Raw genomic sequence first — 136353 nt, 5'->3', positions numbered from 1 at the left:
TACAGTAAGAAACTCAGAGCCTGTGGGAAAGCCGCTAGTCTGGCCTCTGCGCACAATAATAATACCAACAGCAGTTGCAGCTAATCTTCACCTAATGTGTTTCCTCAGTGTCAGGTGTGTGCTAAGCGCGTCAGGATGTTACAGTATTACATTCTCACAGCTAGGAGGCGGGTGCTACTGTTAAGTCCCATTTTACTGGCAAGGAAACAGGCTAGGAAAAGTTAAGAACATGTTCGAGGCCACAACATTCGGAAGTGGCAGAGTCAGGGTTGTACATGAGGTCTTCCCAGCTGAGCCCAGTGCTCATAGTAAGCCTGCCCGCTGACCTCCTGTCAGAGCCCATACAGGGTGCAGGAATAATGGCGGGGGGAGGGCTGATTCTGCCACAGAGTATCAGGGAAGGCTTCAGGGAAGAGGTGACCCTTGAGTTGTGAAGGGCAAGTGGGATTTCTCAGGGGGTGAGGTGGGAAGGGCATGACAGCTACAGGGAATGGTGTGTGCAGAGGCTCTGAGGCCTGGGCAGCCCCCACAGATCAGGACTTGCAGGAGCTCCGTGTGGCTGGGCCCAGGGCCTGTGTGAAGGTGAGGGTTGAGGCAAGAAGCCGAGATGAGGTTCCCTGAAGGCCCTGAGAAGGATTGTGGGCTCAATTCTTGAACTTTGAGAATTCTCACAGCACTGAACACAGTATGAAATTATCCCATTACTTACACGCTTGTCCTCTGCCTCCCCACTAGGGTGTAAACTCCACGAAGCCAGGCATGTGTGTGCCCCTCTATCCCTAATCCTCAGCATGCTGGGGGCACTCAATGGAGGAGCGAATGAATGAACTCCACCTGACTGGGAGCCTGCCACTACCCCAGCTAGGCTCAGCGGGTGGTCTCGCCTTTGCCCCGAGAGGGGTGGGGTCCTGGGAGGGTGTGTGTGTGTGTGTATCCCTGTCCTCTGCGACCCGGAGAACATGACTTGAAATTCCCACCTGTAAACCACCAGGTGTCGCTCATGCCACACAAGGAAAGCCTGAGAGGTGCTCTGCATTTGCGGGTGTGTATGTGTGTCTGAGGGCGCATCTGTCTGTGAGCCACAGATGAATTCTCCAGACTGCCATTTGTTCTCAGTAGTGTTTGCATCCCTCCTCCAGAACCAGACGGGTGTGACCAGCACTGTGGACCCAGAGCCCGTGTCCCCTCCTCAGCTATGGGCAGCTGCAGGTGAGAGAGCAGGATGGCATGCGGAGGGCGCGTCGGGGCCAGACCCAAATTGCCTGTGATGGTCACTCCTGTCCAGCCTGCTGCCTGATGCTGCCCACCTGCCCTTGTCATGGCCGCTCATTAGTGCCCAGCAGCACCCCTCCCCGGCTGCCCGGCCCTTGGGGTCCTAACGGAGGCTCAGAAGGCCAGAGAGGCAGGCCAGCCTCTGGCACAGCTCCAGGGGAATTTGCCATTCCCTTTGCCAGGGTCTAGCTTGGTGGGACTGCTCTAAGCCCCAGGGGTCTGGCCACTCCTGCCTTGCTGAACAGCTGGGTTCTGGAAAATTCCTGGTTGCCCTGGGACCGAGTGGTCAAGTGACTCAGTGTCTTGCCAATGGGTTTCAGCCCCAGACAAGTTCATTATGGATTCAATGTGACCAAAGAAATGACAGTAGCACGTTCTTGGGGTGAAAGGGTAATACCCAACTTTATTTCCACGGTGGCAGGTCAATCACTAAAATCCCATCCACTCAGAGCGAGTCTGCATGCAGCAAGCCTGTCTCTGTGTCTGGGCCTCTCTGTGCACACAGCTGTCCCCTGGGCCTCTATCCTCGGTACTACCACCACTCCAGCCTCTGCTCTGTCTCCCTCAGTCTTGCAGCCATGCCACCGTGTCACCCAGAGCACTGGGTAGAGCTCTTTATATAGAGTCAGTAGCAATGTAGTGCCCACACGTGAGTACTGAGCTAGCCAACCAGGGCCAGGTGAGAATCCTGGCCACAGGAACCTTCACTTTATCCATAATCAGCCAGTGGAGAGACATCTGTCACTCCACAGCCTCAGGTGAAGCAGAACCAGGGAACTCAACCTAATTGCTATTTCGGGCCCCTATTCTGACCATGGCAGAAGCTGTCATCTTGGCCAATCCTGGTCAATTCCAGGTAAACTTGGTCATTTAAACTCAGTTCAGAGTGTCCCATCGCCCTATTGTCCTGGAGTGGCAGTTACATCCTCATGGTTATACTGCCTCGTGGCCTCGGGAAGGCAGCTGGTTGTTGGCTGCCCCTGGAGGGATGCTGTCTCATCCCCCTGCTCTAGTTGCCCAAGGTGACCAGCCCTCAGAGAGTGCATCCTCTCTGACAGGCTGCTTTCCTGCCTGTCTGCCGGCTCCCTCCGTGTTAGCACGCTGTGTCCTCCACTGACTGTTCTCCGGTCGGTCTGTCCCCAGGTGTCCAAGCTCTGGGGGCCTCTTGTTCCCCAGTGCCCCTGCAGGAGCTCCTTTGCTTTCCCTTTGGCCACTCCTCTTTCCTCCTCCAGCTGGAAGGAGCTCCGTCTAGTTTGGGAGCAGGGAGAATCTGTTCTCTGGATCTTATTTCTTCCCAAATCTCTGGAACCATATTTTTTTGGAATACAATGGTCAGCATCTTGCATGCTGAGTTCTCTACCCTGAGGGGGTGGCACCCCACCCAACAGGAAGGATGGTGCGGTTGAAAGGAAGTGTGCACACTCCTGCGTGTTTCAAGTGGGTTAACACTCCACTGCCTGGTCTCTCTGAAGTGCTCCTGTTATGCACAACAGGGCTGTGGCCTTGCTTCTAAGATCTGGACATGGTAAACGCCCAGGCCCCACAGAGGCTGCTTGCTGCAGGCTGGGGCAGGTGTGTGCCAGGCTGTGACATATGCTAACAGTGAGCTGGGCTTCTGTTCCCACTGTTAGAGCAGGGCATGCTGACCTTCGAGATTCCACTCAGGCTACAAATGCAAGCTGTGTAGGTAACCTAAAATATTCTAGCAAAAATAAATATCTGAGATAAATCTTAAGAATGTATTTTATTTAGCCCCACATGTGCAAAATGTCATCATTTCAGCATACAATCAATATAAAAATCAATTGTTAAACCATTATTAATAAAAGTCATTATTAATAAAAATCAATAATGACAAGCTTAAGTTTTCCCTTTTGCTTTAAGTTGCCGAAACCTGGCATGTATTTTATACATACAACACATCTCAACCCAGATGTTATATTTTAATGAGAAATACTTGGCCTTTATTTAGATTTTATAAAACTTACAGTCGGAAACATAGATGAGCAGCTCACGTAGTACCGAATATCCTCAAAAGTTTCCCAATAATTAAATTTATTGACAGTTTTTGAAATAAAAAATTCTGTTTCTCTGTCTCACAAGCCATGTGTCAAGTGCTCAATAGCTGCATGTGAGCTACCGTATGGGGCAGAGCGGCTCTACAATATTCTCTCCTCCCAACACATCTTCTCTTCTTGGCCCACAGCTTTGCAGGATGGGCCCAGGCTGGCTCTCCAGACACCCCAGCTCCTGGCCCCAGGGCTCTGACCACATCACTGTGTGGTCACTGGGACAGATTTGTTTTACAAATAAAGGACTGACTTGGAGGTGCACAGAGAGTCACCTTTTGGGTTTGGGCCTTGGTCTTAAAATGAGACTGCAGTGAAACACATAACTGGCAAAGGATTTGTATCCAGAATATATAAAGAGCTCTTAAAACTCACTAATAAGAAAACAAACAACCTAATATTAAAAATACACAAAAGATTTTAATAGACACTTCACAAGAAACAATTGTAGCCTTCAGACCATGACAAGACCACGGTGAAGGTCTGGCACCTGGGAGCGGGGAGGGAGGGAAGGGGTGAGCAGGGACAGCTCCAGACTGGGGCCGGTGGGTGCTCTCCAGAAGTCCTGGGTGGGGCAGGAAGGCCCCCACATGGCCCAGGGCTGCTTCTGGCTGGCAGCTCACTGTATGCCCGTCCAGAGGGAATGCAGAGCACTGCCCACCCATGGCTGCCTCATCAGTGCCAGAGGGGCAGACAGGCAAGCACATGCCCCAGGGTCCTGGCCAAGGGCCTGGGGTCAGGGAGGCTTCTCTGGAGAGGTAGCCAATAGCTGAGACTTTAAGCAGGAAAAAGGAGTGTCAGAGGGCAGGGGGCCAGTCCTCTCCAAGGGCCTGGATCAGGCACAGCATTGTGGGAGCAAATTGAGGGCAGGAATCATGGTTTGAGTTGAAGCTGTGAAGGTGGCAGGAATTGATGTTGAGGGGCCTGAGGGCCACATTAGGATTTTGATCTAGATGACCAACTCACTTTGGTTTTGATGGCCAGCCCAGCTCAGACCAAACCTGCCCAGCTGGCTCGTCACAGGCTCTGGCCGCACGTCCACCAACTGGTTTGGGAATGCTGCCAAGCCCTCTGGCATTCCAAGCACTCCTGCACGAGACAGCGGGCCTGCTGCCCTAGGACAGGGCTGAAGAACCTCTCTTCAGTGTGTAGTTTGGAGGACAACCAGGAGGGAATGGGGGTAGGGTTGGAGTCCAGAGCCACTCAAAATGTATCTATGATTCAGCAGTATCGGCATGGCCTGAGCTTCTGAGAAATGCACAGTCTCAGGCCGGATGCCAGACCTGGGGCTGGAGTCCAGGAATCTGCACTCTGTCGATGACTATTATGCCCTTTCAAGTTTGAGAAACACCACTGGCGTAGGGCCATCTGTGCATTTTGCAGGTTGGGGACATAAGCCCAGAGACTTGCCCTGGATCCTACACTTAGACACCAGCTGGAATGGGGCCAGAAAGTACAGCGTGCCCTTTGGCGTGAAGCATGTTCAAGCCCTCAGTAAAAAATGCATCTGGGGAGTCCAACTATGACTTGTCAAAAAACACCTGGTTGGGTGTCATCATGAAATAGAGTTCATAGGCTCATTCTTCTGGAATAGAACCATCCATCTGTTTGCAGTCAGAAGGTATGTTCACAATGCCAGAGCAGTTTTGGGTGCTATGGTGAAGGTATGCTTTGATTAAGCCCTGCATACAATTTCTGAAAGAGACACAAAGTTGCCGTGCAAGTTGCCTGTGCTTCGGGCCTTGCTCCCACCTTGCTGCTGCTCCCACCTTTTCTGCCTGTCAGGCTCCTACTCACCTTGCAATACCCAGCCCAAATGTCCCCCTTCCTACTTGCACCTGTGTGGAACATGCCTCAGAACTGTATCCTGAGAGGTGAGGGGGGATATTAGCCCATTCCCTCCCACCCGGTGATGTGCTGAGCCTGCTTGTATTTGCCAGACGCAGTGTGCATTCAGCAGGAGCACATGGCTGGCTTCACATCAGCCATGGGGGAGTATTACACTGCAGACACTGGTGAACATTACGCATCAGGGCTTTGTCCCCCCTTCTACTTACCACCTCACCTCAGGGGCTGAGGGTTGCTCCTGCATGCTGGTGTGCCTTGTGGTGGGCCCGAGGATGCCCATGGAAGACATGTGGAAGCTGCCTTCAGGTGACCTCTGGGCTTGGCTGAGCACCAAAAGCATCGGCTACCAGGTGGGGGGACAGCTGGGTGCAACTTCTGGCTTCCCGGAGGGTTAGCCAGCCTGGATACCCATGGAGTGAGCAGCCAAGAGTCGCTTGGTAGAGTCCAAGCCATGCTGGCAGGTGTGGCCAAAGGGCAGAGGTGTTATTACAAAAGACAGACTGTGTGATTTACACAGTGGCGGCCCGATGGGGGCTTGCGAACAGCAGGAAGATGGAAGAGGGCTGGCAGGACGCTAGCAGGATGAGGGATCAGCATTTCATTGAGACGGTGTGCTGGAGTCCACGCCGGCAGAGATTAAAGAGTCCATCCCCTGAATGCGGAAAGGAGAAATAAATCAGCCTTTACTGCAAGCAGGGTGGCAGGGAGTTAATTAGGAATGGAAAAAAAATACATTTCAACTCACAAAGAAGCCAAGTGAGGAGCCAAGGACATCTCGGTCCCACCAGGGTTCACCCCTCTTGGGGAGAGGCTGTGGTCCACCCCTCTTGCCAAAGGACATGTAGGACTTGGAGGATGTCCCCTCAGAAATGCCAGCACCCAGGCGGGGGAGGGCAGGAGCTGAGCCTGGCGCCCTGCTGACATGGTTCATCGGGGCCTGAACTCCCAGGCTGGGGACCAGGCCACTGGGACCATTCTGGTGAAGGGGCAGGTGCCCTGTGTATGGTCAATGGTGGGGGGGATGCTTGTTGGGGGTGTTTGCCCTGCACCTCCCCATCTGTGCTCCCCTACCAGTCAGCGGGCCTCTCACGGTCTCTTAGCACACCCCACTTCAGGCGTTGCTGCTTGTGTGGTGACCCCACCTGGAATGTCTGCCTCACTTCTTCTTCATCTAATGCCTATGCATCTGTCAAAACCTGGCTCATCTCCAGCTCCTCACTGGTGCAGCAACCATTTACCCAGCCCTACTCTGTGCCGAGGCCCCACAATGGGACCTAGAATCCCACAGCGCTGCCTTTGATGGGCTCACAGCTAAGTCTTGGGGTACAGACCCTGACCCAGTGGTGCCAATATGGGGTGCTGAGAGAGTCCTGGGGGAAGTTTGGAGGCTGTGGATGCCAGAGGAAGGGCAGCAGTCTGGCTTTGGGGTGGGAGCGGGGAGCTTGGTAGTCAGGGCATTCTGGGGGAATGTTGGGACTGTGTGTGCCAGTCAGCTTAGGTGCAGCTACACCGCAGAACAGACACCTCCAGTTTTGTTGCCTTAGAATGACAAGGCTTCATTTCTTGGGCACACATGGTTGGCTGTGGGGCCATGTGTCTCTCAGGAAGTTGTCCTGGTAGTGACCAGGTGGGGTTCTGCCCCTGCCCACACCCCAGCATGTGCTGGTCTGTGGAGTGGAGGGAGCAGAGGGTTTATCTCTACCCTCACTGAGTGTTTGAGTAGGAACCTTCCAGGCAGGGGAGGGCTGCACGGGGAAAGCAGAGTGTTCACCATGTGGAAGGGTGTGTGTGTGCATGTGTGTGCAGGTATGACTCTGTGCATGTGTGTGCCTGAATGTGCACATGTGCACCCGCAAGTGCGTGCATGTGTTTGTGAATTTACATGTGTCTGTGCGCATGTCTATGAATGTGTGCACATGCGTGCACTTGTGAGTATACTGTGCATATATGTGTGACTGTGTGCATATGTGACTGTGCATGTGCATGTGTGCATGGGTGTGACTGCTGGGCATGCACAAATATGTTTGCGCATGGATGAATGAGTGCATGTGGGTGCAGATGTGTCTGAGTTGCACGTGTGCACATTGTTGCTTGTGGGTGTGTGTATGCATGAACATGTATGTGCACATGTGTGCGTGTATTGTGTGTACAAGTGCTTTGTGTGCACAAGTGTGTATGCAGTGTGCATGAGTGTGCATGTGTGCACATGTGTGTATGCAGTGTGCATGAGTGCTTGTGTGCAGGGGTGAGGTGGTTAAGTCAGCACAGGAGGCAGAGACCTGGCTGTAGTGCAGGGCTTTGGAAAGCAGTCTGCAGGGCAGATTCTGTCTTGAGGGCGGTGGGGCATCCTGGGGGCTGCGTGCACAGGGCACAGCCCTTGTGTGCCTGGAGAAAGGCCCCTCCAGCTGCAGAGAACAAAGATTTCAGGGAGCTAAGTAGCTAGAAGGAGGCCCTTGCTGTGTCCAGTGGGAGCTGACAGGGCCTTCACTTGGCATGGGGGCAATGGTGGCACCCCTTTTCCCTGCAGCCTCTCAAAGATGAACTGCTATCCAGGCTGGCACTGGTTCACCCGGTTGTCTGGCTGACTGCATGCCTGGAGGTTCAGCTTCTCTCCTGTGCCTGTGAGTCCCTGGAGGGCAAGGATCATGTCTGTGGACTGTAGCCCTCAGGGATGCAAAAGGTGCTTTAATGAATATGGGTTCTTGGGAAAGAAAAATGTGAAGCAGGGAGGGGCCCGCCTATTGGCCCTGTGGTGGGCATACATGGCTCCCTGATCCTGGGAGCTCCCTTAGGCAGTAGGAGTTATCAGCTTGTTTCAGGGAGGCTGTAGGCAGAAACGGAGGCCCAGATGGGTGGCCAGAGCAGAGTGACACCTGGCAGTGTCTGTGGAAGATGCTGGAGAGATTGCTGTCTCAGGGCTGCACTTTGGGACAGTCCCAGCATCCTTTGACTCTGCAGTCCCCGGGTCTGCGTGCCCTTCCCCCGGGGTGAACCAGGGAGGTTAGAGATCAGGGAGCTTGGCTAGATGCTCCATTCTGGGTGCCCAGGGTCCAGCAGGGTGAGTGTGGGGCCACTGACTGCTGAGCCCTCTTCCTAGGGACCAGCATGAACATCTGATGCCCAGATGGGGGTGTGGCAACTTCCAGATGCTGCCAAATGCTCTGTGGGGGTGGGGGGAATATGGGTCTTGTAAAAAGCTTTATGGTTTTTATCATTACAGACGTATTATGTGCTCATTGCAACATTCAGAGCTATGCAGGACAGAAGAGAACATCCCACTCCTGCTTCAATTCTGCCACCCAGGGGTAAGCCCTGTTCACAGCGTCCATTGTCCTGTACCTCCCAGGCTGTTCTGTGCACCCACAAGCCTACGTACTGACACATACATGTGCTCCATGCATGTGTTCCACATAGACTTACAGCTGGCTTCTGCCATGTTCTGGTATGTCTCAGACATCTTTGCATCGGGACACACGGGGCTCGCTTGATCTTTTTCACAAGTCCCGAATTCTGTGGGTTGCATTACTGATTTGCTCTGTGACCTATTGAGTTTGTCATTTTGCTCAGCTTTGGGGCTACTACAAGCAAGGCTTCAGCGGGGCCCGTGGACACAGTCAGCGTGCACATGGGAGAGCATTGCAAGGGTGCAGAAGCTGCCAGAGGAAGCTGATCTGCAACACAGGATTCCAGAGCTCCCTTCTTTGCAGGATGAAATGGGTGGGTGCTCAGCAGGGTGTTAGCACCAACGTGGGCTGAGCTTTCTGACTGTGGGTGTCTGCCTGGGGGCAAGGGGCTTTCGGCCTGGGCCCAGGATCTCAAGCCTCCCCTGGAGCCTGGCTGGTGGGGGAACAATGCACGGCTCTGGGAGAACAACAGACCCTCCCCTGGCTGTCAGGGCATGAGGATTAGATGCAGAATAATGCAGTCCCCGATCAAACCTGCAGCTGTAACTCAGGCTCCAGACGCTGCCAGCGCCATAAATTTGGGCGGAAAGTGCAGTTCTAGCAGTTCGTGAACAAGAGCAGGGGAGGCCGAGTGAATTACAGCCATGGAGGAAGCAAGGCCCCCTGCCCGGCATTGTTAGCCAGAGCCAGGGCTTAATGAAATTGAACTTTAATTTATATCCCATCTCACAGCTGAGGGGTGGGTGGGGCTGGCCTGGGCAGAGGTGGGCTCAGCCCTGGGATAGGGGCTCCTTCTTGTGGGTGGGGGCTGATGCCAGTTCCTACAGGAGGGAATGGTGGGCACCCCAGGGTGGTATCTGCTCTCTAAACTTGTAAGGTCCTGCCATCAGGGTGGCTTTGGGCAAGTTGCAGTGCCTCTCTGAGCCCAGTTGTCCCATCTGGTCATACCTGCCTGCTCAGCTGTAAACCTCTGGCAGGCTCCGTGAAGGGAGGGTCCCTATCCCGCCCCTTCTGGACCGGGAAGCCTCACCAGGTGCTGGGACCAGGTGTGCAGGAGATGTAAGGGAGGGGAGGGCTAACAATTCTCAGGCTCTTCAGGAATCCCTAATTTACATCTTCTGGGTGTCTGAAAAATGACACATTAATAGCTTGCAGCTGCTATTGTCATATTAAAATAGTATTTTCAAGGGCCTGCTAATCATGGGGTGCCCTCCCTGAGGACATCTGTGTGGCGTCTACCTCTCTGCTGGATGCACATGTCACACACATGCTCTGGGGGCCACGTCGCAGGCTCAGTGCTGCAGGGTGAGGCAGCCTCGGTTTCCCCTTCTGAGCTGGACAGGAAAGAGCGCCCCCTCCCTGGGCCTTATGCCACTCAGCAGGTCCTGCTTCTGAGCGCCTGGCCCTCAGTGGAGCTGTGGTTCCCAGGAGCTGCGAGTCCTCACCGGCAGCGTGTGGGAGCCAGCAGGGGGCGCACCACCAGGACCCACCCCAAGGCCAAGGTAGAACAAGGGTCTCCTTTGGGCCCGGGGAGTAGGGGGCTTCACAGAGGACGGGGGGCTGTGTGGGAGTCCTGGGAGCAGGGGTCCTGGCGGGAGGCCTGCACCTTGCTGGGTGGGGCTGGAAGGAAGGTGCCTTCCCTGCAGTGGGATGGAGAGGCAAGGAGATGCCCCAGCCTCTGCCACCTGCCTGGGAGGCCAGGAGCAGCACTGGGGCCTCCCTGTCTCTCCCCCTCTATGGCCCCCGTCAGGGCACCTGGACGTTCACCGGCCCTGCCTGGGGCTTCCTTTGTTTGTGGTCCCGGCAGGGTGGGTGCCTCAGCTCCAGGTCCTGGTAGCAAAGCGGGCGGACGGCCTGGCTCCTGAGGGTCTGTAGACCCCTCCCACCCCGTGCCCTGCCCATCACCCACGGAGCCACAGCAAACCCAGTCACCAGGCTGGCTCTCCCAGGGTTGGGGAGGGATAGAGGATAGTGGAGTTTTGGTGGGGAACAGTGTTGCCCCAGGTCAGGACTTGTGGGTACTGGGCAGCAGGTGGCCGGGACAGGGCAGGATGGGCCCTGGATGGGCTCCAGCACTGGCTCTGCATCCTTCTCCCAGAAGCCTTAGAGGGTTTTTAATATCCCTGATTCTTTCTACTACCTTCTCAGGGCATAATTCAAACAGAAGACTCCTGAGAGCAGCAGAATGAACCTGTGCGTACCTGCCTTCCAGCTCCACTGGGCTCCATTTCCCACGCAGGTGTTTCCCTGGGATTTTGTGAGAGAAGCAGACCATGGCGGCCGTTGCTGGACCCCCTTCCCACGTACCCCAGTCCTTTGCCCACCCCTCCCTCCTGAGCAAGAGCCACATCTTGGTTGATTATTCACCTGCATTGTAAGAATTTACACCGTGGCTGGGTGTGTACATAACCATGAATGATATGTGGGTATTGTTTTCCAGGTTTATACAACCCATGCCCATTTTACAGTTGGAAACACTGAAACACTTGTTCAAGTTTACACAGTCTTGAGTGGCACAGCCAAGTTCAAACCCTGTTTTGGGGGCTTCAGTGACCACAGGGGGTCTGGGAGTGAAGTTTCTCCTCCATACAGGACACCCTGGGTCAGTGTGAACGATGCTTGATTTATTGGTGTGGCTTTTAGGATCTGGGGACCTTCTGGGCAGGGTCAGGCCCCAGAGGGCCCAGGTCACCTGTGGAAGGAGGAAGCCAAGAAGGGCCCGCCCTTTTGGCTTCTTGTTATTTTGCAGAAGGGAGATCAATAGCTCCTAGCTCTGGCAAGCTGGTTTAGGAAGCCTGTGGCCTGGAGGTGACAGGAGGAGGTCATGTCTCTGCAGAGCCAGGGAATGCTTAATCCTGGGAGATTTATGTCACCGAGGACAGCAGAACACTGGGTCAGGGGAGCAGGGTCCCAGGCACCCTTCTCTGTTGCTCTGAGAAGCAAGTCAGTGACCCTGAAGGAGAGAGTCTGTGGAGGCCTGGGTTTGGGGGAATTTGAAGAGGTGGGGTGTGTTGGGGGGCAGGTGGCAGTCACAGTCTGGAGGGAGCAAGGCCACCAGTGAGGATGAGGGTCAAGGAGGAGAATTGGGGTGGGCTATCTGGTTTCAAATGTGTGACTTGTGATTGAGAGCCCACCTCCCTCCATGTGCCCCACCATGGACCTGACTCCCCACACCCCAGTGTGAGCTGACACATGTGCACATACCCAGATGCATGTGTGCACACCCACACCAAACACCTGTGCATGCATGGACCTGAGCACATACCCTAACACACACAAACACATGCACATGTGCACACCTGAACGCCCAAGCACCCAGGCACACACATATGCACACATGCATACAGGCACATACTAAAACGCACATATACATGTCCCCCCACACGTGCACAAACCCAAACACACATATGCCTGTGCACACTCAGGCACAGCTTACTGAAGTACTTCCACCACCAGAGGGTACTAGAGGTCTTCCCAGTCTGGAGACTAATGCGCGTGCACGCCCATGCGCGCGCGCATATGCACAGAGTGTGTCAGAAAAGGAAAAAAGAAAGAAGGAAAGACAGAGGAGAGAGGATCCCTTGAAAAATATAGCAGCTGATGGTAATTCAAGCCACCAATGGCCGTGAGTCTTGGACTCTAGCGGTGACACCGTAGGAACGGAATGGTGCCAGGTTAAGAGAGATATTTAATGCTTTCCTTCCCAGATCAGTAGGCTGCTCTGAGATTCTCCCTGATGTGCATGCCCCATTGCGTTGGCTCCTTCTCCAGGTTTTGGACATCTGGTACACCCCTCCCAACTCTTCTCTGCACAACTAAGAGCTGAAAGGGGGCGGTGGGGACAGCATATTTCTGATGGCAACATGTCGGAGTCTTAGCTGGCCATCCTGCTCCCCAGCTGTGACCTGCAATGCAGCAAGAAATTGGTCCTGCAAATGATGTTGTGTGCCCAGGCCAATTACCCTGTGTGCTGGACCCCGAGCCCTACTGGGATTCCAGCTGTGCCCTGGCTGATGCTCCCGGCCGCTGTTTCCCACCCAGCCCTGAGGGTGCAGTGCCACAGAGAGCACCCAGCCCCTTGCTCCTCACCCTTGCTGCTGGACAACCGGGACCAGTGTGAGCTGTTCCTGCTTGACTCCTTTCCTCCCTCATCTGGTGCAAAGGGCAGCCACATCTGGGGGGTTGTTTATTTTAAGCTGTCAGGGTCTCAAAGGACAAGGAAAGATGGGCTTTCCTGAGGTGAGTTCTGGGCCAGGCCTCCCAGGCTTAAGCTTTGTTTGAAGCTCTGCATTCCTTGCTGCTTAGGGGACCCTGACTGCAAGCCCCCAGCCATGCTCAGGTCAGACACATACCCTCAGGGCCACTTGTAAGGATGGAGGGAACTCTGCTGTGGGATGCCCCCCCCCCCCGCTTGCCAGGCCCTGGAATCTAGAGCATGGCCACAGTGGGCCCTGGTTCCATCCTAAACACTTCTCTGCACCCCAGACCTTGTCTCTCTCTCCTGTGCATGGAGGCAGGGCCAGCCTCCCTGGCCCCTGTGTGGCAGTACTTTGTGCACACCCCAGACTTCCTAGGTTTGGGGACAGAAGGATGAGCATGACCCAGTTTGTGTCCCAGGCAGATCCCTCCACCTGCGGTGCTTGGCCTGGGTCCTTGGACAGAATCCAGGGGATCCCGTTTTGATTGGAAAAAATTACATCTTCATTTTTCTAGCTCCTAGTCAAAGTTAGTTTCCTTCCGTTATGAACAGAGGCCATGAGCCATAGGGGTGTGGACGCCGAAGTCAACGTCCTGGGACTTTCTCAGCAATGGAAATGGGTGTCTTCATATCTCACTGTTCATGCTCATCACAACTTTGAAACGTTGTCAGAGGTTATCCCCGTCACTGGACCTTGCTGTTCAGTCTTGTTATAATGCATTTGCAAAAAACACATCAATGCCCAGACTTTACTTTTTAAATACTTTGATAACTGTATTTCAAACTGTAAACAAAAATGGTTTCCTTTGCATCCTATGTGTTATTTTATGCATTTAAAAATGTTCTTTGGAGAGGAGGTATCTCTGGGCTTTCAGATGCCCAAGGGGGATCATAATGCAAAACTGTGGAGAGCCGCTGCTGGCTGGTTTGACACCAGTGGGTGTGGGCCCAGACGACCAGTTAGGGGTGGCCCAGCAAGCAGGCTGGGGGGAGCTGGAGAAAAGTGGGTGTTTGAAGGCCCGTCAGGCTAAGCTGGGCATTGTGACTTCTAGCTTACGACTGGTGGGGATGTTGTGTTCAGAGCAGGAAGAGGGATCAGTTTCAGGGGAAAAGTGGCACATTTGCTTGGTTTTGAACATTTAATTTGGGCACCTCCAACCTGAGAAGCCAAGGGGCCCTGGCTGCACCAGACTGCCATTGACCAACAGTTGAGCTGGGATGCCAGTCGGGGGTTCCTTGTGTGGGCCCTGGGTGGCACCGTTAGCTGGGTTTTATGGTCTCACTTTATAGATGAACTTCAGGATTACAGAGAGTTTTCTTAGAGCTCAGATGTCCCTATTCTATCCCCAGGACCCCTCATCTCCCAGCCCACAGAGGCCCAAAGACCTTCTCTGTGCAGCTGTATGCACCTGAGCTCAGCTGTCACCAAGCTGAACTGGCCTTGGGCTGGGCGCCTGGGAGGTGAGAGCCAGTCTGGAGCTAATGGGCTTTTACTTGAGGTCTCTGCTTCTCTCTGTGCCTCCCTCCCTCCCTCCCTCTCTCTCCCTCTCTCTCTCTCTCTCACACACACACACATGCAAAGAAGCAAACAACTTCACAGCCTCATTCCTACATTCATGTCCATCAGACAAGCTGGGGGAGACATGTGGTGTTGGTCAAAACAAGATTGGAGCCGAAGTGACATGTGATGGGAAAGAAAGAAACTCCAGCCTTCGAGATTCATTTCCAGTCAGCCCCACCAGCTTGGAAACTTTCAATGCAATTTTTAGACAGGCACCTGGGGTTTCGCAGCAGCCTATGCCGAGAGGGGCGTGAACTCTCTGCCCCCTCATTCACAAGCAGCTAATTTTAGTATCTAAACAAACCAAAGTCAAAGCCCTTCTCAGCCATCTCCCTGCTCCCAGGGCTGCGGCGTTGCCTGCACTGAGCCTGACTTCCGGCTTGCCTGGCAGGGGAGGGCAAGGCCAGGCAGGGACCCCAGCCAGCACTTCTGGGAGCAGAGGTCTTTGCTGGCTCCAGGGGCAGCATGGGGCCAGCACAGTGAGTGGCTGGGGGAGGGGACAGGGAGGGACGGAGGCAGCCCCACCTGCCCCTCAGTAACTGCGGCCTCTCCCACAGGCCCCCTCAACACTACTCCCCCCTCCCTGGGGACCTGGGCACTCCAGTCTTTCTGAATTTTGTCTAACCTTGACCCCTACCCCTAGAGGGAGCCTGCCCCAGGGAAGCCCTGAGTCTCTGTGAGGCCTGTCCTGAGGTTTCCCTCTTCCTGTCTCTGCTCTGCCCCTTCCCAGCCTTGAGAACCCTCTGGGCCTTAGTTTCCCCATCTATTAAGTGGGGGGTGGTATCTGCTACAGAACATGTCCGCACTGGGTTTCGAAACCCTGTGTGTGAAGCAGGCACACTCACATTCTGCAGGGTGGGCACCCTCTGGCTGGTTTGAGGTCCTCTCTGAGGTCGGCGGTCCAGGGGCCTCAAAGTGAAGAGAAAGGGCAATTCCTGCCCAGCTCACCTTCTGAAGCTCACACGTGACAATACTAATGGAATGTGATGGAGAATCCACGTGAGAGCAGGAAGGGTGGCCTGCGTGGAGCAGCTCCCAGTTCCACGGCAGCTGCTCCTGTTCATTGGCAGAGATCTGATAACGAGAGGCCATGTGCTGTGGGGAGAAGGGGACGGGGGGAGCTGCTAGGGTGGGGACAGCGCTGCCAGGGTGGGCCACCCGCATCCCTGACCCAGGCTGGGCCAACCGCATCCCTGACCCAAGCTGCAGCGGGGGAGGGCTTTGCCCCCTTAGGAGGAGCCCAGCTCCGCCCAGCTCCCCAGACACCCCCATGAGCCCTGTAGGTGAAGGTGACCTCTGCATTGGGTTTATGACTTTTTTTTAATGCATAAAAATTCAATGAAACAATTGGATCGGGAGAAAAGTTGCGTGAGCCAAAGAAAGGTCATGAGAGGTGCCGTCGCATTCTGCCCTTTCCCCAGCTGCCTCCTCAAGCCGCCAAGTGGAAAATTACCCCTGTGATGGCTCTCTTGGATTTTTTTCTTCTCCAAAGGTTAAGGCCATGAACAAAGTGGGAATTATAGGGCAGGGAGGGCCTTTGGGGCCTGTGGAAGGGGGTGTGCCTTCCCATCTCCACCCATGGCCTCTCTCTGTGGATAGCCAGCCCCCAGCCCCACCTGCCTGTGCCTGCAGATGCTCAAAGTGGGGGAGGGTGCCTGACACAGGCTGGTCCAAACAGATCTCTCCCTCCGCAGGGACCTGGGAGGACACCTGGGAGCTGGTCGGTTGGTCCTGAAACATGGAGGCCAAGTGTATGATGAGTGACTCCCAGACAGTGAGAACCTGGCATGCTGGGAGGCAGAGGAGACGGAAGCAGAGGCCCACAGTCTGGGGACAGGCAGACAGGCATGCTGGTGAATGTCCCACAGCCCGCTCTCCGGGGGCAGAGAGCCCCCATTCCTGACTTACGCTAATTCCCATGCTGTGAACGTACCACTGCTGGCTCTGGCTGGGCACCCTCAGCATGCCCATCCCCCAGTGCCACCCGCCTGCCTTCGATTCTGGTGGTTCTCCATCCTACACGGCCTGGCTGCTCTCTGGCTACAGATATTCTCAGTGCCTCTGAAGATGTGACCCAAGGGCAGTCTCTCAAAAATACCTGAAGCCAAGAAACACAGTCTGGAAACCAAAAAAGGAATTCCGAGATGCGTGTTTCTTAAATGTTATGAAGCAAACACATTGTTCCCACTAACACTGTAAAATATGTCCTTTTACCCTCCCACCGAAGTCTCACCACAGCTGCTTCCTCCTCTCTTGAAAAACTTCGCCCAAGCTCTACCTCAGTGCTGGCCCAAGGGCCTCTCTTGCTCTCACCTACATAAAAGCCCCAAGAATGGGAGTGGCAGAGCCCTCCTCAGGGGGAGAGGCCGGCGGAAAGCAGTTGAGCAGGCCCACAGAATTCAGGGGGAGGGCAAGGCACCTCATCACACACCCCTCCCTCCTGTTCTCTTGAGTCAACTGGAATAGGCTTCTGTACCTGCCTCAGGATCTTCATACCTGCTGTTTTTCCTGCTTGAATGCTGCTGCCCCACATCTTTGCATATGTTGTCATTTACTTGAGGCCCTTGCTCGAATGTTACCTTCTCGAACAGGCCACACCACCTAGATAAGCTCCCGTGTCAAATGCTGTAGTTTGCTCCCATAAACACCAGTCCTTTTCTCTATGTTTGAATGACAGCGTGCATAGGCCTGAGATGGTTTTGTGACTTGGTATCAGTTAATGAGACACTGGGGAAGGACTACTGGAAGCTGCTGGGAAAGGCATTCTGCCATGATAAAGGACAGACCCTTTCTTCTTGCTTTGGGTACCAGAATGTGAGGATGTGATGCGTGGAGGTACGGCAGCCATCTTGTAACAATGAGGTGACTTGCCCAAAGAGGAAAGCCAACAGTTCTCTTGAATAATTAAAAGATCTGGTAAGACAGGGCTTGTTTCCTACATGGCACAAAGCCATTGGGGCTGACTTCCAACTGTCCTTTTTAGATGAATTATGTGCTTGCCAATTTGCCATGGTCCCCACCTGTCCCTATCGTATTATTCTGGTTCACTTCACTCGTTTACATTTTTGCTGGACCCAGGGCAACTCCAGGGGCCTTGCGATGACATACATACCTGTACGTCCATCCCAGCAGCCGGACAGTAGCCAGGCACTGGGGGTGAGGGATGGATGAGACAGTCTTGCTCTCTACCACTGTAAAGCTCATAGTCAAGAGGTAAAGAAAATCAAAAGGGTCATTCCAATGTGGGCTGATGAGGGTTGTTGAGACAGGGGTGTGTACCTCAGCTCAGGACAGAGAAGGCTCTCCTCCCCTGGAGGTGACAGTTCCGCTGACACCTGATGGATGAGCAGTTAATCAGGCAGAGTGAAGGGAACAGCATTTCAGAGGAGAGGAACAGCTTGTGTGAAGCCACATAAGCCAGGAGAAAAGCAAGAAGACTGATGTGCTTAGGTGTGGTATGTGTGGTATGTGTGGCATGGGGGTGTCCTGGTCACCCACTGAGTGACGAGGTCTGCCTGGACCCGTGAGGCAGCTGTGGGACCAGGGAGCAGTGAACAGACTCGGGAGGGACTTGAGAGTTTAGTCAACAGGACGAAGTGACTGAGGACATGGTGACACACGTGTGTGAGAAAGACAGAGACAGAGAGAGACAGAGACAGATAGAGACAGTGAGAGATGGAGACAGAGACAGAGAGATTGAGAGACAGAGACAGAGGGAGACAGAGAGAGAGATAGAAAGACAGAGACAGAGGGAGACAAAGACAGAGACAGAGGGAGATAGAGACAGACAGAAAGCTCTGTGCAGGGGGCCCAGGAGGCACACGCAGGCCAATCAAAGTGGTTTCCTGTGAGAAAGACAGAGACAGAGAGAGACAGAGACAGATGGAGACAGAGACAGAGAGATTGAGAGACAGAGACAGAGGGAGACAGAGAGAGATAGAGAGACAGAGACAGAGGGAGATAGAGACAGAGAGGTAGAGATAGAGACAGAGAGATAGAGGGAGATAGAGACAGAGACAAAGAGTGACAGACACCTGGCACCCAAGTCTCTGGCTCAGTGACCAAGTCAGGGGGTATGGAGGGGCAAGTTCAGTGGGTGAAGGGGCAATATGGTTTTGGGCCTCTGTGGACTGGTGTCCCTGAGGATAGGAGGAGAGCTCAGTCTGTAGCTCGTGGGGATGGAGGGGTCCCAGCACTACATGGCCCCCACCCCAGGGAGGAACTCCATGCTCATGGACCATGCACACCACTTTGCAACAACAGGCAGCCTCCCGATATCAGGGTCTCAGGGCCTGGAAGTGTAATGGGCCATCTGTTGTCCCCATGCATCAGCCCCTATGGGCCAGAGAGGCCCGAATGGAAAGGCCCTCACCAGAGCACCAGGCACGGTGCCCCAGGCCATTTGGACAGGTCCAAGGTGGCAGTGTGGCCCGTGCCACCTAACCTGTGAGGGGAAGGGACACTGGGCAAGGGTGCCAAGGCACAGCCATCGCCTGGAGGCAACTCAGACACCTGTCACCACAGGGCTGGCTGGAGGGAGGATGGCACGGCCAGACGGAACACAGGCTGCCGTGGAAAGGAACACGGGAAGAGCCCCAAGCTACATGCTTCAGGCACAGAAAAGCCGGTTACAGGGCAGTGTGAAGACTGTGCAGCCCGCCATGCAGCATGGGGCAGGGGCTGTCCACCCTGTCTGTGCAGGGGGCCCAGGAGGCACATGCAGGCCAATCAAAGTGGTTTCTTGTGTGGCGGGGGAGAGAGGGGGGTTTTACATGGATGACCTTTGAACTCTGTATTTTACCTGTTAGAAATTCCAGATTCCAGATTCCAGACATTCCAGATTACAGATGGCAGTGTCCTGTGAAGCCTCTCCCCAAGGTCCCAGCTCTGTGCGGCTGGCCTGGGGGACGGCCAGGCAGGTGTTCCACACTTGTGGCTTCGTTCAATCTGGTGACAGCCCCACACAGTCAGAATTGTTCTCAGGGTCTCTCTTCCTGCATGCCCCAGCTACACCCGGCAGCCTGGTGGCCAGAGGGAACATGTGGGCCCAGGACACCAAGCTGGCCAGGCCAGGGGTGGGGGGTGGGGTGGGCACTTCTGGTTGATTTTGGTTTGGGTTCCTGGGGTTTGAAATTGAAACTAAAAGCCGACGATTAGCCTCAGCTGGTGCGGGTCCTTTTCCTGAGATTTCTCTGGTTCCAGCCCCAGAACACGGGGTCCGGGCTTTCTGGAAGTTGTCGGAAGCCCTGAGGAACTCAGGGTAATAAGAGGGGCTGGAGCAGGTGCTGGGAGCCCGGTCTCCTGCGGGGCAGCCCTTGCATCCTGGTTGACCTTGACAGGACTGCCAAAGACAAATGTAGAGGAGGGAGCGAAGCAGGCCTGGGGGAAGGATGCCAACCTTACGGGAAGGGAGGCCCTCAGGCAGTGGCTCTGAGGGCAGCATGGTGGCCTGGTGCCAGGGCTCAAAGATGGTTCCCTCTCGGGGCCTCCCCGCCATGGATGCCTGGCTGGGTGGAAACCAGGGCCTGCTCCGCTGCTGCTGGGGCTCGAGCGTGCTGCCTCAGCCAGAGAAGAAAGCCACGTCCTCTCGGTCTGATCGTCCTGCAACTAAGCCAGCCACTGCCCTGGACACCAGCCACTCGCCAGCCCCTGGGAGAGCAGGGGAGGGGTGTGACACCGCTGCCAAGTCCCCAGCGGCACCTCTGAACTGGAAGATTCGTGGACTGTCTGAGTTAGCAAGTCGCCAGCTCCCAGGACCTTTGCCAAGTTACTTGACCTGTTTTCTCTTGCATAAAATGGAGAAGTTGTGGGATCAGTATGCAAAAGAAAACTGACCAAGTGTTGGCTCTAGGCAGGAACTCAACAAGTTGGGCTGGTATTTGTCTCATCCTGGGGATCACAGGACCCCTTGGGCATCTGGGGAAGTTGGGATTTTCTCCCCAGTGAAGTACTGGTCCACACATAGAACACAGTTTCTGGGGCTCTGAGCCGTGTCTGCGGTCCTTGGAGGGAGGCCAAGCCATCCTCCTTGGTGTTATCAGCCTGGCACAGGATCCTCTGCAGAGCCTGGGGCCCCACTGGCTGTCTCAGGCAGCCTTGCTCAGCTCTGGGTTGGCTCCACAGGAAAACCCTGATGTGCTTGCAGCCTCTGGCGTGGTAACTCGAGCCACAGCGGGCACGGTAACTCGAGCCACAGCAGGCTCGGCAGAGAGTGCTGTGCTGTACCTCACCACCCAGTCCCACTCAGGCCCCTTTCCTCCCTATCTTGGGGCTCTTGGCAGCTGATGGAGCCAGGAGCTCCAGCGCGTGATGTCAGGGGGCTCCTTTGAAGTCTTCCTATGGACTGACTCCCTGGGTGCCCTCAACTTCATGGTTGATCCACCCAGAACACAAACCTCATTCCTAACCTTCTCTTCCCACCCTGTCTTACAGCCATATATACAACCGTGCAACTCTGCATTCTGCAGCCTGGTTAAAATGACTCGGGAGGAAAAGACCCCCACAAATTCAGATACCTTTCACCATGCCTAGCCTCTCTTTGCCTCTCCCTGACCCCACCAGCCCCCAAATTAGATGCAAGCTGCGAGTTTGGTTATTCTGCATAAGCCTGTGATTCCCTAAGTTAAATAAATAAATATAAATAGATCAGCAGACCTTTGGCTCTGGGGCTCTTCTCCAGTGTCGTCTGTCCCCTTGGCTCTCAGTACTTTACAAGGAAGTGCTGTTTCTAAGTGGAAACACGATCGCCTATACTTGGGGAAAATTTACTGCTTAACTTAGAGCTCTAACAAGATGGAAGCAGACAATCTTCCAGCTCTCACGCCTCCTGTGGCAGCTCATCTGGCCCCGAGTAACCACAGCTGGGCCTCAGAATCCTGGCCTCTCCAGACCCAGAACATACAACTTGTTTCTGGGGGCAGTTTTAGAGAAAGAAGCATCGCCTACTGGCTCTTAGAGGGATCTTTTTTATTAGTAAAGGTGTCATTGTTCCTGACAAACACCGATCCCAGTGGCACAGAGGTGGGTCATCACAGAGGCGGGCAGACCAGGCCCCTTCCTAGGACTACTCTCTTCCAGCTCACACTTCCTGGAGCTTTGTGGTGCCAGTTTGACTTCTAAGGGCCAAAATGCTAGAAAATGCTGCAGGACATGCAGTTATTGTTTTTTTAGATGAGATTATTTAAGAGGTTTTTATTCACATAATTCGTATCTTGAACATGTGGCAAAAACCTAGCAGAGGATCAACTCATGCCCATGGGATTTGAAACTAAGGGTTGCTCCTACCTCTGTTAGGGATTGCTTCAGGCCCCAAGTAACTGAAAACTGATATAGCCATTTAACACAAGATAAAAGTTTATCTCAGCCTCATGTAAAGGAAACCCAAGCAGTAGTCCTGGGCTCTGAAGTGTCATCAGTGCCTCTGGCTCCTTCTGTTTTTCTGCTCCACCACGTACGCTCTGTGTAGGGTTCCTTTAAGGTCACCTCAAGATCCAAGATGACTGCTGGAGCTCCAGCCATTACATCTGTATCCCAGGCAGGAAACTGGAAGGAGGGCTGTTTATCTGCTTTGTCTCTCCTCCAAACTTGCCTTACATTTCTGTGATTACTGCAGCTGTAAGGGAGGCTGGGAAATATGTCTTTTAGATGTGCACACAGCAACACCCACAGTTTCCACAAACACAGACCTCAACTGGACCTACCAACTACTGAATATTCAGGATGGTGCCAGGTGACCTGGTCTGCTTTGGAACCCCACTGGGCCCAAACTTGGAAAGTCTACATTAAGGGGGCATTAAGAGTGGTTCTAGAATCCACAGGGTCTCTACTGTCTGCTGTGGAGGGCAGCTTCTGGGCAGGGCAAGCAAACCCCCAGAGGGCTTCCTGCACATGCTACCTCCTGAGCTGAAGGATGCAGTGAGGCTGCATGTAGGAACACTCCGTGCACAGAGTGGAGAACATGCAGGTGAAGAGCTCAGTAAGGCGGCCTGCTCAGGGTGGGAGTCAGAGGTGCAGGGGAATAAACAGCAAGACCTTCCAAGCACCTATGAAAAGCTGGGCCTTTCCCAGAGCGATGGTATATTTTACCATTCAAATCATCATGCATCTTAACCAATGGGGCTGCTATTAAGTAAAGGCCAAATTCAGGTCTAATGAAGACCATCCTCAGAAAACTGGATGTACTGTCACCCTACCTTCACCCTACATGTGACACAGGGTCTGAACTAAGCTTTCTGGGGTGGTTTGCAGGTCAGGAAAGTTGCAAGAAATGAAAACACCTGCAAACTAGTAAATTTAATAAAAAAGGTTGAAAACAAGGAAATGGAGAAATTTTAATGCAAGAAAAATAATAGCATGGCATGCTTCCCTTTCCACCCCCATCTGTCCTGCCTGGGAATGTGCATATCGTGTGTCCCGAGGGCCGGTGGTGCCCTGGTGTTCAGGGTCCTTGCCCTCCATAGCACACTTGTTCCATGCGTTACATTCAGCTGCTGCTCTGGCTCCTGAGGGGCTGCTGACCTCGGGCCTGGCTTTGTGTCCTTTGTGGGGCCCTGCCTCCTGCTAATGCCAGCAGGGCAGGACGACTCAGCTGGGCCAGCCCTGAGGGGACAATGGCCCCCTGCTCCCTCCTGAGTGTGTCCCCACAGCTGCATCCTCCCCCTGGGGTTCCCTGGAGGGGCCCCATAACTGGGTAGGGGAGCCCCTGGGCTAGGGCAGCTCTGTGGGCCACAGGATGCCGTCGCTACACTGCTGGGGGTCCAGATACCGCCCCCGAGTCCCGCTGGGATGCAGGTGCACGCTCACAGCTGGTCCTCGTCCACCCACACCGTCTTGCGCTGCTCCTCGCCGATCTTGTCTTTGATGACGCGAAGCAGCTCCTCCATGCTGCCCCACATGTCGGCCTCCACCGTGGCATACAGGCAGGGCAGGGCCTCCAGCTCCCTCTCCTTCAGCCGGCACAGGCGCAGAAACTCCTCCTCGGTCTCGGGCCTCGGCAGCACCTTCCTGTGGACAGAGGGCGAGGGAGAGAAGGGGCTCCTGGGAGCCTCGGGAGGCAGTCCGGGGCCTGCCAGGCACTCCTCCCCACCCCACGGACCACCCCCCTGCCTGCCGTTTCTCCATAGCGTCTGCCGCCTCATGCACTGCTCATTATGGAAATTCCGAGGTGGGGATTGTAAAAAATTTAATCGTGGTGAAATATACGTAAGACACAATTTCCATCTTGACAATTTTTATGTGTACTGTTCAGTTGTGTTAAGTTTACTCACATCATTGTACAACCTCGAGAACTTTCCATCTTGCAAAACTGAAACTCGTATATATACACGAACACTAACTCCCTACCCCCTCTGTCCCCCATCACCCACCCTGTCTCTGGGTGACTCCTCCAGGGACCTCATGGAAGTGGAGGCACGCGGTTTGTCCTGCATCTGGCTTATCTTCCTCAGCCTATAGGGTCCTCAAGGCTTATCTGTGTTGCAGCAGAGCTGCGATTCCCTCCTTTTTTAAGGCTGATTGTGTTCATTCATCTGTCCATGGACACTCGGGTTGCTTCCACCTATTGGCTACTGCGAATTACGCTGCTGTGAATATGGGTGAGCAAATATCTCTTTGAGACCCTGCTGCCAATTCTTTTGGGTTTACACCCAGATCTGGAATTGCTGGTTCAAATGGTGGCTCTATTTTTAATACTTTGAGGCTGCTCCACACTGCCTTCCACAGGAGTGGCTCCATTTTACATTCCCACCAGCAGTGACCCAGGAGTCCAATTTCTCCACCTCGCCGCCAACACTTGTTCGTTGCTGCTGTTTGGACAGTGGCTGTCAGGATACCTGTGCAGAGGTGGGGTGCAGACCTCTGTCTTGTTGGGTATCCATGGGTTCCCTGGTGTGCCTGATGCTCAGTTAGCACTCAGTGTTTGCTGAAACGGGGGGTGTCCTAACTTCTCTTGGTCTCAGGTACAGCCGTGTGTGAGGAAGGTGGGTTTGGAGATGATGCTGCTTGAGAGCCAGGCCCCCATCTCTGTGTCATCCTCAGTTCCTCATTCTGCCGAACCCCACGACTAACTTGCCAACAGATCACACAGGCTTGACCTTGAACAGAACTGGATGCTTCCTCACCACCTGCCTGACAGGTTCCAGGTCCCAGCAACTGCCTGGGTTGACACATGGCTTGTCTCCACATGGTGGCCAGAGGGAGCCTTCTATACCCTGCTTTAGATTATGTCACTCCTCTGCTCAAATCCTTCAGTGGTCCCATCTCATTCAGAATGGAATGTCCCATCCTTCCTGCGGCCAACACAGCCCCCCTCGGCTGCAAAGTCACCCCTCACCTCTCTGCCCCTACACTGGCCCCCTCTGCGCTGTCCTTGCCTTGGGGTCTGGGCGCCCACCATGCCCTCTGCCGGTCCACCCTCACTACAGTGGGTGTGTTCCGGTGCTGGCTTCCCCGACCACTGGGTCCTGCAGTGCCCACCTGTCCCTCCCACTGCCTGTCCACGGACATGCTTGGTGTTGCATGTCACTGTCTCCACCCTGGGTCACAGCCCAGCACTCAGGAGGGAACTGCTAAAGGGATGAGTGGGGGATCAAGGCAGCCAGATGCTCTCAGTGGGAACCCCAGAGGCTTGGCGGGGTGAGAGTGAGAGGTGGGGGCACTGAACGGCCCCTGGGGGGTCTTGGAGCCCTACCTGAATCTCTTGATGTTCTTCTCTGACACCCGGACGAAGAGTACAATGGGATAAATCCTGGACTTAATCAAGTCTTTGGTGCAGCTGATTCCAGCCTCCAGCAGACAATGCTTGTTCTGGAAGGACAGAGGCCAGCCGTCAGCAGCAGGCCCACCCCACACCTCCAGCCTGTGTGGGCGACTGGGAGGGGCCCGTGATGCAGGTCAGGCTCCTTGGAACAGGGGCAGGGGGCAGCCTGAGTGCTACCAGCCGAACCAGGGGGCTGACCAAAGGCAACACCTCAGCTCCAACAGGTCCCACCTGTGTGGACACGTGGTTCTCTCTGCTCTGCAGAGACAGCACCAGCAGAGCCGGGTACCCAGCCTGAGGTGAACTGCGTGCAATGAAGGAATTTTAATGGAAATCAAAGTCAGCGAGTCAGCGCCAGGAACACAGCTACCAGGCATGGCCTACAGAGCATTCTTGGTGCCAGGCAAGGGGTAGACTGTGCTGGAAAGCTGAGGTGGATGGGTGCCCTGGGAATGTCTGCAAGGGTTCTCAGTGCCATGAGCTCATCATTTCTGAAGGACAAGCCCTGTTTTTTTAAAGGTGTCACTTAAAAAAACTCCAAAACCTTTCTATTTCAATAGAACACTGCAAATACAGAAAACTGCGCACCCCTAGCACACTCTGATTTTTCACAAATGGAACGTAGCAGCAGGCCTGGAGCATGTGTGCCCCACCCTAGAGACCCCTGCTTCTGCCAGTTACTGCCCCCTCCAACCCTGCCACCAGCATGTTTGCTACCTGGACTTCTAACAACCCGGGTCCTTTGAGCAGCATCAGCTTCTCAGGTACAACTACCTGTGCCCCAGCCCTACCCACTCATTTTCTGTCTACTCCACCTGTCAGAATTCCAAAACTGGCTACAGCCCAGGCTTTAAAACAACAAGCATTCAAGGCTGGCTGACAGCTCTGCCTGGGCTTGTATCTGTGTGAGTGACAATGTGGGAGGGTGTAGGAGAGACTCTTGGTGGGACTGCACATGTGGGGTCCCAGCTGGGCACCCTCCCACCACCCCCAAGGTCGCTGCTGCCACACAGCCGACCCCCCAGATGCTGGGCAGTGCTCGACTGCTGGACAGCTTGGCCCACAGCTCGGCACTCACAAAGCCCTGGGATGAGGCACGCCTCCATGCTCAGGGCTGGTAACGGTCCCGTTGCCTGGCTCCAGGAGACTATATCGCATGCAGACACCTTTTCTGCATTACTGCCGATCACCTTTCCATGCTCCACTTTCCCTCCCTTGGCAAGCACGACACCTGACAGCCCCTCGCCTTCCCCGTCTCTCACCCTGACACACACTCTATGTCTGGCCCTTGTGATCACAGCCAGGTATGCACACATCCCTAAACCATGAGAACCGGAACACCAGCACAAGGAAGCCACCCGAAATAGAAGGCGGTTTCAACATATCAATGAGGGTCAGAGCCCGAGCAAAGGCGTGGAGAGTGTGGCTATGGGGCAGGCCAGAGGGCAAGGAGTGGGAGGGTCTGTCCTCGCCTGGGGCCTCGGGAAGATCACCGGGTGGCAGGCTCCATCAGCCTCCCAGCCTCCCTCACCTTGGCCGCCACAGCCTCGATGTTGGCAGGAACGATGCATTCGAAAGTGTTGGGGTTCTTCTCTCGGGAGTAGATGACGGTCTCTGTCTTCTGCTTTCTGAGGAACTCGTCTCTTGTGACAACATCTGTAGAGAGAGGGGCAGGTCCTGAGGGCGGCAGGAGGTGGTCTGGGGTTGACTGTCCCATCCAGGCTTCGTCTCACTCCTCTGGGCTCAGCACAACACCATGTCTCACGCCTTCTGACCACATTTAACGAGCCCATCTCCTTCACTAGACTGTGAGGCTTCCCAGGGGCAGTGCGGAGCTCACTCCCAGCAGCAGCCCACGGAAGAGGTGCTTACACTCCCCGTGGCACACGGAGGAGCTGGTCGGCAGTCACTTGTGGTCTGGCCCCTCAGCAGTCTCACTGGCAAAGCAGCTGAGGCCCTGGGTGCAAGACTGGTGAGTTGCCTACACGGGGGATTTTCTCCTCCACTCATCTCTCCATCTACCCACCCGCCTGACCTTCCTTCCATCCATCCACCCACCCACTCACCAGTTACCCACGCATCTACCCATCCACTATGCACCTGTGCACTTATTTAATAACAAAACCTTTACTGAAAACCTACTAAGGGGCAGGAATCAAGAATAAAAATTGGATAAAAACACAACTGTTGTACTTGAGGACCTACAGCCTAGCTGGGGAGGAGAACACGGGCCATAGAAAATTATAAAATGGTAATAGGTATAGTGATGGGCTACTGACCACGGGAGTGCTGAGGAGGTGCTGGGGATGGGGACAGGCAGGCTTCCTGGAGGAGGAGGTACATACTAGAGGGCCCACTCACTTGCTGGAGGACCCTGAACATTTCTGTAACCTCTTGGCCTTGGGTTCTCCGCCTGTGAGAGGAGGCGGCTGGAGTCAGTCCAGGCCTGGAGTTCCCCACTGAGGCCCAGGCTGGCCGGGGGGCCACATCAGCCCCCAGCTTCAGTGGAAGTGTGCAATGGATATGAGCTGGGAGGGATCTGGGGGAGTAAGCACAGGAGGAGCCCCAGGTGTCTCTGGTGGGGAGGACACCTCCATCTCCTGCCCTGGCAGTGCTATGCCACCTGGCTGAGAACACACCAAGGGGAAGGTGGGCACATCTGCAGACGTCAGTGAGGCTGAGTGGGATTTCCAAATCAGGCTTTTTACCAAGGGCTTAGGGCATCAGCTGGAAAATGCTCAGGGCCTCAGGTGGAAGTGAGGTTCTTCTCTCTAAGCCTGTCCCTGGAGGGTGTGTGTGGCTCCCTGGGGCTCAGGCAGAAGGGCACGGGGGTGCACACCCTTGGAAGGTTCTGGGAGAGCTGTGGAGGCATGCAGGCCTGTTGAGAAAGGTGGGTGCTGTGCCTGTGCCCTGCCTGCTCCACCTGGGGCACCAGAACTGGAACCCTTGCTGTGCAGCCCCAGGGTGGCCTTTGCTCGCTCACAAGCCCCCGACCTGTGCATGAAGTGGCTGCCATTACTCTGGTTTTGCAGGTGAGCAAACAGAGTAGTTGACAACTTGCCCCAAATTGAACTGCCAAGGGTGGGGGTAGGCAGGGGTAGACCCTGAACTGAGGACCACTTGCCTCCAAGAACATGATCTTTCCAATCACACCCTCTTCTGAGGCCTCCTCCTGGACGGGGGCTGTAGATGCCTAACCTCTGGGAGGAGGGTCTCTGGGTGCGGCCTCCCACTCTCCACAGGAGCCTCGGAGCCAGCCCTCAGAGGAAGGCCCTGCTCCTGCTCGGGAACGTCTGCACCCAAAGTTAGGGCTTGCCGGTAAAGGCAAGCACCCTGCAGAAGCCATCATTTATGGGGTCCTCATCTGGGCCAGGGACCATTTTGAATGCTTCACACCGCTGGTTCTTAGTCCCAACCACACATGACAGTCGCTGGGGGGTCGGGGGCTCTGCACAAACCACTCCTGATGGATACGTCTGCACAGGGACTTGTTCAGTAGTGGAAGGAGGGAGCAACAGTGTGATGGATTCCAAAAGGGGCCCCGTACAAACGATTCCACACTGCATAATTCCATTTCCAGAAAATTCTAGAAATGCAAACTAATGGGTGACAGGAAGCAGATCAACAGTGCTGGAGCAGGGGTTGGAGGGAGGGACGTGTCCGTTAGGGGCGCGAGGAGCCTTGGCTAGACGCAGGATTCTGCTGCCCACCTGTGGCTGTGGCTGCAGGGGGTGAACATTTGTCCAAACCCATTCAACTGCACACCTGAAACGGGGCCTTGGTGTATGTACACTGTACCTCAAAAGGCTGATTTAAAACCTTCACACCTCTACTTCACATCCATTAGGAATGCTATTGTAGAAAAAAAACAGAAAGTCACAAGTGTTGCCAAGGACAGGGGGAAACTGGAACCCTGTGTGTGCTGGTGGGGCTGTAAAGTGGTGCAGCCACTGGGTAAGAGTGTGGCAGTTTAGAATTCAGAAAAATAAAACATATAATTACCACGCCATCTAGCAATCTGCTTCTGGGTCTAACCCCAAAGAATTCAAATGAGGGACTCAAAGAGGTATTTGCCCCACCATGTTCATAGCAGCCTTATTCACAACAGCCCAAAGTGGAAGGAACCCACATGTCCATCCACGAATGAATGGATAAACAAAATGAGGTCCATCCACACGCTGGAATATTATTGAGCCATGAAAAGGAAGGCGAGCCTGACCCCTGCTCCAACATGGGTGAACCTTGAGGACCTGATGCTGAACCAATAAGCCAGCCACAGAAGGATAAACTCTGTGTGTGATTCCACTCCCAGGAGGTCCTTGGAAGAGTCACATTCAGAGACAGAAAGGGGACCGTGGGGGCCAGGGGCTGGGGCAGGGGGAGGGAGGGAGTGTTTAATGAGGACGGAGTGTCAGTTTGGGAAGATGGAAAGTTCTGGAGATGATGGTGGGGATGCTGAACAACAGTCTGAATGTACTTAATGCCCCTGTACTGGACACTTAAAAATGGTTAAAATGGCAAATTTTATGTTATATATTTATTTTTACCATAACTAAAAAAAGTCCCTGAACACCTGACATTTAGTTGATCTGGGGTGGTCTTGGACAACCAGTTTTAGATACAGACAATGCTGGGGATGCCTCTAGGGCACAGCCAGGACTGGGGCTCCATGCTCTGTGTGTGGGGGGCACTGTCACATCCCCTAGCCTCACGTGAGGATGCGGAGGCCCCAAGAGAAGGGGCGGCTTGCCTCCGACCTGCAGGGTGACAACTACAACCTTCGTGCTGTCACCCTCAGTGTAAAGTGGGGACGGGAAGCTTGCAGTCCCTGCTCCAGGGCCACAGTGAATTTGGAGAGGCCCAGCATGGGAATGCAGACCACAGACCCTCCGCCCTGCCCACATGGGCCAGAAGGAAGTGTTACACACTATCTGCTCTGTGGCCCCCTGACGTGACGTGATGGAGGTGGACGGTATGGGGCATGCCTACCTGGCTTGCACATGGTGAACTCCATTGCGCCGCCCGAGTTGAGCAGCTTCTGGACCAGTGCCTTGGCCAGCATGGTGGGCGTGAAGAGCACGGGCCGGCGGCGCTCACAGCGGACGGCATGCACCAGGCTGTAGGGGATCAGGCTGAGGTTCTTGCCCAGCTCACTCTCAGGGTCCAGCTCTGGGAGGGGACAGAAAGGGCTGGCTGTGACTCCTGTGTGCCTGGCCTGGGTGTGGGCACGGAGGGCCCTGCTCTTAGAGTCTCGCTGTGATGCTGGGCATGGCAGACAGACCGGCCTCCTGGTGGCCGCATGCCAGGAGGGGCCGGGGTGGCGGAAGGCAGACCAGAAGAGCGTAACCAACACACCAATCATTCTGGAGGGCGCGGAGCTCTCAAGGAGGGGCCCCCACATGGTGGTCTGTTAAATTGAACCCCAGGCAACTTGAGGAACTGCTTCCCCCAAATCCAGCAGCTTGTTCCTCACCTTGTCCCCTGAGCTGGCGATCTGAAGGGGCAGCCCGGAGAGGAGCCCAGCCCCCTGACTAGAGGGCCAGTCAGTGCTAGAGGGGCCTGTCTGGCCCAAGGAGTGGGGCCGACCTGCCGTCAGCGGGGCCTTCCACAGGGGACTGTGCACCCGGCAGCCCCCTGCCGGCTTGGTAAATGGCAAGAGGCACTCGGTGGGGAAATAAGTAAGTAAACACCTTGCAGAAAACAGCTTCAATTAACATGGGTGTCTGGGCTCAAACCAACCACAGCAAGTGTTAGTGGGGGTGACCTTGGGGGTCGCCACCCCGGAGGCCGTGTGATCCTCCCAGCCAAGGTCAGGCAGGCCCCCCTGGGAGTTCTGCCCAAGATCGAACCCCCTTTGAGGGAGCAGATGTTTCAGCCTAACTTGGGGCACCCATGTGGCCCACTCAGACCCGAGGCCCCCAGGCCCGCAGGACACAGGAAAGGGCCAGGCTGTCAGTGCCATACCTTCCTGCTTCTCAGTCAAGAACTTGGTGGCATCCAGCGAGGACCGGGCCAGGCTCCCAAGAGGGCTGCCCGAGACGATGCGGACTCGCTCGTTGCTGTTCATCCGCTTGTACTTGTTCTCAGACCTGCTGACGAACTGGAGGACAGAGGGTGGGCCTTTGCTTTTAACTGGGCAAAGCCCCCTCAACCTGGCTCAGGGGACCTCTGCTCAGATCCCAGCTCTGCCCCTGGGTCAGTCACTTCCCCATAAACACAGGAGACACTGGGCAGGTTGTGGGGTCCTTTAGCCATTTGGGGTGTCATTGGTAGGCAGGTGAACAAATGCCTACTCGCTCTTCTCCCACCAGGCACAAAGCCTGCCAGGTCTGGTTCCGAGGCCCTCCAGCAATCCCACGTGCTTTCTGGGGAAGCAGCGGGTGCAGCTTCCATGGGCACTGTGGGACCAGGAGTGCCCAGCTGTGTTAGGGCCCTAGCCAGGAGCCCCCACAGGCAGGACAGGTCACAGACTGCCTGGTGTCTGTGTGCAGGATAACTTCATCTCCTGCAACACTGCCCTCTGTACCCTGCCTCGGTTTCCCCAAGTCTGTGGGAGGGCCTGTTCCTGCCTACATCTCAGAGTTGAGTTCTGGAGGGTGGAAAGGGACATCGCGGTGGTGGGCACAGACCCTAGGTCCCCACCATGTTCCATGAGTTTCTCCATGCTCTCCTTCTGAAGGGAGGGACTACAGGAGCTGGGATCTGTCTGGCTCTGCTGTTAACTGTTACTGGGGTGAGTCACCCAGATGTCCAAGGGTTTGGCCTCTTTGCATGATATGTGGGCAATGTATGGTCTCACATGGTCCTGTCTCCAGGACAGCCTAGACCTCCCCTATTTCCCTTCCACCCCCCAACTACCATTCTGCTACCTGTCTGTGTCTACCTGGGTTTTGGGGTCAAACCATTAGCCATTTCCTGGGCTTCTTGTGTTTTCCAACATAGGATGGAGCAGTGGAGTGACACACTAGCTCCCCTGGGGCCTGACCAGCACAATACTGACATAGGAATATCCTTGGGAGGCCACATCTGTACATTATTCCCTCACTCTTGTCAACTGGTAAGGGGAAATGGCCACACAGAATGCTTCTGCACTTATGTGAAATCATTTCTTAAGATAAGATTTCATGTCTGAATATATGATTATGAAATCATTTCTGAAGGTATCACCCACCATGCTATTCGATTTCCATATGTAATGATCCATGCCCCCCCCAAAAAAATCCTTTTAGAATGAAGTACAAGGGAAAAATTCTTTTGGCCAAAAGAGCTAAATTGTTTCTATAGTCACATATGATTTAGGGAATCTGTAGAGTTTCCCTTTTTTCCGTGGCTGCTGGGATGCTCAGAGATAAATTTAACACTCAATCTGAGGAATTACACTGACCTAGATACCAGGAAATTTTTTCCCTCTCCTGAATCACTGTTTCTGATTTTTCTATTAATACTTGAACAGCTAAGTTGTTTAGGTTTCTGTTAGCCATAAATTTCCTAGAATCTTTTATGAAAGTGATGTTTATTTCAAACAGGAACGAAGACTATCTACTGACTCACCACTGGGAGGATAAAATGGGAAGGGAGATGCAAGGCACTGTGAAAGGCCGCGAGTGCTGTACAAACAGAAGGCATGGCTATTTTGATACAGTCTTCCCTCCTTCTTTGCAGGGAGATGGCAGAGCCGCAGGAACGCCAGTGACAAGTCAGGAGGTATCCCGCACAGCTTACCTGAAGGAGCTGGCCGAAGAGGAAACTTGCTCGCGAGAGGCGGGGACTGCCCCGGGGGTCACTGGTGGAAAGCGGTTCTTCGGGCTGCAGCGTGTTCTGAAGTCAGTTATCAGTCAGTCAGACCCGCTGGGTTTGGCAGGACGGTGAGCACACTGACGCTGAGAACTGGAGGCGTGCCCCCAGGCTCCCTCTATGCCCATTCTGGCATCAGGACTTCCAGATGGGGACCAAGCTCGGAAGGGTAAAAGGAGCCCTGAGACTTGGCCCAACAGAACAGAACTGGCAGTGGAGAGGCCTGTGCCCCAGCAGCGGGGATCATGGGGCAGGGCTGCACCTGAAGGGGGTGCCTCATGCCTGAGGAACCAAGTCCCCTCTGATCCACAGTCCCAGTGAGATTAGTGGCTCCCATTTGTTACCCCTCCAGAAAGGCCCCGGCGGCGGTCCGAGGCTGGCAGGGCTGTGGATGACCTACCCGGAGTGCCCTCAGGGTGTGGTGGGCGGTGTCCGCTTCCTCCCGGCTGCCCCTGTGCATCAGACGCTGCAGCTTGACCAGGAGGAGCTGCTGGGCTCTGCGGAGGTGAGAAGGGAGGGCAGGGCCTCAGGCGCTGGGCAGACCCCAGGGGTGCTCAAATCGTGCCATCCTGCCTCCAGCGCTGACTCACTGTGCTGCCTTGGCAAAGTCGCTTATTCTGAGACTCGTTTCCTCATCTGTAAATTGGGTCTACTGACGCTGCCCTCACAGGGCTGGCCTGAGCAGCAGAGCCCGAGGATGCCTCAGGGACACCTGGTCCATAAACTGGGGTTGGGTGGCGCTGATGCTCAGCCCTGGGGGGCCACCGCTGGGTTACCGCCCTGGGGTTATGGGTACAAGGGAGGTGGCCTATGGAAGGAATGACGAGCGAATGCAAGGCAGCATAAAATCGAGTGCCAAGCTGCCTGGTAGTGACAAAGAGAGCACTCTGAGATATAAGAGAGCAATGGCATCCCTGGCAGGCTGGGCAAGGGGTGGGGGGATGGGGCCTCACTGCTCAACAGGTGGGAGCTCCCTGGTGAGCCCCTTGGCTGAGCTGCACAGCCCCCCAGCCGTGCCCAGGTCCTGGCCTCACCGGCTATAGCTGGGTATGGTGCCCATGTCCAGGTCATGGTCTGTGAATGGGTCGACCCGCGCACACAGCCACTCATGCCTGTCCTGGTACATGGTGTCACGGACGTGCACGACGTCGTCGCACCTCAGGGACATGGAGCAGGCGTCCAGCTGGCTAGAGATGTTCAGGTTCAGCCGGATGTAGAACGAGTCCCCTGATGTGATCAGGCCCTCCTCCATGTCCTTCAGCAGCTTCTGGTACCCTGTGGCAGGGCGGGAGGCAGAACAGGCACCATCGTCTGCCGGCAAAGGGCCTCTGTGGCCGAGACGCCTCCTGGAGCAGATTCACCCACCACTAACCCCAGATAATGCTCCCACGTGACAGTTCCTTTTGGAGTTTGTGGCTGGGAAACGTCTGCCCTCCCTGATGAATGAGTAGCTACGCCATTTATAGGTTTCCCTCTGTTTTGGCTGCCAAGACTCAGGGCTAAACTCTACGCCAACAAGCAACAAATCTAGGATCTCTGCTATAAGCTCTGTGCCTTGTCTACCATTACATGCTTATCTGTCTTCCTTGAATTGATACATAACATGTACAATAAACTGCATAACTCTTAACCTGCAGCTTGATGTCTCTTCACAAACATATACACCCGGGCAACTACCACCCAGACCCTGTCACTGCCCTTCACGGGTCAGCTAGCCTGACTCTATCAGCACAGACAGGCTGTGCCTCACTTCACGTAAGTGGAGGCAAACAGCAGTGCTCTCCCATGTCTGGCTTCTGTGGCTTAGCAGTATGTTTGTGAGATCTGTGTGCAGCGCTGCAGTCTAGGCCCGGGATTCCTTTCCATTGCTGTATTGTATTCCGCACGACATTGATTCACCCTTTCTCCTGCATGCACACCTGTGCTGTTTCCAGTTCAGGCATCTTAGGGACACCTCTGTTAAGAACATTCTCATGCATATCTTTGGTGGCCACCTGTACTCATTTCTCTCATATTCACAGAAGTGGAACTGTGAGGTCATATATATTTGGCTTTCGTAGATACTGCCAAGTGGTTTTCCAAAATGGTAAGGGCTATGGTCTGTGTTGTTTTCACAGCATTTAACATCTCCCTCAAGTGTGGAGTTTTACAAATCCCTTTGGAAGGAAGCAGTACATAAACCATGGAAACAATAAATGTAGCAAAGAGAATGTCTGTGATGCAAATCCATGATATAAATCCTAAGTGGCCCCACATGCAGAGCAGTGTAACACCAGTCCTAACAGCCAGGCCCAGAAATAGCCCACTGAGCGTGCACACCACACACGCCGGGTGGCGGGGGCAGGAGCTGGTGGGCTGTCTGATCAATGTTCACAGAGAATCAATTGGGGGATTTCTGATGGTGCTTTCCACCCACCTGGCTGGGGTGAACAGCAGTCACTACCTGAGCTCTCTGCCCCCTAGGAGGGAAGGCCCTATGGGGGGACCCTCCTAGAGGGAACCTTTCTTTGTGACCCCCCCAGACTGCAGGGCTCGGCTGCACACCTCTGGGGGGCGCTGTTCACATGATGTGCTATGACACTTTGGCCAGTGGGCAGGGGTCAACCCAGAGACTTTCTGCTGGGCTGAAAAGCCAGGCCTGGGAGGGAGGAGAAGCCTGCCCCCTGCCAGGAGGAGGCTGGGCCCTGTGTTTGGGGACAGAGCATCACTATCACCTGCACCGACCAGGCACTGCTGGGATAGAGGACAGGGGAGCAGGCAGTACTGGGGAACGGGTAGAGAGAAAGTGGCTATTTATGCTCTGTTGAAACATTCATGAGCCCTGATGGTTAAAAATAAGATCCAGCTGCAGAGATAACCATGCAGGAAAAACCCAAAGGTGGGAATGAGAACTCAGACCTTGGGAAATGGGGGACAAGTGCAGAGCTCATGCCCATGAGTCTTGGCTGAGAAAGAGACACACGATGGGCAAGCTGCTGGGGTCGGATGGCAAGAGGGGTGGCCTGGCTGTCCTGGAGCTGGGAATAACACAGCAAGGGCCTGGTCTGCTCAAGATGTGGCTCAAAAGACCTGCTGGTACAGGAGCAGCTACCCCGAAGTCCCTGCCCGCATCAGGGCCAGGAAGCCTGTGGGAGGAAGTGCGCTTCAGTCTGGCAGGGAGCAGGGCGAGCCAGGCCTGCAGGGACGTAGCCGACGGTTGGGCGTCCCTGCCAGGTCTGGCAGTCTGCTTGTGGCCGAGCAAGCCATCTCCACCGTGAGCTGGTGGGCGGCCCGAGGGGTACCAGGGCGGCATGTGCACATGTGGTCACGATCTTCTGCCCTCCCCGTATGTGCCCCATCAGACTCTCCCAGCTGGGTGGACCCGCGTATTCCTCCTGCTGAACAGGAGGGCAAGTGGAGGACGCCTGTCCAGGGTGCACCCGGTGTGCGGTCCTGCTGGCCGCACCGAGTGCAGGCGAGTCTGGTGGCCTCACCTTCCTGGTTGGCTTTGTAGTGCAATGTGATGGGGCCGCTGCACCTGTGGATGGTCCAGTGCGCCTCCTCCTTCGTGCATGTGTCCAAGGGGACACTCTGCCTCTCGCCTTTGATGCAGCCTTCTAGCTAGATATCAAAGACATATTGTTCTCAGGGTCCACGGGCAGGCTGGGCCGCAGGGAGTAAAAGCATCTCTCCCTGAATAGTGGCTGGCTTGGCATTGTGGAGGGAAGGCAGCACCCCACCTAAGCAGGCTCATCTGCCTCTGGTCTACCACTGGAGCATGTGTGTGCTGGTGTGTGTGTGCACATGTGCCGTGCACGGGCTTCAGAAATACAAGGTTTTCTAGTTGGAGCTGGGGGAGAAGGGCTTCTGATGAAGAGCCGACAGCCCTGCCTCCTTCCAACCCCCTCGTCCTGCTCGGGATTTGTAGCCTAATGCAAGGCTTGGGGGTGGGGTTTTGTCCTCTCCCGGCAGGGGTGCAGAGGAAACACAGGGAGAGCCCCTGGTGTCATGCAGGCTGGGCAGCCGCCTCCCTCAGCCCCCAGCCCCTCACCAGCAGCAGCTGGTGGCCCTCGTGGAGGCCTGCCTTCTCAGCCAGGGAGCCTGGCTGAACCGCGTGGATGAAGCTCCCACGTGCGTTGCCCCCGAGCAGGGTTAGCTGGGAGATGAGGCTGTCGCCGCTCAGCGTCGCATGCTGTACTGAGACACTGGGACCCCGCACGTGCCCCACGGACGTGACAGACGGCCGGAAGGGTCTGCGCAGGAAAGCAAACAGTGGTTAGGCAGCCGTAATCCAGGCACTTCTACCAGGACAGGCCAGAGGGTGGGACCCAGGGTGTAGACACCCAGGGAGTTGCAATAGCAGCCACCTTAGGTGAAGAGTGCGCAGCGGCCCCTGCCCTAAAGCCAGAGGAGAAGCTGAGTCACTCTCCTGGCCGGCAGCAGTGGCCACTGCGGGACCTGAGGTCACTCGGGGGGTGGCCAGGCTGGGTGCACTGTGGGCATGGCCACTGGGCTCCGGCCTGTCACAGGTGGGGCCTGGGGGCTGGATGGACCCTGCAGTCCCGCTTCCTTGCCTCCACCATGCTGCAAGGCCCTGGGAAAGCTCCTTCCTCTCTGGGCCTGATCAAGGGTCAGGGGAAGTGATTTCTGACTTTGGGACACTGTGACTCCCAGACTCTGATTTTAGGTGAATACAAATGACATGGATAGTCCCCTTTGGTCCCCTTTCTGGGGGCTCTGGGGGTGAGTGGCCTTTACCCCATCCCTGCCCCACTCCCATGACCACGGTACCTTTCTAGAGAGAACTTCCTAAACATGAGGTTGACCTGCTCCAGGTCGTAGGCGTCCAGGCCCTCGGACTGGTGGGAGGAGGAGGAGGAGTGGATGGAGGGGGGTCCGAAGGAGTAGCGCTCGTGACTGTCCTCTGCAAGGGAGTGAGCAGCCCGTGAGGACCCAGGAGCGGCTGGAGAGCAGGGACAGTGGTCCCCGGGCTGGCTGCAGTGGTGGAGGGGGTTGGCCCGGGCCGGTGGCCCGTTCCTTCCTGCCTGCCTCCTGGGAAAGTCTCCTCCTGGGCAAGGAAGCCTGGAGAAGGGGAGGCAAACAGGGTGGCTGCCTCGGGACCCGCGGGTCCTGGGGGCCCTGGGGCAGAAGGCTGTGTCCTCACAGCCTCAACAGCAGGGCCACTGCTCCGCTTCCAGGAGGCCGCCTAGTGGAACACCTTGCCCCTACTTGGGCTTTAAGATTCCTTTTTTTGTATGTGGAAAAGGGGCTCTTAGCAGGCACTGGTTCTGCTTTTGCATTGGGGTCCATATTTTCATTCTGGGGCCACCTCAGGTCTCTCCATCATCTACCAGCACTCGGCCTATGGGACTGTCACAGGGCTGGGTGAGCAGGGTCTGCAGCGAGTACAGAAGCTCCTTGGGAGGGCTTAGCATGACCCTGAGGGCCTAGGGGGTGGGGAGGGAAGGCACCAACTCCACACAGCTTGGGCTGCTGGGACTGAGGATCGGCAAGCCATGCTCTGGGCTGATAACAAAGGGAATGTGTCTGATGCTGCAAAATGCTTTGGACTGCTGCCCAGAATTCTCTTTCCAGTTCTCCTTTCCAAGCTCCTTCAATTCCTCTCATTACCCAGCCTCTATTAAGTGCTAACCTCTCTTTAACACATGATGGCTTCTGATGGTCCCCAATTAAGGAGAGCCACTAATCTTTCATTTTATCTGCTGGTGGCCTGAGCCGGTGAGGGGTGGAGGCAGGGTTGGGGGAGCCCTGGAACAAGGGGGCTGGCAGGCCACACCCTGAGGACTGTGAGCCAGCTTCTGTGCTCTTCACTCAGCCAGTCCCGAGGCACCAAGCCATCGCCGAGAGGCCTTCTGGTCCCTTTCTGCTCCTGTCCCCTGCCCCTGCAGTCAGATGATCCAATCTGAACACCTGCACTGCCTTCCCACTGGGGCATGCATGGCCCCACCACCACGGCATCTGCCAAGGCAAGAGCTTGGGGAAGGGTCTGTGTCCCAAGCATCTAGCACAAGGCCTGACACAGTGTGGGGGCTCCATGTCTGCTGGGCTGAACTGAACCCATGGCTGGTGCGATGCATCCCTCCTCCTCCCTGGAGACGGAGCCCTCCTTTCCGGTTCTCTGCACAGCCTGTTCTTGGCTGGGGGAACGTCCCCTCCATGAGAACAGTACTAACATGGGGCCATTTCAGGACTGCCACAAACCGTCAGTCTCCTTGCCTGCCCCACACCTCCAGTTCCAGGGGAGAAGACATGACCGTAATTGCCTCCCCCCTTCATTCCAATCTCCCCTCCCCATTCCTCCTGCTCATCTAATTCAGGCTGATAACGGCTCAATATGTGGATGCCCGAGGAGGTCTCCCTGTGAACAAAGCTCTGTTTCTTTATCTGCAAACAGTTGCTGAGTGTCGGGTCCCTGGCCAGGCCCTCCCACAGTGCTGGCTACAATCAGAGGGCAAGGACAGGCAGCTCCAGGGACAGGGGCCTATCTTCTTGTTCAGCCAGCCAGCACTGCTCTCTCTGAATCCAAGCCACACACGTCTCAAGGGCCTACTATTGGCAGGGCTCCATCACAGGTGGGCCCTGCTAGATGGTCAGGGCATGGGTGATGTGGCCCTGCTCTCCCTGGATAGCAGGCAGCCGCTGGACTCTAATGCCTTTCACATCAGCCCGGCACCTACCGTCAAGGTCTAAGGCGTCGAATCCACTGCTGTCATTGTCCTCTTCAATTGTGCTGCAAGACACGGGGTGGGGGTAGGGGTGGGGGTGGAGAGGAGCACGTGTGTGGGGGTGCTCTCGAGGCTGTGGTGGTAAGGGATGGGGAGGCTTCTGGGGTTTTCCTAGTGGGGACACTAATGGTTCCCAAGACGCGAGGAAGGGGGAGAGAAAGCAGGAGTGGGGAGGCCACTCACAGGGTCTGCCACTCTTCTGATGACCCCAGAAGGGAACCTGGTTTCTAGGCAGCCTGGAGCAGTGACGCAGGGTTTGTCACTTGATAGCTAGATGGGAGACCCTGGGAAAGCCATTTGCCTTCTCTGAGCCTCTGCCTCATCTGTAGAATGGGCACATCCTGCCTACCTTTCAAGGTTGCCTCAAGGACGGAGTTAGTAAGTGGACAGTGGCACACACAGGCGCCAGGCGAATGTCTCGCCTCCTCCTGCCACCTGTCACCCACCTCCGATGAGGTGCATCTTCCTTATAGCGTCTGACGATGGAGTCATTTCCTGGGGGCTCGGCAGTGATGGACATGATGCTGGAACGGCTCCGATGGGGTTGCTTCAAAAACACACACGCATGCGCATTACAGGGAGCCAGGTGCTCATGTGCTCGTGCCCACACTGGCATAGATATTGTATTATGGGGACTAAATTTAACTCAGAAGCAGCCAGCACTGTGGATCAGCAAGCTGGTCCTTAGCAGCAACCTTGCCCAGAGAAGGTGTGTGCACAGCCTGGGGTGGCCACAGTGCTGAGCTTGGCTCACATCTGCTGGCACATCTGCCTGCCTCAGGCGGGGGGCAGAGAGGATGTGGGCGGCAATCAGCTGGGGCTCACCAGCCAAGGTGTGCCCTATAGCCCACATATACTGAGTTTGATGCCCTGGGCTGTGCCTGCCTGGAACACCTGCTCTGGACAAGAGGAAGGCCTGTGGGCCTGGGGATGGTGGCAGCAACGGGAGCCGATGAGGCCTGCTGGGTCCTGGCAAGGGCTGTCTTAGATGAGAGCCTTGGATTTTTGCCTCCCAGAGGAGCAATCAGACTGGAGTCATTCGTTATTAAATCTCTGCCTCCCCCATGGCCTGATTTTGGAAGCTGAGCTGACAAGCTTCCCAGGGCTTCCCCTCGGGATCAGAATCTAATCCCACACCATCAGCTGCCTGCCTGCCTGCAGGGAGTGACACTGGGTGGTGGCTGGGACCCTGCCTGGTCTGCAGCTCCAGCTGCCTGTGGGCCCCACCCGCCTCCCCTCCGGAGCTGCCCAGGGCTATGAGGCTGCAGCATTTTCCAGCCACTGCCTGTGCAGTTCTCTGTGGCTCCTGGGAGGACAGTCCTTTCCTCCCACCAAGTGTTAAATTGGGAAAGGAGGCAGGAAGAAGGTGTAAATACATCGTGAAGCCATGGAGACATCTTTAAATAAACATTGGGAGGGCCTAGCTACAGCCCCACAGGGGTTGTGCTGCTCACAGACCCGGCCTGGAGAGGACACAGGGCGGTAGCCTGCCGAGGCACACGAAGCTGGGGGCCTGGGGACCAGGTTTTGGGCTGGAAGGGGGAGTGGCAGTGGGGACCGCAGCTCACCATCTTGGAGAAGGAGCTGGTGATGGGCAGGGATCGGGCGGAGCTGGGGCTGGCGTCCAGGCCGTCTTCTTCATGGCTCCGTCCTGTCCTCACCCAGAAGGGGCAGGAGAGGCAGAGGGAAGAGGAGGGAGAAGGGAACTGAGGGCGTGTGCCAGCACTGAGCACAGGGAGCTGCCCCACCTGGGGGGCTCCTCCTGCCGGGGTTTGCTCCCTCATTTCCCCATCCAACGGGAGGGCCCATCAGGGAACCTGGTCTTGTGCACCAGCTGGGCCCAGGGAGGATGGGCAGGCAGACCCCCCCACCCCACAAGTCAGGAGTGGAAACGTCAAGTTCAGCTGAAACATCAGGGACTCTGGATGGACCCATGGGGATGGCTGGGGTGGAGGGAACCACAGACACGGAGGCTTCTGCGGTCACAGCTCTGCCCTCTCCCATGACAAGGAATGCTAATCACAATCTGGACACCCGCCACCCTGAGCCTGAGGCCTAGCCCAGGCTTACCGCACAGGACTGATCGCCACATGGGAGAGACAGACGGATGGAAAGACAGACTGACACACAGGAGGGGGTCTGGCGTCTCACTCACCTTGGAAGTCTGAGGCCCGCTTCAGGCTGATTGGGGACTTGGCCCTCTGCAGCTGAAGGCGGGATAGGAAAGACAGAGCACACACTGGAGCAGCCCAAGCCACATGTCCCCAGGTGAGGGGGAAAAACGAGCAGAGGCAAGCCCGTGCCACCCCTCACCACTGCTCCATAGGCCCCAGGCAGCGGCTGGTGCGGGCGGCTCCCTGGGGTGGGTGCTGAAGCAAAGGGCAGCGGAGCATGGGGGGTGAGGGAGTGTGGGACCAGGACATGACGCAGGGGGACTTCCAGGGAAGGACGAGGTGTTTGGGCGGCTGGCCCAGCCTCCCTGGGCATGAGTGCTGGCAGTTCCTGGTCACCCTCCAGCATGCTCCCTGGTTCCTAGCTCCGTGTGTGCGTGCGTCTGTGTGCATGTGTGTGTACGTGTGTGTGTGTGCATGTGTGCGTGTGGTCAGGGGGCAACAGCAGAGGCAGCAGGCCCTGGCGGTCACAGCCCCTGGTGTGAGGTTGTGTCACTCATTCATTTCTCGCCAGATTCAGCTGTGCACACTGACTGCACCAGACACAGAGCAGAGCCCGGGTCACGCCCAGACGGTGACTGTGCAGGCCACTGACATCAACGGACACGCGACACACACACTACCAATCTGTTGAATAAAACACTGAATTGGGAAATAACAGTCCTATCATTTTCTATCTTCTGTTACATTTGCAAGATCAGAAAATGGGGGAAAACAAATGAGGAGAAGTGTGAGCTGGTGTCACTTGCACTCTCTGGGCTGAAACAGGTGGAGCCACATCTGGGGTCCAAGACCTGCACTGGCACCGTGCATGGCCATGTCCTCAGCCGCCTGCTGGGGGCTCCTGGACCCCCAGTCCCCCAATGGCCCGCTGACGGCCCCTCTGCACGCAGGTACCTGGATGCCCTTCAGGTTCATCCTGCGCTTGGGCGGGTGGTAGGGCAGGAAGTATCTGCTGTCTTCTGGCGACTCCTCCGAGGTTGAAGAGTCATCAGCTTCCTGGCCGTTGGTCCTGGGGCTGCCATCCCCGAAGTTCTGAGAGATGATGGTCACGGGCAGGTTCCTGGGCAGACTCTGGAGGCAAATGGAAGCCGGTGCCGGTGATGGAGTGTGGGGAGCAGCCAGCAGCCAGTGAGGCAGCTCTGAATAAGGCCGTCACTCCCCGGGCACCTGAGTCTGCAGCTGGGACACCGCTCTGCCTTCTGCGCCCACCCAGGTGCCACCTGCCACTCCAGCTCAGCTCTACCCAAAGGCCTCCCGGTCCCCGACCACAGTGGTAGCACTGCCTCCTGGCTGGTCTGGCCCCATCCCCGTGCCTGAGCTACAAACAGAAGAACTACCGCTAAACCACAGGCTAACAATAACTGCCGGGTATAAAACTGAGTGCTTATCCCCGCTGTCTGACACTGAGGGGCAGGGGCGCTAAGTCACTTCCGATTGACCCTGCAAATCATACAACACTCTCATGCTATGCTGCCCCCAAACCTAAAGCTCTCTTCCTTCCCTGCCCCAAATCCAGCAAGGTCCCAGGGTCACTAACAACAGAGGCCCGCAGCCCACAGGCCACTTGCCCCCTGTGTTGCCCCCACAGCAATGTATCCTGTCCCCCACCACCCGCTCCACGGATGACAGAGCTGTCAGGTGTATCAGCCCCCAGGCCTTGCTCATGCTGGGGTACCACCCACCTTCCCGAATCCCAGCAGGTGCCATTTGAGTTCACACACTCAGAGGGTATTCCCGACGGTCTACCCCATGCCTGGCACTGTGCTAGGTGTGGGACAGTCAGGGGGGCCTTCATGGAGCTTCTGCATAATTACAAACTGTGGCTCATGCTTGAAAGGTGGAGGGCATAGCACAGAGGCTCCTGGCTTCCATTATGGGGAACAGCAAAGGCCTAGCCGAGGAAGTGACGTTTCAGCCAAGAACAGAGGGGCCAGAACTTGGCCAGGTGACGTGGGGGGCAGCTTGCCAAGCGGTGGTCCTGAGCAATCACGAGTTCTGTAGGACGTCGTCCCTGAAACCCCAGGAGAGAGGAGGCCACCTCCCCGGGCCCCACAGCACACCTTCAACTCATAACTGACAGCACCGCTGAAATGTTAAGTGCCTGGATTTGCCTTCAGTGCTAGATGTGGGTCCTCTGAGGGGAGGGGTGGAACTGACCAGCGGTGCCCTATGGCAAATTCCTCAGCTGCTGTCTGGCTGACTTCCTTGGCCAATCGGACAGTACACATGCCTTCCTGGCAGGACAGTTCTTGGGTTAAATGAGACCATGCAGAGAAGGCACTTAGCCCAGAACTTGTGTGTGACAGTGCTGTACCTATGGACACAATGAGTGTCATCTGCTGCGAGGGCAGCATTCACTCATGCTTGAGTCCTGGGGCCCTGCCTGCTGTGACATGTACTCTGAGCTTCATGCTGCCCATAAATGATCTCAGAGGCATAGGGACTTTAATGGGAGCAGGGTATCTTAAACCCAGTGACCACTGGATGGTGGTGGGAACCCCAGTGGGAGGCTAATGGCCGGGTGGTCAACTGAGAGGCAGCTGAAGCTTCGTGGTGAAGTGGCTGGTCTGAGATCACCCAACTAGCAGTGGCCAAGCCAGGATTTTATCCTGCATTTCTACCTTCAACCCACAGAAGGTTCAAGGGCATGGGTTATTCTGGGTGTGGTAGAGAAAGGTGTCCTTCTGGCTTCAAATGTAGGAAGAGCTGCTACATGGGAGGTGGTGACCCTGCTCAGACACTGGCCGGCGCCGGGAGAGCACCCGGCTTCAGGGTGGGGGACACGCCTGCCGAGCCCCACCTGGTCCAGGCTGCCGCTGTCCTTGGACAGGCGCCGGAGCTTGCTCTCCAGGTTGACGATGCAGGCTTCCCGCCTGACCATCTCGATCCTCATCTCGTCGTTCTTCTCCTCCAGCTCACGGATCTGTTTCCTGTACTTGTCCTTTTCGATCAAGCACTGTGAGTACTGAGTCTGCGCTTCATCCCGGGAGTGGAAGGCCTGCCGGGAAGGAGGACGAGGCCGCTCTGGTTCTTTGCCCCAACCAAACCAAATCAGAGCCAGGACGTGGTCTCTGTCCACACCCACATCCCAACCCAGGTGTCAGCCACATGGGCTCCTGCTCTTGGGTGTTTCAGTCATGGCTGCCATTGGCCCAGCCCTACTATGAGCCAGGCGCGGTGCCAACAACTGATCTATACCTCTTAGAGCCCCCTTCCCAGCCCCGTGAGCTACTAGTGAGCTAATAGTGAGCAGGGCTGCTATTCCCATGTCACAAATGAGGATGGTGGGGCTCCCGGAGGGTGGCAGCTGGCCTGCAGTCACCCACCTGATGCATGACAAGACCTGACATGTGTGTCCTACGCTAGAGCCCACCCACTCAAGGACCGTGCTGTGCTGTATGATCCATGGGGCAGTCCAGCTCGGGCCTCCCTGATACTCAAATGCCTGCCTGTGAATTCTGAAAGCTTTTTGGGACAGAATTCATCTTTGGGATGGAAATGGGAAAGACGGCTTCATGAGTAACTCCCGTGCAGTTCATGACGTTACACTGGGCAAAGCATCCCACTGGGCCCCGGCGGCTGAGGGCAGGCCTGCCGTGCAATCCGGCACTCTGACGGCATCGGCTGCCCCCAAGGCTGTACCTGGTCCCGCTCCCGCTCCACCTCCTCCAGCTGCAGCATGACGGTGTTCATGCGGTGCTTGTACATTTCACAGTCCTTCCCCAGCGTCGAGCACTTCAGCTCCAGGTCTTCCTTCTCTTCCAGGTACTGCCGGTGACAGGGAGGAATCAATGCACTCTGGGCAATCCGCAGGTCAGGGCCGGCAGCTGGTTGGCAGCTGTGCCTTCCTGTCAGCTGGCTAGCCAGAGTGGGCCTGTCCTCCCTACTGGCCCGTCCTCCTGGGTCAGCTATCTCACTAACAAGGACGATGGTAACAGGACAGTCACTTAACTGAGACTGGCTCCAGACTCCTATGTCCCAGGGAAGGCAGTGGGGGCCAGTAAGGACATCGTGTGTGCCCTCCTGCGGCCCTCAGTCAGAAGGCGAAGACGGACTCTGCTGACACTTTCCATAGCTAGCTACTAACTGCAGGGGAGAAGCTGGCCCACATAGGGCATGTATACCAGGGGTCAGACCTAGTCCCCGAAGAGTGTAGGGTCAAGGAGGTCCTGCTAAGCGCACAGGAGGAGACCAGCCTCAGGGCACAGCTGGGTGGGGCTGCACCACAGCGCGCAGGGCTCTCACCTTGTCCCGCAGCTCCTCTGCCTGGCGGACCTCCTCCTGCAGGTTGTAGATCTTGTTGACAAGCTCCTGTCGGTCCTCCAGGGCCTCCTTGCGGTCATGCTCCAGGATGTCCAGGATGGCCTTGTCTGAGTCAGGTAGGCTGCGCTTCCCGGCCTGGCGGGTGGGCAAGGTTTAAGGGTGTTGGGGGAGTGGGGCAGGAAGCAAGTGCACCCAGCAAGCGAGGGACAAAAGAACCAGGGACAGACACTGAGAAAGCAGGAGGTTTGTGCTGGGGATGCAGAGGCAAGAGCCGCTGTCTGTTGGGGTCCTTAAGCGGCTTACTCTTTAAGAATTGTATCACCTGGAAGGAAGCATAAAACGCACTTCTGCACAGGGACATCCAACACCTATTGATCTGCCTTAGCTCTTATCAGAGCCAAGAGGAGTGCTTTCTGTTCCTCCAAATGTTTCACAGGTGACAACAAAGAGAGGGCTGATCTGCCTTCTAGATGCTTCCCTGAAATACCAATTAATCTGCTCCGATTAAGCCAGGTGCATCCTCTGCCCGAATCAGAGCCTCAAATACCAGGCAGCCAATCCTGGGGGGAGTGATTCTGGAGGAAGGGGAGGGACGCCTTGTCTTCTTCCCCTCTAAGCGTATTTTAGGACGTGCCCCAATTCCACATGATTCTGTGCTGACAAATACAGGGAGGGACTTGAAATTTTAACAAATCACACAGAGCTGAGAGTTGAGTTTTTTGTAATTGTTAAGGGCACTTGGGTTGCCTGGATGTACGGTTCTTGCAGTGCCAGGGCATCGATTTCTATGTGTCCGGTGATTTCCAAGGAGTGCTTCAATTAAGGAAACCCTGTCACAAGTACTATCTCAATGTCATGTCTCTGCAACGTGGATGGTGTGGTGGCCCCGGCTCTCCCGAGGCCTGGGGAAGGCATAACTGCCTGTGGTGCTGCAGTCACAGGTGGTGGCTCCAGGACCTGCACCCAGCATCCGGGCTGTTCCCCAGCCCCTCTCCCCGCTGCTGCCCCACCACACCTGAATGATGGACTGCAGCTCCTGGATTTTGGTCTTGAGCATCTCATTCTCTCGCTCCAGCTCCAGAACCTGCTCCTTCTTGGGCCGATTCTCGATGTCGTTCTTCAGTTTCAGCGACTGATTCCTCTCCAGCTTGCATTCCTCCTCCATCTTGTTCAACCGATGTTTCAGCTGATCGATCTGAAACACGCCAAGGGCCCCGAGGGCAGAATCAGTGGGCAGGAAGCGCCCGGAGAAGGCAGTGCTTCTCCAGCTCCCACCGACCTTCTGGCACCACTGTGTTCGTGCCCCTTCCCCTCCCAGTGGGTGCCAGGAGGGCTCAATGAAACCTCTTCCAGGAAAACAAGCCGCCATGTCCTTGTGGATGAAGATTCCTGACTTGTTAATTTAGAACAGGCCTAAACGTGCCGCCTGTCCCTTAGAAATTCCCTCAGGGAATTCTGTGTGGTGGAACAGGTTACAGATTATGACAGGATACCCAACTGAGGTGTGTTATCCATTTGAATGTCCTTTATAATGAGGTTCAAACTGCGATCCTCAGAACTCAAGGATTCCCCTGAAGAGCCGCAGTGCTATAGGAGGAAGCACAGAGAACCAGGAAGACGGGGCCTGGGCTCGTCCCTCACCTCTTCTTCCCCACAGCAGCTCAGGGGGTCTGCATAGGGCTTATCCTTGTGGGTCTCACACAAGGTATTATTTGAGCAAATGGTACCACCACTAAAAGGCCAATGTGAGACCCCCCCACCCCCCCCAGACTCAAGTTCACAGGATTTCTGGCCTAAAGGACCTGCCTAGACTCAGGGCTAGAAAGAGTGGCTTCTTGGAGGAGGCGGTTACTTTACTATATCTGGAAATGGGACAACAGGAGATGTGCTGAGCTTTGCCCTCAAGAGGTGAGCATCCGGAACCGGACCCGGAGAAGACTTCTTAACACCTTTGTGACTAAGCATGTCTGCTTCCCCAAACCAACTGGCCTTGGCAAAACACCCTAAACAAGAAGATTGTTTCCAAGGGTTTCAAGGAAGGAAGGTACCAAGGGGTGTCCCTGTTCAATTCTAGGCTTATGTGGAGAACAGTCTCAGGGGATCTGGCAGGTAGCTGGGGGGCTTAAGCAAGGAAGCAAGGAGAACACTGCAGCCACGCCCCATGGCCTGGGAAGGAAGGAAGAGACACACAGGGCAGCAGCCTGGCACTGAGAAATGACCTAGGGATTCAGCTGGCCAGATGTTCCTTCAAGTTTCAGACACACATTCTCACTACTACTCATCTCCAGGGGAATATAATACAGGAGAGATTCCTAGCAGAGAAATGGATTAAGCCCCACCACAGGTTGGCTTCTCCAAATCCCAGGTAAAACACACAAAAACCTCTCCTCCTGGTCATGAGAAACAAAAACAAAAACAAAAACCCTCCTTAGCATCTTGGAAGAGCAACCCAAGTGCCTGCTGGGCTGGGCTTGGCCCAGCCCCAGCCCCATCCAGGGGGGCACGAATGCCAGCACTAGGGGTGCTCACTGGGCCAGCTGCTATGCCAGACTGAGGGTGCAGAGCCTCAGCAATCCTAGGGCAGAGGAGTTTTCACTGTTGCCATTGAGAAATGAGGAAACTGAGGCCAAGAACCAACTAAATGGTAAAGACAGAAGCCAGATATGAACTCAAGCGAACAGGATTTAAAAGCTGATGTTCCTAACAGATGCTCTATTGCCTCCTAGATTGTTTACTGATCTGTCTGCTTCAACTAAATTTTAAGTGACCTGAGCAGAAATCAGGTTATTTATCCCTGCATCCCCCACAGTGCTTAGCACTGTGCCTTACCCATAGCAGCTGCTTAATAAATATTCTGACAGTCTATTTTCCACCCAGCAGCCAGAGTTATCCTTCTAGATATAAATCAGTTCTCAATCCTTCAGCAGCTTCCCCTCACAACTGGAATAAATTCCAAAGTTCTTACCATCCCCCACGATCTGGAACTTGGCCATCTCTCTGTGCCACTTGCTCATTTGGCTGTAGGCCCACTGGTTCTCTTGCTGTTTCTCAAAAAGACCAAGCGTGTCTCCTGCTGGGGGCCTTTGCATTTGCTCTCTGCTCTTCCCAAGTGTGCATGGCTGGTTCCCTTCCTTTCCTCAGATCTCTGTTCTCAGAGACCTGTCCTGACCATCCTATTTAACAGCACTCCTCATTTACGGTCCTCAACCCTTCCTCCACCCTCTTAATAGCACTTATTTACTACGAGGCATTTATGTATTTGTTTTCTGATTAGAATGTGACCTCCATGATGGCAGGGCCTTGGTCTTGAATTATGTGTCCCTGGAAAAGAGCCTGGTGCATGGCAGCACTTGATAAATAAAAGGAATGAATGAGTTAGGCAAATTCCCTTCCCTTTCTCCACTTTGGAGGTAAACTCATTAATGAATCAATCATTAGGCTAGTGGATTATTCTTTGGTAAGTATACTGACTATCCTACTGCCACGCTGAGCTTTGTGGATGTAATTGTGCTGGGCAGAGTCCTGGCCTCAAGGATCTCATGCCCATCTCCTTGCTGGCTTTCCTGAGGGCCATCATCTGAGCCCCTGGGTACTCCCATCTTCCCCCTCACCTGGCTTTGAGCAAGGCCTGTGTGTGTGTGTCTGCATATGCGCATAGTGGACCCAGGGCCCTGAGCAGGCGGGAAATGCCACTGAGTGCATGCGCACACATCTGCACATCCACTGGGTCGTCTGGGCCCTGAGCAGAAGGGAAACCCCACTGGGCACATGCATGCATGCTGGCACATGGGCATGGTGGACCCAGGGCCCTGAGCAGGCGGGAAATGCCACAGGGCACATGTGTACACATCTGCACACGTACATGGTGGTCTGGGCCCTGAGCAGAAGAGAAACAATGGTCCATGTGTCTGGGCTCCAAACTCATGGTAAGCCTCACTGGGTTGGCATGTGCACGCGTACAGTGTAGCTAGGCTGCGCGGTTCGGGAAGGTCCCCCCCTGCTGGTTGCCTGGCTGGGTGCGAGGCTCTGGCAGCCCGTGCGCGCCTGTCCAGGCTTGCACATGAGGGTCTTGTGCCCTAGTAGCCCCGTGTCCCCCGTGCTCACCTCGAGCTGGAGGTCTCGGCTCCTCATGACCGCCATGTTCTTTTCTTCACTGAGCTGGGCGTAGCGCATGGCCAAGTTGTAGTTGTCGTCCTTCACCTTGACCAGCTCGTCGTTGTAGCTGTCCCGCTCCTCCTTCATCTTGTAGTACCGCTCCTGGAAGGTCAGCAGCTCCACCCGGGTCAGCGTCAGCTGCTTCTTCTCATCCTCCAGCTGCCGTGACTTGGCCAGCAGCTCGCACCGCTGCAGGTCCTTGGCCTTCATCTGCTGCTGCAGCTTGATGACCTCGTTCATCAGGAAGTGCGTGAGGCCCTCATGGCCCTCTTCCACTGTGGAGAGGGGGCACCCTGTCAGGCCTGAGGACTGTGGAGGGAAGAGCGGGCTTCCAGACTGGGTCGGTTGTTCACTCAGTCAAGCACCAACAATTTAGGGCACTAGCAACCCTTCAGGCACTGGGCATTCAGGGTGAGCAAGGCAGCCTTGGTGGGAAGAGCTTAGGGTCTGGTAAGAGAATCAGACACTAAACGAGCAGATGATCACACACAAACCTAAGTCCAGACTGAGAGGATTTCACACAGTAAAGGCATAGGGGCCGTGGGCATGTGCGGCAGGGCGCCAGATCCAGGCTGGCAGGCAGAGAGGTTAGAGAAGTCTCCTCGTGGCCGAGCTGAAATGTTAAGGAGAGGAGGGAAAACCCATGATAGGAAGGTGGAGCAACATTGCCAAGGCCTTGTGGGGAGGAGAGAGGAACTTGGCACATTTCAGAAACTGAAGGAAGACTGAAGTGGTGGAACCATGTAGGGCTTGTGGACTGTGTCGAAGACCTGGGCTTCAGAGGGCAGGGATGGAAAACCATGTAAGGAGCGGGGAGAGCGCAGGAGCAGGGCAGGAATGGATGCAGAGAGTCGATGTGGTTGTAGGAGTCTGGACTGAGGTAGTGGTGGATTCAGCCAGAAGACTGAATCAAGAATATTTAGGAAGGAAAATTAGGAAGATAAGGTGACCAAGGGCTGTGGCTCAGGGATACTGGCAAAAGTAGGTGAGGCCAGGACAAGATCCAGAGAGCAGCATGAATTTCTGTTCCCCCCTGCTGGTACTCATGGGGGATGTTCCACAACCACTCACTTCTCTTGCTTGTGCTTCAGTTTGCTCCTCTGCCACCTACCATCAGGCAGAAATGAGTGGTTGACAGTCCCCAAGGGCCAAAAGGGCACTGTCCTAACATTGCTGATCCATAGCTTTAGAACTGTCCCACCACTGGACACACACACACACACCCTTGTGCCAGAGGCCAAATGCTCTTGATGGGAAAGCCACTCACCCACAATGGTGGAGAATCTCCGGGTGGGCTCCTTGCCAGTCACCAGTTTATACAGTTCTGGGTAGTAGAATTCCAGGCTCTCCAAGAAGACCACGTAGCCCCTTTGGCCCTTGGTATGCAGAATGTCCAACAGTCGGCCTGGGGAAAGGAAATCACACAGTGAGAGCCAGAGTACACGTGTGATCAGATACAAGTGTCCATGTCTAGTCTTATCCTGGACTTCTGTCCTGCAGTGAACTCAAAGACGCCGGTCTCACCACACTCCGTCACTTCTGCGTGTACTGGGGTCCAGATAAGTAGATCAAACTGCCAGGCCCTCCACAGGGATTCAATGGCTGTTAGTTTCCTTTCTCTTAAGAAAGTGGTAGAACCAGGATAAATGGACCTGAAGCCACAGGAAGGCAGCAGTGCCAAGGAGCTTCCCACTGACCAGGGCTGAAATGAACCAGACAGGCATCAGCTCGCCTGTGGCTGGGGGCAGTTGGAAGTAAAACAGCAATTATGGGATAGTATACAGTTCCCTGGGATTCAGAGCAGGAGGACAAAGACCTGGGCGGGGACCTAGGAAATGTCATGGGAAGCAGATATAGTTCCCTATTCTTCACCTGAGATCATCAGAATCTGGAAATATCTTTAACCTTCATGTAACTTGTCCAGGAGTTTTCAGTTTCTCTCCTACTGGCTCCACTTATCATTTGCGTTTCTTGGCCCTTCCTTAAACATTTCATTTTCAGGTATTTCTTCCCTTGAGGTCCTAAAACTATACTTTTCCTAGGATAGGCATAATAAATGTTACTTTCATCTTGCATCAACTGATTTTTGGCAAAGTGGCCTGGAGAAGTGTGTTGAGAAGGATCCTGAAGTTACATCCAAGCTCAGAAGGAAAGCATGCTGAGACTAATGGTGTCTGTCATGTATGTGTAAGACGTCACAGCATATGAGCCCCAACCACCCTTCATATTGTGGGAAAGGGATTTTCAAACCTTTTAAACTGTGAGCTATGGAAATATACATTGCGACCTCATGTATACACACAAATACACAAAAATATGTGTACATATACACTGATATAAAACCAAAGCAAGTTTCACAAATGATACTACCTTTAATGAATGTGATAGTGTCATAGACCCACAGACCCATAGGAAAAGCCCATGAACCCCTTCTCAGAATATTTTTAAATAGATGAAAAGGAATTGGATTACAAAGGGAGTCAATTATAAATACACTTATTGAATATCAAATTTGTGATTCAGTAATAAATGTGCCTCTTTATTAATGCATTAATAACACCATTTCTTTGCAGGTCTAATAACTACTATAATTTTGAGGGAGAGATGAATGCGTGTAAGTGATTTTCTGGAAGATGTGAACAGCTGCAATGTGCTATGAAGACACTTGTCATTTTGATTGCGGCCAAGGTCAGAGGTTTTGTTCATCACCACTGTGATTCGCTGTCTCCCTATGTTCATGATTGAAGGGATGCTGAATCTCAGTTCAGGTTAGTAAAATCAAGATGCCATTTCCCCAGTCCAAGTTCATGGACCCTCTGGGTCCTGTACACAGACAGCTTGGTTGGGGGGGCAGTGGTGGGCAGAGGTCTATGGATCCCAGTTAAAAAATTCCTGACCTAGAGGAACTTCATTTGTTGCAGCAAACCGCAGGGTACTTCCTGAAGCTGCCACAGGGGTCGGCCCCCTTTCCTACCTGAGCAGCCCCTGCATTACCTGCCCGGTTGATCTTGGATGGCAGCATGGGGGCACTCAGCACCTCGTCTTCGTCTTGCTCGTCGATGACCTTGCACTGGCGCAGGTAGGGGGTGAGCTTGGCGGGGTTGATGTAGCGGCTCAGCATGTGCCGGTTGCATTCCACGTTCTCCCACAAGGCGTCCTCCTCGTCCTTGAGCGTCTCCATGTAGTCGTCCATCGCTGGCCCTCCTCCTTTTCAATGCAAACCCCAAGAAGGTCAGTAAAAGATCCTCATACAACAGCTCTATCAACTCCTCTAGAGTGATCTCTAGACTATGCTGTAAGTTAACAAATGTAGAGAAAACTATGTGTGGTATGTTACCTTTTATTTAAGGAAGGGAGGGGTATGACTATAGATATATATTTCTTTCTATACTAAACATAAACAATGGCCAGATAAGCTATAAAGTAAAAAAAATATTTTTAGGGAGAGGGAAAATTTTGCAGTTGGAATATATTCAAGTCTTTGTATCTTATACGAATTTCTTTCCAAGAACAATATACACTATATACTGTTCGACAATTTCATACAAAAGGTGGCAGACTGTGTGCTTCCTTGTTTCTTTTTTCCAGTTACTTTTTTCTCTACATTTTTGTGATTTATCTAGGTTTATACATATACATCTAATTCATTCATTTTAACAAACAGCTTTATTGAGACAAGATTCATGCACTACACAATTCACTTTTTAAAAATGTACAAGTAGATGATTTTTATTATATTCATGGAGTCGGCCAATGATCACACTTAACTATAGAGCATTTTCATTGCCCCCAAAAGAAACCGCACCCTTTAGAAATACCTTCCCATTTCCCCCCAATATTTGCCTCTCCAGCCGAAGGCAACTGCTAATCTATTTTCTGTCTCTACAGATTTACCTGTTCTGGACATTTCATATAAATGGAGTCATACAATATGTGGTCTTTTGTGATTGGCTTCTTCCATTTAACATTTCCAAGGTTCACCCATGAGGAATCTTGGGTAAACCACATTTAATTGATAAATAATTTTTCATTGTATGGATATACCACATCTTGTCTATTCATCCACTGAGGGAGGGACCTTTAGGTTGTTTCTATTTTTTGGCTGTTATGAATTATGCTGCTACAAAGATTCATGTACACTTTTTGGTTAGACATATGCTTTACTTCCCTTGGGCGAACATGGAGAAGTGGGATTGCTCAGCCATATGGTAAGTCAATGTTTAATGTTTTGAGAAACTGCCAAACTGTTTCCCAAAGTGCCTGCATGGTTTTACATTTCTGCTAGCCATGTATGAGGGTTCTAACTTATCCACATCCTTGTCAACACTTCTGAGTGGCTGTCTTTTAAAAATTACACACATCTGAGCAGGTGGGAAGTGGAATCTCAGTGAGATTTTAATTTTTATTTCTCTAGTGACTAATGTTGAGCACCTTTTCATGTGCATACTGGCCATCTGATGACAAAATCCTTTGTCCATTTTTAAACTGAATTGTTTGTCTTAATCATTAACAATAGGAATTGTTAATAATAGAAATTCTCTGTGTTCTGGATGTAATGTATATGGTTTGCAAATATTTTCTCCCATTTTGTTCACTCACTTTCTTAAAGTGAAAAGCACAGATGTTTTTAGTTTTGATGTAGTCCATTTATGTTTCCTTTTTTGTCTTGTGCTTTTGGTGTGTATCTAACCACTGCCTAACTCAAGGTTATGAAGATATACTTCCATTTTTTTTCCTAGGAGTTTTAAAACTTCAGCTCTTACATGTAGGCATATGGTGAATTTTGAGTTAATTTTTTGTATGGTATGAAGTAAGGTCCAACTCTGTTCATTTCCATGTGGATATTTAGATGTACTAGCATAGTTTATGGAAAAGATTATTCTTTCCCTCATTAAATGGTCTTGGTACTTTTGTTAAAATTAACTGGCCGTACATGTGAGTGTTTATTTTCTGGACTCTCAATTCTATTTCACTGATCTATATGTCTATACTTATGCCAGTACCACATTGTCTTATTTATTGTAGATTTGTACCGAGTTTTGAAATTGAGAAGTATGAGTTCTCCAACCTTGTTCCTCCTTTTTAATGTTGTTTTGGGTTTTCACAGGCCCTTGCAATTCCATATGAACTTAAGGATCAGTTTGTCAATATCTGCAAAAAACAACAACAAAAAAAGGTAGCTGGGATTTTGATATTGAATCATTTGAATATGGTAATTAACTTGGAGACTGCAATCTAAACATTAACTTACGATCCATGAGTAGGGTTTGTCTTTCCATTTATTTAGATTTTTAAATTCTTTCAGCAATGTTTTGCAGTTTTCAATGTATAAATGTTACACTTTTATTTTTTTTGCTAAATTCATTCCTAAGTATTTTATTCTTTTTGATGACACTGTAAATTTGAACTGTTTTCTTAATTTCCTTTGTGGAATGTTCATAGCTTGCATATAGATATACACTTAATTTTTAGATATCGATCTTTTATTCTCCAACCTTACTGAAATCATTTATAAGTTCTAATTGTTAGTGGATTCTTTATGGTTTTCTTTATACAAGAAATGTCATCTGCAACTAGAGATTGTTTATGTCTCTTTTCTATCTGGATGCCTTTTATTTCTTTTTATTACCTAATTGCTCTGGCCAGAACCTGCAGCAAATGTTAAATGAACTGACAAAAAGTGAGCACTCCTACCTGGTCCTTGATCTTAGTGGAAGAGCATCCAGTCTTTCACCATTAAGTCTGATGTTGGTTATGGTGTGTGTGTGTGTGTGTGTGTGTGTGTGTGTGTGTGTGTGTGTCTTAGATATCCTTTATCAGGTTGAAGGAGTTCCTATACATTATTCCATTACACTTCTGAGTACTTTTGTCATGAAAGGATGTTTGATTTTGCCAATTGCTTTTTCTGCATCCACTGAGTGACCATGTAGTTTTTGGTTTTGACTCTATTAATATGGTATATTACATTAATTAATTTTCAGATATTAAACAAACCTTGCATCCTTCATATAAATCTCACTTAGTCAAGGTATGTAATTCTTTTTATATCATTGGTTTTCTTTATTGCTTTTCTATTTACATTGTTGGATTTGTTTTGCTATATATTTTTGAGGACTTTTGTATCTATATTAATAAAAGATATTAGTAGTTTTTTTTTATAATTGTGATGTCTTTGGTTTTGATATTGGGGTAACACTGGCCTCACAGAATGAGTTTGGAAATGTTCCCTTTTCCTTTTGTTTGGTATAATTCATCAGTGAAGACATCTGTGCCTGGAATTTTCTTTGTGGGTAGGTTTTAAATTACTAGTTCTTTACATGTTATAGGTTTGCTCAAATTCCCTGTTTTTCTTGAGTCAGTTTTGGTAGTTTGTGTCTTTCAAGGAATTTGTCCATTTCATCTAAGTTATCTGATTTACTGGAAACAATTGTTTGTATTCCTTTGTAATGTTTTTTATTTCTATAAGAGTGGTAGTAATGTTCTTTTATTTCTGATTCTAGAGATTTCAGTCTTCTCTCTTTTTTTCTTGGTCAGTATAGCTAAAGGTTTGTCAATTTTGTTGATATTTCAAAGAAACAACCTTTGGTTTCATTGATTTTCTCTATTGCTTTTTTATTCTTTAACCTATTAATTTATATACTAATCTTTATTATTTTCTTCCTTCTGCTCTTCTTTTTCTAGTTTCATAATGTGGAAGGTTAGGTTGTTGACTTGAGATCTTTCTAAGTATAAGCATTTATGGCTATAAATTTCCCTCTAAGCACTGTGTTAGCTACACCTCAAATTTGGTAAGTTACATTTTCATTTCACTCATCTCAAAGCAAATTTCCTAATTTCTTTTTTGACCCATTACTTATTTTGGAGTGTGATGTTTATTTCCCTATATTTGTGAATTCCCCAAATTTCTTTCTGTTACTGATTTCTAATTATAATAATTATAATCTATAATTATATATATATATATAAAATCTAATTATAATTATAATAATTCCACTGTGGTTGGAATAAAACACTTTGCATTTTTCAATCCCTTTTAATTTACTGAAGCTTATTTTATGGGTCAGATATGATCTATCTTGGAGACTATTCCAGGTATGTGCTTGAGAAAAAAATGTTATGCTGCTGTTAGGTGACATGTACTGTAGATGTTTGTTAGATCTAGTTTGTATGTAGTGTTGTCTAAGTCTTCTGTTTCCTTGTTGATCTTCTACTTGCTCTATCCATAATTGAAAGTAGGGTATAAAACGTCCAACTGTTATTGTTGAATTGTGGATTTCTGCCTTCAGTTCTGTCAGATTTTGCTTCATGCACTTTGGGTCTTAGTTGTCAGGTGCATATGTACTTACAATTGTTATAATTTCCTGGCAGACAGACCCTTTCGTCATTAGGAAATGTCTTTATCTCTAGCAACATTTTTGTTTTAAGTCTATTTTGTCTGATAGAGCCACTCTAGCTCTTTGATGATTATTGTTAGCATAGTATGCCTTTCCATACTTTAACTTTCAACCTCTTTGTACCTTTGAACCTTAGTTTTTTCCACAATACAGCATATGGATGACTTTTCTGTTGTTACTTTAATGTAAGCTGACAATCTCTGAATTTCAATTAACAATTTTTTTGATGTTTTATATATTATTCCATTGCAAGAATATACCATAGTTTGTCCATTTCCCTACTGATGGATATTTAATTTTCCCTTTTTACTTGCACATTTTGCATTGTTTCTAAATAGGAAAAAATGGAAGCAACCTAAATATTCATCAAAAGATATTATATAATCCTTTCATACTGTGGAATTTTAAAGGGATGTGGTAACAAGAAAACATCTCAATACATATTGTTTAAAAAAAGTAAATCTGAGAATATAAACATTTGGTATAATAAAAACTTGTATTTGGTGTTTGCTGTGGCTCTGGGCACAGAGCTCCTGAAACTTGGGATCTGAGTGAAGGGTGTCTTCGGTGGAGTAATGAGATGACTCCTGGCTAAGCAGCCTGTAGGTAGTTTCTGGATAGTGGCTGGTTGTTAGAAAAACCAACTGTTAGTTAGAGGGTCACAACCCTCTGGGGAGGGGAGACAGGCTGGAGATTGAGTTCAGTCACCAGCAGCAACTTGTTTTAACCGATCATGGCTATGTACTGAAGCTGTGGTAAAAATCCTTAAACAGTGGGGTTCAGTGGGAAAGTGGCATGTGGCACACCTCAAGTCCATAGGGACAGAAGCTCCTGTACTCTGGACCATTCCAGACCTTGTCCTATGTACCTCCGTATATGGCTGCTCATGTTTTTCTTTAAAAATAAATCATAATAATAAGTATAGTATTTTCTTGAGGCCCGTGAGTCATTCCAGCAGATGATTGAACCTGATGAGGAACCTCTGCTTTACGGCTACGCAGTGATAGGTGTGAGTGTGTGAGTGTGCGTGTGTGTGTGTGGAAGAGGGAGGAAGGGGGAAGGTCTGAGAGGACCTAATGACAGTGACCATACCTGGGAGGAGCAATGAGGTCAGAGGTTCGTGGTCAAGGAAGACTAGAAGACACTGAGTTGTTTTAGTATTTACAGCAAGCATGGACCAATGTATTACTTGTACAGTTTGAAAAAAAAAAAAGAAAAGAAAAATTGACAAAGATGAAGGCCGAGCATGGAGCAGTAGACACGCCAACATCAGGCATCTGCCTCCCCACTCACGTCCTCTCAGAAGGCCCAGCCCGGGCATCTTAGACACGTGAATCCCCTGGCCAGTACACCAACCTGCTCCAGGAGGACTAAGCCACAGGCTGGGGATTTCCCACGTCCCCTAAGCGACAGTGGGATGGGAGCATGTGCTCTGGGAAACTGAGCTGGGAGGTGGCATCAGGCTGGCCATGGAGGCTGGAGCTCAGTCAGGGCAGATGGAGGGTATGAAGGCAGCAAAGGCAGAGGAAGCCAGTCCACTGAGTGAAGAGGCTTGGGTCCATGAGAAGTGGCAGGAGTCATTTCTCTTGGCGCCTAACTCCAGCTCCTGTCCGTATAAGTGTGGTCACATGTGGTACCGGGTCCTCACTGTGGGGCTTTAATAATCTCCCCAATAACTTTGGCTGTTATGGATGGGCTTTTGTAACATGCAACCAAAAAGCTTTGAGTAAAAATATCTATTTGCTGTTACGAATGTTGACTGACTTCAAGTGCTTAAAAATGAAGCTTCAGTCCCCATCCCATCCCATGAAGTTGGGTTCACAGACTTGAGTCCTGACCTCTACGAGCCCTTCTGCTGACCAGAGCGCAGCTGCCTGGGTCACTCGGTGAGTCTGTGGTTCAGCGCAACATGAATATGCCCACTGACAATGAGTCAGTCGATCATTTCCATTCACAAAGGAAAATGTACTTTTCTTTACTATTTTTAAAGAGTCAACATTGTAAGAACTTAATTCAATGAATTACTGAGCATGTGGCAGATGCTGCTGCTGTTTATCTACATCACCTGTACTCTTCCTGCTTAGAGAATCCTGGATTTTTTTCAGGAATCAGACTGCCTTCTGCTTCAGGGAGGCCAGGCATCTTCTGAGCTGCAAAGAGTGGATCTTGTTTGGCGGCTACTGGTGATTTAATAAGCATGTGAAGCATTTTACGGCCATACAACCTGAGGGAAAGTCTACTGGGGGCAATTCTGATGCTTTTTCTTGCTCTTTGACAGGCACACAAGGTGGGAATACTGTCATTGTGCTTTTGGATGTTAGCATGTGAAGGTGTGTGTGATGCTTGGGGTTGCTGCAGCCATCCTGTGACCTGAGGACTCACCTGAGAACAAATGCTAACACCCTCAGGATGGTAGAGCAAAAAGATGGAAAGAACCTGGGTCCTTGAAGATGCTTCCCGGGCACTGAATTAACCAACCCTGGACCTCTCCCATCCTTGGACTCCTTCATATTTAGATAATAAATGCCCTTTGCTCTAAGCCATTTTTAAGTTGGGTTATTGTTTGTAGTCCAAAGCCTCCTGACTAGCAAATGCAACTACCTAACACAAACACTAGCTAAGCAGAATGAACATACAAGAGAACTGAGAATCAGGTGTTAATTAGCTTATGCTTTTTCAGGGGGAGGGTGTCAAATTAGACAATGGCAGGAATTAGACAAATGGCAGCTCACAGTGGGAAGACAAGCAGGTATGGATGGACCAGAGAGCATTCCTTGCTGCCCTTCACAGACACAGGAGGTTGTACTAGGCATGTGTCACAAGTGGGCCCCATGCGGTGGAGATGCTTCCTCCAGGGACCAGGGTGGCCAGTGTAGCCACCTCGGCAGGCCTGCCCATGAAAGAAGAGAAACAAAAATGAAGCAGGAAATGAGTAGGGCAAAGCCTTTTTTCCAAAACAGAGATGAAAGTGGTCCTCCTACCTCACATGCTGGGGCCCCAGGCTTGGTCTAGTTTACACTTACTCCATCATTAATGCCCCTGTGCCCCTCAGCTGCTTAGCAAACACTGGCAAAGTGGAACTCACAAGGCTGACAGCCGACGCAAGTGTGCCGGGAGTTGGGCTGCTGCCCTGACACCATGAGCCCCTCACTGCCTGCTGCCTGGAGCGAGTGCCCACTCTGTGCCCAGCGCTGCTAGGAACAGGGCAGCACGTTCCCACAGCATCCCTGCCCTTGGGACACACTCAGAGTTTGCTGGGAAGGGACAGCCGCCTGCAGGGATGCCTGCTGCACAGCACGAGGGTTGCGGAAGAGGCGGCGCAGTCCTGCCAGCAGACCAGAAATGCCTTCACGTGGGACTGCTTTGGAGCGCCAGGCACGGCACCAGCCCCCACTTTAATCTTCACAGCAACTCTGAGGGATAACGGTTTTGTAGACAAGTCTTATGGACTGAATGGCATCCCCTGAATTCAGATACTGAAGGCCTCACCCCTGGTGTGTTGGTAGTCAGAGGTCAAGGGTCAGGTGAGCCTCACTTCCTGTTTTGTTTGACATAAAGGAGGTAACACATGTGAAGTACCTGGCATGGAGTAGGTGTTCCAGATGGCAGCTGCTCTCCTGTTTTCGAGGACTGACTGTCACTCCCCACGGCTGGTGCTTGTCCTTCCCTGAGCCAGCCGCCTTCTGGACGTGCAGTTGCGGTGGCCAGAACCTGTAACAGGAGAGGCAATCTGATTTGGAGCAAGTGTGGGGCTGGAGAGAAACCCACTCAAGTATCAGAGTGATGCTCTGCTTGGGGAGAAAAGGCCAGGAAGTCCTGTGGCACACATCCCCCCAGGGGACAGGGATGCGGTGGGCCATGGCCAGGAGTTGCTGGGGGAGAAGCTCTCCGACCCCACTGGTCGGGTCCTGAGACCTGGGAATGCAGAGAAGGGCAGAGTCGCCTTGAGGCTGCATGTGGCCAGGCTGGAAGCGCTTTACATGTCTCTGATAAAAGCACTTGTGGATTGGAGACATCCCAACTGGCCACTAGTTCCTTAGGTCAAAAGCAGTAAACCACACTCCTGAGCTCAGAAGAGTTCCCTTCACTGTGAATTATGTCTCTCAACTCCCAGCTCACCATGGGCTTGGCCAGGAACATGCCACAGCCACACACTGTAATTTCCCCAAGGTGGCGTTCCTGACGGTGGCTGGCAAGGCCGTTGTTACTGCCCCGCTCAGCCACTCCAGGGGCACGGCTGTGGCTGTGGGTTTCCTGGGGAAGGGAGGCCAGGGAGGGGGCAGGTGGGGCACAAAGCCTGAGAAGGTGAGGCGGGCCTGACACCTGTCTTGACAGTCCCTGGGATCTTGGGGAGGGTTAGTGGGAGGGCCTCAGGCAGGTGCTCCACAACCCACTGCTCCACACGGCAGTGATAGGGACCCTGGAACACCACTGTTTAATCAGGAACTTGCTTGGTTTTGGCTTTGAGGATTAATCACAGGTGACACCAGATCTCCCAGGGCTGACAGAAGCTGCTCTTGGGTGTCAGCTCAGATAGGAGCGAGCTGTCATAGAGCCTCGGCCCCGGGAGGCAGCAGCGACCTGCTTCTCTGAAGGACACCATCTCCTTGGCCTCCTTCTGGCCTTCCTGCTCTGTGGCTGGGACAGGAGCAGCTACACTGCCACCAGCCACTGTGGGTGGGGGCAGGGATGGGCCCCCTACAGGGCCAAGCCCCCCAGCCAAGATCAGCAGGGCAGTTCCAGGCCAATGAGTAAGGGCAGAGGGACATTATAGTTCTTTGCATTTGCATTTTAAAAAGGAGAGAGAAATATGTGCTTCTTTTATAATCAGAAGAAAAGGCTTTTAAATAAATTAATTGTAAGAAAGGTTTTAATTGCGAGAAAGGGAAAACAGATTTGTACAGGTTGTATAACTACCTGACATGTCAACATTGGTTGGGAAAACTAGGGGCACAAGACAACCAGTCCCAAGGCTGAACTTCCTATTTCTGCCCTTAGAATTTTGGTTACCCACTGGAAAACTTGGTCCTAAGGTTGGGGAATGTGTGTAGGATATGTCTCCTCAGAGACTGACGACAGTATAACCTTCTACCAGCTTCAGCCTCATCCCTGATGCTTAGCGACAATTTGCTGTGTGCCAGGCACTTTACTCTGCATAACTGGTGAATCTCAGGAGCTTCTGAGACAGGTGACATTATTAGTACCTTCATCATCATCACCATTTTATAGTCAAGAAAATCAAACCTGGGAGAAGCTCAAAGTTATATAACTAACCTGGTGGGCACGATTTGGACCCAAGGTACTCTGACTTACACTCCTCCATAGACTCTGGAATCGCTTTTTCAAAAAAAGTTTACTTTGAAAGGGCTGTCATCAGAAAGGGTATGTATAAAAGCTCCTTGAGACATCATTTTAACAGACAAATTTAAGACAGAACTAAAGCCAAGTTCTACGATGGCCGATCTTGGCTCAAGGTCAAAAAGAACAACTATTGCTCCTCAAAAAAGGAATCAACTGCTTGGCGAGTTATTAGTGTGTAATTCAAGCTCATCCACAGGGAAGCCCATTAATTGCTGGGCAGAACTCATACCCACCATTCTTGCTGCCTCTCACTTAAGAATGAACAGAAAGCCAAGGATCATGTGATGTCTGAGAGTGTCGCCATGTGAAAGGAGATCAAAAGAGACAAATGACACAAGGGACTTGTAGGAAGCAGACAATGCCCAGAGGAAGAGGAAAAGAACCACAGTCCAATAACTAAAATGCATTAAGAGATTAGAGAAGATCCACAAGTACAGCTGGGAAAAGAACTTCACAGAACATCATGAAGAAATAGCCACCAGGGATTAAGAGAAAACTCTAAAAGCTTCCAGAGAGAAAACATCAGGTCACATGCAAAGGCCCCCGTTTGGCATCAGACCTTCAATGGCAACACTGGAAGCCGAGAGACGATGAGGCAACACCTTCACGTTTTGGTGGAAAGTACTTTCTGACCTAGAAGTCTATACCCACCCGAACTATTGCATATGAGAATGGAATGGTATTTTCAGAAAGGCAAAGACTCTAAACATTTATCTTCCAGGTACCCTTCCTTAGGAAGCTACTGGAGGATATGCTCCTACAAAACAAATAAAAAGGGAATAAAACAATAAAGAGGAGGGTATGGAGTCCAGAGAATCTAACTGGACAAAGCAGCAAGGAAAGTTCCTGGATGAGAGGGAGGCAGCAAACAATGGCTGGCCAGGGTTATGGCAGGGTCACGGAGGGCCCGCCGAAGAGAGGGTGCCGAGAGCAAAACACCGGATGATTACCTGATATACTCAGCACTTTAGAAAATAATATTGTTAGGTGAGTGGCAGGAGTGAGAGTCAGACAGGGAAAAAAATTAACGGTATTAAAAGAAAATCAGCAAATGAAAATTTTAAGAAAGAGAGACAATATTAACTCCAGGAAACAAAAAGAAAGGAAACACTATCACAGCTACCACTTGCCTCAACGTGAAACAATATTAACCTCATCATGTAGCACATAAAACTGTGATCTAAATGGAGAGAATGGACAAGGGGAGGAACGTGGAGCGGTGTACCAGCAGAGAAGCTAAATGCTCTGCTACCTACCAGTACATCAATCAACAATGTCTTAAAACAGATGTATCAATAAACAGCAGGGTGAACATTTTATTAGGAATAAGGAGGTAAATAACAGAAGAAAACAGCACACAAAATCAGAATTGCCTCTGGGAATCATGACTGGGGATGGTGATGGCCAGGTTGGGAATTGATGTTTTTTCATTACAAGCCTACTTTAGTTTTATCTCTGCATAACATGTGTTTTCTCTTGGTAAATTTTGTATTAATAAAGTTAATAAATTAACAAAAGGGCTTTATTTAATTAATAAAAATTAATAACTTTTATATTAATAAAAATAACATGTCAACAGTTGGAGTCACGGACAATGCATCTGAATATTAAGCATCAAATGGCTACCTCCATCCTCTGCATACTTCCCCTGCTCAGTCTGCGTGACTTCTCTGGTAACTCACCCCTTCGTGTGCCAGGCACTTCACAAATGTCACTTTGCTTACCTTTACAGGAGCTCTGTAAGATAGGTTTGATTATTCCCATTATATAATGAGGAGGTAGGATCAGAGAGTTAAATAATGGGGTGAAATCCCACAGCCACTAAGTGGCAGGGCAGAGATTCCAGCTCTGCCTTCACTGACTCCACATCATCTGATTTTAACTGAACTAGCAATCATCACATTTCATGTTTATTAAGCATAGCATCTGATCTAACCAATTAGACTCGTTGCTTCCTGGGTCCCACATCTTCCTCTTTATTGTTTAATTCCCTCATTTTTATGGAGCATGTCCTCTAATAGCTGTGTATGAAAAGATACATGGTAGCCACAATAGGCAGATGCTATGCTAAATGCTCCATATGCATTATCTCACTAAAATCAGCAACCCTATGAGGGAGATACTACTGCCATCCCTATTTTATAGGGGAGGAAACAGGTTCAGAGAGATTCAGCTGCTGCCAAATATGCCTTACACCTCTGCATCCCCCATAGAACTTAGCATGGGGCCTTACTCTTGGTAGATGCTCAATATATATTTGTTGGGTAAATATGTAAAAACTGAATCCTAAATAAAATAAGCAACAAGGCTACTAATACTTCAAATCCGGGGAGTGTCAAGCCCTTTGGGAATAAGCTGTCTTTCTGGGAGAGACTCCTCTTCTCTCTGAAAGCTCTGGAGCCACAAAGGGGTCAATAGTCAGAAAAATGCATCTCTGGTTAGCTGATCTGCCTGGATGGTTGGAGTGAGAGGCTTGAGATGAAGGATTTAATTATTCCAATGAAACCTCCACTTAATTGAAAGGACTTCTGGCAAAAAAAGGGGACAAGATTATTTAAAAGGATGATATGCTGCCTGGAAAAGGAATGAAGCATTCAGGGTTTAAGCCCTGAAATCCAGGCTTTATGGGGAAGGGGCCAGAATCATCCCTTCTCGTGTGCCTCCCCCACCCCAGTCCCTTTCCTTCCCATGCAAAGGGTGCTTGGGGAAGCAGCAGGAATCCTCGGCAGGGCTCCTCCCTGGCATCCCAGTTAACTCTCAAACCTCTGTCTATCTCAGCTCATTCGACTGAAATGTTGCGATGATAATATTTCCCATCAATTAATATGTGTACAGCAATCAGGAGAGCTTCATTGATACATATTTTGAAAGTGGCAATTACTGTTTTGAATTCATAGTGTGGTGGCAGACACTGCAGCTGCAGGCCCAGCAGGCATTCTCTCTTCCTAACCGAGCCCCAGGTTCATGTGGAGCATTACTGTGCCCATCTAGAAAATGATCCCCAGCCTCCCTTGCAGCTAGAGGGCTTCGTGACACAATTCTGGCCAATGAGATACAAGTGGAAGTTTCTGGGCCAGACATCTAGGAAGGCTTTTTAGCGGGAGCAGAGTCAGGCCGGAAGAGCCTTTGCTTTGTCCCTATCTTCCTGCCTGGAATGTGGATGCACTGTGATGAGGCAGAGCAGCTATCTTATGAGCAAGAAGACAAAGACCACACTCTGTGGCTGCACAGGATCTACAAGGACTTTGGCACGAAGCTAGCCATTGAGTTCATAGCCAAGGAGAAGAATAAAATCCTTAGTATGTACAAAGCTCTGATTTTGTTTCTGTTACTTGCAGCTGAAAAACCATGCTGACAGATACACATGACCAATAAGACCCAAGCCTTCTAAGGATGTCACGTTCCCAGCCACAGACTTCTGGGCCACGGCCTTGTTTTGCCCTGTTCCTTTCTGCTGGATACAAAAGCAGATTTGGCAAATGATCACTAAGGTCTAAGAACTGCCCTTGTATAGTGTTGTGAAGGAAGGATATGACTAGGGTTTGCAGGGCCATGAGGAGATGAGGCACAGCCCAGGAGATGGTCACTGGCCAACTATGCCCTTGCCCATGTGTTCAGCCACTCCTGGCTCGCAGTGCAGAGGCAGGACAACTTACCTCACTGCCACTAGGGTCCTGCTCCAAATCCTGACCATGCCCCTCACTTTTCAGCCAATCTCTGATCATTTTTCCAGCCTCCACCATGTCCACCAGAATACTTCTCTTATTTTGCCTTCATTATTCCAGTGCCAGCATGGCCCCCTGGCTCATGTTACAGCGAAGCTTTTCAGCCATCAGCCCAGGGCACTGCCCATCTCCTCGGCCCCGAGGCTACCTGTAATATCTATACCTGGAACCTCTCAAGATACACCGACTTTCAACGAGCCAAATGACTTCTGTGGAGTAAGAATGTCTCAACTTATCTTTTAGGAAAGGAGGTAGCACCTGTAAAGGTCAGGGTTCACATCACTCCCTTCTACACATCCCAAGTTCTCTGCAGTGGCTTCTGCCTTGTGCCGAGACAAAGCGCTCTGGGAAGGGCACACACCTCTTGCATTACCAAAGGGTATTGGCTTTTCCTCTCCAGCTCTCATTTTTCTACTGCACAGCAGCTTTAGAAAAAAGGACAATTAGGAACGACAGATTTAAATTGTTCTGAAATGCGTATCAATTTATCACACTGGCTCTTTATGAGCATTTGCTCCATCTGGGTTCTGGAGCTGAGCACACAGCCGATTGACAGCTCGATGGTCTCCAGGAACCACAGCCGGAACACTCTGCCCGACCCCTATAGCGGAGCGGGGTCACCCCCTCCCTCCTGTGAAGCGCAGCCTTGCCACAGGGCTCCCACAGTGGAATGCTGCGCTCTCCCGAGGCTGCCTCGGAAGCCTAGTCAGCAAATCCCCCTTTGCCATGCACACTGTTAAGTCATGAGACCACTGGCAGAGTCCAGTTCAGGAGCCCTCTGTGCTCTTGCTTCTTCCGAGGGCCTCATGAGATTCTTTTTCACTGGCATACTCTTCAATGTCTTGGTTACTCTTTTATCATTTGGGCTGGGGGAAACCTGGAGAGTCACGGCCCCTCTTTGAATTCCTCACGTCAGTCTGGAGACTCGGTTTGCAGCTGCGTGATGTAGCACATGTGGGTTTTCAATAAATGCTTGCTGCATCGAATGCTCTAATGACCTAAGGTTTTATGATAAAACCTTCCACTGTCACAGGATGGTACCAATAGCCAGTCACCCAAGCACTTCCTGAGAGCAAGTGAGATGGTCAGCTGGTGGCCACTCTGGGAGTCTTGTCCCACCTCCCCAAGTGCAGTGCCTGCTCCCCGCCTCAGGACGCCAGTGTGCTGCGCATGGACCAGCATTCTTGTGCTTTCCACTCTAGCCATCACTCATTTCTGTGCCTGCTGCAAGTCTCCTGGGAGGAGGACTTGTGTCCCAGTCACCTGTGAACCTCTGGCACACTGGGGTACATGGTGAGCTGCCGCACCTCTGCCGAGTAAGTGAACACATGTCTCTTTCCATGTCCAGCCTGGAGACCTCGGGCTTCTGCTGCACAAAAGCACCCCCAAAGTGGAACCCAGAGTGTGCATTTTGGTACCTAAATTATAGGGAAATGCAATTCTAGGAGAGGTGGGAGGAGGCCGTGAGTTACTTTTGATTTGGGGAGCTGGGGAGACAGTTTGGAAGGGATGAAATTGGACATGGGAAAGGCAGAGCCCTCAACTGGAGCCTTAACAAGCAGAGCCCTGCTCTGGGGAGCCTTGGGGCTGATGTGTGAGTGTGCGGGGGAAGCCAGTGACCCCAAGAATCTTCCAAGTGAAAATGTTGGGCCCATGCATTTTTCATAGAAGAGGTCACCAGTGCCATCCAAGGAGAGCCCTATTCAGAAAGCAGCCAAGGACGAGACCGGAGGGTTCTGTGGGAGCCACACTCAGACCTTAAATCTCCCCTTCATCTTCTCATCTGGCTTGGCTGGCACTGGAACCCAGGGCATGTGGCAAGGGACGTCTGTGGGGGTGTCTGCAAGGGCTGGTCATAAGGACGCTTCTGAGGAGCCTTGAGGCAGGGAGCAGGGGCCCTACTCAGTCACTCGCTCAATCATTCATTCATGCACTTGGTCATTCACTCACTCACTTATTCACTCATTCACTCTCTTTCATTTGGGTGTTCATTCACTCCCTCATTCATCCACTCCTCACTCATTTACTCCCTGACTCATGCACTTGCTCATTTGTGTAAACAAACATTACCCGCTGTGGAAGACAGAAAAGTAAGAGAAAGGAGGAAAGGGACTTGTAAGAAGGTTCAGGAGAATAAAAAGAAGGGTCGGGGATGCTTAGACACATGACAAATTCAGGGATGCTCAGAGCAGAGTGCAGGTGGTGGGGACAGGGGGCCTGGCAGGGGCGGTGTAAGAAGAGGTAACAGATGGGAGCAGTGGGGGGAGAGGGCCGGGATGACAGGCGGCTGGTCCATGTTTTAAAGGTGAGCATCACGTGAGGCAGAGGCACAGCGATTCTCCAGGGGAATGCAGCGTGGTCGCTCGGTGAGAACCTGTGCAGGTGAAGTTCCCTCTGGGGCTCAGCTGCCTAGAGGGCGCTCCACAGGGAACAGCATGTGCAGCAAGCACTGGTCTCTCCCACTACGCATCAATGAGACACCCCGAAAATACACAGAATCAGTGTTGTGATCAGCTTAAAATGCACTTCTGGTTGTGGAGCCGCCTGTTTTAGAAACATCATGGGACAGGTAAATGAAGTAACACTTCCAAACACCTTTGACAATAACTCGGGGTTTGACAATAGCTGCCAACGATTCCAAGCAACTAGGTTAGTACCTACAAGACGGGGTTCCAGGGTTTCCGCTAGGGCACAGGACGCTGGGGGTGGGGTGTCGCTGCCTCCAGCTTTCTTTCCAGCTTCCCCCACCGCCCGTCCAAGCACAGTGACTCCTGAGACCAGGGTGGTCGCCTCCGGCAGCGGAAAGCTCCGAGGAGGCAGGAGGCTCTAGCTTTCCTGGGGCTGCACAGGGCTCCCTGCGCCTCCTTCTCGAAAGGCCTTCAGGTCTGGTGGGAACTCTGGGGAGGAAGCAGAGACCCGGCTTTCATGTAGACCTCAGACTTCCTTATTTTAATCGGAGGTGTTCAAGGCCTGGGGCCAGGCCAGTACTTCCTCAGACATCAGAAGGGGGACGGACCTCCTGGCACGAGGAAGGAGGAGGGAGGGGCCTGGGGCCTCTGGTGTGGCCATGTCTGAAGGCCCCTTCGGTGGAAGACTTGGATAGCTAGGTATGCGGGGTTCCACATGCACAGCACCCCACACACAAGGAGGATGCAGCTCCTGCCCTCGAGAGGTTCAAATATGCTGTGCCTGGGGGTGTGAAGTGACAACATTCCCACCAAAAAAGATGGGCCATGGGGGAAGGATAACCAGAATCCAACTCTACTCAAAGGAAAAAGAAAGTCACACCCAAAGATGGCCGCAGAAATCCAGAGCTGACACCTTCCATCTGTTTATGGTGGAGAGGATAGGCCCCTGATGTGCGAGTCCTGGGTTTGAATCCAGACCTTCCACTTGCTGCTCTGTGGCCTTGGGTGTGTTGCTTAACCTCTCTGGGCCCCCATTCACTGGTCTGTAAAACTGGGCACACAGCACTTCCACCTTAAGGTTGCTGCATGTACATGGTAGGCACTTACTCACTATCGCTTAGTGTGGCCCCTCAGAAGCAGGGGCAAACTCTGCCTAGAGCCTTGTATAATTAACAGAATGTAGATATTTGTCTTCAGTCTCTACTGGATTTCTGGCCTGCAACTCACCCAGCTGGTGCCATTAGCATCTCTCTATGTTTGCCACATTGTCCACAACCCTTTGGGCAATGGCCCATCTCATATTTCCCTGTACGCCTGAGGCCCTGCAAATATTCTACACAAGTAGGCATTTAATATTTATAAAGTGATTGATTTCCAGTGGGTAATCACTGGCTCTTTTCCTTGTTCTAGTCCCCTCTCTTCAGCAGGTAAGACCTTTATCTCCGCATGCGGGGTGAGGTTTTCGCCATGACAGCCTGCTGACGCGATCATACGCCCTTCATCTGTACCCAGCCTGTTTTGCTGTGCCTGCAGTTCAGATCCCAGCACCAATCTATCTTGCACTCTCAATCACTCAGGGATTAGGAGTCTAGGACATGCATCCCTCCAATTTCTGACCTGCAGGGACAGACCCTTTTGTCACACACCATCTTATAAGCCATATGGGTGAAATGCAGGAAAGCCTGCTGGTCCTGCATCCTGTTGGGGGGCAGCTCCTCACAGGCTGGTGCTCCTGACATCGCATCAGTGTCACGGCAATAAGTGACTTGTGCCCTGTGCCCCTTCCTGGGGCCACTGCCACAATCTGCAGTAGGAAGGAGAGCTCACTCCAGTCTGTGGAATCCTAATGCTTTGGAAACGGATGAGCCAATTCCAGCCAGCATTGGGGCAAGCCTCACTGTGGAAGGGGATGGGAAGCTCAGGGTAACTTCACCAGCCGACCTTCAGACGGCACACTGCTGGTGAAGCAGGGCACCGGGCTTGTGCTGCGAGTGGCTGGCGCGTAGTGGGCACTCATTCAGCAGCAGAGATGGAGGACGAACCCACTGCAGATGGCGAGGGAGGGGGGCAGGCCATGGCTGAGAAGGGGCTGCTGCGGCACAGAAGGGTTGGGAAAGCCCTCCACCGACTCTGTGGTCCTGCTCAGGTTGTGTGTGACCTAATCCAGGGTCACTCTGCCTAGGCTGTGCTTCCCGGGAGGAGGGAACGCTCAAGATGCTGGTGTTGGTAAACTGCAGGACACAACAGTGACTTTCAGTTTTGAACTGGGCAGAGAAATAGGAGCAGCGTCCTGCTAGTCAGCCCCGTTGCTCACTCAGAAGACGACGCAGGGGCAAGTGCGGCACAGCGACAGCAACCGGCTCCCAGTCCTCTGGGACTGATGGCCCAGTTTGTGGGGTTCCAGACACCCTATTTGTTCCATCTGCCCTCCTGTGTGCCTAGTCATCACACCAGGTAGTGGAGATGTTTTTGGAAGAAAGCATGATGCCTACTTCTGGTGCACTTATTGCCACTATTGTTATAACGGGTGTTTCCCACACAAGATGAGGCAGACACAGGAGTGAAATTCAAACCAGTTGGACTTTCTGTCCTGCAGCGCTTGCCAAATGGACACCAGGGTGCAGGTCAGTTAAAATGCAGTAATTGAGCATCTGCTATGTTGACAGCAAAATAGGTGTACGTCCAATTAAACATCAGGCTTCTGAGAGAGAGACAGAGAGGAGGAAGTGAGACTCACAGAGGGTCTCCTTCCCCAGGACTGAGAAAGCAGCAGCTTTCTCCTGGAATGGACCCTCCTATCCTGCCGCCCGTGCAGCCCCACATTTCAACTAGCTCTATGTTATTCTGATCCCCTATTACTCAGGTAATCAAGGGCTGGCTTGATTAATTGTACTGTTCTCAGGAGCACAGCCAAATGGCAGTGCAGGAGGGCTGGCCATAGATGCCTGACTCTCCCACATGGGGGCCTTCCGGGGCTCAGTCCCCCACACAACGGAGCTGCCCTGGGGCCCAGCAGGGTGCAGGAAGGGCTCTGAGAGGTGCCCGTGTTGGCTGCATCCCAGCACTGAGCAAGCTTTGGCTTGTCCACCTCTCCCTGCTCCGGGTTCCTTCCCAGTCCTGGCAGCCCTGCACCCACAAAGCCAGCGAACCCTGGAATACAGACGTCTCACCCTTAGGATGGCAGCCAGAGCCGGGGCAGGGTACTGACCCTGCTGCAGCACGATGAGCCTCAAAAACATCACACGGAGTGAAAAGAGCCAGGCAGACCACATGTTGCGTGATTCCACTGACATGCAATGTTCAGAGCATGCAAGCCAGGGACAGAAGGGAGGCTGGTGGTCGCCAGGAGGGAGTGACTGGTACGGGGTTTTCCTCTGGGGGATGGAAATGCTTTTGAACCATATCCCAGTGCTTGTTGCCACACACTGCGAATGTGCTAAATATTGTTCTGAATAGTTTTAAAATGGTGAACTTGGTGTCATGTGAATTTCACCCCAATCAATCAAACCAAACCAATGAAAACAGCTACAATTTCTTGTGCACATATGAGATGCTAGATCCCAAACCAAAACTAACCGTAATCCTTAGATGGCCCCTATGGGGAGAGGTGTCTAGCCTGGAGCCCCACCAGGCCAAGAGTGAGCTTGGTGCACCCACTCAGCAGCTCTCCAACCGGGGCCCTGGATGATGTGGGAGTCTGGGGAGTGGCCTCTGTGAGCTGCTGTGTCACGGAAAAGGCTAGAGGGAAGCCGAGGCTGCAAAAGGAGGTGTGGTGAGGGCCTGAGGAGGGGATGGGAGCAGAGAAAAGGGAAGAGGAACTCGGGGTTTTATTTAGTGTGCACAGGTGCGCAGCCGAGAAGAGGAAAGAGAAGTGAAGCGAGGCCCAGTCCAGGCAGGCCCACAGCGGGGGCGGGCAGCCTGGGCACAGCAGCAGAGGACAGCGGGGTCTGGCCAGAGTGGGCAGTGCCTAGGCAGCCTTCCCACTCCCCACCGGGACCTGAGCCACTGGCCTACCAGCTTGAGTGATTTCCCACAGGCCGGCTCACCTGTTTGAGAGACACGTGGGAACTTGAAACTTAAAAACACCGAGACTCATATTTTCCATGCATCTGTGCAGGGTAAGGGAGTCAAGAGGGCAATGTCGCAAAACATCTCAAAATACACCAATTTTCCTTCTAAGGAGAGAGTCCTGTAGCACACCTCTCTTTTAATGATCAATTGTGAAAAAGTGTCTTAAATGAATCTGTTGGGGTTGGAGGCTGGTGGGTGTTTCTTTTCACTTTCTCTACTACAGGCACCAGCAAATACCAGCCGTGTTTTTCCGATGTTTTAGGTTTCCTACACATTTGTGATGGAAATACTTTACCTAGTCTCTGAAAGTAAGTGACCGGAATTTGGGAACCTTTGTGCTCAGAGATCATCTCTAGCTTCTTGCCATGGAGGCGAAAAGCTTATAAACCACAGGCAGACTGGAAAGCCTTTCCTTCTTGTGCACGCCAAACGATCCAATCACCAGTAATTAAGATGCCCTCAGAACTGCGCCCAGACACGGTGGACTGGGACAGACTTGGGGTGCACAGACAAGCCTCGTTAGCAGTGGGGTGGGGGTAACCAGCTGCTTTTCTGTTCATTTCCCTCTTCTTGCCTGTGTGCCGGCCAGGAGCTCTGCATTTATCTATTTTGAAAGCCCGCTTGAAGGCTGGCCACCCTGTCACTCAGGCGTGTGGCAGGCCAGGCTGGGGCTTCATCTGGCAGGCAGCGAAATTTCTGCATCGAGGGATGTCATCTGCTGTGTGACTTTGGGATACTATGAACTCATCATTCTTCCTCATTTTAAGAGATGCCTCTGAGATCACAGACTTAAAACTAGGGATGTCAGTTTGTCCCCTCCCCCCAAAGTAGACTAAGTCTCCAATAAGCATAAGACCCCCTGGGAGGCTGCAAATGTTTCTTTACCCCACAGGACTTAATGGATTCCTGAAGCCCTCCAAGGACTGCTCTGGGGCCCAGTTGGCAGGCTGTTCCCTTTCTTCCAAAATCCAGAATCAGGGCCTCCTGCCTGGTTCAGTTCTCCAGTGCCTCTTTCCCACTCCATTTTCCTTGTGGGCCTTGCTTAGCTGTGGGATAATGTTTAGCACAGGCTCATTTCTTAAGAAACGCATACAGAACCTTAATAAACCTTGGAGGAAGCTGCAGCAAGGTGCTCTGCAGGGGACGGAGAGTGGGATCCCCGATGGGGCAGACTGGGGGGCTGTGAGCTCTGGCTTCTGGAAGCAGGCTCTGTGCACACTTCCTCTCCACCCAGCTGGGCCCTGGGCATCTCGCTCCCTCATCAAAAACACGTTCTGAGTACTCTGCCCTTTGCACTGTCATCCATCAGAATGAAGTTTAGAAAAACCAGCACGTACAAATGAGAGCGTTCTGGTCCGCAGTGATCGGCAGGGGTTTATGGACAGCCTTCTCTGGGCTCAGGTCCACCCTCGTGCCATCAAAGCCATGACACAAAACTTCCCCGGTGCCAGCTGTTAAGAGCCCCCCGTGTTAAGAAATTAAGAAATGAAAAGCAACACGCGCGAAACCATTAGAGCACACGGTGGACAACAGCAAGCTGCAGGGGACTCTGACAAGGATGTGGCTTCCCTGCATGGGCCCACATGTGCCTCAGGGTGAGGGGACCGGCCAGCTGGAAAATGTACTCACGTTTCTGCAAACTAGCTCTGTGCTGGGTCTGGCTAGGGGTCTCTCTGGGGTCCTCTCAAATTCCCTCTCCTCCAGCGCAAGTTGCCTGCCAGGCCCCCAGAAATGATGCTGCAGGGAGCTGTGGCCTCCCCCGGAAGCCCACACGACACCCCCTCAGTGGCCTCTATTTTTAGCAGGGGCAGAGGTGGGGGCTGGGATTGGCTGCTACACTTCCCTTTTTATTTTTGTTCTGAGCAGAGTCTGTGGGTGACTCTCTGCAGAGTGCGGAGGCCGAGAGAAGAGAAGGGACGGCTCTCTCTGAGAGGCAGGTGCTGCAGAGAACCGGGGCCGTGTCTGCCATGGGGGAGTGGTGAGGCTTGGGGCTGCCCAGCGGGCAGGAGCCTGGCCTCACTGCAGCACTGTCCTTCCTGCTGGTCCCTGCTGCTGCATCAGACCTGGGACAGTCCCAATCTGAACTGCACCCAGGAGGAAGCCTGGTCAGTGGGACATGTGGGGCCTAGAACATTCCACAGAAGATGCTTCTGCAAGTCACACACCAGCTGGCCGGAGACAAATGCACAATCATACTGTTCTCCTCTCGACATCTTAGACTCCCTGTCAGCTGCCACCACTTGGTACCCACCTTGGACCCCTGACCCAGCTCCTCTCTGACAACCTGTCTTCTGCCTGCTTCTCCAGTGTGGCCTTACTCTGCAGGCTGCCCACAGATCACCCCTTTCTGGGAGGCAGATGACCAGTACAACTCCCAGAGGAAGTTGTCTTCATAGGGAAGGGGTGGGGCAGGGAGAGTGGCGGCTGGATGGATCCAGGTGATGTGGGCACAGGAGACCCGTAAAGGCTAGCTCCACCCCTTCCTAGAAGCCTGTGAGGTCACCTCCACATCACATGGCTGCCCCAAGATTCTCCACTCCACTCCCCAGCCCCATACAGCAGAGCCGAAATCTACTGCTTCAGCTGAATTCCTACTTCCCAGCCTGTATCAATGGCAAGGGAACTTCCTACTCCCCCTTCCTTTTCTAAGACACTGCAGTACAACGGGTCAGCTGCATGCAGAGCAGTGAGTTTTGAAAAGAAAACATCCCTTAACCAATCAAGAAATGGAGCACAGGAGCATAGCCCCAACCATCCTCCTGCCCCACGGTAGTTTCCCCTTGGACCCTAGAGGAATGGGATGGCACAGGAAGGGGTGTTGTTTTGCTTGCCGGCATGTCCATTTGTGGTCCAGCCGCGTCCTGTTTTGTTCCCAAGGGTAATTCCATCAAAGTGCGTTCCGCGGTTTATCTGTTTGCCTGTTGACGAACATTTGGATTGTTTTCTTGGGAAAATCTTCGTGTGGATGTATATTGTCATTTCTTTGAAGTAAATATCTGGGGAGGCTCCCAGTTATGTGGTGCATGCACGCTTCACTCCGTAAGAGGCAGCCACATCGTTTTCCAAGGCAGCCACATCACGCCGCCCTCCTGCCAGGAGGGAATGAGAGCTCAGTTCCTCTGTGTCCCTGCCAATGTTTGGGGTGTCAAGGTGTCGTTTTAGGCCTTTTACTTGCTGAGTAGTGACCACGTCCCTTTGCTCGGCACCTCCACTCTCCCTGCCTCACATCTGCCCCCTGCCTTTCCCACCACCTGGACCTCCATCTGTTTATGCCCTTCCACATGGACTGAACAGCATCCCCACAAAATCCATGTCCATCCAGAACCTCACAATATGACCTTATTGGCAAACAGGGTCTTTGTAGATGTACCTAAGTTAGGATGAGGCCTTCCATGACAGACACAGGAAGGACGGCCATGTGGGGACAGAAGCTGAGCAGGAGGACGTGGCCACAAGCCGGGGACACTCATAGCCACCAGGAATGGGAAGAGGCAGGAAGCATCCTCCCCAGTGCCTCTGGAGGAGGAACAGCCCAGCCTTCATTTTACCTTGATTTTGGACTGAGAGGAAACTCCTTCGGAGACCCAGCCCAAACATCCCCAACCACATCTCCTGGTCAAACTCCTGTCCGGCCCCAGGGCCCTCCCTGCTCAGCGCCTCCTCCCACTGGACCCTTTCCCTGACTGCCCTCTCTCCTCCTGGAGCGCCTGCAGACAGGACCCAGGCAGGTGAAGTGCAGGGAGCTGCAGCCAGGCTGCCACTGACTAGTTGGATGATCCTGGGCAAGACAGGAGGCTGCTTCAGTGAAGGGCTGGCAGGGAGCAGACGTGGTAAAGCTGGGCCTGGCAGAGTATAAGGAAGGGGCAATCTGCAACGGTGTGGCAGGGGGCAGCAGGGAGCGGAGGACCCTGGGCAACTCGGCCTGGACGGAAGGGCCCCGTCATCCGGGAAGGCTTCCTGACAGGACAGCCACCCCAGGGAACAAAACGCCCAGCCTCTGTCCTTTGTGTTCCCATCAGCCCAACACAAGCAGAAGCCAGGGTCAGGGAGCCTGTGGGTGGGGCTCATGCAGGTCAGCACAGAGGTAGGGGTGGGTCTAGGGGCAGAGGGGTATCTTCCAGCACATTCTCTGAGTCCTTGGTTTCTTTTGTATGTGGCGTATGCTCAGGCCAGGGTCCTCCTGTCAGGGTGGCCCCGCCCTGCTCCCTAACTGCAGGCTTGAACTCAAGTGCTAGGAAGGAGATGAGCTCCCCTCTGGCCAGAGAGGAGCTTCAGGGAGCCTCTCGGGACATCCTCGTTCTGGCCTCTATTCCGAGAGCCGACCGCTTCCAGAATGCGGTGAAGGGAAGCCCGGCCTAGCCACATCGCCTCTTCTCACAGCCTCCTGTGCGGCAGCTGCCACCAGGGAGCCGCAGCTCGGGGAGGTCGCGGACGTGCCCCAGGCAGCAGGTATCTTAGTCCTCTCGGCTGGCTCCCAGGACGCCTTGGCTGGGCGGCTCAGCAGCAGGCCTTCCTTTCCCATGGTCCTGGGGCCTGGCAGTTCAAGATGGAGGCGCTGGCAGATTGCGGGTCTGGTGGGACCGCTTCCCGGCTCATCGGCGGCACCTCCCGCTGTGTCCGCACTGGGCCTTTCCTTGGTGCGTGGGAAGACACCCTCTGCCCCTCAGACACCCTCCCAGAGAGCGCCTTGGCACCCCTTCCTCCTCTCATAAGACCACCAATCCCATCATGAGGGCCTCACCTCCAAATGCCATCCTACTGGGGCTTTGACCCATGAGTTCTGGGGTCACTCACAGTCACCCACAGCACATGGTAAGGGGCAGGAAGTGTTTTCAGCTGGCTCTGTATGGGACAGAAGGAGTACTCACTGTGTCTCCCATGGGGTGGCCTCCCCTCGGGTGACCTGCTCCTCTGTGGACCTCACGGGGATATTGTCCACTGAGCAACGGCTCCCGAGCAAGTCAGCAGAAGGGGAGTACAGCACACAGGTTCAGCCTTACGTGGTCAGAGCCCAGGTAATGGGATTTCAGGGCTGGGAGGGGTCTCTGGTGCCATTGCAACCACCCACCCCATCATTTCACAGTGGAGGCACGTACCAAGTGGGGAAAAGGGCGACCGGCTGAATTAGAACTATGCACGAATGGCTCGGTGCTGACTATGTGCAGGATCAACTGGGCCCTTAGCACGGTTCCCTCATGCTGCACCCCCTACAGCTGCCCTGCAGAATGGGTCTCTTTGTCTCTGATGGCAGAAGGGGGTGTGGAGGCGGAGGTGTGCCACGCCAAGGTCCAGCCCCACAGTGAGAGGAGGCAGGCACAGGGCCTGTCCTGGTCTTGCATCTGTACACCGATCTTTCTGTTGCTCCCACCTGCCTTTTCCTCCCGCAGAGAATGCCGATCTTTCCGAGTTCACATAGGAAAACTAGCCATTATGACACCAGGAAGCTTAACCCCGCTGGAAACAGGCTGAGGGAAACTGCCCAGGCCTGGGGGAGGTCGCAGGGGAATGGACATCCAACCGTGTTCCAGGGTGGGGCAGACACCCTCCCAGTGCCCACCAATGCTGGGATTCTAAAACACTCTCCATTGCAGAGACAGAAACAGAGATGGTAGACTTCTTTCCATGACGCAGTGAGGGCATTCCCACAGGGCTCGCGAGGGCGCCACACCAGGCTGCCGGCCTCAACAGGCAGAAGGACCTGAATTCTCCTGGGCAGCCCCCGAGAAGAGGCTACCTGAGGCCATGTGGGACAGGGCGTTCTAAGCCACTGGGGAAGGTGCAGGAGTCATATGTGAAAGCATGCAGCATCTGACAGCTTCCTGCTCACACACCCAGCGGGGCTCTAGTCTGACCTCGTGGGTGAAGAATGAGAAGAAATAAGAACACAAAATCGCTGGCTTTGCAATAAAAACAGCCCAGTGGGAGCTCAGGGACTTCAGAGATGCTACACTCCTGGCTTGGACTAGTTGCTTTGGTGTCCGAGCCGCACCCTGGAGCCCTAAAGTCCAGCCCTAGAGGAGCACCTTCTCCAGACACTGCTCCCACAGTGGACCCAGGTCTGTCCCACTGAGACCCAGAAGCCTGTTCAGGCCCAGGCCTGCCCAAGGACTCAGAATTCAACCTCTTGCCCAGCGTTATTTGCTTTACTCAGCTGCGCTTTAAAACTGTAGTTCTAAACAGTACAGGCCCTTGACTGCTGACTCAGCTGCCAGAGCCAAAACTCATAAAATCCTATTTCAAAAAGGTCCAATGATTTTATTTTCTGATCATAAATACAAAAGTTAATTAGCAGCTTGCTGCTAATGAAGTTGCCATGGAAGCCAGCCTGCAGATGCAGAGAGGGGAGATCGCCCTGCCCAGTTAACCCCTGCGGTCCCTGCCCTCGCTGGCTGCCCCCAAAACCTGGAGAGTGGAGGCAGCCTCGGACCTGGAAGGACAAGGGGGTCAGGGCACTCACTTGGGCAGAGAATCAGATATGGCTCAGATGTCCCCTCTTGGGCAGGTGGGGACACTGGCCTGGTTAGAGGCCTGGCTGTCTCTATGGCAGAAGGGAGAGGCTGGGGGGAAAAGCCACGAAGAGCTTAGAAACAGCCTAGTTACTCTGCTTGAAGCTGGACATCAGTGCAAGAACAAGTTGGTGGTATTTACATTTTATGAAATGTGTAAAACCCAACACCCTCCCTGTTCCTCCAACTACCCTAGCCTTGGTTTCTCTATAAAACAGAAATCTATAAATAATCCAGTTTCTTTGTAAAATAGGATAAGCAATGCCCACAGCTAACAGAATTTTAGTGATGAGTAAATCATTTCTAAAGCATGTGCTTGGAATACAGTAGGTGCTCAATAAATGGGAGCTTTGATTATCATCCTTGTAAGAGTTCATCAGTCACATCCGAAGTCCGGAACTAAGACCTCAAACCCTATGGAGAAGAAATGGACTATTCCAAGTGTAACTCAAGTGAAGTTAAAACATGATTTAACAATGTCCTAAACATGCTGAGGAAAAACCCAACCCATGTGGCTGGTGCTGGAATCATGCCAACAACCAACCAAAGTGTGTTCGCATCAGTGTCTGAAGTCAAAGCATGTGTGGATGGGGTGAGCATGCATCCTTTATGTGTGCAGAGTTCATGGCTGTGCACACACGCTGTGTGTAGGCACAGGAGCAGTGTATGGGCTCCCCCAACATGAGTATCTTTGGACATGAGCCAGGTTTCCCCCTGGTGGAATCTGCAGCATAGAACTTTAGACTCAGTGTCTGTCAAGGCACACAAGACGCTTTCTGCAAAAGTTTATGCAGAAGGTAATAGAGTTTTTGAGGATTGTTTCCTTTCTCTTTTTCTAAAAAATGGAAGCATATTGCCATTCTGCTGGCCTTTGGGCTCCTGAGCAAGTAGGAAAAGCACACATTCCAGCTCCTGGTGGCTCTCCTAGGGGCTTGGCTGAGATTTCTGGGAGCCTGAACCGCCTCAGGTGTAACTGTCAGCCCCAAAGGGTGCAGCCAGCTTTTAGGATTAAATGGTATGGGTTAACTGTGCTGTGGAAATCAAACCCTTTCCTCCCCATTTACTGGCTTCAGTGCCATAGTCTCCCCTGTGCCATAACATCAGCTGATTCCCCATGTGAGAAGTTTCCCTGGCTCACTGGCTCAGACTCCTCACCCATTAGAGTGTTGGTGGTGGGCCCATCGCACTTCAGGCCTTCTGAACTAGAGCTCTTTCTGACAAGCCTCCAGGTGGTTCCCATGCTCACGGAGAAGCACCCCTGCACCTCAGTCCTTGGTGCCTGCAGAGACAGGTTACTGATTCACCTGTTCCCTCCTCTTCTACACCTCCCCGGGCTTGGCTTTGACATGTGCTAGTCTCTCCTGGATCTCACCTGGCTGGCCCTTGACGGAGTTCCTAACTTCCCATTTTGGCTCCATACACTCAAGATTCTTCTGGGTAACTGAGCCCCAAGTGGGCCAAGGTACTCATACTCCACCCTGGGATGGCCCTCATTTTGTTTTGGTCTTGCTAGGGGCCCCAGATGCTCACACATGCTTCAACACCTTGGTGGTCCATTCACTTCAACCCTCACTGACGAACCCACCCGCAAACAACTTCCAGGGCTTGGGGATCTGGGGCTCTGCTGCCCATCGCCTACCTCCACTTCAAACAGTCATCTTCCAATCTCTTAAATGGGTTATGGATGAATGCTGTTTATTTTTAGCTAGTCCTTCTGTAAAGCAAAGGAAGGATTCTTATTTTGCTAAGTAAGGATGAAGGCCACAAATTACTTCTTATAAAATTCCAGTATTTCATACAATGAGGCTTTTGGGTGTACTTGAAGTCTTATTTGGGGACAGTCTTATTATACTAATTGTAATAAATCTTAAGTCATTGAAGATCTTTTATAATAACTTTTTATCTGGCTTGGTAAAATCAGATCAGTCATGAGGTGGTGAAAAGTAACACATTATGAGTACCAGTGAAAATATTAAATTATTATAAAATGGGATAAGCTATTTGAAACAACTGTTTGTAGTCACTGGACAACAGGTGGCTTCTGAGGGAAGGTAAATTCATGAGGTCAGCCTCACATCACTCTGGCTTTTTGCCCAGATGCATCACACATACCGTGGGGCACAGAGGTGCATGGCAGCCTCATCAAACTAAGGAGACAGAATTCAGAGTTCAGGGCTGCTAAGGTCTGCAATACGGGAGATACACAGAGAAAGACAGTTTGGCTAAACACTCAACTACATACACACAGGCAAGATTTCCACAAGCTCAACAGGGAACAACCACCAAAGGGCTGTAAACTGAGAGGTTTCAGATGACACCAGGACCAAGAGATATTGGAGGTCCAAGTAGCCAGACTGGAGAGGCTGCAGTGAGGTCCCTTCAAAGGCCTAGGAAGTCCATGTCTTATACAGGGATGCTCTGACTCTAGAACAAGGACTCCCCTAGATGCACAAAGCTTAAAAATAAATTTCAAAAGGATCAAGCCTATTCATACATAAGTTAACTATTTGCCAGATCAAAACCTATCACAATTTACAGACAACAAAATCCAGAAACGTGGCATCCACAACAACCAGAATTCAAGAAAAATTTTTTCTAGACATGTGCATAAGCTGACAGACTGGACTCATAACCAGTAGAAAAAGCAGTCAATAGAAACAGACCCAGAAATTACAAAAAGATTGGAATTTGGACACAAAGCCTTTAGAACACCTATGATAAATATGTCATAGATTTAAAGAAAACAGATATGAAACAAAATAACCAAATGGAAATTCTAGACCTAAAAGTTAGAATATATAAGTTACAAATTCAATAAACGGGCTTATTCAACCACTTGGACATCGCAGAAAAAGAATTCAGTGAACTTGAAAACAGGACAACAGAAATGATATAATTGGGGCACCAAGGGGGAAAGAGGCTGAAAATGATGACTGGAGAATCAGTGAGTTGTGGGATAACATCAAGCGATCTAACACTCATGTAACCAAAGGAGAGGAGAAATTCTGGAAGGAGAAAGATAAATTGTGGAAGAGAAATTACTTGAAGAATGTTTCTGAGTTAGATGAAAAATATCAACCCACAGATCCAAAAGAATTAATTAACTCCAAAAAAATAAATACAAAACTGGACAAAGACGTATCTCAAATTTCTGAAAATTGAATATAAAGCGGCTGTGCTGTTTGACAGGCCCACCAGCTGGGCAGGGTTCCGGCTGCCCCACACCCTCACCACGTTTGGTGCCAGCCAATTTTAATTTCAGCCTTTCTAGTGGATGTGCGGTGGGTTCTCATTGCTGTGTTAATTTGCATTTTCTGAGTGACTGATCACCAGGGGCTCTTTTTCATGTGCTTTTTGACCATTTGTATTTTTTCCCTTCTGACATGCTTGTCCAAGTCTTCTGCCCACTTTTTACAGACTTGTTTTTCTTTACTTCTCATTGAAGGAGTTGCTTATATGTTCTGGGTACCAGTCCTTTATCAGATCTGTATGTTGCAACTATTTCCTCTAAGTCTGGGGCTTACCTATAGATTTCCCTGCTAGTGTTTTCTAAGTTTTCAATTTTGATGAAGCCCAATTTATTGACTTTTTTTTTTAAAACAGCTTTGTGGTGAATGCTTCCTGGATCTTGTCTAGGAAATCTTCGCTCACCTCAAGGTTGTAAAGATATTACATTTTCTTCGAGAAACATTTAGTTTTGGATTTTATGTTTCAATCTAAGTGTTCAGTGTGAGGTAGGAGTTGAGGTTTTATTTTTTCTGTGTGGCCCTCCAGTTGTTCTAGCACCAATGCTGGAAAGATTTTCCCATAATCTTTGAATTTTTCTGGTGACTTTGTCAAGAAGTAATTGATTATATAGATGTAGATCTATTTTGGGACAATTTCATCCATTGATCTATTATCTTCACACAGAAATCACATCACACTGTTTTGATGATTGTGGGTTTACTTTAGGCCTTGAAGTCACTTTATGTATATATGTAATATTGTATATTATATATGTATACATACATATTATATAATTATATACATATATTACATATGTATAATATACAATGTATATATAATATATATAATACCTGTATGATAATTTATATTCTTTCAATTTTTTTCAAAATTGTCCCTGGCCTTTCTATATAAATATTAGAATTTGTTCATACTATACAAAAAAGCTTTTGGTATCAGAAATTCATTGAAGTTGTAGGTAAATATGGACCTAACTGACATCTTAACAATACTGAGGAGTCTTCCAATCTATGAACATGATAATCTCTCAATCTGATTTAAGGCTTCTTTGTTTGTGTAGCTGTGCAGCTGCTCTATGGTACCCAGCACATATAAGGGACAAGAAGTAAAGAGAAAAAGTCAGTAAAAAGTGGACAGAAGACTTGGACAAGCATGTAGGAAAGGAAGAAATACAAATGGCCAGTAAGCACATGAAAAAGAGCCCCTGGTGATCAGTCACTCAGAAAATGCAAATTAACACAGCAATGAGAACCCACCGCACATCCACTAGAAAGGCTGAAATTAAAATTGGCTGGCACCAAATGTGGTGAGAGCGTGGGGCAGCCGGAACCCTCCCCAGCTGGTGGGCCTGTCAAACAGCACAGCCGCTTTAGAAAACGCTTCGGCAGTTCTTGTAAGATGAAACATACACTTACCCTGTGACCCAGGGAAGACCTGGGATCCTATGACCCAGGACCCTTGGTATTTATTCAAGAAAAACGAAAACATGCCCCCATGAGGATGTGCATGCGAATATTTATGACAACTTTGCTCCTAATGGCCCCAAACAGGACACAACCCAAGTGTCTGAGGACAGGGGGATGGTTAAACAAACCATGGCACGGAAAGAAACCCAGTAGTGAAACATGCTGCATGGGCCAGTTGACGACGCACTGAGCCAAAGCAGCCAGACCCCTAAGGAAGAGCACCGACCCTCTGTTCTGGCCGCGTGAGGTTCTCAGGCGGAGCTGCCCCTCCCTGAGCCAGAGCCGGGCCGCTTCTGGTGTGAGGCTACGCACTGGCAGGGATGCGGCACCAGGGAACTGTCTGGGGTTTGGAAATGTTCTGTTTTGGTGGGCTATGGGTTGCCTTTTCCAGAAGGAATTAAAGGGCATACGATACATGTATGGTGGGCATATTTCAGTGTGTGCACCAGGCCTCGATTATAATATCTGAAATGAAAGCTCAGTGGGTGGGGAAGGTGTGCTCAATTGCTCAGGGAATGAGCTCCCCCCGCAAAAGCCCTTGGCACGGTTTAGGCGTGACGTCTCCCCCACCCCCACACCCCGCAGAGGGCATGGAAGGGGACTTGAAGATTGAGCACTGCCAAGGTAGACAAAGTCTGTGCTCATTCCTGGGGCTGCAGGAATAACCTGCCCCAGGCTGGGTGGCTTCATGGTGGTAATTGCTCAGGCCCGTTTTGGGAGGCCAGGAGTCTGAAATTAATTGGCCGGCTACATTGGGTCCTTGTGGAGGCTGGGAAGGGGCATCTGTTCCAGGCCCCTCTCGCAGTTTCTGGTGGGTTCTGAAGCCCCTGGGCTTCCTCAGCTTGTAGATACATCGCTCCAGTCTTTGCCTCCATGGCCCCCTTCCCTGTGTCTCTCTATTCCCCTTTTTTTATAAGGACACCAGTCATTGGATTTGGGCCTTAACTAATTACAGCTACAAAGACTCTATTTCTAAATAAGGAACACTCTGAGGCTCCACGGGGACATGAATTCTGGAGGGCACTATTCAGCCTGCCCTCTCATCCCCCAAATTCACACCTGTCCTGCCTGTAAAACATACTTACCCTGTTCCAACATCCCCAAAGTCTTTACCTGTCCCCAGAAGGCCCCCGTTATGTGCTTGTTACCTGGGAAGAGAGGCTGCACCTGGCAACTTTCTTCCAGGTCTATCCCATTAGAAAGGTGTCATTTACCTTAAAAGGCACAGGGGTCCTGGTCCCAGGAGGGAAGAGACAGGTAAGGTAAGGTTCAATGCAGGTGAAGATGGGCAAAGCATCTTCAGGGAACAGCCTGGGGCCTGGGTCTCCAAGGGGCCTTGAACATATTTGGGATTAGGGCATGCAGGCCCAGGCAAAGGGGGTGCAGAAAAGTGAATACACATTTGGGTCACCCTCCCAGCGGCTGCAGGGTGTAGAGGTCCGTCCTAGGAAGAAGTGCCTTCTCAGTGACCAACCAGATTGGCGTCTGTGCCCCCCGAGGCAGCCCTGAGGGAACCCCAGGAGGCTCTGAGCACACGGCCCTGGCCCTCGGGAACTGTACAGGAGAGAAGGGAGTGGGTGTGGGAGGGGACATGTCCTGGAGAGGGCTCTGGCCAGACCTGCCTTTGTCCTCTCTCCACGGGAGGTGAAGGCCACCTGCTTCTTCCCTAGAGGAATTATCTTTAACAGGATGAAAGGGCTGATCCTCCGCCCAGCATCCACCTGCAGGCTGGATGGTTCTCAGGACATCTCCCCTGACACACCGCCCACTCACCCCTTCCTCCCACCAAAGGCTCAGAGTCCTTGTCTCTTAACTCTTGTCCCATCAAACTCTGCTCCCAGGAAAGGCAGGAAGATCAGACTGTGAGGGAGGCCCTGCCCGCAGTGGGACTGGCTGCGCCCTGTTCACACTCAGGTGCATCTGGCTGAGAGAAGCCCGGGGTGGGGTGCCAAATCCTCCTCACTGAGGTTTTGGCAGCCAGATGCGTCCAACATGCCACCTTTTTTTTTTTTTTTGAGAGGGCATCTCTCATATTTATTGATCAAATGGTTGTTAACAACAATAAAATTCTGTATAGGGGACTCAATGCACAATCATTAATCAACCCCAAGCCTAATTCTCAACAGTCTCCAATCTTCTGAAGCATAACGAACAAGTTCTTACATGGTGAACAAGTTCTTTCATAGTGAATAAGTTCTTACATGGTGAAGTGCAAGGGCAGTCATCACAGAAACTTTCAGTTTTGATCACGCATCATGAACTATAAACAATCAAGTCAGATATGATTATTCGTTTGATTTTTATACTTGATTTATATGTGAATCCCACATTTCTCCCTTATTATTATTATTTTTTAATAAAATGCTGAAGTGGTAGGTAGATGCAAGATAAAGGTAGAAAACATAGTTTAGTGTTGTAAGAGAGCAAATGTAGATGATCAGGTGTGTGCCTGTAGACTATGTGTTAATCCAAGCTAGACAAGGGCAACAAAACGTCCACGGATGCAGAAGATTTCTCTCAAAACGGGGGGTGAGGTTCTAAGCCTCACCTCTGTTGATCCCCAATTTCTCACCTGATGGCCCCCGTGCGACTGTGCCTGTCTTAGGTTGTTCCTCCCTTGAGGAATCTTACCCTTCTCTGGCTAACCAGTCATCTTCCGGGCAACAGGCCACCTTTTCTCTGAACACCTGCTTCAGAGCAGTGACAAGAACTACCCCAGAATGAGGAATTTCAAACATGAGGGATGTGAGCATGGGGGTCGGGGTTCAGGGCTTCTCTAGGAAAGGGGGCCTCGAAAGTATAACACTCTCTAAGTGGGAGAAAAGACAGTTCAGTGCACTGATCCAGAGCCGGTTCCACCTGGGAGGGCTTTGCCAGAGGTGCTCAGAAGCCCGCCAGAATGTTTAAGGAGGCCCCTTCCAGTGCTCGGTTCTCTGCTGGTAAGCGTATTCCTCAGCTCGGGCTGTGGGCACAGGGACTGGGAAGCCTCAGCCAGAGGCGGTATTTCTCACAGTTCTGGAGGCTGGATGTCCAAGATCAAGGTGCCCTCAGGCTTGGGGTCTGGTGCAAGCTCCTTCCTGCTGTGCCCCACTGCCCGGACAGGACGTCCTCTGCGCGCACATGCCAGTCTCTGCCTCTTCTTGTAAGGAGACTAATCCTATTGGATCAGAGCCAATGACCCTGATTTCATGACCTTGTTTAACCTTAATTACCTCCTTAAAGGCCTGTGTCTGTGTAATCACCTGAGGGCTGCAGGTGTCAGGGACAGACAATTCAGTCCCCAGGGCAGTTAGGCACACCACATCATGGCAGGCCGAGGAAACCAAGAGAGGCTTTCTAGAACAAGGCGACTGCACTGACAGCGATCAAATGAACACAGACTTTAAGTAGTCTTTCCATTGAAGCCACACTTGGCCAATGTACTTCATGGAACTTCACTGAGTTTCTCAGGGACACTTGGTGAGTCACAGCCCCAAAGTGTGAAACACAGTCACAGAGGCCGTGGGTTCCAATCCTTTTGTGTGCAGTGACGTTGCCTTGCCAGTGGTTTCAGCCCTGAGCAAGTTCACTCTGGATTCAGTGAGACGGAAAAATGACAATGGAATGTTCTTGGGGTGAAAACGTTTATACTCAACTTTATTCTCACGGTGGCAGGTGAAGTGCTAGAATCTTGTCCACTCAGAGCGAGTCTGCATGCAGCAAGCTGGTCTCTGCCTCTGGGCCTCTCCGCCCCCGCAGCTGTCTCAGTCTCTGTCCTCCGTGCTGCCACCACTCCAGTCTCTGCTCTCCTGCAGCCACACAGCCCAGAGCACTGGGTGGAGCTCTCTACATAGTCAATAACAACATATTGCCCACACAGGTGCAGTGAGCCAGCAGACCAGGGGTCAGGTGAGAATCCTGGCCATAGGGACTTACACTTTCTCTACAGATGTTCTCACCAGAAAGGTGAAGACATGCTGCAGCCACCCCAAAGGCTTTTGGGTTTCCCACACCTCTGCATTTGCCCATACTGTTCCCTGTGCCAGGAATGCAGAGGTTAGCACAGGAGGTCAGAGGCCAGCCTGGGAGTCTGCCCTTTCAATGCAATACTGGCCCACAGGGAGCATTTTGAGGGGTCAGGCCTTCCGCTCCTTTGCCGGTCACCAGCAGGTGCCATTGGCCATGGGACTACACGTAGACAGACCATCCCTCGTTTGATCTTTATGGCAATTCTATGGGAAGGTCTTAGAAGCATTTGCTCTCCACAGACTGGGGACATCAGTGATCTGTCTGAGGTCACTCCTGGGGAGTGGTATGGCCTGGATTTGAATCTAGGTTAGTTCCCAGACCCTCCTCCCCACCGTCCTCTCTTAAACACCAGGGGATGTGAGATTAACCATTTTTTTGGCTTCGTCTCCCCTCTGTGCCTTCAGCTAGAAAGCTGGGATGAAGGACAGAGACTAGGACTTGGGACACATCACGAATAACAAAACATGGTTAACAAAGATAGGGGTGACTTTTTCAGGTTTCCCATCACCAGCAGTGATTAATTTACAGCTTCTTACATGCTAATATTTTCCTGCCTTCTGCCAGTAATAAATAACCAATATGCTTTAATACCTAGTTATTATTCATCCCTTTCAGATATTGTGACTTTGATTCCTTGCTGCAATTCAATCACATTGAATTTCCTTAACCAGGACAGCACCATTAAGAGTCTGCTCCAAGGACATCCTGGCAGGTGACAGTAATGGATAATGGGTGACAAGTGAGACTGGGGAGCTACAACACGAAATATTAGCAGCCATGGGGAAAAGAAGGGGAAGTTCTAATAAAAAACACCACTGAACTACAGTTCAGTAAAGTCGAGGTTATGACACAGACCAATAAAACCAGGAAACGTGCCATTGTGGCTGACATGCCATTCATAACAGGAGTCCTTTGCCTGTTTCTGTGGGATCCACCTCACTGTCTTCCTGATGCAGGGTGCGCCCTCTTGCTCTGGAGAGTCGAAGATGCTTGCCGTCCCTGACTGCGTACTTCAGGAAGTTCCTTAGAGCTTCTTCCATCCTAATTTCCTCAAATTGGTTCTCAAGCAACCAAGGCCAACCCTGCAAGCCAAAGCCGGTGAACGAAGGATCGTTTCCTCCTGGAGCTGTCCTTTATCCTAGGACCCTTAAACTGCCTGCCCATCGTGCCTCCCTTCAGCACACGGCCACTCACATGGTTTTGGGCAGCTGAGGATGAGACATGACAAGCTGCATGCGCCCTGTGCTGCTCCAAGGGCATGAGCATTGCTCCCGTGGTCGGAGGGGGGGCCACCTCCCATCACAGCCACCTCGGCCTTCGTTTGTCCCTCTGACTTCTCAGGCCCGCCTACTCCCTCCAAGCAGCCCCTTCCGGCCAGGGCAGTGCTACTCAGCTTTCTTGAATCCATTTGGTATCTGGACCACTTTCAGAATAATGTTTTAAATACATGCAATAATGTACTGAGGATTACCAAGGAAGACCATTTTACTGAAATAGAGTTATCAGATATTTAGAAAATCACGATATTCTAACATGTACTTCCTTAATAATGCATCAAACAATACCCAGCACTGGGGTCAAACTCCCCTGATTTTGAAATAGGGATATGCAAGCAATATTCTGAGGTGTTCACAAAAGCCGTAACAGAATATGAAAACATCTGTGATTTCTGTTGGTGACAGAAGTGTCTCTGAATGACTGTGGCCTGTCACCTGGATTCATAATGGAACAAAATGCTAACTTTTCACTAGATTTAGTGAAAATAAAGATGTAATTTCTTCCAGCCAAGTTCATGGGTCTCCAGAATTCTATCCAGGGATCCTGGGTGTGTGTGGGAGAGTGCGGGGGTGCTTGCAGGGCACGAGCTCTAGACCCTGCCCCCGGGTCACACTCCTATCACCTCTGTGCATGTGCTTGGAGAGCCCCAGAGGTCAGAGACCCCATCTGTCTTATTTGCAGTGGCAACGTGATGCCTGGCAAAATGCCTGGCACATCGGCAGTTGCATGAGAAACACGTGGTGAGCAGATGACTCGGCATGCCCTGACTCTGCATCTGTGCACTGCATTTCAGGATGGCTCCTTGAGAAAGGTGGTGAATCCTGTTTTCACGCCTGCCTTTGTGTGGATTTGCTCAATTAATGCAATATTTATATATTTACACAATACAGTGTGTTTTGGTTTATTCACATTGTACAACCGTCACCACCCTCTTGTTCCAGAACATTTTACTCCCCCCACAAGAAGCCCTCTTCCCATTAGCAGTTGCTCCCCATTCCCCTCCCCCAGCCCCTGGCAACCTAATTTGCTTTCTGTCTCTGTGGATTCCCTCTTTGGATATTTCATATAAATGGAATCCTACAAAATGTACCCTTTTGAGTCTGGGTTCCTTTCTTTAGCATCAAGGTTTCTTCCATGTTGTAGCATGTATCAGCACTTCATTCCCTTTTATGGCTGAATACTATTCCCTTGTATGGCTAGACTGCATTTTGCTTAATCTAGTCATCGGTTGATGGACATACAGCTTGTTAACAAATATTTATTTGGTGCCAACATTTGCCAAATGGGAATTCAAGGCAAGCTGGGCCCCTGCCCTCACTAGGTCAGAAAAGCAGGTTCTGAGGCTAGACCCTTTGGTCGGACCCCTTAGTCTCCTCATCAGTAAAATGGGAAATGTCTACCTCTTAGGGTTGTGATGTGCTTTAGAAAGTGAATATGCATGAAAGACTTAGAATAGTGCTTGGCATATAGTCAGTGTTGGGGGATAAAGTCAATAGATTGTGACAGTTACAGTGTGGTTCATGCGAGGAAAGAAATGTGCTGACAGGGAACAGTGTCCCACACTCCAGCAGGTCGCACAGAGGACAGAGCCCTTCAGTGTGGCAGCTGGGGAAGGCCTGAGTCAGTCTTAATTCAAGGCCCACATGATTGAACCAACTCAAAGAAGCATCGGGAGCCAGGGCTCCTGGCAGAGGGAACAGCAAACACAGAGACAGGGGAGATAAAGGCTTGTCCATCCAGGACAGCGCTGTCCAACGGGTAGACCACATTGGTCAGGAATGTGGGCCACAGATATTATCTTACATTTTCTAGCAGCCATGTTAAAGAAAGTCAAGAGACTAGTAAAGTTAATTTTAATAATATATTTCACCTAATATATTCCAAATAGGATCATTTTGACATGTGATCAATATAAACATTGTTGATGAGATACTCTGCTCTGTTCCCCCTGAGACTGAAACCCAGAGTGTATTCACACGTACAACTCATCTGAGTTTGACTTGCCACATTTACGTGTGTGACAGTCACGCTGGGGAATGACATCATCATGGCTGGGGCAGACAAGGGGCCTGTCGGAGCATGAGTGTGGCTGGAGTCTGGGGCCACAGGGAGCAGAGGCGTGGTGGGCCGCCAGAGGGGGCAGCGAGGCCAGATCTCAGGGGCCCTGAGGGCCTTAGGAAGGAGGGGTTCTGGGCCTGAGACTGACTTCTTAACCAGACTGAGGAGGCTGCTCAGTGAGGACAGACTCTGGGGTGACAAGAGTGGAGGCAGGGGGATGACTTGGGAGGCAAAGGATGATGGTGGCCTCGGATGTAGGATGCTGGCCCGGGATGTGGAAGGGCTCACCGTGTCCATCTCACTGCCTAACTCATGGAGTGACTAAGAGAACCTTATTGAGGCACCAGATGGTGGGTACATGCAGCCCTGACGCTTCTTGGTATTAGGGGCCATGTCTGTTTCACTCACCCTCTAACCCTAGTGTCGGCCCACAGCTGCCAACCAGTCTTACCCACTTCTGTGCCCATAGGCATTTGGAGGCTGGGCATGTCCAGGCAGATTGCACAAGGTTCCCTGGGTGGTCTGTGTCCTCCTGCCTGACTAAAGGAGCAGGGTATCCACTCAGGGCAGGTTCACAGTGAGCATAAAGAAAGGCATGTCTCTAGGGCCAGAATCCCCCTCAGGGTGTGCAGCTGGGGGAGAGCGGGGTCGTGTGATATGGTCAAATGCTGCAGGCCTTCTCAGGGCTTTAGCAAGGGAATCTTCCCAAGGGAGGTGTGGCATGCAGCCTTTCCCAGCCTGTCTGACCACGGAGTATTGCTTCATGGAGCAACTCAGAGGGCTCACGTTCTGGGCCAGACACTTTGAGAAACAGCATCTCAGGCTACATGACCATCAGCATGGAGAAGCCTGATGAACTCAAGTCCACTCCAGGGACGCGCCCGTCTGAAAACGGGGACTGGTCAGTAGCATCCAGCCAGTGTCCCTGGGACTGCGCAGGTCTCAGATAAGGAGGCCCGCCTGTCGTGGCACCAGTACCCACGAAGGACAAGCTCCCTGAACGGGGTCACTCGCGCCGGTCACGCTTTGGCTCAGCCCTGTGCGCGAGCTGTGGGAGTGACCCAGTCACTGTGGCTGCTGGTTCAATTCATCTTTCAGGGGCCCCTGCTGGGGGTCACCTCATTCATTTCACCTCAGTTCTTGCCAGTGGAAGGGCAGAGGGTGACGTTTTCTGAACCTAATCCCACACTGTGGAATGGGGAGAGGGTGGTGGGAGCTTGGAGAGGGAGCATGTGCAAAGCAGAGGGTCTGGGCTCGCAGTCAGGCGGTCAAACAAACCCCACCACAACCAGCTGGGTAACCAGGTGAGGCATTTCCCCACCTATGAAATCGGAATCACACCTCCTCCATTGCGACGTGGTGAGTTAGTATTTACAAAGTTGGACACAATGGCTTCCACGCCAGAATGAGTGTGTATGCTTAACAATACATTGCTCCACCCCCCAAAATGACATCAAACCCTCTCTCAGCAAGGGGGACAAACCAGTGTGCCCGAGCGATCAGGAAGCACGCAGGTGATTACCTGCTGACCTGCCAGGGTTAAGAGACAGTGCGTCTCGGTATTAGCTTCTGACTATTTTCTATGATACCTTTGAGGATAAGGCAATAGAATTTAGATCCACTGTTTTCCTGAGAGGTGAGCTCACATGTTGTCAAAGAGCATTACCTAAAGAGAACAGTTCTCTTTTGAAGTATTTGTTGAATAAATAAGTAAACCTTGAGGGGTTAAAGCAAAGAACCCGTTTCCGGGTCCTGCTGTGTTGAGCGGTTTTTGGCAGTGATGGGAGTGAAGGTGTAAAGGAGAATCTTGTCAGCTCTGCTGGGCACACAAAGTTGGGGGAGATGGTTAATATGATAAACACACTCAGCAATATTCAAAGAGATTTGACAGGCAAGAAGACAGGGCCCAAACCACAAGATGGAATTCAATAGAAATAAATATAAGAAGTTGAATTTTGCCTTTAAGAGTGTAGAAGGACAGGAGAGGGGAGAACCAGCATGGCAGGGCTTGTGCAAAGAACAAAGAAAGCACTGTGGGTTTTTTATTAACTAAATGGTGGAAGTGACCCAATAGTGTAACCCCAGTACTTAAAATATAATGTAAGATCGTATGAAAGGCACATTCTGTACACAAAGCAATTTCTCCTTTCCCTTCCACCCCCGCCCAGCGGATGAGAAATTATGAGGAATCTTTTGACAGCTAGAGGACTGACAGAGAAAACCCAAGTCCATATGGCTGCAGAAAAGGGCAACTCCAAGCTTGGAAGTGCCAAACACAGGCGTGGCCCTCAGGTGACGAGTTACAGCTCTGCCAGGGGCAGGGGCAGCTGGGCAAACCTCCACTCCTGGTCCCATGGCCAGGCAGCCAGTCATGGAGGTGTCTTCCTGAGGTGGGAGCTGGTGGTCAGAGAGGCAGGGCAGTACCTGAGGTCAGGGCTGGTGGACCCATGAGAAACCGAAGGCCTCAGAGCCAAGGAAGGGAGTTCCCAAAGCATCTTCCCCACAGCTTTTCTGGATGGTCTCATTCTTACAAAAAGGCTGCAGTGGGCAGGTACCACCCTAACAGGCTACAGAAAACATCCCGTGTAAATCCAGCCTCTCCCTAGAAGCACCAGTCATCTGAGGAACACTGATCCGCAGAGCAGACACGACAAGGTGCAGAGAACAGGACCGCCACCAAGCAACAGTTCACAGGCCAGCAGAGCAGGTCCAAGCATATGCATTCCTAATACCCCCAGAAAGAGGCAAAAGGGTACTGGCTTAACCAACAGAGAGTTAAAACACCAGTGGAACAGAAATGAGCGGGAGTGCTGAATTTGCAGAGTGGATACAGCTCATGGCCAAATTACAGGGCTAAAAGACAACTGAAAAGTTCTCCCAGAATGCAGGGAGGAAAGACAAGTCAAGAGACATGGAGGATATACCCAGATGGTCCAACATCTCTCTTCGTGGTGATCCAGAAGAAGAAAATGAAAAGAATGAAGAGAAAGACAAATTCAAAGGAATTCTTGGAAGTAAAATTCAGGAATTGAAAAAAAACATGAATCCTCAGCTTAAAAGGTCACACAAAGTGCTGGGAAGATGGAAAAAAAGACCACATCTGTTCACACTGGGATGACATTTCAGAACACCGGGCTCACAAGACCCCTAAAGGCTGGCAGAGATACTGCCTATAAGAAACAGGATGAGATCCACCAACTGCTATACTGGGTACAAGAAGACAATGGGGCAATAGCTTTACAGTTGTGAGGGAAAATTAGTTTTAAGCTAGAAGTCTATGTTCAGCTGAACAATGACTCAAGTGTAAAAAAGAGAACAAACCTAATTTTCTCACATGTAGACTCAACACCTTTACCATCCGCAGACCTACAACGAAGCCACCACCAAATGACATACTTTGGTAAGGAGGGAAGAAATTCCCTGGGGAGGGAACAATGCTACCTTCCTGCTATGATCCGAGTTGTGCCCTATTTCGACAGTCCAACCCCTGCACCTCAGAATGTAAGTGTACTGGAAGATAGGGACTTAAAGAGTTGATTAAAATGAGGTTAGGATAGAAGAGTCCACGCAAACAGTAACCGGCTGGTGTGGCTGAACTAATAGCAGACAAGATGGATTTTAAGTAAGAATTGCTACAAGAGAAACAAAGACATTATAGATGGACAAGAGGGTCAATAATGAATTAGCTATAACAATTACACACACCTAACAACAGATTCCCAAAATATATGAAGCAAAAATCAATAGAATTAAGGCAAGATACAAGACAGCTCAAAAAAAAAAAAAGTTGGAGACTATATTAAGGCACTTTCAACAGTGGATAGAACAACTAGACAGAATAAGAAACAAGGATGAGCAAACCATTACAGGAAGAAATAGAATAAAGAAAACTTGATCAACTATGTAAAAGGCAGGAAGCTAAAAAAAAAGAAAGAAAAATAGAAATCACAAGATAAGGTAATAAGAATAATTATAATGTATCATAAATTCTGATGTAAAAGCGTTTATGAGAAAATAGAATTTAAGGGGAAAAACATAGAAAGGGACAAAAGAGACTTTCATGTTGGTAAGAGGAGCTACCAATGTTAGTTTTATGCCATATTAGTACATACCAATGACCTACCATGCATATTTGCGAGCCTCACAACATGGCTTTGAAGCCATCAAGAAAAACTTAAAGAAACATAAGAGGAAATTGGTGACAATACTGTCACAGTGGGACACTTCATAAAGCCCCAAAGAAGAGGACAAATAATTTTGGTTACAGAGGATTAAAAATAATTAATATGTTTGCTCTAATGGATCTATAGAATTCTGTACCAAACAAATGGGAAAGACAGATTATTTTCAAGTACACATAGAAATTTGACAAAAATTCACCATGTATTTCAAGCAATAATGAAAAGCAGAACTGACATACAGCATATTTCTGAAGAAAATATAAAAATGAAAAAATTTCAAAAGAATACCATTTCTGATCAATACAGCAAAAAAATTGTTTTAAAAGGAACAAGAATGAGATAATTAACTGCTAGAACTAATATGAGAGTTCAGAAGGGTGGCTAAATACAAGATCAACTTATACTTTTCCAGATATTAAAATATTATAAAATAATAGGCCACAGAGGTGCAGAAACAGATAATTAGATCAATGAACAAAAGGCTGACAAATAACTCAACTATATATAGAAATGCAGTGCATGATTAGGGTGACATTTCAAATCAATGTAGAGAATAAAAGGAGTATTCAATAATTGTTGGGATAATTTGCTAACAATTTGGAGAAAATCCTGTCTCTATCTTGCCCCATTGCAAAAGCAATTTTCAGATAGATTAAAGACTTAGAAATTAAATAATGCATTCCAAAAGCATCAGAAGAAATAAAATTTAAAATATCCTCATAACCTTGGGATAGGAAAGGCTTTCCTGAACAAGACATAATGTGTTAATATCATTTGGGAAAAGATTGATGCATTTGAGTACATCATAATTTAAAACTTCTATATGATGGAAATCAATGCAACTAAGTTAAAACTTTAAGCTATGGTCTAGGAAAACATCTGTAATATGTGAAATAAAGATAAATACTAGAGCATCAATAAGAAAAAGGCAAGAAACATGGTAGAAAAGGAAAGAAGGGAAATGAATCTGTAGGCACAAGAGGGTTATGTGATCAGTAAACATGAAGCAATTCTCAGGCTCAGTAATAATCAAGAAAACAGTTGAAACAATGAGATTCCATCCTGCACCTGAGCTTTCTCAGCTGTAAAAGAGGAACAATAAAGGACCCCACCTCACAGTGTCATTGTGGGATTAAATGAGTCAATATAAACAGAACTCTTGGAGCAGCACCTAGACCACCAGGAACCGTCTGTAAGCATTACCTGTTATCTTAAGCATGTTTTAGAGATCTGAGGGGCAAAAATTTGCAATCTTGGTATAAAGTTTCGGCAAGGGGCAGGGAAAATAAACACTGTTTAAATATAAACAGTTTATATTTTCATGCTGCCTTGGTGAGAATATAAATTGGCCCAGCCAATTGGTGGGCAATTTGGCAATGTCCACTAACACATATAATGCATGTACCCTACACCAGGCAATTTCATTTGTCACCTCACCTAGAGAAGCATTCACCTCTCTGCACAGGAGTGATGTGTAGACAAGGAAGAGGAACAACTGGAAAGACTCTAACATACCCATCATTCATTAATGTAATCATTAAACATGGTGCTTTTATACTGTGGAAGACCTTGCAACCATATGAGGTAGAGCATACACTAACATGGAAAGATCTCCAACACATATATATATATATATATATATATATATATATATATATATATATATATATATATATTTTTTTTTTTGGTATCATTAATCTACAATTACATGAAGAACATTATGTTTACTAGGCTCCCCCCTTCACCAAGTCCCCCCAACAAACCCCACTACAGTCACTGTCCATCAGCGTAGTAAGATGCTGTAGAATCACTACTTGTCTTCTTTGTCCAACACATATTTTTAAGTGAAGGAAAAAGTTGCAGAACAATAAGTATGGTACAATGCCACCAAATGGAAACATGTATTTCTGTAAGTACATGCATATGCCTAGAATGAGGTCTGGAAGTCAACATCAAGCTGATAGCACTGGTTTCCTGGTATATGGAGGGCATATACCAGGATCAATGATATGCTTGCAAAGAGAGACTTAAGAATGTTTTCATTTATGAATTTTTAGAATACAAATAAATAAAACATTACACAAATCCAAACACCAACGCCACTTTTGGCTACTTCAATATAGTCAGAGTAGAGTGTCCAGTAAAAGCCCCGCTGTACATTGGGAGGCTCAGACAACATCTGGAGTTCTGGATCCAATCTGAGCATCATGCTTTAAGAGAGACATTCACAGCCAGAGTGCACTATTCATAGTATACTTCCCAATTGGCCCTGGACATCCTGGTGTATACCTATTGCCCCTGTGTAATTATTAATAGTGCTCCTTCTTACTCTCAAGAGTTTCCTGTTTGATTTAAAGGAGCTCCCTAAAAACAACAACAACGAAAACAAAAAAATTAGGCATGAATCTCCCAAAGCAGTACGGGATTTGTACACTGAACAAATGTTGATGAAGGAAATCAAAGAAGACCTAAATGAATGGGGAGGCATACCATGTTCATGGATTTAAAAAGTCAACATGGTAAAGATTTGAATTCTTGCCAAACTGATCTATACAGTTAACACAATTCTGCTAAAAGCCACAGAAGGACTTTTTTGTAGCTAGAGAGATTCTGAAATTCATATGGAAAGGCAAAGAAACTAGAATTGTCAAAACAATCTTGAAACCTGTTTTTGGAACTACTATAGAGATGTAGTAGTCAACAGAGTATGGTTTTGGTGAAGGGATAGACAGACACATAGATCAAAGAAACAGAATACAGAGTCCAGAAATAAACTCATAGAAATATGACCAATTCATTTTTGACAAAGGTTCCAAAGCTACTCAATAGAGGAAGGACAGTCTTTTCAATAAATGGTGAGAGAATAACTGGACATCCCTATGCCAAAAAGAAGTTTTAAGATAGAACTTACATATATAAATACAAACTTAAAATTGATTGTATATTAAATAAATAACATATAACTATAAAACTTTTAGAAGACATGGAAGATACTTGTGAATGGGTTAGACAAAGAATTCTTAGACAAGACTCCAAAATCGCAGTCCATGAAAGGAAAAATTAATGAACTGGGCTTCTTGAAAATTAAAGACTTTGCTCTGCAAAAAGAATGAAAAAGCAAGCTACAGATTGCGAGAAAACATCTGTATATCACTTATCTGACAAAGAATTTGTATCTAGAATAGAAAAAGGACTCTCAAAAGTCAGTGCTAAGAAAACAAACAATCTAATTAAAAAATGGACAAAAGCTTTGAAATAGACACTTTACCAGAAAGGATATAAGGATATTAAATATGCACACACACACACACAAAAACAATTAAACATTGTTAGTCACTAGGGAAAAGCAAGTTAAAGCCATGAGAAGATACCATGACACCCCTATTAGCATCCCTAAAATAAAAAACACTGACAGTGACAGTACCAAGATATGGAGCAACTGGAACTCTCCCAGGTTGCCGATGGGATTGCAAAATGGTACATGCAGGGCACTCTAGAAAGCAGTTTTAGCAGTTTCTTATAAAGTTAAATAAAAACTTACCCAGGGATCCCACTCATAGGCATTTACCCTAGAAAAAACGGAAACTTATGTTCCCACAAAAGCCTTTACACTGATGTTTATAACAGCTCATTGCATAATCAATGAAACCTGGAAACAACCCAAATGTGCACCAACAGGTGAGAAGATGCAGTACATCCTTACCACGGAATACTACTCAGCCATAAAAGGACCAAATTATTGATCACACAATAGCATGGATGAATCTCAAAGGCATTATGCTGGATGAATGAAGCCAGCCTCAAACAGCTACATCCCATATGATTCCATTTATGTGACATTCTTGAAAACAGAACACTATAGTGTGAGCGCACATCAGTGGCTGCCCGAGTGGGGTTAAGGGAGGAGTACTAGAAGAGCAGCCAGAAGGATTATTTTGGGGTGGTGGGGCTGTTCTGCATCTGGATTGTGATAGTGGTCACTTGAATCCAAATATGTGCTCAAATTCATAGAACTACACATCAAAGAGACACGATTTTCTCCATGTGATGTAAAATGAAGTGCTGTGGTTTGGACAGTAAGATATATGGTCATCCTAACTACCCAGGGAGAAGACTGAGTTGATGATTTATATGAGAACCTCAACGAGGACAGTCGAGGGAACTGGGCTGGTAAACACCAACAACGACTATCTTTGTGGCCGGCATGGCCCAATGGATGCTCTGTGCCAGGTGTGGCCCAAGGCACCTCACAGCCCACATCTTACTTAAATGTATCTGGCAAATACCAACACCATCCCCATCCCACAGAGGAGGAATGTGAGCCTAGAAGTTGGGAATCTGCCCACCATCACAGAGCTCCTCCTGGCAGAGGCCAGATTTAAACCCAAGCCAACCAGCTCCGAAGTCCAAACTCTTAACCTCTGAGGTGAGCTGCCTGTGTAACTGCCATGGCTGGAAGCTGAGAGGCTAAGAAGTGGTTCTGCTCCATATGACTACTGACTGAGGTGGGAGGAGATGGGGGTGGGGGCTGGGGGACCCTGACATGCCAGAACACTTGTACCCTGGGAGCAGCCTCACCTGCCTGGGCCCGTCCCCAACCAGGTGGTACCTCTCACACATGAGGGATATCAGACCCTCAGGGGCATGCTGCACAGGACTCCCGCATCACCTCCAAAGGATTAAGGTTACTTTTAGCTCTGAGAATCCATGATTTCTTCCTTCTTGTTGAGGTGAAATTCATGAAACATAAAATTGACCATTTTAAGTGTACAATTTAGTGGCATTTCATACATTCACAGTGTCACACACTGCCACCCTTACCAAGCTCCAAACTTCTATTCAGCTATCACGTCCTCCCCCCGCCCCAGGTAACCACCCATCTGCCATCAGAATTTTCCAGGACTGGATATTTCATGTAAGTGGAACAATACATGGCCTTTGTGTCTGGCTTCTTTCCCCGAGGATCACAGTTCCGAGGTTCTCACAGCGGCATGTGTTAGCATTTGTGGGTAAAATTGTAGTATTTCCAGAATATCTCAACTAGCTCTAGCTCATCTGCCTTTAAACAGGCATTCCTAAGGGGTGGAGAGAGGTAGTTTATCTCAATATCAATGGGTAATTACCTGGGTGATGGAGCGCTTATCTGAACCTGAGAGGTTGAGAGGAGGTCTTGCTTGCTTCTGCCGGAGCAGGAAAGAGTAGGCCCTGGACTGCAGTTTGTAAGCAATAAACGGGTTTTAAACTTTATTTCTTCCTCTGACTGATTTTGGTTTTAGACGTATTTTGCCCTGGGATTTCCTCTCCCCGGAGTTAGCAGTTCATCCCTTTTCAGGGCTTAGTAACAGTCCATTGCACTGCTCATGGGCAATCTGCAGTAAGGGGCAGGAGGGGGTGGTAATGAGGGCATTCATTTGTCCTGGCCCTGGGACTGCAGAGGCAGGGCACCCAGAGCCATCACCCATCTGCTTCCCACTGTCATGGAAGAGATTTGTCAAGCAGGGATGAGACTTAGCATGCAGGGACCAGGGGTCAGCCAGCTGCGGCTTCTTCTCTCTCTGACTTTAAAATGAATTCCCGCAGGCTCCCCACATGGGTCCAAAAAGCAAATTTAGAAGATATCAGCTCAGCACTGCACCCACAGAGGGGCCCCGTCATAGCGGAGTATGACAGTGGGGAACTGAAGGGAAGGCACCAACCCCAACGGCTTCCCCGGCAGCCAACCCCCAGCTCTGCAAGGGCCGCAGGACCCTGGGGAAGATCCTGCGGAGCCCTGGGGGCCTGACTGGCGCTGCGCGCGTTCCTCCCACTGCAGCAGTGGAGCTGGGGCGCCGTCTGGTTCCCACCCTCAGGCTCTCACAGGTGTAGGGGTGGGGAGTGACCTCAGGAGAGGCAAGGGTCAGCAGGGCCCCAGGGTTAGTCTCCAGGGCCGCCACAGCACAGAGCCACCCACTGGGCCGTGTAAACAGCAGAAACTATTGTCTCACAGATACGGAGGCTGGAGGCCCGAGATGAAGGGGTGGGCAGGGCCGGTGTCCTCGGAGGCCTCTCTCCCTGGCTTGCAGAGGGGTCTCCTCTGTGTCCTCGCATGGTTGTCTGTGTCCTGATCTCCTCTTCCTACAAGGACACCTGTCAGAGTGGTGTCCATCCTGATGACCTCATTATCTCCATTATGCCTTTAAAGGTCTGATCTCCAGATACAGTCACATCCTGAGGTCTGGGGGTTAGGATTTCAACACAGGAATTTGGCGGGGGTCCACAGTTCGACCAATAGTGCCCCCAAGGGGCCTTTAGCACTGGGCGGCTCCCAGGCCAGCCCCCTCCTCACCTGGCTGAGCCGGGTCACTCTGGCCGGCTGCACTTACAGGCTGATTCCAGAACCTTCCCAGGGAAGTAATTGTGTTGAGATTCTGCTACTTAAGCTCTGAGGCAGTGGTTCCCACCTGTGTGTCAGAAGTGCCTTCCAACACTGACCCTTCTGGGCCTCACCACAGCTAACTACATCCTTATTCGGGGCAAGGTGCTGAGCATCATGTTCTCAAAGCCCCACAGGTGCGCCAGGTATTGCAGGAAGATAGCACAGTGAAGCAAAGATAGTAAGAAACAGCCACGGCCTTCGGAAACTCCCAGCCTGGATCTGGGAGAACATTCTGGAAAATCAGAAAAAGCTCTTGAAGGCAAAGAATAGATTTCTGCACATTTAATGTAAATCCCACATAGTCACATGAACGCCATATGATTTTGGGATCAGATGCCTGGATTGGTGGGAAGAGTCCTAGAAGCTGGTTTTCCTGGGGTCTGGGATTCAGTGGAAGGTCTCGGTGTTTCTCTCCAAGCTGGGGCCCTGGTGACAATGTTGTCATGCTGAACTTGATCCTTTGACCCAGGAGCGACAGCGGAACCCAGGACTGGGAGCCTGAATTTCTAACAAGAGCCCACAGGACGTCAGTGTGGGTGGACTTAGGACCGTACTTTGAGGAGAAGAGGAAGGGCCACCAGGAGAAAAACTACTGGTAAATACAGAGAAAAATTCAGGCTGGACTTCCAGGTAAATGCCTATACATTTCTCTCTGCTCCCCGCTGAAGTGGCACTAATTCAACAGAAAGGACTCAAACACACACACACACACACACACACACACACACACGCGCGCGCGCGCGCGTGTGTGTGTGTGTGTGTTCACATGTACAAACAGAATAGAAAAGACCACAATGGGTGACAGACGTCAACAAAATTCCGGAAGATGGAGAGCAGATAAAAACCATTATTTCTGGAGGAGAAAGACAAGTGCCAAATGATTTCCCTCAATTTGTGGAGTATAACAACAAAGCAAAACCGAAGGAACAAAACAGGAGCAGACTCAGGGACTCTATGAAGGGACTAGTGGTTACCAAAGGGGAGGGGTGGGGAAGGGCGGGTGGGGAGGGAGGGAGAAGGGGATTGAGGGGTATTATGATTAGTATAATGGTGTGTGTGGGGTCACGGGGAAGACAGTGTAGCACAGAGAAGGCACATAGTGGATCTGTGGCATCTTACTACACTGATGGACAGTGACTACTTTGGGGTATGGGTGGGGACTTGATAATACAGGTGAATGTAGTAACCACATTGTTTTTCATGTGAAACATTCATAAGAGTGTATATCAACAATACCTTGATAAAAAAAACACTTTATTTCTAGGAAGACTACATAGTTTAAAAATACTTCTACAATAATATATCTAAAAGGCCAGATAAAATACTTTAAAATGTTTATTCGACTACACAACTGATCTGGCAAGACACTAAGGGAAGTCCTCAGAGGCCAAAAGCTAAAGCAGAGCAGGAGCCCAGGAGAGGAACTGCTGCTCTGAGCTGCCCTGGGGCCTCTCCCAAGCCCAGGGGACCACGCTGGGGCCAGACTGAGAAGGAGAGTCAGACCAGAGACTCGCATAAAGCACGGGACCCCTCAAGGGCTGCAGTCCCAGAGTGGCAGTGAATCACAGAACGACAGGTGGAGCAGTGAGGAAATCCATCTGTCCAGCCTCAGCTGAGTGGAGGAAAAAGACCTTGCTGTGAACGGACAGCCACCAGTGGCATGCAGCAGGGGGCTCTTAATTCACCTGACTTCGCAGACCAAAAAGCACCACGCTGAGGATTTAGTTAAAATCATCCTGTACTCTTGTACTGCTGACGGAAAGTATTTTGAAGAACTACGTGTAAGTATAAAAGTAGAAACACAAATGTCCTTTAACCCCAATTCCATTCCTAGCTATGGGATCTGATGGAAAAGCACATTATGTTCACACAAGACATGCATGGAAGTTCTCAGTGCCACTGCTCATTGCACCCCAAGTGGAACCCACACATGTGCCCACCAGCCCTCGGAGAGAGAAACAAAGTGAAATACTACACAGCAGGGCACATGGACTCTGCAACTGCACACATTTGCATGAGGACTCTCACAGACGCACACTGAGTGAAAAGAGGCCAGATACGAAAAAACAGTAGAAAATGGATGATACCATTTATATGACAACAGGTCAAACTACTCTAAGTTCAGGATAGCAATGAGCTTTGAGAGGAGGAGGTGGCTAAAAGCAGCAGGAGGGGAAATTCTGTAGTTCGGATCATTGTCCGTTTTTTAGTCATAAAGGTTATTGGCCAACAATGTGTGTATGTTTTGTATGAATACTATGCTTCAGTAAAATGCTTACCCTAAACAGAGCAACAAAGAAAGTATATCCGCTCACAGGGTGCCAGGTATCCGGCAGAAGCAGATCTTTGGAAAGGCATGCCCTCAATTCAGCCCTCAAATTTTTTGTGTGATAAAGTTCCAAGAACATGAGCTCACAATTTAAAAAAATCATGAAAGAAACAAGGCCCCCCAATAACCAACAGTTAGAAGACAGTACGTATAGTGTTCAATCCACAAGGAATTCAGATGTGGGAAGTTAACCCAATACAGAATATTGGATTACTATCTTTAACATGTATAAATAAATAAAAGTGAACCAAAATATAAAAAGTAAGCAACTCCTCAAAATAAACAGGCAGATTTCTAAAAGAACCAGGTAGAATTAGAAATGAGAAACTATCATGATTAACATTAAAAACCCCATGAAGCCATAGATTAAATGATAGAGAGCTTGGGGTTTGCTTTGAAACAGTGCAGTGAGGTTGGGGTGGACAGGTGTACAGATATGACAAGAAGGGCCAAGTGTGGATAATTACTGAACTTGGGGGAGACAGAAGGGGCTCTATATCTTAACCTTTTAAATATACATTTGAAAATGTCCTTAATAATATGGTTTTTAAAGCCTTCAAAGGATGGTTAAACAGTAGAATAGACACACCAGAGGTGAGATTAGTCAACTAAAAATAGATAGGAAGAAATGACCAATATACCAAATGCAAAGAACAAGGCAAAAACATTGTAACCCCTGCAGAGAGACTGAGGCATGGGAAGGAACATGTGAAAAGATATCACACACGTCATGAGAAAGCCAGGAAGAGAGAGAATAGCTGAAGGAAGTACAACTGAGAATTCCCCAGAACTGATGAAAATGTGAATTATCATATTTGGGCTGAATCCCAAGATGAAGAAATAAAATGTCAACCCACACCTATATATGCTGTGGTGAAACTGCACCACAAAACAGAGAGCGATTATAAGGGAGGCAAACAGACCCTCCAAAGGAAAAATCAGACCCAGATGACCACATCAGTGACGACAGAAGCCTCAGGCAGAGGAGTAGTGGATATGTCAGTGTGGGGCAAGAATGTGTCTGTCAACCAAGAACTGTATATGCTGTGAAATTTTACTTCAAGAACCACAGCATGATCAGTGCATTTTTAGATAAACAAAAATAGAGGATTTTTCTTCAGTAGACCCTCACTAAAGGAACTTCTGAAGGATATATTTCTGGAAGGAAGAAAAATGCTCTTGGAATGAAGGTCCATATGCATAAAAGAACAGTGGCCAAAGAATACATACACATAAATGCAACATAAATTCAGACAAACATTAACTGTATAAAACAAAACTAATTATGTCTATTTGTTGGGTTTGAGAATAACAGAACTAAAATACTGGACAACAGGGCATGAATTGGTATGCTCAGTATTTAAAAATGAATGCTGAAGTCCGTGTATTTTTGGGGAGGAGGACAAATATGTCAATTAACTTTATATTTGTTAAATGTGAATGATAAAATGTCTGGAATATCCATTAAGGAAATTAAAAAACAGAGGGTATAACTTTCAAACCAGAAGCTGGTGAGTGGGTGATAGAATTAGGTGGGAAACAAAAATCTCAATCAAGCAAACATAATAGTTAAAGGTGAAACTTTAACTTTCCTTCAAGAATGGGGCCAAAACATAGTTGCTCACTATTACTGCTACTGTTTAATGCTATATTGGAGATGCTAGTGAGCACAGTGAAAAAAATAAAGAAAAGAAAAAGAAATAAAAGATCTGAGATGGGAAAGGAAAAAAAAGACTGTCATAATTCACAAATGATATTATTTACATAGAAAAACCAAAATAAATCTAGAGACTACTGAAATTAAAGAGTTTCACATATAGACGCATGATAAAAAACAAGTCAACTGCATTTCACTATATGTAAAAGTATAAATGCAACATTTTAAAGATACTCCTTATAATAGCAGTAAAAAACAAAAGATAGTAGGAATAAGTTGAACAAAAGCTAAGCAAGACATTTCTAGGGAAGATTTTAAAACTTTATTGAAAGACATTACAGAAGACTGGAACAATCAGAAGCATAAATCAAGTTCATAAGTGGAAACAATAGCATAAAAATGCCACTTCTCCCCACATTGATCTATAGGTTCGATATAATTGAAATCCCAACCGAGTGTTTTATAGAACACAAAAGCTACATCTAATAAGCACATAAGGAGAAGCAAAGAACCAAAAGGAGTCAAGACACACACAATCAAGAACAAGGTCAAGTGGGTTGTCCTACCAGACATTAAGGTCTAATGTAAAGCAGGAAGTGGTGAGACTGGTGGCTGTTCCTGAAATTCCATTTGTTTTCCTTGGGTGCATGACGGAGTGCATTTCCTAGCTTCTTCTGAAGTCAGGTGTGGCCATGTGACTAAGTTATTTTCAATGCAATGTGAACAAAAGCAGTGTGTTTTGCATCCTGGCAGGGCCCATAATAAACCTCCATGTGTGCACCTTTCTGCCCTTCTCCTGCAGACTGGATGGAAACAACACTGTGGCCTGAAGTATGGTGGAGCATGAAATAGAAGAGCCTGGGTCCCTGACTGCATGAGGGGGTAGCTGTCCTGTTGACCCAAAGCCCATCCTGGATTTTAGGGGAGAAATAAAATATGTCCTATTCTTTAAGACATCAATACATTAACTGTATAACAAAACTAATGATGTCTATTTGGGGTCTATTTGTTATGCAGTGTAACCATGCTAACTAATGTACTATGGTAATCAAGACGGATTCAGCTCCAACATGTAAAGAGCTTGAAAGTTGTCACTTCCATCCTTATAAAAAAAAGCTGGACTAACTGAAAGTGAACAATTTTCTTGGACCCATCAGAGAACTAAGGTTACAGGGCACATGGCACCCTGAACATGTGAGGCAGGGACATCTGGCAGGACACAGCCACTGAGGTCTTCTTACAGGCAGCAGAAACCACTGGAATAGAGCCAATAGGAACACTTCAGTGATTTCGGTGAATTGCTGGAGGCTGAGTGTGGAGCTGTGAGAAGGGAAAACTCGGGGGTGGGGCGCAGCTTGGGGGCCACCACACTTTTCTGGGCTTTCTCCCAGGAACCCCACCAAGTTCTCACAGTGAAAAATCCCAGAGAGGCTCCCAGTGTGGCTCTGGCAGAGAGAGGGGAAAAGATCTGGTGTGAAATAGACCAGAGCCTTCTCCCTAACCGAGCCCTGTCCTCCAGTGGGAGGAGTGGCCGGAGTGCAAGGCAGGAACCTTCGCCCACCTGGGGGAAGGGGCTGCTCCCTTCTTCAGCCTCCTCCAGCCTCCCGTCTCACAAGGGGGCTGGAGGTCCATCAACAGGGTCCGGCATCCAGGACACACACTGAGGATGCTGCAGCTGGGGAAGGGGGCTGGGGGTGGGGGAAAAGCTCCGTCACTGTTTCTGTCCCAGTCCCAAACACAGGCTCACCGCAGGACTGAAATTTCAGCACAGAGAACAGAGCGCTTCCCTCTAACACTTTACCTCCACACCAAGGGGGCTCCAGGACCACCAGAGATGACAGGTAAAAGAGCTGGACAAATCAGACTCCCTCTAAGGAGGAGTGCATAGGGAATCCCAAAGTCAACAGGGGGACGAAAATAGGGATACGTGAAGAATTGGAAGCTTCTGGTACCTATAGCTAAAACAAACATTAAACAGAGCCCTGATCCTGGCTAAAGTAACAAGTATCCTCACATAAAGGCCTTTTTACTCAGTTCCTATTACCTAACACAGCATGTATGTCTCTCAACAAAAAAGTACAAAGTATGCCAAAAGGCAAGAAAAAATACATTTTGAAGTGACAAAGCAATGATCAGAACCAGGCTCAGATACGACACAGATGCTGGAATTGTCAGGCAGGGAATTAAAATAACTATAATTAATATGATGAGGACTTTAATGGAAAAACTGGACAACAAGCAGATGGATAATGTAAGCTCTAAATGAGAATCAAAAGGACATGCTAGAAGTAAAAAACAATATCGGAAATGAAGAATGCCTTTGACAAGCACATCAGTAGACTGGCTATGGCCAAGGAAAAAAATCAGTGAGCTTGAATATAGGTCAATATAATTTCCCAAACTGAAATGTAAAGAAAAAAGCAGTGAAAAAATCAGAACAGAATAAACAACCATTACTGGATAATATAAAAAATATGGTATATGCCTAACTGGACAGGCAGAGGGAGAAGAAAAAGAGAAGAAAGCAAAATAAATATTTGAATTCACAGTGGCCAAGAACTTCCCAGAGTTAATGACCCCAACCCCACAGATTCAGGAAGTTCAGGGAATACGAAGCAGGATAAGAAAGAAAAACACACCCAGGCATTTTAGACTCAAATGGCAGAAATTGAAAGATGAACAGAAAATCTTGAAAGAAGCTTACAGAGGGGAAACATCTTACCCATAAAGGAATAAAGAGAAGAGCTACAATGGATGTCCCATAAGAAACCACCCAAGCAAGAAGGGAGTGGAGTTAAATACTGTAAGTATTAAGAAAGAAAAAAATGGACCAATTTAGAATTCTGTATCCAGAGAAATTGTCCGCAAAGTGAAGGAGAAATCAAGACTTCATCAGATGAACAAAATGGAGAGAATGTGTGGCCAGGAGACTTGCCCTGCAAGACATGTTACAAGAGAATCTTCAGGCAGAAGAAAAACAGTATAAAGAAAGGAAGAATTTTGTAAAAGGAATAAATAACAGTAAAATAAGATATTTTATTTTTCTTATTCTCAATTTACCTAAAATATAACTTTTATAAAGTACAGAGATTTTTTGTCTTACAATGGACTTGTGCCCTAATAAATCCTTGGTAACTTGAAAATATCATACATCAATACGGCATTTAATACACCAAACCTACTGAATATCACAGCTTAGCCGAGACTACCATAAATGTGCTCAGAACACTTACATTAGCCCACAGTTGGGCAAAATCATCTAACGCAAAGCCCATTCTATAATAAAGTGTTGACTATATCATGTAATTTATTGAATCCTGTACTGAAAGTGAAGAACAGAATGGCTGTAAGTGTATCAGTTGTTTACAACCTAGATTGCATAGCTGATAGAGCTGTGGCTCACTGCTGCTGCCCAGCACCCCGAGAAAGAATTGCATTGCATATTGCTAGCCTGGGAGGTGATCACAATTCAAAATACAGAGTATGGTTTCTCCTGAATGCATATTGCTTTTGAGCCATCATAAGAGTAAAAAAATCATAAGTCAAACTGTCTTAGGGACCATTTGTAATAGTAACTATGTATATTGGGCCATCGTGCATATGGATTAACTGAAATGATCGACAGCCATCTCACAAGGCCGGGAGAGGATAATGGGGGATATGCCGTTATAAGATGCCTGCCCAAATGTGCAGTAATGTAGTGTCATTTGAAGACGGACTTGAATTTGTTAAAAATGTGTTCTCTAAACTCTAGGGCGACCACTAAAAAATCCTTAAAAAATAAATATAATTGAGACAATAAAAGAGGAGGTCAAATGGAATCTGGAATTGCTCAATTAAAACCTGAGAAGGCAGAAAACAAAGTGGGGAGGGAGCTAGCTTGGTATTTGTTTGGCAAAAGACAAGGCCACCTAAGGAAAGGCACAACGAGCTCAGGTTGGGAAGCAGGGATGTACAGACATTTGAAATATGAGGGAATTAGTATTTTAGGTAAGGTGGGGACAGGATGGGGTCTGGGACAGCCCTTTGGAAATTAATTACATTAAATTACTGTAAATGGATTTAAAACCATTTACAAAAATAAATTCCACAGACTTAAATGTGAAGTCTTTCTGTCAGTATTCATTATACTATATGTATATATTATTTTGTTTGAATTTTTAAAAGAAATTTAATTTATAATTTGAAAATGTTTAAAGTCTTAGAATAGAGAAGGATGAATCTAAAATTCTGGATGGGAGAAGAGCTGGTGAGAAAGAAGCCAATCTCTCTGCAGAATCTCCCAAAGGCTCAGAAAACAGAGGCACATTGTACAACATTAGTGGGGGCACATGGCAGAGATAAAACCAGGAGATTTTGAAGATACAGAAAAGGAGCAGTTACCTCCCCAGATTCCCTCTGCAGCCTTGGCAGAAGAAACATTTACTCATATTCACTGGAAAACTGGACACCAGGTGTGAGGGATAAGGGTCATCCAGAAAAGTAGGTGACTAAAATGTTAGAGGAGTGCAGAGGGTGTACCGGGGGCCTGCTCTTTTTATTACAAGCTTTGTAGAATGACAATACATATATGACTTAAATAAAGATAAAAATTAAACTAAAAAAAAAAGTAAAAATAAAAACCCCAACAAGCCAAAAATTAGGACGGCTTTCAGAGCACATACCTGGAAGCCGCTGCCTGAGCCCACAGCCTCCCCAGAGGCAAATGTCATCCCTCAGATTCACAGGTCCAACACCCTGCTGCATGAGGGGGGCCAGGCCCCCAGGAGAAGGAGGGTTTCGTCTAGAGAATACAGGGTGCTCCTGTAATGAACTTCAAAATGTCTTCCAACTTAGTTTTTTTTCTCTCATTTTTTCCCCAAATTCGATCATCTATCATTTACCATGACTTGCTTCAGGCTATGCTATTTATAACAATAGAAACAACATTTTTGGCTTGTCATCTTTCTCCAAAGAAACTCAGACTCTCCAAACCCTTAATGTGGGTACAAAATACTTGATAATCTTGTGAAAATGCAGATCCTAATTCAGCAGGTCTGAGGTGGAACCTGAGTCTGCATTTCTAACCAGCTCCCAAGTGAGGCCCAGGCTGCTGGTCCATGGATTGCACTTGGAGTAGCAAAGGGACATGGGGCAACTTTGTGGGGTGATAGAAACATTCTCTATCTTGATTGGGGTTGTAGTTACATGGGTACACTGATTTGTCAAAACTCACCGGGTTGAATACTAAAAATGGGTACATTTTATTCTAAGCAAAGCATCTTTTAATAAAGTTCATTTTAAGGGAAAAAATCCATTCTAGATGGATTACAGATCTAAATGTAAAAGATGAGACAATAAAGCTCTTAGAAGAAAACATAAACCTTGGGGTAGGCAAATCTTTCTTACACAGGACTCAAAAAAGAAAAAAAACCCATGACTTCGATTACATTAAAATGAAAAACTTCCCTTCATCAGTAGACTCTGTGAAGAGAGTGAAAAGGAAAGTTGTAAACTGAAGAAAGATATCTGTAATACATTTATGTGACAAAGGACTCCTAACTATCATATATAAAGAACTGCTACAATGTAATAAGAAAAAGACAACCCAACAGAAAATGGACAAAGCACTTGAACAGGCACTTCACAAAGGAGTATATCCACAATGGCCAGTAAACACATGCAAAGGTACTCAACCTCATTAGTCATAACTGAAATGCAAATTAAAACCACAAAATTACATGTTGTGACTATGCACCTACCATTTTGGCTGAAATGAAGACAGTACCCTGTGTGAGCAAAGATGTGGAGCATCTGGAACTCTCATCTGTTACTGGTGGGGGTGTAGTTTGGAACAACATCCTTGGAATGCTATTTGGCAGTATTTATTAGAGCCAAACACACTCTAAGATCCAGCAAATCCACTTGAGTGGAAATACCAGCACGTGCCTCCAGAAAGTATGTGTAAGAATGCCCATAGCAGCTTTATTACAATGGCAAAAAACTGGGAACAGCCCAAATATCCATCAAGAGTAGTACAGATAAAATTTGAAATATTCATAAAATGGACTGTTACTGGCACTAATAATGTGAAAAAAACTACTGTTACATGCAGAACAGGGATGAAGCCAGAGCTATCAGATACAACACAGGGTGCCCAGTTGGATTTGAGCTTTGAATAAACAACCAATAACTTTTTAGTACATCAGTGTCCCATGCAATATGTGGGACATACTTTTACTAAAAATTATTATTACATGAAAAGTCATCATTAATTACAATATTGTTTTTCAGCTGGTCATGTTCTGTTTCTCGATCTGGGTGGTGCTGCACACAGGACCTGTCTCTTGTATGAACATTATACTTCAAGACAAAGTTTACTTAAAATAACAGTCACCCTAAACCTGGCACCGGTCCCTTAGGGGAGAGCCTTGCCTCTTGCCTCGAGTCTCCCATCTGTTGCCCTTGCTGCTGTCCGTGATCTTTCCAACCTGAATATCCATTCTGGCTTGCGACCCCTGCTCAGGGCACCCCAGTGGCACCGCACCCTGACCCACAGGACGGCACCTGCCCCATTGGCACAGCATGCCAGGGATCTAAGGACCCCTCCTCCCTCTGCCCCCTGACCTTGATGTCTTTTTTCCAACACTGACACTAAGCACACCTCCATGGCTTTGCAGGTGCTGTTTCTCTGCCTAGAAGTGCCCTCCGCACTTCTCTGCCTGGCAGAAGCCTACTTATTTTTCCAGGCCTGTTTCTGCTTCAATTGACTTGGAGGGCTTTTGGACTTCTTGAAGACCCAAGTGCTCTCCCCAACAGACTCGTTTTCATTGTGTGTTTACACTGTCTCTACCAGACTGCAGGCTTGTTCGGGCAGGGACCCCGGCTTCTCTCCTTTGTACACTTAGAGTGCCCACGAATGGTTCACACAGGGTATGAGTTAAAGGATGAATTAACTGGGTAATGGTAGGAATGGATATTGATGTATGGGGACGAAATGAGTTTAATGAAATGCTTTACAAAAGGCTCATGCTGAACTTTAGATTTGGCAGGGACCTTCAGAACTTGCTCTAGGTCACCCTGCTAATACGGGGCACACACTGGTATCATGAGCATATGCTTATCTCTTATTGGGGTCTCCCTGGACAACATGCTTGTCACATGTGCTGGGCACTAGGTAGGTGGTATCTCATTTAATTTACTGTGATCAGGATGTTATCCCCATTTCACAGAAGAGGACAGAGGCGCAGAGAAGTTGAATGATTTGTCCAAGATCACATGGCTGGTGGGAGGCAAGACCCACAGTCACCACTCTCCCTATTCTGTGAGTAACGCCCAGTGCTGAATCACTGAAATGCCCCACAGAACAGGAAAGGCAAGGGAGGGACTGCCAGTGCCCGCTCCGCCCCAGGCAGTGGTGTGACTCAGTCTTTTCTGGTCCACCTCAAATCAGTCTCTGTGGGCAGCCACCCCCTCTCCCACGGAATGGCCTGTCGGGAAGGGGCATCACCCGAACCCCTAAACACAGTGTTCAGCTCTGTCCAGAGACTCTCAACTTCTGCCTGAGATTTTCAGGTTTTAAACAAACAAAAATTGATTCACTGTTTCCAGTCCTACAGGAAACTTAAGTCCTTTATTTTTCTGCAACTGAGAAAAAAAAAGAAAGAAATGTAAAAAAAACCAAACCAGAAAAAGAAAAAAACCTTTCCATCTTAGAAGTTTCAAACACTTCTCATTTCACACCACACCAAACATTGTTCATGACACAGGCTGCAGAACCAAGCCAGAAGGAAATGAAACGCATTACAATAAAACACACTCACTAATAAATAAAAGCTCAACGAATGTATCCCACTCGGTATGTACCACTGGCAAGAATAAATACCCCAAAGCTTTGCTTAAACCACATAATAGAGGAACTGATGGCTCCCCTGGGTCTCTGGGAAAAGTTAATGCATACAGCAGGCTGCAAATGGAGACTCTGTTTGGGATTTTGGCAGAAAACACCGGGCATTAGCAACATTCAAGGTGAAAGAAGGGAGACTTGTAGATTTAGGGAAGGGAATATTTTTTCACTGGGTAACAAAAATAGATATATCTGGATGTCTCTCCTGGATTCCCATAGGCTGCAGGGCACGTGCCTGCTCCAGAGGTTCACCAGAGCTGCGCTCAGCAACTCTCCCAGATCTACTATTCCCAACTACCCAACTAGAGAATTAATTTAACACCAGAGATTTGGATAATAAGGAGGAACCCCTATGGGAGATGAAAATTTACTTGGAGAAGATTTTTTCCCCAACCGTTGTTTGGAGGCATCACAAAATGGTGGGGACCACGGGTGGGGAGGCAGGGGGACAGCCACCGACTAGCGGAAAGCCTGGCTCTCGCCTGCTGGGGGCTTGTTTCAGATCCTGCGATCTCCCAAGAACAGAAGGATCACACCCACACCCTACTCCTGTGTTCACCCGCTTCCTCATTCACCCAGGGAAATGCAAACGGCATGTCCTGCAAGGCTTTGCCCAGCCCCATGCATGGGTCAGAGGAAGGCACGGCTAAGGTGGATTTGCGACTCGAGAGGTCCATTAATAACCATAAAACATCACATTTACATAATGTTTTGCTTTTCTTCAAATCAGTTTTTCACCCACTCTCTCTGTGCTCCTCAGAGGAATTCTGGGGGGTAGGAAGGCAGGGGTTATTTGTCTCGCTGTTCTATGCAAAAACAAAATCTTGGGACAGTGAAGTGACTTGCTCAAGATCACGGAGCCATCGTGGATTTCTGACCCTGGAGGGTTCTCGGTCTGGGCACCCAGGCTTCAGTTTTCAGTTTTACACCCGGAGCGGACGCAGGCAGTCAATCACAGAACTCTCTTCCAGGACGCTCAAGGTCCTTCTCAAGCAAGCCGCAACTAGCTGCCTGGAACTGACCCATGATGAAACCCGTTTGCCATCCCAGGCACGGTCTAATGGTCTCACATACGAGGAAACTGAGTTCAGAGAGGAGAGAAGACTTGGTCAAGACTGCCCAACAGGTTAGTGGCCCAGAACCCAGCCCTCCTTTCTGAGCCCTGCGTCTCTGCAGCACACACCACACCCCTCCGCAGGGCAAACCAGTCCCCACGGCAGGGGGCGCACCGGCTGACATTCTCTGGGACCTCACTAGGGCAGATGGGTTTTCTGTGCTGAGCAAGTGGACACATTCCCACCCTTCCAGGATGGGAAAGAGGACTTGGGATTCAACAATCAGAAGTTCGGTTTGGGGAATCCTACTCCATGTCCAGGCAGACAAAACAGTCGGCTCCTACCCAACGGCTAGAGCTCGAGGGCGTGTGGGCAGGAGATACAAACCTGGGAGCTGAGACTGGATGAAACGGCCCAGGAAGGAGAGCAGAGGGAGGAGGGGCCTGCGGCACTCTGACCTTAGGGGTCGGGGGACTCACAGGAATCAGAAAAGAGAGACTAGGAAGCAGTGGTCAGGAAGGAAGGGAAAAACCAAGAGGGTGAGCCACACGGAGCTCCAGGGAGGAGAGAGGATCGACTGTGTTAAATGCTGCTGAGGTTGGGCCCTACGGGGGCTAAGAGGGCTCACTGGACTTAGCAACTGGATCAGTGACCTTGATAAGAGCTATTTACACTGAGTGCTGGGGACAGTGTAGGCAACACTTCCAAGAAATCTGCTGGGAAGGCCATGGGCTTCACTGTGTCCCCCAAACTGGAACAGGGAAACCCAAATCCCAGTAGCTACAGTTGGGGACGAAGCCTTCAGAGGCGATTCAGTTAGAGTACAGCTGTCAGGGTGGGCCCTAGTCCAGTGAGCCTGGTGCCTTGTGAGAAGAGGCGACTGGACACCCAGAGACACCAGGGGCATTTGTGCAGAGGGAGGACCATGTGAGCAGTCAGCGAGAAGGCCCCAGCAGCCTGCACGCCAGGGCGAGAGGCCTCAGGGGACACGCCCTGCCAAAATCTTGATCTTGGAATTCCAGCCTCCAGAAGTATGAGAGAATAAATGTCCACTGTTAACACCCCCGGCAAACTCACACAGAAGGGGTGCCAGGCAACGCAGAGTTGGGCAGTGGTGGCTGCAAGGGAATATGGCACCAAGAGGGGGGGTAGTTCTTTTAAAAGTGGGGGGACTGCAGCATGTGGCACCCTGGCGGGGAGGACCCTGTAGAGAAGGAGATGATTTGGAGGTACAGGAGGGAGGAGACAAGGGCTAGAGAAGTCTTTGGACAGACAGGGCAGGCTCTGGAGCCTCTGTATGGGGCAGGCCTGGGTGGGGGAAGGCCTGGGGGTTAGGGGCAGGCCAGGCAGGGCTGTGGGAGGTGAGAGACAGTGAGTGGATAGAGAAAGGATAGTCCTTGGCTTAGGGTAGGTGCGCCTCTTGGGCCCAGTTAGTCTGACTCTGCCACAAGACATAAAAGATTGGGATTTGAAACTGTGTTTTAAAATCAGTTAAGAAAGATGCAATACTATAAAATGTTCCACAAAGTGAAGGGGAAGAGATGGATCTTCCTCTGCTCTGCTGCGGCGGTGTGGGCAGGAGATCGCCCGGTCCCTCCGGCCCTCACCCCGTGTCTGAGAGTTGAAGATGGGAGCCTTGAGTGAAGTTGGAGGCAGCGTTATTATTCTGAACCAACTATGCTTGAATCCTTTTCAAAAAGAATTTCCTCTTAGAAAACACTCAGCGGCAGGAACGACGCACTAACACACAGTTCACTTTAGACCAGCATTCACCTGCCGATATAATTTCCCAGCCAGGAGGGCTCCACCGGGCTCCGTGGGCCCTCGGGTAAAGGGCGGGCCATGCGCACACCTCCTACGGGAGCAGCCCCAGCCCCATCACCCAGGTCCCAAACCGCAGAAACGCAAATTCTGGCAGAGCAGATGGGTACATCAGCAGGTTCAGAGCGGCAATGCCAGCCAGGCAGTGAGGGACCAGGACCCCCAAGTTGGAGGCAGGAGGGAACGTGCCACATGATTCCACGCAGGCCAAGTTCAAGGACAGGGAGAAAGAGGATGGTACGGGCAACTGGGATGGGCGCCAGACCCCGTGGGCCTGGAAGGGGGCTGGTTCTTGAGCCAGGTGATGGGCCACATGGTGGATGTGAGAGTTTGTCAGGGGTGCACTTCAGGTGTGGGACGTGGGACCTGTCTTGTGGGTGCGCCATACCTTCATTTAAAAAAAAAATCATTATTTTTAAGCAATCAGTGTAGCCTTTCAATAGGCGCGCTGAGGCCTGGAGCTTTGTCTATTGGGACTTGGCTGAAAACAGAAGTCATTACAAGAGGAACCCTTCCTATTGGCGGCAGGGACGACCCTTGCCCCTCTGCTCAATGTCCTAAAGACAGTAGGCAATCAGGGAGAACGAACAAACAAGACACCAAATAAACACGCAAGTCCTCCCCTCTTTGCCCACCAAGCCCCTTTACCAAGGCCCTACTACAGCAGTTTCCCACATGTGCTCAAACGCTGCCTGTGCCCAGACCCAGCATCCCCCACGCCCCCTTGGCCTCACTAATGGCCTCACAGAACTCCATGGTGCTGATGGACCCTGCCTTTGAGAAGCATCTGTGTGGTTTCAAGCTTTCCCCCAAAATAAACGAAGGTACCATCAACACAGGCGCCCAAAGAGGACAAGTCTGTCTATGAGATAATTTCTTAGAAGCAGAATTCCCAGGTCAGGGGTTCATGCATTCATCATGGCGGCAAGCACTGTCAAATCCACAGGGTGTAGGAGCGTCTGCCTCCCCTCTCCCTTGCCAATGTTAGGTTTTATCAAGCTTTTTGATATTCGCTGGTCTGACAGGTGAAAAAATGTTCTGTCCCTCTTGTATTAGTTTGCATTTTACTTCATGATAAGTGAGGTGAATTGATGGTCTGCTCATACACTGTTTGTTCACATCCTTTAAACATTTTTTGGGTTGAGTTCCCCAACTCTGGAGTCGGCAAACTACTGTCAAGGGCCTGCAGGGCCATTTCGTGACACTGGGCGAACCTGGCCACACTCATTGGGGCCTCCAGTTGCTTTCAATCTGCAAGAACAGAGCTGAGCTGTTTCCACAGCAACTATCTGGCTCACAAAGCCTAAAATATTTACTATCTGAACTTTTACAGAACAAGTTTGCCAATTCCTGCAGCTCATTGATTTGTCAGAGTTCCTTGTAAATTAAGGAAATGGCCCTGTCTTATAAAAACTGTTTTGCATTGAACTCATTACTCTGTTCTACCTCCTACCTCCAATTCCATCCGAAATAACCAGGTCAGAAGTGCAGCTTGAAACACGGAAGCCCTCTGAGCTCTTCCATCTGGAAGCACTTTGGTCTACTCTCATTTAGGGGTCAGATTTTTATATCCATTTACATGTGTGGCAACTGAGGCTCATCGGTGACTTTCCCAAGATCACACAGCTAGGATGTGGCAGAGCCAGGATGGACGCCCTGTCTGCCTGGCTCCAAGTCCACAGATCTTTCCTTTAAAGGATCTTGCCCCTTAATGGATGGAGCCAGCCCCAGGGGACGGTGCTGACTGTAAAAAGCAATCTGACATGTATTGTCTGTGGCACCAGGGCACTTGGGATAGAGCATGGGGGGCCCTGCCTTGTCCTGGCCACACCTGTGTATGAAGCCCTTTGGGGCATATGGAGCTCTGGCTCACCCACCTGGGAGGAGCATGGCCCACTGAGGATGACCCTCCCCACTGAGTGGGAAGGACCAGGGCCTGTGATGTAACAGATGTGCTCAGGGGGACTTGACCGCGGGGCTGAAGGAGGGAAGAGAGCCCAAGCCTGAGGAGGCAGGCACAGTAGAACGTTTATTATCCCTTGGCACAGTGCTCCCATTACAGAAATTTGACAGCGACCATTATAATCTCAGAGCCCTTAACAAATCACGAGCAAAAAGGATACCCTCCTAAAAACAGTCACCCCATTAAAACCACCGACCCACAGAGCAGGATTAGCTCAAGGAGAGTTTGGGGGACGATGCGTAGGGTGTGTTCTTTGCATGTAATGTGCACTAGCCATGTTCCTCCCGTGTGGCGGGGCTGGTGGAGAGGAGCAATCTGTGAATCTGTGGTTTGTTTTCTTTAGCAGAAAAGCGTTTTTAAGGGACTTCCTCAAAAGCTGTCCTTTCCTTTTCTTTCTGCTCCAGTATTTAAAGTAATCCAAGCATTTTCTAGACCAGAGATAATGCAGTGATGTGCAAGGTAGACTTCCTTTAATCCCTACAATCTCCAGGGAGACTGGAATTGCAGACAGAACTTAAGTGCTTAAGGGAGGCCCGTGTGGGAGCCCCAGGTGTGGACCTCGGTGCTAGCCTCTCCTCTTCCCCAGATCTCGGTGATAACAGCAAAGGTTATGATGTGTCTCATCTCATGTTTTCTCATGTTAGGCTTGGTGTAACTGACAATTCCAAAAGTAATCCTGATTTCATTGGAGATAAATGGCTCGCCAAGGCTGACCCGGCCACGGCCGTGCCGGCTGAGGTCACTGAGTGAGCACAGATGCGCAGTCTGGGTCAGAACCAGCTTCTGGGGCTTTCCTGATCTCCCACACTGCCTCATATCCAAAAGGTGGAACACGGACCTCCTACTGTCTTCTTCCCTTGCCTTGACTTTAAAAGTCGTTCCACAGAACTGGTTCTGCAAAACTGCGGGGTGATTTTCTGGGAATTCTGGCCCACACGGGACTTCACCCACAGGTGGGTCACCAAGAAGCCTGTCTCCAAGGCAAGGGGAACACAGCAAGTCGAAGCCAATCTGAGAAGCTTTTTGTCAGCACTCGACGCTGCTCATCTGGATTGCCTGGACACCGGCACCGCTTGGCCTTTCATGCATCCAGCACTGCGAGGGGCTGCCTTCATTCTACACAGCCCCTCATGGTCACCACCCAACCGGACATGGCCCGTCAGTCCTGGGAAGCAAGTCTTCCGACGGGAGGGTGGAGGAACATGACATAGGAACATGGAGAGAGAAGTTGGACATTGCCTTGCCAGCACTACCTCAGCCTGGAACCTTCTATCAGTCCCTGGGCCTCCGAGTCCTACCAGGTCCCCACTCACCTCCCACTGTCCTCTTCACTTTAGTTCCTTCCAATTTGGCTAGAGCCTGAGTCACATGCTGGTCATGGCGTACACAGACTGCATGTCCCGAACTTCTTAGGGCGCATCTGGGCCTCACATTCCTTCCGTGTGTCCCCCAAGGTGCCCAGTACCATGTCACCGGTCAGTGACCTCCGACTACTTCCAACAAGTCACTTAAAAATGTCACTAAGGGGTGAATGGATAAACACAAAGGGGTCTCTCCACACAATGGAGTATTAGCCTCAAAAAGGAAGGACATTGTGATACATTCCCCAACCTGGATGAACCTGGAGGGCATTATGCCCAGGGAAATAAGCCAGTAATGAAGGGCCAAATACTGTGTCATTCCACTCACACTAGGTTCCTAGAGTCATCACATTCATCAAGGCGGAAAGTGGGTGGTGGGTGTCAGGGGTGGGGAGGGAGTGCTCAGTGGGGGCAGTGCTTCCATTTGAGATGAGAACATTCTGGAGATGGATGGTGGGGATAGAAGCACAAAATTCAACAGTTTGAAAAACCATATAAAATATCATTTGTGCACAGACCAAGACTGGGCTGATGGGGCTGCCAGCCTCCCTTTATGGTGCTGGTACTAATAGAACCGACATCCGTCCACACCTTCTTCCTGGCATGTGGCGAGGCTGAGGCCAGGCTCCCCCTGCCCTCAGATCACCCCCTGCCCTCAGAGGAACCATCATTTCCTCAGAGCTGCCTTGGAGTGGAGAGCATGGCGATTCAGGGAAAGGACGGATGGGGAGGATTTAGCTGCACTCCTGTTCTGCCATTAATCCACAGGCCAGGGGCAGCCAGGGCACATTCTGCAGAGGGCAGGCACTCAATAACTGTCCAGTGACTGGTCAACATTTTTTCCTTCTCTGGTAGGTTGGTGACCTTATACCTTCAAGAGAAGTTGTAAATGTCAGGAGAAACGTTTCCAGCTACAAATCAAAGGCTCTGAGGGCAGCAGGCACAGAGGTCAGTTTGGTCCAAGAGCAGGTCTGTGCAGGCGGCCCTCTGCTGACACTCTGAGGGGGCTCACAGCTGGACACACCTGGCGGTCAGCAGGCCACCTTGGCCAGCTGCTCCTTACAGAGTAACTACGGTCCCCCTGCAGCCCCTCGGACTGTGCTCTGACCTCTGGACAGGGAGCCCGTCCACCCTCCCCGAGCCCCCAGCTCAGGAGAGCTTGGGAGGGGCCCTTCCAGCCTGGACAACGTGGGGGGTGGTCAGGTCCAGGGAGGGGACTTCAGGCTGTAGGCCACCAGGAGCTCATCCTGGGCCCCTCGGCGGCTCAGACCCTCCCCTGGGGAGGCGCCGTCCTAACCCCGCTGCCGGAGGCCCCACCTTCTCAGGAGCCTCTGAGTCAGGCCCGTGGTCTGGAAACTTCCTTTCCTTTCAGGTGTTAAAAAAGGTTCTTTTCCTCCCTGGGGGCAGATGAAGCGAGGGCCGCCCGGCCGCCACTGCAGCCCGGGCACCCATTCAGCCTCTTCTTCTTGGAGGCGTGCGGGACAGACCCAGGGAGGTGCGAGGTGGAAGAAAGAACAGAGCTTGGGAGGGGAGATGGGGCCGAGGGGGAGAGGGAGTAAGAGGGGGATGGGACGAGAGATGGGGTGCAGCGCCGCGGAGCCAGGCAACCGGACCCTGCAGCCCCTCGGTCGCCTTGCACCCTAGCCACGAACCCGAGGCTCTGCCTGTGGCCGCGGTCCCTTCCCACCGCGCGCCCCGCGGTCCTCCGCGGCGAGGCCCCCAGGGCGGTCGCGGTCCCCGCCCCCCATCCCGTACGCCCCCCGCGCCCCCCTGGGCGCCCCCCAGTGCAGTCCCAGCCCCACTTCGGCGCGCCCCCCCGCGCCCAGCCCCCGCAGCCGCCTAGCCTACCTGGGGCGCTCATGCTCCGCTGGCCACTCGGGGCGCCTCCTCCGCGCAGGCCGCCGGCTTCCTCCCGGCACCCCGGGCCGTGGTCCCCGCCGCCCGGGAGGTCCGAGGGGCGCCGCCCGCCGGGGGCTGCAGGGCCGGTAGGGGCTATGCTCCACCCGGGCAGGAGTCCGGAGGCCGGGGGAGTCGAGAGAAAAAAGGAGAGAAAGTGTGTCATAGGCTGACAGGGGAAGGGAAATGCAAAACCCGACAGGAAATGAGGCTAAAAAAATGCAAAAGTTTGAAAAAGAGATAAGGAAGAGGGGCGGGGCGGGGCCCGGGTCGGCAGGCGGGAGGAGGACGGCGGTGGGCGGCGGTGGGCGGCGGTGGGCGGCGGTGGGCGGCGGTGGGCGGCGGTGGGCGGCGGTGGGCGGGGCGGCCCCGGGGGGTGGGGGCGCCGATGCGGGGCCTGCGGCGGCCCTGGGGTGGCCCCCCCGCAGTGGCCCTCCAATGGAGAGGTGGGGGCGCGCCGGCGGAGCTGTGAGGCCGACCCCGGCCCCGACTCGGCGCCCTCCCCTTTCCCCAGCTGCCCGGCTCGGAGCCCCTGCCGGACCCAGGTGTGGCCTCGGGAAGGACGCCCCCTCCAGGCCCTCGGGCTCTGAGTGGGAGACCTGGGCGGCTGGCCATTTAGAGGCTTCCGCCTCGTTTTTTAAAACTGCTGTTCTTGCGAGTTTGCAGGGAGGCTTTTCCCACAAAGTAGTGGGAAACAGGACTCCTGCAGCATCCCGGGCCTCTTCCCTCCCTCAGCCACTGTTCTGGAAGCTTCCTGGGGCTTGCCCGGCCTTGGGCACCCTGTGGACACCGCAAAGGGACAGAGGCCACCTGTGTCTTCCTCACCCGCTGGCTCAGGCCCCAGGGCCCACTGCCGCCGGTGCTCTGCAGGCCCAGGTGAACCACATTTGTAAGAGATGGTGTTTCTGGATGGCCTCGTTTTAATAATTAACCCGGGAAAGCTAATGCGGTAGGCCCCTGGGTGCGTCACTTTCAGGACAAGACCTGTATGGGCCAGAAGATCCCAGGGTTTGTATGAATTGTGAACTTAATCCCCAGTTCTAGGTTTGGGTTCCATTCTTCCAACTGCCAGCTTACCACTATTTCCCCAGCTTCCATTACCGCTCCTACTCTGCCTCAGTTTACTACTCCCCTCTATTGCAGCTCCAGAACATACCCTCCAGTTTCATGTTTTAAGTTCTCTGAGAAAAGTTCCTTGAGCTCCCAGAGGGAAAGGAATTCGATACATTAAACAGCTAAGTGGGAAAATAAATAGAGTGCTACTGTGGTCCAAACACAAGAGAATTTGAAAGTTTGGCAATTTGGTGGCAAGTGGTTGTCCTGATGCTCATGGGCCAGGGACCAAGGAAGACATGAGTTTGCTTTCTGTGAAGCATGTTCAAAAATGTAATCAAAACCACCAAGAGAGAAAGTTCCTAAAATAAATAGTACCAAGGCCCACAGCATCCAGTCCTTACCCCCAGGGAGACCAGGGAGGACTCTCCTTCCATTCAGTGAAACTTTTAAATCGGGCAGTGTGGTTTTAAAGGAGAACCCTGGTTTCCCTCCTGCAGGGTATGAAGGGTAAGCATGCTTTAAAACAGCCACAAAACTGGTTCTGGAGATACATACACCATTAAGTGCACAGTTGTACAGAAAGCTTGATGAATTTTCACAGTGAGTGCACACATGTAACCCATACCCATAATCAAAAACCAGAGCTCTGTCTGCACCCCAGAACTTCCTGTTACCCCTGCTTCTAGTTCCCCTCACTGAGGCTATCCATGTTCTGACCTCTACCAACACAGAACAGTTTTGCCTCATCTTTTGCCTATAAAGTTCAAAAACTTTGTATAAATGGAGCCATACATAGATTTTTCTCTAGGGTCTGGTTTCTTTCACTCAAATTATGTTTTTTTCCTAGCTTATTTATTTTTAAACTCTTGTATTGAAATAAAGTTTATATACATGTTATTGGTTTCAGATGAACAACTTAGTGATTCATCAGTTTTATACATTACTAAATGCTTGCCGTGATAAATGTAGTTACCATATGTCACCGTACAAAGATTTTAGAATATTATGAGCCATAGTCCCTATGCTGTACTTCCATCCCTGTGACTAAACTATTTCATAATTTGAAGTTCATACTCCTTTATCCCAGTCACCTATTTTACCCATTCCACCCTCCCCCAACTGTCCCTTTTCTGTATTTATGAGTCTACTTCTGTTTTGTTTCTGTTCATTTGTTTTGCTTTTCAGATCCCATGTATAAGTGAAACCATATGGTATTCCTCTTTCTCTAACTTATTTCAGTTAGCATAAGACCCTCTAAGTGCATCCATGTTATTGCAAATAGCAAGATTCCTTTCTTTTTTTATGATCAACATTATGTTTTTGAGATTTAGCAATGGGATGACATGTAGGCATAGTTCATTGAAGACACATTTCTTTTTCTCCCAATATCTTATGAGAATTTTTAAGTATTCAGAAAAGTTAGAAAAACTGTGTAGTGAACAGCCAAATATCCTACCCACCTGATTCCACAATTAACATTTTGCTGTATTTAATTGATCACATATATATCCTTCTATCCCTCTAGCCATCAATCCTTTCTATTTTTTTCGATGCAGTTCACTGTAACTTGAAAACATCAACATACTTCACCTTTAAATACTTCTTCATGCATATCATTAACTAGAGGGTGTTTTAAAGGTAACATTTACATACAGATTTTAACTATACCATGAAGTGAGTTTTGACAAATGCATCGACTGTAAAGCAAACCCTCTGAAGATACAGAACTGTGTGGCCCATGATGGCAGCTACTAGCCACACTTGGCTATTGTGTGCTTAACATGTATATGGCTGTTGTGAATAAGGAGTGAGATTTTAAATTCCATTTAATTTTAAGTCTAAAATCTTGTACTTGATTCTGTTACTGGAAAACTTTTCAGTATGTCAGAAGCAATTTGAATATATTAATCTACTTTTTAAACTGTAAATTTTACAAAACCTAAATACAAGTCGAGTATTTTCAAGGAAAATTCAGTGTCAGAATTCAGGTCCTATAGGTATAAAAGATGTACCAGATTTCAAAGACCTAGTATGTAAAAAAGAATGCAGACCATCTCAATATAAATATCACAATTTTGTTATTGATTGCATGTTGAGATAATAGAATTCTGGGTATGTTGGGTTAAATAAAATACATTATCAAAATGAATCTCACCTGCTTGTTTTTTAATGTTACTACTAGGAAAATTTAAATCATATATTTTTATGGAAAAGTGTTCATGTGATGTAGAACATCACCATGAACCTCTGAGCTTCTGTGCAGCTTCAGCTTCTCCCCTAGGCAAAGGCAAAGAAACATTTCTAAGGAAACCTCCTCTGAGTGTCAGAGGCTCTCGGGAGGGGAACGGGGGGCGGGGGGAGAACCCTCTCATTCAGCGTCTAGCAGGCGGACAGTCTTCCTAGACCTCCCCCCGCCTGGGCACCCTAAAACCCTGCCCCCTGAACTATCTGTAGTGACAGATGTCCCCTAGCCACCCATATTTAAAGAAATCTCTAATCTGTTACAGACTGATACTTTCATAAAACATAAGGAAGATGAATTACTAGAAAATGGAATTTAAAAGAAGGCACTCAAAATACAAACCTGCTGATCACGCTTGGTTATTATGACAATGTCAAAACACTTTGAAAGTTTCTAAGGGCTCCTTCTCAATTTCTGTTCTTATCTCGTCAAGGACCAGCACATGGAAGGACACGAATCTGTGGCCAGACTGTGTGTGACCCTGCCCTGGATAGGAGGCAGCATGTCAATGTGCCCCATCTGCCCCGGAGGCCCAGCTGGCCACTTGGTAAGAAGTCAGAAAACATCAGTCAACCTGGGCCTTCCCAAACACGGGCAGAAGGGCAGAAATCAGCATCTCGCAAGAGGGAACTTTCTGAACAAATAGGACAACGGCCTCCAGGAATGGAGCATAATGAGCCAGGAAAAGCCTCTAATGAGTATCCTCAGAGAGATTCAAGCAGGAATCACATCCACAAAATAAGAATAGATTGCTAATGGACTGCCTGAGTAAAAGAACTTCTATGGACATTCCAAATGAGATTGCCAAAATAATAGAATAAATAAATAAAATTCAATAGAAGGACTGAAAGAGGTTGTCTGTCAAGTATATCTCCCAGGCTGGAAAATGAAAAAAAAAGAAATGAAGGGTTGAACCATTTGTGATTAACTCAAAAAGGCCAGAGTTCACTTAAAAAGCATCCCAGGCAAGAACAGAAAGCATGGAGAATTCATCATGAAATGATCCTAATATTAGTCAAGAGTTGAAGAATGACATGATTCCCCACGATGAGGGCCCAGCGAGAGCCATTGTGAAGAACAGAGAAAGTGTGCACCTGGATGTAGCCTCATGAAATTTCAGCAAATAGAGAAAAAGATGAACAAGGAGAAGTTTCTAAAATCTTTCAGGGGTGGGGGAGCATGCATGCTGATGCTGAAGATCAGATGGGATTCAGGGTTCTTGTCAGCAACCCTGGATTGTCTTCTAGCGGGGAGATAATGAAGTGTTCTCAGGGAAATTTACTTTAAAGGTGGAGTTCTGGGTTCAACTAAATTATCAGTGGAGTCTGAGAACAAAATAAACACATTCTTAGACATGCAGGGATTTTGAGAAACTTACTTCCCAAACCCTTCTCAAGAAAAAAGACTACTTAAGAATGCACTGCAACAAAAGGAAAAAGAATTCTAAGAAAGAGGAAAATGTGGGATCTAAGAGCAGAATAAATCTGTGAGGACTGTAGGAATCGGAGCTGTGCAGGATCCTAGAGAAAGAGCTGGGGTGTGTCAGCTCTCCATGCGGAGCCAAGCAACCAGGAGAACCGAAAGCTGGACTTATTGGATTGGACTACATTTAATGCCAGATCACTCTGAGAGTCTTACTTAGTCAAAAATGGTCATTCCCAAGGAGTGGGAGCAGGAAAAGAGTGAGCAGGGCCAAAATGGGTGTATTCGCTCTTCACTGCACGTCCAACTATACTGGAAAATGCATCTTTCCATAACCATGCAATTCTTTTATAATAAAAATAAATCATTTCTACCAGAAGGGAGGGGACCCCTGAATAATAAAACCCAGGTGACCTGATCAGTTATGCTTCCCCCAAGACGGTGCTGTGTGTAGGGGAGAAGAAAGTGGCTTGTAGAGCTGGGAGGGCCACAAGGGGACTGGGGATCCCGGCCCCTGACCTCTGACTCCGTGGGTCTCCTGGCCTATGTCTCTTCCTGGCCTCGTGGCTGCTCGCCCGGCTGGAATTCAGGGCTGATGTGTAGCTCCTGTGCGACTCTGGCTTGGCTCTCTGGCTTGGGTGAATATCTATCTGCCCTAGTCCCATCTGCCCTGAAGGCCACCTTCAGCCCGTGCTGTGGGGTCGCCTCGCGTGCGATGGCAGGCTCTCACACCTTGTTCGTCCCCAGAGGATTTTCTCTGCGGGACATGCCTTGGCACGGGCAGCCCAAAACTCACATGTGGTCCTTTTAGTGTCCTCTCTCTGTCCCTTTTGTCCAACTACTGGGAGAACTTAGAAGGCCCCACTTCCTACAGGTGGGAAGATTCGAGAAAGGGAGGAGCTCCCTCATGTGCAGACTGACACCTCCCTGTTCGTCCCCATCTGAGCAGGGCCCCAGAGCAGCCCTGTGGGGGGCTCCTTGTGTGGCTGAGTTCAGGAGGGGTGCTTCCAGCAGAAGGGTGAGCCCTGCAAATGAGCAGGGAGGAAAACTGTTGAGCGGCAGGCGACCCCCACAACCCAAGGAAATGTCAGCCGACAGCTGGGGGACTGCCTAGGGGAGGTGTGGTGATATGGCTTCTCTCAAGTCAGGGTCACCCTGAGCTGACAACTTAGAGTGGAAAGGACAGGATTTGACCGGCAGAAGCCCTCTCCTAGCTGCTCAGTTTGTTAAATTAGTTCCCTCGATTTACTTGTCAGCTATGTGCTGTGCGTGTGATGCTTCTCATCACTGCTCCCCAGCAGGTCTCAGTATATCTGACAATGCTCCCCTCATTCAACACACTTTTCCCTAGAAATTTGAGCTGCTTGAGCCCCCACAAAAACTCAAGACGGGGAAAATGAGGGACTGGCTTTCCTTGAGCCAAACCGTGGACTCAGGTGCAAGGCTGGCTGTTGAGACATTTCTGTGATGCACTAAGAACCCTGTGGGGTGAGCGGGAGCCCAGGGGACTGTGTTTCTCTCTCCTAAATGACCCCTCCTTTCTGGCGTCAGAGTTGTATCCTCACCCCCTCCATCTCTCCCCTCCAGAGAGCAATTTCATCCTGCAGCGGCTGCCTTCAACTCCAAGAAAATCACTCCTTATCAGTGAAACAGTCACACGCTTGGGACAGCAAAAAGGCATTTCACAAACTATTGATCTGAGAATTAATATATTGCCTTTTTCCCAAATGCCACACCTCACTGCCATTGTATATATTAATGTTCCCCCAAATAGCATCAAGAGCAAAATAGAATCTTCTAGGCTCTTAATTATGTTTTACATACTTTGTATTTTTTTATGCTGTTATTGCTCTCTCTGCCCCTTCATGCACATTCCTCTTAATTTGATTGTTTCCATGCCATCTCCCTATGCAGGATGATTCCAGAAAGACATCACTGTATGCACGTTACCCCACACCAATAGAAAAGCAACCCACGAAGGGTGCATTTACCTTCCTGTATGCTGAACACCTTAAATGACCCTTGACCTTTTTTTTTTTTAATTCTTGCAGAAAGGATGGCTTAAATCCAGGAGGAAAAGGTTCCCATCTGTAGACTGGTAACATACATTCAACAGCTTTCAGTGGCTGGAGCTATGAAATATGATGATAGTGGTTAATATATCTCTTGGGGGAAAAGATACCTTGAAATTCACTGCCACAGGACTGATGTGGAGGTGTTTCTGCACAAAATGTGCAAAATGATGGTAAGCTCCCGAGAGTACCACTGCTACAATGAACTTAGGGCTTTTTGGTCTACACCCAGGAGGGCAGCTCCATGATGCACCCATCCAGGTGCCATCTTGTGTAGGAGGCAGATGTCAGGAAAGTGTCCCATCATCCCAGTCACTGCAGTGTTGGGCTCCGTCTGCTTTTCCTTTCCAAGCGAAGAGACGACAGTCTGAAACTTGACCACAGGTTTCTTTCTCAGTTAATCAACGTAAGGGTAACTGGCACATTACATCCGTTTTACAGTGTGGCTCTATATAAATAATGAATAATCCCAGTAATGACCAGGAATGTGTGTGAGCCACTGCATGGAACGTGTAATGGATGCCTTGTCATCTGCAGGGGCTGTGTTAACAGCATGTAACTGATTAGGCTTAAAATGCTCTGGGTTACCTGCGGCATGGAAGGTGCTGTATCAAGTTGGGAGTCTGTTTCTCTTTCATAGAACATGAGAGCAGCTCAATATTTGCTTTTGGTCCCCCTGTTTGAAAATGGAAAATATTTAGCCCCACTCATCAATCACTGTGCCTGCCAAGCATTTTCTGCCCTGCCTTTGCTTTTAGAGAAAGCAACTGGAAACACCCACGCAATATAAATGGCTCTGAGTTATGTCTGTTTTCGGCACACTATGTTTGAGCACCAAAGTCAGGGCTCATTAAAAATACGAATGTTGTAGCTTATAGAATTGGCCACTTTAAACACAGTCGTCTACACACCAGTGGTTCTCAAACTGTTTTATAGTAGTCTGGATTTTTATGATGCGTCTCTCAGTACCTATGTGTATAACACCCTTAGTGTATTTCCCCAAGGTTCAGCTGGAAGCTGCATTTGCAAAGTCACTCCAGCCAGCGAAGAAGTAAACCCTCCATGATTGATGTGGAGAGCACCTGTCACTTTATCAATTGGACACTTTTGTGTAACAGTTATGTTATGACTATTTACAAGAATTACATGCCTTTCCAAGCCTGTACTTCTTTAATCCTTCAAATATTTTACATTGTATAAAATTAAGCACATTGTTACCTACTTTGAATTTAACCGTGCATAGAGCATTGGGAGATTTGTTTCTGACCTTTAGTTTTCTTCCTTGAAGCATTGTGTCCCTTTGAAGGGGGTGTCCTGGAATGGCTGAGTTCAGCCTGTAAGAACATGGAGAAACTGCAGACCTACTCTTAAAGGTTGGGTGGGGGAGAGCAGGTTGCAGGGAAGGAAATTTTGTGAGGAGGAAGAAAGAAAAAGATGAAGTGAGAGGGACAGAGAATTGCCCTGGGATTGTTAAGACAGGAGCAAATGTTGGGAGTAATCAACAAGGTTCAAAAATATTCAGCTCAAAGTGCTGAGGCCAAGAGATAAACCCACCACATAAGTGCACGCGAGGTGGAAGGGTTTCATTCTGCACACTGTCTGAGACGCCCACACAGACCTGCCCAGAGGGGACATGCGGAGCAAAATCCAAACCTAACCAGACAACGCTCACACACACGCTCCTCCACGTACACACATGCCAGTTACACAGTCCATACGTCACATTTTTTTTTCTAGTACTGGTGTCTGTGTTAGGGGATGCTGATGTTCAATTATGGTGTGGAAATGGCCCATCCAAGGTGAAATAATATTAAAAAGCTGAAATTCATTACTTTTGTAACTGATCATTATTTTAAAACCAAAAAGGAAACAGTGGTCAGAGGGACAAATACTTGACTAGTACATGAACTATATCAATATTTTATGAGTAACTATTAAGATCCACTGGGCCTGGATTACTACTTGGAATCCAGCTGGTTTCTTGAAAATGACTTTCCAACCTTTCTGACATACCACACCTTCGTGAGTAGCTCCAGCATTTCTGAGACCCAGAGCAGATCATTTTTAACACTGTCCTCTATGTTTCAAAATTATTTTCGGTAATAATTACATAATAATCAGTGGTAATCATTATTTGCCTTTTGGTTGTAAAACAATGATCGGTAACAAAAAGAATGAATTTCAGCTTTAAAGATGTTAATCAAATTCAGAAAAACATTTTGCATACAAACGAGAATTTGTACCTACTGAAAAAATGTGACAGCTGGGAATTCACCCTTTGTTTCACTATCTTAAATTTTAAACATAAATAAAATCTCCAAGTGGTCAGGGGAATGTCAGAAACAAAGTAATTAAGTCAAATTCTGTTTTGTTCTTTATAATCACTGTTTATTATTATTCATTAGGAATCTCCTGTTTAAAGATAGGAGTGCCACAGGGGCTGGAGATAAGAGCAGTGTAAGAACATGGAAAAACTGCAGACGTACTGCAATGAGCTCACACAATTCTGAACCTTTAGGAACCTTTACATTTTAAATAGCTTCATTGAGATATAATTTACATACCATAAAGTTCACCTATTTAACATGTACGAGTGAGCGGTTTTTAGTATATCCACAGAGTTGTGAAATCACACCATGACCTAATTTTAGGACATATTAATCACCCCTAAAACAAACCTTGTAGCCATTGTCAGTCATTCTCCTGCCCTGACCTGCACATCCTCTCCTCAGCTCCCCTCCCTACCCCAGCCAACCGCTAACCTATTCTCTGTGTCTGTGGATTTACCTATTCTGAATGAACATTTCTTATAAATGGACTCATACAATATACGGCCTTTTGTACCTGTATTCTTTCAAGGTTCATCCATATTGTAGCATGAATCAGTACTTTATTTTTGTACTGTCAAATATTATTCCTTTCTATAAATTTACCACACTTTGTTTATCAGCTGATGGACATTTGAGTTGTCTCTACTTTCTGGCAATTACAGATAATGCTATGAACATTTATGTACACGTTTTTGTGTTGATGTCTGTTTTCATTTCACTTGAGTAGCTACTTCCTGAGGCTTTGGTGAATGTCAGATGGAAGGTGGCTTATAGATGAAAGTGCTCCCTTATGACAATACAGCTTTATGCCCAAAGTGACATAAATAACAGGAATACAGCGCAGAAAGGAGAAAAGCATGGAGCCTAGGCGGGTCCACCTTTGCTATCTGAACTGTAGGCTAAGGACGATAGATCCACACTTCCAAAAGGGGGGTGGGGCAGGGAGTGGGGGTGGGGAGGCACGGAGTCTGGGAAATTGAATCCATTCCCATTGGGAATGAGTTTGGGAGAGTAAAGACCGATGTCCTCTGGTGGATGCATTGGCCGTCCCTTCTTCCGCTCTTGCGACCCCCCTTCCTCGCACACCCAGGTGGCTCTTTGGCACCATCCTTTGGCGATGTCCTCCACTGGCTCCCTTTCACCTGGACCTCTTGGGCCCCAGCATCCTTGGGCTCCTGAGGTGCTCTGCACATTGCTTCCCTCCTGTCCTTGGAGGCTGAAGTGCACGAGGAATCTGACCTGGCTCTCACCTGAGGTGTGAGGGCAGCGTGTGAAAGAGGGAAAGTTCACCATCAGAAAAGGAAGATCGACAGACACATGGACAAAATCATGGTACCTCCCAGGGGAATAGGCTCCTCAGCTCAGTCTCTGTAGGGAGAGGGGATCTAAACATTCAGGTCCACAGTCAAAAATTACAATGAGTTTCCTAAGTCATGTTTATCCAAACATATTACAGGCAATCCAATTTAAAATCCTCATGAGCACTTTTTAAAGCGCCTCCCTCCTGTCCCTAATTCCCGCTGCTCCCAAGGTCCTCATAGGCCAGACTCATCCACATGCTCCTACTCCTCCCCAAGCCCCGGCTTTCACCCTCCCTTCCCACCCTTTCCAGTCTGTGCCATAAATCTGGCTCCAGCAAGCAAGAATCCCCTCTTTGACCCAGGACCAAAGATTTTTATCTGTGGGAGAGGAGCGAGAACACTTTCTGACCTTGGACCTCATCAATTGCATGTGTGTGTTGCATAATAACAAATTTGGCTGACCTTTGTCTCTGGTTCCTGGGAGGGGGCTTCTAAATCCTTGGGATTTCCTAAGTGATAGGAGTGGCTGTTTGTCATGACATTCATGGTGGGCCTCAGACCACACCTGGGTTTATGCTAATGAGATGATGCAGGATGGGGGCTGGCCACACAGAAAGGCCCACTGTGAGATTAGAGGGTCAAGGGCTCTGAGTCAGGTGACATCAGCCTCACCTCTGGGGAAGGGAGAGGGATGGAAGTTGGAGTTCAGACGAGTGACCAGTGATTCAGTCAGTCACGCCTGCATAAAGGGAGCTAAGTAAAAACTGCAGACCCTGAAGCTCAGTTGTACATTTGTTTGGTAACCAGACAGGGAGCCTCGAGCATCTGAGGATGCGGAAGCTTGCCTTTGGGGGTTTCCCCAGTCCCCACCCTGTGGACCTCTTTGTCCTTGGCTGGTTCTAATTTGTATCTTTTATAATAAAAGAGTAATGTCAGTACCGTGCTTTCCTGAGTTCTAGGAGTTATTCTAGTGAATTATCAAACCTGAGGGAGCATTGGAGGGCCTTGAATCTGTAGCCAGATGGCCAGAAGTGCAAGTGGCCTGGGGCTTTCTGAGTTTGTAGCTCATGTCTGAAGTAAGGACCGTCTTAACCTGTGAAATTTGACCTAAACCCAGGTAGTTAGTATCAGGATTGCATGGTAATATGTCTCCTTGTATATATGAGGTATACAATATATGATGTATAATGATATAGATGAGGATTCGCCATTTCTGTTTGGAGAAATCACTTTCCAGGCATCACTCTGGGACCCACATATTTCCTTAGAGTTCTGCACTTGTGTTTTGTTTTCTGTTTTTGACTAAAGATGAGTATAAGGGACTGAAAACCAGGCCACAAAGAACTGGCAGCCCAGGGCCCAAAGTCCTCTACGTTTCTCTCTTAAGGGGAGAAGGACAGTCAGGGTCAGAGGCCACATTCATAAAGAGTTCCAGCTTCCCTCCACAGTGTGCTACTTAATGGCTCTGCATAAATACATCCAAAAGGGCCAACAAATTAATGACTCATCAGACTCTGTAAAGTCTTGTAAGCGGAAAGAAACTAAAAAGAAGACCCAATTTGTTTGGTTCAGAGTTATTGGGATCAAGCTGGGCTTGGTTTATTTTGTTTACTCATTTGTTTCCAAAAATAAGTTTTGGGACGACAGACCATTAAGGATAAAAGATGCTCCAATGTACTCGAAACTGTTTAAGAACCTGGTAAAAAGCAATAGAATATAAAATTGATTGTGGCTGAGGGTTTTTCTAATGCCAACGACAACAGCAGTGGCCAGAAGCACAAACTGTGGACCATTGATCTCGCCCAGATCACGCCTTCCACCACTTTTCCAGGACAAAAGTCCCCATCAGGTAGACATGAATGAGAAATGTGCTATTTGTGTCTAGAGCCTAGAATTCGGGGTCCTGTGGGAATATTCATTTCAGTTATTCAACAAATAGTTACGAAGCCTAAATTGTGCCCGGCCTACCTTGAGTTACTTTTGCTCCATAGCTGCCATATAACAGCTCCAGGGGGAGCTCGAGCACTTTGATACCCTGTAAACCTGGGCTGAAATCATCTGTCTCCCAAACCCCACTTTGTGACCTTGGGCAACCTCGGGCCCCTCATTAGTAAAAGTGTGGATACTAATAACTACTTAGTGGGTTAAATAGTATCCCCACCACCAGATTCATGCCCACTAGAACCTCAGAATGTGGCCCTATTTGGAAATAGGATCTTTACAGATGTAGTTAGGGATCTTGAGATAAGGATGGTGTCCTTATAAGAAGAGAAGAGGATATGAAGAGATACTTTGGGGAGGTTCACAAGAGGATGGAGGCAGAGAGCAGAGTGATGTGTCTGGAAGCCAAGAAATGCCAACGGTTGCCAGCAACCACCAGGAGCCAGGGGAGAGGCCCCAGCAGACCCTTCCTCAGAGCCTTGAAAGGAACCAACCCTGCTGACACCCTGATCTTGGGTTTCTGACTTCCAGAACTGAGAAAGAGTATATTTCTGTTGTGTTAAGTCACCTAGTTTGTGGCAATTTGTTATAGCAGCCCTAGGAAACTAATACATTCCCCTCCAGAGAATCATGGCATAGTACATGGAAAGATGTATCCAAGTGTTTGGTTGATGTAAGCATTCAACCAACACTAGTTCTTCTATCCATTCTAGGCCATTTTAAAGTAACATTGGAGCTCTGAGTTAGTGTTCAGCTCCAACTGTCAGCTTCCTGATTTGTTTACTGAGAAAATTTTTAGTGTAGGTTTACTCTCTGTATCCTCGTTTGGGTATTCACTTTTAAGTTTTTCATTTATTTTCGTGTATGTTGCAGACATTGCTGGTTTCTCACCCACATGCCTTTGGCATTCCTCATTTCTGCACACCCTGACCCATGACTGGCCTGTAGCTGCAGCTCTTCCTGAGAGCCCTGCCTAGGTGCTGGAACCTGCTTGGTTTGTGCACTGGATGCGGGGGTGGAACCCCCCAGGAAGACCCTTCACCCAGTGACTGATGAGAGTCAGTGAGCGAATCCCCAGGTCCTCATCCCCCACGGGGCCGGCTCTGAGGTGGGACCCACACCATCCCCACCATCCTCCAGGAGGACTGAGCGCTGTCACCACCATGGTGAGCTGCTTGGTGACATGTATGGTATTGGCTTTCTTTCCAAAATGGTTTCCTGTGGCTTCCATAACAAATGACCACAAACTTGGTGGTTTAAGACAATAGACACTTCCCTCACAGCTCTGGAGGGCAGAACTCCAAAATCAGTATCCCTGGGCTGAAACCAAGTTTGGGGGGGGGCACACCCCTCTGAAGTTGTCAGGGAACAATCCTTCCTCGCTTCTTCTGGTTTCCAGTGGCTGCCAGCAATCCTTGGCTTCCCTTGGCTTATGGCCACATCACTCCAGTCTCTGCCTCTTTCTCCACATGGATTCATATCTCCCTCTGCCCCCTTCTTATAAAGATACATGTTATTGTATGAAGGGTCCACCCAAATAATCCAGGAGGATCTCCCACCTCAAGATCCTTAGCCACATTTGCAATGTTCTTTTGTGCCATATAAGGTCACCACAGTCACAGATTTCAGAGATTAGAACCTAAGTCTCTTTTTGGGGTGATGGCATTATTCAGTCAATCACACTTC

General features: G+C 49.9%; 1 protein-coding gene and 1 long non-coding RNA gene across 6 annotated transcripts; one reads left to right on the top strand and one right to left on the bottom strand.

Moving 5' to 3' along the window:
* The first annotated feature begins 14670 nt into the window (after positions 1-14670).
* Positions 14671-16497, top strand: LOC130685154 (uncharacterized). The gene is made up of 2 exons (XR_008999532.1): positions 14671-14831; positions 16047-16497. It is a non-coding gene; the product is annotated as an uncharacterized LOC130685154 (long non-coding RNA).
* A 5053-nt stretch (positions 16498-21550) lies between these two features.
* Positions 21551-122495, bottom strand: CARD11 (caspase recruitment domain family member 11). Of its 5 annotated transcripts, XM_036933039.2 has the most exons (27): positions 122256-122494; positions 61193-61324; positions 60346-60503; positions 55288-55370; positions 53214-53426; positions 51487-51624; positions 50169-50494; positions 47080-47259; positions 46047-46199; positions 45444-45569; positions 44602-44799; positions 42696-42872; positions 41783-41834; positions 41196-41278; positions 40074-40174; positions 39580-39632; positions 37673-37805; positions 36933-37134; positions 36376-36502; positions 33937-34177; positions 33303-33399; positions 32831-32926; positions 31073-31208; positions 30098-30277; positions 26640-26764; positions 25040-25155; positions 21551-23355 (listed from the first exon to the last, which is right to left on the bottom strand). In XM_036933039.2, the coding sequence occupies exons 4-27, from the start codon at positions 55340-55342 to the stop codon at positions 23151-23153; spliced, it is 3513 nt and encodes a 1170-aa protein (XP_036788934.1). In that variant the 5' UTR covers positions 55343-55370; positions 60346-60503; positions 61193-61324; positions 122256-122494; the 3' UTR covers positions 21551-23150. The 5 variants fall into 5 exon arrangements, with proteins under 5 accessions (XP_036788934.1, XP_036788933.1, XP_036788935.1 ...); XM_036933038.2 differs by lacking the exon at positions 60346-60503; XM_036933040.2 differs by lacking the exons at positions 60346-60503; positions 122256-122494 and adding an exon at positions 74808-74937.
* Positions 122496-136353: the final 13858 nt, after the last annotated feature.

The sequence above is a fragment of the Manis pentadactyla genome, chromosome 10 (genome assembly GCF_030020395.1).
Source record: "Manis pentadactyla isolate mManPen7 chromosome 10, mManPen7.hap1, whole genome shotgun sequence".
Lineage (NCBI taxonomy): Eukaryota > Metazoa > Chordata > Mammalia > Pholidota > Manidae > Manis > Manis pentadactyla.
This window is presented reverse-complemented; position numbering and strand designations above follow the sequence as displayed.

Coding starts and splice junctions, on each gene's coding strand:
- CARD11 (XM_036933039.2), bottom strand. CDS start 55,342: ATGGAATTGCAAGGGCCTGTGAAAACCCAAAACAACATTAAAAAGGAG. Junction 53,427..55,287: donor CATTAAAAAGGAGGAACAAG/GTTGGAGAACTC, acceptor TGCATTGAAAAG/GAGGAGGGCCAGCGATGGAC. Junction 36,503..36,932: donor AGGGCCACCAGCTGCTGCTG/GTGAGGGGCTGG, acceptor TTTGATATCTAG/CTAGAAGGCTGCATCAAAGG.